The 141,857-nt window shown below is 36.3% G+C and overlaps 1 protein-coding gene across 3 annotated transcripts; it reads left to right on the top strand.

Moving 5' to 3' along the window:
* Positions 1-25,700: 25,700 nt before the first annotated feature.
* Positions 25,701-129,980, top strand: LOC131162460 (kinesin-like protein KIN-7C, mitochondrial). Of its 3 annotated transcripts, none has more exons than XR_009138818.1 (25): positions 25,701-26,159; positions 26,270-26,367; positions 26,775-26,864; positions 27,125-27,177; positions 35,789-35,854; positions 35,943-35,996; positions 49,495-49,554; positions 50,892-50,970; positions 51,246-51,313; positions 80,313-80,375; positions 80,529-80,633; positions 81,018-81,122; positions 81,334-81,441; positions 81,536-81,682; positions 81,893-82,060; positions 82,341-82,511; positions 83,678-83,917; positions 87,883-88,023; positions 88,116-88,241; positions 114,834-114,884; positions 114,989-115,036; positions 115,137-115,442; positions 115,652-116,308; positions 117,225-117,270; positions 129,439-129,980. XR_009138818.1 is itself a non-coding variant. In XM_058118958.1 (24 exons), exons 1-23 carry the CDS (start codon positions 25,909-25,911, stop codon positions 116,276-116,278), a joined length of 3,240 nt encoding a protein of 1,079 aa, XP_057974941.1. In that variant the 5' UTR covers positions 25,701-25,908; the 3' UTR covers positions 116,279-116,308; positions 117,225-117,280. The 3 variants fall into 3 exon arrangements, 1 of the variants encoding a protein (XP_057974941.1); XR_009138817.1 differs by having other exon boundaries at positions 81,878-82,060; XM_058118958.1 differs by lacking the exon at positions 129,439-129,980 and having other exon boundaries at positions 81,878-82,060; positions 117,225-117,280.
* The last annotated feature ends 11,877 nt before the right edge of the window (positions 129,981-141,857 follow it).

Below are 141,857 nucleotides of genomic sequence, written 5' to 3'. Positions count from 1 at the left end.
TTGGAGTTGTGGGGTCAACTTCAATGAGCGCAGGATTAATCACGTAGACCGTAAAACGGACATGTGGATACTCGGTGCATAATCCAAAAAAAAATAAAAAATAAAAAAATAAAAAACAATTGGCAATCTTACAATTTTATTATAATATTAAAATCTCATAACATATAAAAAAAATTATAACACCTTAAGACCAATTAATTAGAATATGTGAAAATGCTAAAATTTCAAAGTAAGTAATTCGTTGTTGGCAAAAAAAAAAAAGAATATGTTACTATTTTGAGAACCTAGTATAAATTGCGATGGTGAATCCTCGAGAATTTAGGTTGGTAGACAAAAGTTATTACTTATCTCAACAAGATCACAAAATAACCCTCAAGTGAGTATGTAAGCAGATAAATAGTTTCGTATGCAATTATGTTTAAGCATGTGAAATTGTATGCACGTAATTTTGATATATCATTTATACTTTCTCGTATTACATTTACATACCTCAATTCCATGCAAGATTATTCAAATCGTGATCCTAAATCGCATGATCAGATAAAGAATTGTAAAATTCTACTTGCAAACTAAAGTTAATTAAAATTTTACGTATTCGCATTTTGTGACAATCTTCGGTAAAAAAGTTTGGTAGAAAGTTTATGAAATTAAAACAAATTTGAAAAATGTAGCAAACCTACAAGCTAGAAGGTTTTTCCTTCAACCATTTTGACTTTAACAAAAATCAAAGGTTTGAATTACGAAGTGCGGGGGGAACTTTTGATAACTTATTTATTTAAGAATCATAATTAAAAAGAAACGCAAATAGAATGAAGAATAAATTGTCAATCTTAATTCAATTAATTATCGTCAATAACTTTTGTGCTTCCATGGCTTTGTCACGAGAAGGAGGAGAAGGAAAGGGAGGATAACAAAGGGGTCGGGGGAAGAAAAATCAACTTTTTTTTTAGGGGATAAGAGTGTTTTTAGTTGAAAATAAAATAAAAAAAGTCTCTGGCTTGTGGATAATAGGAGAAGAGAAGAGTAAGAAAGTAAAAAACTACAAATATAATGTATGTTTGATATAAGCCTCCAACTTTAAGCTTTAGTCTAACTATACAACTCCTTGTTGTTTAAGCTCTCAATATTCTCAAGACTCAAAAATTTTCAATTCACTGCAATTACTAGAAGGAACAATCTCAATAAGTTGATAGACATATTAATGTTTGCTTGCAAAGAACTCTATAAGGTTTTCGAGGGCTTTCATCTTTGAGGGAAAAGAGCTTTAAGGAGATGCTCAGTTATTCTTTTGACCTGGAATGAACAAATCATATGAGATATTCATTGTTTTGCACTCCATTTTGATGTATTTGGACTAATTGGACCAAATGTAGTGTGTCCTTTACAAAAGTCAAGAGTTTGGGCAAATAAAATTATAGATTAGACCTTTTTTTTTTTCTTTTAAAAATCCTAAATAAAAAGAAAACATATTATGTTGCACAAGTAAATTGGATCCTAAGTAGGATCGTGATTCTGCGAACCTAGCAATCTTGATATGATTGCGCTGCTGTCCTACTAATTATGATTTTTCATACAATCTATATCGATTAGGCAAATCTAGATCCTATGATCTAGGATGGGGATAGCCATGAATCCCTATTTATGTATAAAAATAGTTTCCACTATTTGAATAGGTTGTCATGTAGAATTTATACACAATTTAATATATGGTTTGTACTTGATAAAACTAACTTTTACATGGACTAAGTTTTGTGTTTATGCATAAAAAATAGTCACCGCTGTCAAATTATTAACATGGCTATTACACAATATCAAATTGAACATATTTGTATTCATTTATCTCAAATTGTAATTGTTTTGTCTTATATATACTTGAGAATATAAAAATCATGACACTAAGACACTTAAACATTAAAACATAAATAAAATTGTGATATGGTTCTAAGTTGTGTTCCCAAAGTAGTCGACCAGCCAAAATGGGTAGTTGACTGCCTAGGCAAAATGCCAAACGATCGACCGCCCTTAGTGGCAAGTCAATCAGTCTAGGCAAAAAGCTCGAGTGGTCGACTAACCAAAAAAGCATATGACTAGTCTAGCTTTTCAAGCACTCAAATGGTTAATTTTTTTTCTCTAACGACTAGTGGCGAGTCGATCAACTTATTACCCTGGTCAATTGATCTTAATAGAGAACTGGTTATGAGAATATAAAATAGTTAGTTTTAGCCTAAACTTTATATATGTGCCCTTTTAAGCCCAAGAAACTTAAGAGAAGCAATCGATATTGAATTTCCAAGTGAAACTCTCTATTCTCTTTTAAATCATTACCGTGGTTAAGACTTAATCATCTCAAAAGAAACACCAAAAAACTCTTGTATCTATCGCATAATTCTTCGAGAGTTTTGTTTTGTGATTCAAATTATAAATTATACTTTGTGAATATTTGTTGTAATCATTCTTGTTTTTGGTTGCCTTTTCTCCATATAAAATAGGGAGTGTAATTGGTTTCCTTATCTTTATATAAAACAAGAGGTGTACTGGTGTTCTTGCTATCATTAAAGCAAATAGTGGAATCCTCAAGGTAGTTGGCCTTAAGAGAGTGGATGTAAGCATTGATAGCCAAAACAGTATAAAAGGGTTTGTATTTTTTTTTTTCTCCATACTCTTTTAGTTTAGTTGCTTAATATTTGTGTATTTGTTTGATTTATTTACTTTTCTTTAAGTGGATAACCAAACACTTTAATTCTAATTATACCCAATTAAATCCCCCTTGGATTGCCACTTTGGCCAACAAAATTCACTCAAAACACATAAAACTTCAAATACATTTCTCCAAAATAAAATTTTTGGCTATTTCTAAAAAAATTCCTAAATTTCATTTAAGTCTTATAATGTCGTTGTATTAATATTCTATTTCCACAATTATGAAATACTTTATTATGCTATCAAAAATAATTAAATAAACACTAACTATTTAATCTTGTATAAACAATTTAAGGTTTCAATTATAGAAATGGATTTTATATAAAACTCTTTACAAAAATATATTTTGTTAAATCTTCTATATATGGATTATTTAGAATCAATAATACAAATTCTACCATTATTTTAATATTTTTAATTAAAATTAGATTGGTATGAGTATAGAAATAAAGTCATTTCAAACGTATTTTTCATAAGAATTAATCAAAAGATAGCAATTGAAAATTGTAAAGCCATTAATCATTCACTTATTATTGAAATGCAATTTCTTCATTCTTTCAAATTACTTGTTAAAATCTGTAGTTGAAGGAACTAATGGTAAAAAGAAATTGCCTTTCTCTTTTTAAATAATTAAAACTCCCCGCTACCAATAATACTAAAATATTAACATTTTTTTAGTTAAACATACTATCCTTAACTTAAAATCTTATTTAATAATAAACTTCCTTTAATTTTTTATTTTTTTTTCTAGAGTCAATGTAACCATTCTCTCAATTAAATATCAATAATATAAATTTTTTTGTTTATAATCTTCTAATTTTATCATCACTAGTTCAATATGTAAAAAATAATCAATTAAATTTCATTAATTTTATTAGTCTCCAATTTTTATCTATGATAATTAAATTATTAATGAATCAATATTTCAACATAAATCAGTTAAGTAATGGTAATGGAATGATCAAATGATAAATAAAAAAAATGATGTCATGCATGCATGTGGGTGTTACACAACCAATTAGAGCCAATCCTCTACTCGGATTAGTTAATATGTTTCATAAGCCAGTCGACCGGGCACTATTTGCTAAAGAGAAACTAACCATTGGAATCTCTAAAAAGTAGGTCTGGTTGACCGCTTTCTTGGGCTAGTAGACCGCTCAAGTTTTTTGCCTAGGCCGGTTGACCTACGACTATGGGTAGTCAATTACATAGATCGGTCAATCACCCATTCTGATCAGTCGATTGCCCTGGCAAGGCAGCTTGGAATAGTCTCTTAGTTTTATTTGTTTTTCTTAGTTTAGTTGTTTTTGTGTCATGACCTTCAAATTCTCAGAGATATACAAGTTATACCTCTATACAATTTAAGAGAAGATGATACAAATATAACAAATAAAATCCTCAAATCGTCTCTTAATTCTTCAACTCTAATGGTATAAAGCCTGTTGAAACACAACTTTAAACACATAGCCTGTAACGTCTTGCTAAATTAATTGAAATTTCTTTTTTTTTAAAATAATAATTACTATAAAATTCCACTGCACTGATACCTTCATATATAAAACTAACCATCCACCGAAGCAACAGAAAGCTAAAATCACATAACCATCACCATATATGAATATGTATAATACCAGAGTGCTAAAATACTCCCCTGAATATACATATAAGGTTGTATTTCCACAATCTCTCATGACAAACTATATCTACACAAAGAAAACCTTTCCCAAAAATACTCACCCTATCAACAATCAGCACTAAAACCCCTCTAACGGCAAGCTTGATCTGCTCGCCTCGCTGGATTACCTGAAAAATATAAGTTAAATTGGATGAGGCAACGCTCAGTAAGAAGAAACATGTTATTACTAGTGTGTGGCAGATGAGCTATATGCTTGCAAAATCTGATTTAGAAAAATTCCATAAATAACATAACTGAATGAAACCTGTATACCTGCAGCAAAATACATTATACTTATGTTGCTTAACATAAACTAAGTTTTTTGAATATCTTATTCATACTACTGCTAATAACTATAAGTATGTCTATTTTTTGTAAATCTGCTCATATATATATAATAACTGAGAAAATTCCCTGGATGGATATAGGGCCGGCTCTTGACAATATGGGGCCCTAGGCGAATAATTTATTCAAGGACCCTTAATATTTTGTTTTATTTTTATTTTTATTTAAAATTAATTTTTTTTAACTTTTTGAGATGCAAAATCACTAATTAAAGTTTTATATTCAAGATTTTCAAGTATTAGCTAGTTGTTGGTTATTTAATTTTTGGCAAAATAACTTACAACAAAAACAAAATACTCTATCTAAATCTTTAGAATATATAAGCCATTTTCTATCATGTTTCTCTCCATTTTATTATTATTATTATTATTATTATTATTATTATATTCTAATTCCGTCTCTGGAATTGATTGCTCGTTTTTTGGGGGATTTTTATCTTACTCATTTATATTTTGTTTAAAGCTAAAAATAAATTTATCAAGAGCTCCCTTTTGAGATGACACTAATTCTTTTTATTTTTTTTCTTTCTTCGTTTTTCATATCCGGAGTCATATTTTTTCGTTGACATAATTAAATTTCAAAATTAACATTAACTATAAATTGACAAATTATGTAAACAAATAAAAATAAATTTAATAAATTTATAGAAATAGTAGATTGAAACAATATAACTTGATTATTATTATTATTACAAATCGATCGGTGAGTAAGACTTTAGAGATATCGGATTCTTGTCAGATACAACGCTATAATCTCAAAACTTCCAAAATCTAAAAAAAAATAGAAAAAAAAAATTCAAAGTGAAAATAATAGAAAAATAATATACAAACATTGAAATAAAAATTAGAGTTGATGAAAATTACATAAAATTGGAGGCCCGAAGATGATGAACACAATAGTTGGAGCAAAAATCATAGAGAAACCAAGAGATGAGAGTGTGAGAGATGAAAAAAAATTTTTAGAAAGACTAAGAGAGAAAGATGGGAATAATAGATAATTTGAAATACAATAAAGTTGTTAGTTGAGAAATATAAGACTTGAAAAAAAAAGAATTACATTGTATTTATTTTATATTTTAAAATATAATTTTATTATTTATTAATTAGTTGGGAAGTCAATTATGGGTATAGAGCATAATAAATAATATTAATATTATTTAATTAAAAAAAATTTTGAAATTCAAAATTAATATTATTATATTAAAAAAAATTGAGGGGCCCCAAAAATTTGGGGCCCTAGGCGCCTGCCTCAATGGCCTAAAGGCAGGGCCGCCCATGGATGGATAACTGAAGTCATAAATTAACCCCTCATGACAGGGTTGTGTGGCTCGAAGGTAGGACATAACCTGACTGGCCAACCAGGGTAAGTCAATTGAACTCCGACAGTCAGATCATTCCCCCTCAACCCATATCTGATAGAGAGCCTGTCCACAACATAGGCATGACCGACTTCTGAATACCACCCATTATTTGAATAGGGGTTACACTCTGAACTAAATATAGTTACGATATCGTGCTCTGTTGCTGAATATGGTCTATCAGGGTCTAATACTATATACGTAACTGATATTTCTAAAATTTTGTTTTTACCATGATTTTGTAACAGCTGAAATAACCACAACATTACATATACTGAGTTGAATAAATTGTAATAACTGGATATCTAAAATGTATGCATAACTGAATAATTGAAATATCTGATTAGCTGTATAAACTGAGCGTTATGGTTTTGAAATGTGTATAACATAATATTCTGAAAAATACTATCATATACAAGTTTTTGTGTGTATACTGAAAATCATGGTATTCTGAAAATTATGAAAATCTTGTATTAAGCTAGTAATAAACTCATGCCACACAATTAAACATTAATATTATCATGTTCTGAAATCGCACAAATAATATGAATAATAATTTACTGAAAAACATATAAGTTATACTGAATCAAAACAAGTTTACCTAACATAGTATATTTCCCCTACCTGATTCTAGCTAAAACCCCCATACTGTATTGGGTTCTACACCCACAAGGCTTCCCACTCAACACCCTGAAAATCATATATCTCAGAACAAAATATTGCTATTTCTATGTCTACTTCATTTCCTACAACTGCTGGAAAGCCAAATTTCAACAAAAAATGCTTACCCTGAATTTGGGATGAAATCCAATTTCGTCCCACCGACGATCTGCTCCGGCATACTTTGGGAGAACTTCCCTAAGAGCGTCGTGGTGGTCTCAGAATGTCGATCTGGTGGTAGACGGGGCCAAAATTGAGGAGAGAGGGAGGAGAAGCCGTAGGGAGGAGAAAGAGAGTGAGTTTGGTGGATTTCCTGCGAGACAATTGAGTTTAACACTATTTATATTGCGGCCTTCGTCGATGAGCCACGTCATCTCGTCGACGAGGTCAATAAGAAGGTTTGTCAACGAACACGATCTCCTCATCGATGAATTTCAGAATTTAGAGAACAACCTCTCAATATTTTCTCGTCGATGAAACATGTCCTCGTTGACGAGACCCTATGTTATCCTCGTCGACGAATCCCCTGTATTTGTCGACGAGTCCTATTTAAATTCCTAGGTTATTACACCTAAAGTTTGCTGCCTCTTTCTGTTTCCGTTTCCATTTTCCTCCGTCTTTATTATTTAAATATCATTATTCTTTAGGTCGTTACATAGTCATTAGTACAAAATAGTTTGGTAGCATTAAAACTAAGTTTAAAAAACCTTAAGGCTAACAATATCCTCTTTTTTATGATGACAAACTATTTTCAAAATAGGAGCATATATAAATCATTCAAATCACGCACAAGTTCCCATTTTTCATATCTCTCCCCCTTTAACATCATCCAAACCAAAATATGAGGGGGGTAAGACTAAAGTTTATAATCATTTAAAAGACTAAAGTTTATAATCATTTAAGCAAAAAGTGTTTTCAATGAACATATTCAATCATAATTACATTTTCGTTTCACGTATACAATTTTCTTTATAATCAAAATCAATGCATCAATATGCCCCCACGTGTTCAAAATAACTTCATAATTTTTTACTAAAAAAAATTATGCCAAGCAGTCTAATTCATTTCAAAAAATTGATACCAATTGTTACATATCATAAGTCATTTAAAAAATAAATCCAATTAACCTAAAAACTTTTCATATTTGAAAATGTTCCCCCGTTTTTCATTATCAAAAGGAAAAATTAGGAAGGGGATATGAATTTTACAAAAAGAGATTCTTAATTTTAAAATTCAATCAAACACAAATTTCAAGTTTTAAACCTAATGTAGAATAAAAAAAATGTTCAATATTTCCAAGTCATCCAAAATTTTTAATAATTCAACAAGGACTATAATACTCAAAAGTTACAAATTCCACAGTAATCATTCAAAAGTTTTAATGTTCAATCACCATCATTTTCAAAATCACTCACAATCATGCTTATATTTCTAATAATATTTTCACTTATGTTTGCTCCCCCTTTATCAGTATCAAAAAGTTTTTGAGAGGGTTGAGATCTCACAAGTAAAATCCATCAAAGATATTTTTAATTTTCTTAAGAAACATTAAGATCTTCCATATGATCAATTTTTACAATAGAATATTCAAATAAGCACAAACAACAAAATATTCATTGTGTTTAGCTCATCATGCTCAATTTCTTAATAAGATATTCACATTCCAAAATTATCACCATTCAATTATATTTTCAATATCATGGAAAAAAATATTCAACATGAGTAAGGTACGTCCATTAACAAAAATTAATTTTAAAATGTTTAAGGAAAACAACAAGAAGTACAAAACCACTTTTTATTCCCTTATATAAGATGAAACCTTGGGTAAAAACAATTAGTTTTAAAAATTACAAGTTTGAATTCAAAAGCTCGAATGGTTTCCTTTTTTTAAAGAATATCATTTTCAACTAAGCTCTAGATTTTAGGATATTATGAAAATCATTAAGAAAATTTTCATCCAAGGACGAGGAGCTTACCTTATTTTTGTCCTCAATGGTCATGAGACAAAAATTTATCATTACTTTTTCAAAATTTAAATCAAAGTTACTATCTTCCTAAATGGTATTGAAAGTCTTCTTTTTTAGCTTTGGGCAATTGGTTCAATGATGCCTTGGCTTCTTACACCCATAACATATGATTTTATCTTTTGTTGATGCGGATGCTAATGCCTTCATATTTTCTCTAGTGTACGTTGTCCTTTTGGTTTCCATTTTATGTGCTAAAAAAGACCAACGCAATTCATCCAATGGAAGCGCTTTTAGGTCTTTTGATTCAACGATAGTGGTTTTTTTAGCCTTCGTACTCTTTTGTCAAGCACCTAAGTATCATTTGCACAAATTCAAAATTAGTATAATTTTTCCAAGAAATTTCAAAGCATTAATAATATTAGTAAACCTTGTAGACATATCATTGATGTTCTCATTATGATGCATTTCCAACATTTCATATTTTGTAAGAAGCATGTTTATCTTAGTTCCTCGTGAGTCACTTGAAGTGTGTGCCAAATTTATTTAGTGAAAATATATCTAACAATATGATTAAATTCTCCATGACCTATGTCAACACCCCAATTTTAACCAGGCTACCCCAAGGAAACCTAGCGAAACAGGAGTTGACTTCAAGCCACGAATGACCCCGAGTTTTGAAATTAAGGCCCTGACCTTTCACTAGAGTCCTCCTGATCTCAATCGAGTCTCTAAAAAATGGATTGAAGTTGAGTCCTACAAATGTCCAGTCAATGTCTTAGGCTCATAAGCCAGTTGTTAATCTTTAAAGTTTTTTGAATTTTAGAATTATTGTTCTTCACAACGAGCCTAGGTCTTTTTCTAAGTTTTCATTTTTGAATTCAAAGGCCCAAAGTCTAGCTTGGAATCCTATAAATGAAAACGGTCGTTTCATTTCAAAACTCGTGTTCTTCTTAATAGGTCTAGGATTTCAGTTTCTAAACTCAAGAGTTTAAACTCTTCATAATAAATTGAGTCGTCTGTTAATTCCAAAATCCGGTCTCGTCCTTTAAGGGCTGATTTTAATCTTCTAAGAGCTAATTTAGTTAATTGGGTCCTTTCAAGTTTCCATGAGTTTGGGAACTTTCAAATTTGGATTTAAGTTTTTAGAATCTTAATTCATTTTTGGATCAGGTCTTGTTTTTTTTTTAAAGGCGGTTTCATTTGATGAATAAAGTCATATTCTCTTTGAGTAGGTCAAGATTGGTCAAATTCAGTCAAAATCGGTTAACCAATTTGGTCAAAATAGGTCATATCTGGTCAAAATTGGTCAATTGAGAGTGGTTAAATTCTTTTAGTCGAAATTTGTCAAATGGAATTTATGACTTGGAAATGTGATGCATGCAAAAATAAATGTCCCAAAATTGCATAAAGCATGTAACAAGGGCCGTAGTACAATCTGCACAGGGTTGCATACACACGGAATAACAAATACATAATAATGATTACAAACATCAAAATACAAAAAAAAAAAACAACAAGTGCTGAATCCTTCCATGCTCCAATCCGGGTTTGCCAAGCTGGGACATCCAAAAAGCCCTCCTATCCTACGCTGACAACTCGATCATCTCAACTACCTGCACAGAGAGGAGTAAAGCAAAATAAAATTGGTTAGCAACAACAAAAGGAAATTGCAAAATAAATAAATAAACCAAAGATACCTTGCCCTCCATCCCGGTGCTGCTACCTAGAAACATCCCAAAAGCCCTCCATTCCTCATCTGCCATGTGGACCTTTAGGGTCACCTGCGCACAGAAGAAGAAGAATTAGTTAGCCAAGGAATTTGCAAAATCAAATCAGGTAAAATCAGTCACACGTGCAAGAAAAATTATTCTCTGACATAATTGGTTGCAAGGGAATGGCCATGGAATTGGCACCAAAGGCCCTCTCGGACTCCCTATAAATAGGGAGCCCATTACTGTAGCAGGCAATCCTAGAGAGCTTCGAAAAACTCTGCAAAAATTAGGAAGAAATACCTACCGGAGGGGAGAGCATAAACATACTCTGCAAGAATTGAGAGAGGGAAGTTCTACATAATTCGAGAAAAAAATCAGAGTGAGAAATTGAGAGAAGCTCTGCGCTATATGGTGTAGAGAGTAGAGAGAGAGATTGGAATCATTGAGTTTCAGATACCTAGGAGCAGAGAAGTTAAATCACAGGATTCTAGAAGGAAACCAGAGAGCCAGACATACCCAGAATCCGGAAAAGAAGACTGTAGGAGAGCAAAAGAGGGTAAATTCTTAAATTCACACTCCTTAAATTATTTCAATTCATGTAAACTGTGTGAGCTTAAGTGCAGGTACCCCCTAGGAGTTTCAAGCTCTCACCCGAACCTAAATTTAGGTTCCCTAAGGTTCATACCTGAACCAAAGTTCAGACCCGAACTAGAGTCCTAAACCCCCCTAAATCCAATTTCTGTTTTGAACCACAAACTTGTACTCGAAGTCTGCCTGGTTCCAAGTTGGCCTAACTAGACCCCAATTCCAGTCTAAAATTGGGCCGGCTCATTTTGTTTGAACAAAGAGGCCCTATATTAAATATAAATCGAGTCAACCCGTTCTTTTAAAAAAATCGAAAGAAGCCATGTTTTTTTTAATCTCGATGAGCTAACCCATTTTTTTAAAAGTCCAAGTTAGGCCCTGGTTTTAGAATTCAAATTGGGTCGATCCCTATTTTGAAAAATAAAATCAGGCCCTATTTTAAAAGGAAAAGTGGGTCGGCCCATTTGTTTTAAATTGAGTTGGGTCGGTCCTATTTTGAAAAGGAAATCCTGGCTCATTCAAAAAAAAAAAATTCAAGCCTATTTGAATACCCAACCCCATTTGAAATCAACCCCGAGGCCCACGATTGTGAATCCCCAAAGCCTACTAATGATCCCCATGTGCGGTCACGTGACCCACCTGGACTCATCCAAGCCCCTCAACTCACTAAGGGTTGACTCAGGTGAGTCAACCCTCCTCTAACCCACCGAGTTGAGGCAAGTCCACTCGTCTCCGACCTCAGTCCCTTGGCTATGCCCTAATCTCGATCAAAGTACTTGGAATCATCAAAACCAACAATCACACTCAGGTCGTCGCCCAAATAACACGCAACATTTAGAATGACTAGTATTCACCACACACGCCCATCCAATCAAACAAACAAAAAAAAAAATGAAAGAAAAAAACAAAAAGAAAAGAAGGGATTTAGAGGTACTTAGCTTTCTGCCACGTCTTCAACCATCCAAGCAGACCCTAGTTTGAACTTAAATCTAAAATCACAAACTGCAGCTTCTTGGAGAAAGAAGGAAACTGTGAAAGAGGAACCTGAAAGGATGTGTTTTACAATCTTAGGAAGAGAGTCTCTAGGGGTAGTGAGTAAGGTAAAGCTGTAGGAAATCAGAGGAGTTGAAGGATGTTAGAAGGATTAGAGGGTTCGAGATTTAGGGCTTCGAAGAGAGGTTTAGAGATCTAGGGTTCATCGAAGGCTCAGGTCAGTAAGAGAGGTCCTAAGGGTGTTAGGCTTCAGATCCATGGATATTGAGGGAAAAGAGGAATAGAGAGGATAACATAAGAAGAAACAAGAGAGTTCAGAGAGAGAGAGAGAATTCAAACAAGGGAGAGTGGAAAAGGGAGAAAGGAAAAAAAATTTTGTTTCAAAAGACTCGAGACCATGGGATGGGAGCACATGGTAGGATTCGATCCGTACAATCAAGGCGGTACATGGGGCGCTCTTTAGCCGTCGGATCTCCGGCCATCGTCAACAACTGAGATAACAAGTTTCAGTACATTCAATGCACGCAGACTTCCTTCATTGCTCACCTAGTGATGCGTGGCGAGATCTGGCTTCTCAAAATTGATGCCGACAGTGATTCATGAGGCACCGTCGGATTTTCATATTTCACAAACCCTCTAGATGACCCTGATCTCATCAATGATTGCTTCTCTGATGCACCCGGTGCCCACCGTTCTATCTTAGAGGAACATCAATGGCTCCTATTGCATGTGTCAGGAGCCATCATGAACCCCGCACTCCTCCTTCCTGGAGGCCCACACGTAGCCGACTTCGCCCCTTGGCATTTAATGCAACTCACGACCGTCAGATCCCTTCACTCACCAACGATCTAGATCGCTCCACATGAAGTGTTGTCAGCATTAAGCATCCTAGCACCCCCCATGGCCGTTGGGTCACCCCCTCATCGGATGGTCTAGATCATACCATAACGGTGATACACGCAGCTCACACCATCGCCCTCAATTCCCCACGCACATCAATGGTGGAGATTTCACAGTGCCAGGAGCATTTACTGCAATCAACACGCGTACCTTCCTTTATGATCCCCCTTTCGCATGGTGACACGTGGCCAACTAATCCCTCAAGTGATCGGCACGCCTCAAGTGCTCGTCTACCCGCCATCAGATTGTTCCTTGCGGAACGTCCCAGATTGAGCCACATGGCTTGATCCTCCTCCGCGTATGCCCTTCACCCATGCCATTAACAAGGGAAAGCATCTTTCCCCCTAGCCATTGGATTGTCTTCTCGAGGAATGGCCCTGATTACTCTAAGTCGGCCGCTCTTTCGGATCCAGCACCATTCTTGCACGTGATGTGACACATAACCATCGCCATTAAGGCTTACGCCCTTCACTTCTCAACCTTTCGATCCACTCCCTCCACGAACGGCCAGGATCAAACCACTCCACAAATCCATGCTACCATGCCATGCCCCACTCAACACATGACACGCATCTTGGCCCCAACCAGGCCTTGAACCAGTCTCCCTCAGATCAGTCAAAGTTTGACCAGTCTGTCCCCCTAAATCAGATTACACGGGTTCTTTTTTTTTTATTTTTTATTTTTAATATATATATTTCAATTAATTTCTTTTTAAAATGCACAAAATTCATAAAAAATACATGAAAATCCAGAAAAATTCCCAGAAAAATTTAAAATACCTCAAGGCTTTAAAATTGATCCATACTTAAGAATTTTGAAGGAAGATATAATAAAGGCTAAGAAAAGTTTCCAAAATGCTTTTTAAAGTTAAAAAGATGTTTTTGCATCCAAAAATCTCACAAAATTTCCAAAAAATATGTTTCTTTCACAAAATTCTAGAAAAACTCCAAAAATATTTTCAAACTTCAATTACTCATTGATTTCATCTTAATTTTATTACGTACTATTTTGAAGTTCGGGAAAATATCGAAAATCACAAAAACACTCTCACACTTGGAAAAATCACAAAAAATGTTTTTTAGGCTCAGAAAATCATTTTCATCCCTAACAAATTTCAAAAATCTCCCAGAATAGTATTTTCCTACGCAAAAAAACCTACAGATTTGAAAACCCCCGGGAGCGTATTTTGTACCATATTTTCTCAATTTTCCATCTCGATGATTGCAACAAAGGGCATAGACTCTTCGGAGTATTGGATTGCCCCAGTTCTGAGGGAATACTTATATAGTATTTTATTTTGTGCATTTTCTTCAATTTTTGAAAGGGAGTAATTTTCAAAGGCTTATTAGATTTATTTTGGGATAATTTTCAATTAATTTATTACCGTTCATAGGAACGGGCGCGCAAGGGGTGCTAATACCTTCCTCTCGCGTAACCGTACTCTCGAGTCCGACTCTGGTGACGCAGATCGATTCTACCCCTAATGGGGTAGCAATCAAGTGTTCTAACCGCACTTCAAAAGGTTAGTGGTGACTCCATCACACATTGTTTTCCACAAAAAATGCTTTTTCAAAATATACATCCATTTTTCCTAGTTCGCAGTCGCACCCATTTTTGCCAGAGTGGTTTTTTGGCTGGGTCCGAGACGTCGCGACAACCTACTGCATAATGCAAAATATTCATAACTTCAAAATTTAATTGGTGCATGTGTTTTTCATTATTACTCCACCTATTTGTAGGTCTTGGTTTGGTTTCACCATTTTCCACATTGGTTGGGAGAGTGTATCCATCTTGGATAACATCCCAATATTCAAATTTAAGGTTGTAGTTCGACACTTCGATCTATGTTTACTTTTTCAGCTTAACCATATTGAGATTCTACTACACCCTCTACTTTAACAGCGACAAGGTCACTATTGCATAAAATCGAATACACAACGGAATAACACAAGCATATATCGCAGCACTTAATGGTGAAAATACAGAACAACACAACTATGCAAATTATATGAAAGCAATAACAAAAGACACAAAGGATTACGTGGTTTAGCAATACCTACACCCACAGAAGCAATCGACGATATTTCTTACTATGTTGTGTCAAAGACATGAACAACCATTACAAATACAAAAGAAACAATTTTTATATAAAGTTCCCAGAGGTTCTCCCTCTAAATCCCCAACCAATTTAACGTCCCTGTTCAAAATTTGAAATATGCGCTGGGTTCCTGAGCCAAACCGTGGACGATTTGTAGACACACCGTTGACGTTTTTAGACAAAGAGCAAAAGCTTTTCGAAATTGGGCCAAACTGTCAACGATTATAGGGCTACTGTCGATGATTTCCCCTGCTAACACCAACATCTTGATTTTTACCATGGTTTTTGTTTGTGCATGTCTTCCACTCAGTATATGAGCCACATATGACATCAATATCCACCTTGGCGAATATACGTCTCTTAGGAAAAACTAAAAACATAAACCTGCTACTCCACCTTGACCTTGGGACATTAGGTTAGGACCGTCTCACTTCTAGAAACTGGTTACATTCAGCAAGTCCAAGCAATGCTTGAACTTATCCGTGGTAACCGACTTCATCAAGATATCCATTGCGTTCTCAGAAGTGTGAACTTTCTCAAGTACAAGTTCACCTGAAGAAATCAACTCTTGGATCCTATGGAACTTTACATCTATATGTTTGGTTCTAGCATGATACACGTGATTCTTCGCCAAATAGATGACACTTTAACTATCGCAATGTAGCTTAACTCCACCTTGTTGTATGCCCAGCTCATTGACTAAACTAGTAAGCCACAACACTTCTTTTTGCAGTTTCGGCAACTGCCATATACTCTGACTCAATGTTGATAATGCCACCAGAGATTGTACCATAAACCTCCAACAAATAGGTCCTCCTACAAGGATAAACACATACCTTGTTGTAGACCTCTTGTCATCAAGCTCCCTTGCATAATTTGCATCAACAAATCCCATAACTGACGAATCACTCTGTTGTTTGCCGAACATGATGCCATAATGAGAAGTACCCCCTAAGTATCTAAAAAACCATTTTACGACATCTCAATGTTGTCTACCTAGATTTGAAAGAAACTTACTCACCACATTGACTGCATATGCCACTTCCGGTCTTGTGCATACCATGACATACATAAACACCCACAACACTAGTATAGGGGACCCTTGACAAGTCCCATATATCATCATCCATCCTTGGGCATTGAGTGGTAGACAAGTTAAAGCGATTCGCTAAAGGTGTACTTACAAATTTTACACCAGCAATGCTAAACCTTTCTAACACCTTCTCTACGTAACCGCTCCGAGTCCCAGCGAATCTCGATCCCAAGTATCTTTTTGGTTGTACCAAGATCTTTCATGTCAAACTCTTTATTCAACATAGTCTTCAACTGATTTACCGTAGTTACGTCCTTCGCAACAATTAGCATGTCATCAACATAAAACAATAAGAAAATGAGAGAACCATCGTCAAGTTTTTTCACATACACGCAAAAATCATACTTACATCTTTTGTAGCCTATTCGAATTATATAAGAATCAAAATTTTTGTACCATTGCCTCAGAGACTATTTCGGGCCGTAAAGAGACTTATTCAGTTTACAAACTAAATGCTCCTACCCGAGTTGAGTGAATCCTTCTAGTTGTACCATATAGATCTACTCCTCCAAATAACCATGGATAAATGTTATCTTCATGTCCATTGTTCCAAATGCATATCATTAGTGTGTCACTAATCCGACACTACCCTGATGGAAGCAGTGTGTTTGACCACAGGTGAGAAGATTTCATCATAATCTACTCTTTTCTTCTGTGAGTACCCCTTTGCTACTAACCATGCCTTGAAATTCTCTCATTCCTTTTCTGATATTGCTTCTTTCTTCCTATATACCCACTTGCAACCTATCGCCCTCTTCCCATATGGAAGCCTAGATTCAGCCTGAATCGACGATCGAAGGTCACTACGGTGTTTTAGGGAAGATTCTCTACACATCTAACAGATCAATTTTCTAAGCTAGGCTTTTTGGGAAAAGCTCCTAAATTGAGGTATGAGTTAGGATTCTCAATTTTGAGTTTTTAAAAGTTTATTTAAGGTTTATAAGTTGAGAAAATGTAGAAATAGTAGTTTATTTGGGATTTATTTAATTAAACAAGGGATTTTGAACTAGGTTCCTCATGAGCATCACAGGCATCAATTTAGGATACCTATTGGCATAGTTCAAGGATTCAAGTAAGGGGAAATTATATATTAAACCAGGTTTTCATGAATTAAATAAAAATGGACAATGTTATATATATGAATATATGTTTTCATGTACGTATAAAATGTCAACCATGTAAATTATGTCTTCTGAGCTTAGGGCTGCTTATTTAACTATGTATATGTGAAAATGAACCGATGAAAGTGGAAAATATTTTCATGATAATTATGTAAGAAATGAAGGTATATTTTCAGTATATAAACGTTAAATGTTGGTTGGCTTATTTTACAGGTAATGTATGAATTTTACTGTAAAATTGTGTGGTATAAGTTGATGGTAATGCAGTGTAAGCATATGTTATATGTATGAGATGCAAGCTATGTAAGAAATGCATTGATAATGAAATGTCATAAGGATTATGTTGCTTGTGTTTGATAGTGCAACCATGTATACAATGACAACTAAAAGGAGTTATAGACTAAATGATAATAGCTAAAAGGAGCTGTGTTAGCAGATTTAGTGCATATCTATGTGGACTAATTGATGTAGAGCTAAAAGGAGTTGTAGTACGAATGAATGAAATGAAAATAAAATGATATGGAAATGTGAATGAAATGGATATGAAATGTGAAATGTGAACGATGTAAAAGGGTGAAAGGCTACATAAAGTAAAATGCTATGAAATACTAAAGTTATGAACATAAACATATATGGATAGTTGAATAATGACAGACTGAATAATGTATTAGGGTATTATCAGTATATATGTTAGTAGAACATGTTACGTTAGGGCGGGGCAAACTATTCGCCTGAGGGCTTGCTAAGAAAGGTGAGTGCACTAGTAGTATCAGATGTAGCAATAGGCTGCATAACGCAAAGGGAAACTATTTGTATGGGCGGGTAGATTTTCCTATTCTCAGAGGCCTTCGCTAGTAAACTTTTGTATGAACTATGTGAGTACGATTACTCGAGGGCTTACCGAGTAAGGTGAGTGTCTGGTATGCTTCAGTTGTGACATTTGGGTTGCCTAATGTATCAGAGCATAAGAGTGCTACTTGTATGGGTGGGTAATCATCCCTATTATTGGGTAGTCTCGTGGGTAAACACTTTACGTGTGTATGATTAGGTTTAGAAAATGATTTCAAAATTATGATAGTAGTTTGCAAATGATATTAATTTGTTATTTATGAATCTCATGTTGGTCACAAGCTGTTTTAATATATATTGTTTCTTCCCTTACTGAGATGTGTCTTACCCAAATACAAATTTATATTTTCAAGACCACCATGAGATCGAGCTTAGAGAGCTTGAGTTGGATGTAGCAGTTTTAGGGTTATAGAAAGAGAAAGGGTATAAACATTTTGATGATTTTTGGGGATGTATATAAGTTATGTTTTGTGTTTTATGTTTTAAGTTTTATGGAAAATGGTTGGTTGTGAATACTAGACGTGTAGGCTATGTTTTGGAGATATGTATATATGAGAGTACAGGTGATGAATCATTATTATGGATTATGGATAGAATTAGTAAACTCTGGTATTTATTTTTATAATTGAGGATCATAGTTATATTTTTATTTTTGGGGTCATAGAAAGAGAAAGGGTATAAACATTTTGATCGATACACATTCTCATTGTCCCATCTTTCTTTTTCACAAAGAGTACTGGTGCTCCCTAGTGTGACACACTGGGCCTGATAAATCCTCTGTCCAACAATTATTGCAACTGTTCTTTCAATTCTTTCAATTCTGTTGGTGCCATTATATTCGGAGCCTTAGAGATCGGTGCCGTTCATAGAAATAGATCAATTGCAAACTCAACTTCACGATCATGAGGCAATCCCGACAATTCATCTGGAAACACATTAGGAAAATTCCATACTATCGGGGTATCTTCCAACTTTAATTCCTATACCGACATTTCTTTCACACAAGCCAAGTACCCTTGGTATCCATTTAGAAGCAATCTCCTTGCCTGAATAACTGATAACATCTGTGGCGAAGAGCGCACACACGTCCTAACGAATCAGTATTCCTGCTACCGTGGAAGTCTGAAAACTACCTCTTTCTTATAGCAAACCCTCCTACACACTGTTATGGTCCCCATCAGTGCAGCGATTGATAAATCAACGTCTAGTGGATGTGCCTCTATCCCGCACAATTTAACAAACTCCCGAGCCACAAATGAATGTGTCGCCATTGAATCAAACAAAATAACCGCTTTATATGAAAAAACATAAATGATACTTGTCACCACATCGCTTGCCACCTCTGCATCTCCCGGGTTTAGTGCATAAACCCATGTTGGGGTGGTATCCCTTTGCCGGTCGCCTCGAGGTGTTGGGTAGTTTCCTCAGTACGGTCTAGGGGCAGGTGCATTGCTCGTTGGCACATGACAATCTAGCGCCATGTGGCCTGGCCGACCGCATCGATAGCAAGTGACTACCCTAACTCGGCACTCTCTTTAATGCCTTCTGTAGCATCGAGGAAAAGTAGGGGGTGTTGGATTACCCTGAGGAACTCAGTGTCCCCTTACCTACCACTGGCTCACATCATATCTCCTCCACTGCCCCTAACTAGTGCTTACTTGAAATCCAAGAAGCGTTAGCCTCTTTCTCTAACTCTGCACTCCTGTGCCCCTCAGTCGACTGGTCTCTGCTACGGTGGCTTTATCCACCAACTCTGAAAAATCCTGCACCTGTAGAACCGTCACTTGCTCATACACCTCTATCACATTCCTTTCTCAAGCCTTTGTGTCTTCCTAAACTCATCGGGGATCATAAATGGGGCAAAACGGGACAGCTCCACGAACTTAGCAGCATATTGTGGCACTATCAGATGTCCCTATGTTAGAATTAGAAATTCCTCCATATTAACATCTCTAACGGAGGCAGGGAAGTAGCGATTGAAGAAAATCTCTTTAAAACATCCCCAAGTCAAGGCTACTGGTACTAACTTTTGCTCCTCCAATAGTTTCACCGTTGTCCACCATCACTCAACCTCCCCTGTCAGCTTGAATGTGGTGTAGAGAACTCTTTGCGCATCAGTGCAGCGTAGTACTGTCAGGATCTTTTCAATCTTCTGCATCCAGTTCTCTACCATAATCGGATTGGCACTTCCTGAAAAAGCCAGGGGATTCAACCGGGTGAACTGCTCTATGGTACAACCCTGGTCTACTGATGGGCAACCCTACTCCCTAAAACTCTATGCTATCTCAGTCATAGCTTATTGAGCAACACTACACAGGACCTTATCTGAGTCACCGGCACTCGAGCTGGAAGCCCCCATATGGCTACCACCTCCCGCGTTCACGCTATTATTCCCAAGATCCATCATGAAAATAAGACAAAAACAATTTTAAAATTCCAATTGCTTAACGTAATGGTACTATTATCTAATTAAGAAAATAATTTAACATTTCCCACACTTTTTATAAACCTTAATATACAAATTAGACACAAAATCGTCGATGGTTTAGCCCCAAAGTTCCCCTTCACTAATCCTTTTTCTTTATATATTCACTTAACCATTTCAAGGACCAAACCTCTAATCCAAGAAATTTTGACCTGTCCAACCCACTAATGTCTCAAGTTTCAGTCCCTCTGCACAGAAACAAAAATTGTCAATGGTTTGCCGTAATTTTCCTGAAATCGTCGTTGTAAGAAAATCATAGAAGACCGTCAACAGATTCTTGCTTCTAGGTTTCGAAACCAAAACTCAAGACTTTATTTAACTTCCAATAATAACTTGCTAGATTTCTAATCTACCCATTTCCTACCCTCATCAAGATCCATTCCTATACTATGGTATTTTTATCCGCTGGAGTCTGCATAACCTAACAACCTAAGCTTTGATACAAAACTGTCACGATCCAAAAATCCTGTTATATATTTACTTTTTTTTCCATATATTAAGCTTTGATACCACAATAACAATAATAATACTGGGAATACACTTATACATGTTTACATTCCATCTATGCAGCGGAAAACATAACACACCTAATTTTTATATACAATACCAGAGTACTAGAGTCTCCAAAAATATACTTATAAACTCTAAAAAATCCATAAGTTATCCCAAGGGTTATACAAACATATCCCTAGTCCCAAAAATAAAATGTATCCTAAACTATGGTAATCTAAGCCTCCTTTATCTCGGAGCTCACTCCACCTGACGTCCTGGATTTTCTGAAATGTTTAAAATTCTTGGGGTGAGATACCTCTTAGTAAGTGGGGATAAATTATTATCTGTGTGTGGCAAATGAGTTTTAGTGTGTCATAACACATTCATTTAATAATTATTTTAATCTATAAATCATGAAAACTATACTCATAACCATACATATAAATATATACATTCGCAACCATATATTTATTTCTCCAAAACATACTCATGCTTAATAAATTTCCTAGTGTACAAAACACATCATGTCTATCAATGTATAATCATTTGAGTCTACCATGTTTGTAATGAGGAACCACCCTGAGGACATTCATATCACTGTCATGTAATCACCCCACATGACTAGGTTGTGTTGTTCGAAGGCGGAATTTAACCATGGCTGGCCTACCAAGTTAAGTCAAAATACCTCGTTTGTAGTACAATTGGCCCACCGCAGCCTGGTCTAGACCCAGGGGCAGTTAACATCTCTCTACAGGCCCAATCGACTTCCAATACCAATACTCTCCCCAAGCAGTGTGGTTGCACTAACTCAATCACTAGCTACGGTACCGTGCTCTCATATACATCACTGGTCCATCAGGTTTTCATTTCCATAACTCAATATATATATATATATATATATAAATATAATATCATTTCTATCATTTCATTTCCCAGTATAAGATTGTCAATATACATATTTTAATATCAAATCATATCTCATCATTTCACAATATTTGTCACATTTTCAATATTCCCTCATAAATCTGTATAAATCTCATTTCATCATAAAATATTCTCACGTAAGTATTTTATGGTAATCAAAACCATTTCTCATGCCACACAAATTTTTAGTAATATTTTATAATATAATATTTACCCAGAAAAATAAATGATAATCCAAAATCACTGTTTTTGTATGCCTGATAAGTCAGAGAATTACATATAATAATATTTTCATAATCGCATGCTTTAAAGTAATCAGTTAATTTCCAAAGGAAATTCCTGACATAACTTATTTCCCTTACCTATTTATTGAGACTGTGCCTGTAAGGATCCTAAAATGATGTTTACGGCGTTCAGAGCACAAACCATGTAACCACATATTTTAGTTCATTAAGCTAAATCCCATAATATTTTCCATCCTAACATTCTAAGCTCACACACTCTCATTAACCAGTTAAACTTTAAAAACAACAAGCATAAACCATTTTCCTTACCTTAACTTTGGAGTGGTACCTAGGATCCTTAAAACACAAATTTGCCATGGTTAAAGTGACGAGGATCAAACCTAGGATCTTGTAGTTGTGTCTGATCATCAATTTGGGGAAGATTTGAGGGAGAGGGAGAGAGAGAGAGAGAGAGAGAGAGAGAGAGAGAGAGAGAGAGAGAGAGAGAGAGAGAGAGGGAGAGAGGAATGAGTTTAACCTAAAAAAAAATGAATTGAAATCTATTTATAAGTTTTTGACCCACAACAAAATTGTCGACAGTTTCCTGAAACCGTCAACGATTTGGTTTTTAACCAAATCTTAATTCTACTATTTTACCCTTACTCGGCTACGGTGACACAAAATTGTCAACAGTTTTCTGAGCTCCACCAAGACAGTTGACGGTTTGGCCTATGCCAAACCAAATTATAATTTTTCTTACTTCTTCTTCTTCTTCTTCTTTTTCTTCTTCTTCTTATTATTATTATTATTATTACTATTTTTCAGATCTCTATAGCTTATCTTTTACTTTATTAATTGATGAGATTACTAAAAATATCTAAAATGAGATCCCTTGGTGTATGTTATTTGTAGATGATAGTGAGGCGATCGATGCGATGATAATAGGAGCGAAGTGAAGTCTAAGTTAGAACTTAAGAGAGCCACATTAGAGTGTAAAGGGTTTAGGATAATTAGAATAAGACAGGGTATGTGAAATGTAATTTTAGTAATGTAAGAAGTAGCAATTGAGAGAAAGTTAAACTAGATAATCAAGGGATAAATAACACTTATATATTTAGAATTCTTTGATCTATTATGCAAGGTGAATGGGAAATTGATGAGAACGCAATTCATAAATTTAAGATAGGTTAGGTAAAATGGAGAAGTGTGTTAGGTGTGTCGTGTGATTGTAAAATACCCTTAAAATTGAAAAGAAAATTTTATAAGATGACTATAAAGGTCAACTATACTTTATGGTTCAGAATGCTGGCAATTAAGAAACAACATGTATAAAAAAGGAAAATTTTTGAAATGCATATATTAAGGTGGATGCGTGGTTTAACATTAAAAGATAAACTATGAAATGATTATATACGCAATAATTTAGGCATAACACTAGTTGAAAATAAGATATGTAATAAGTGACTTAAATTGTTTGGACATTTGAAACACGAGCCTAGTAGAACACGTGTGAGGAGGAGTGAGTTAGTTATGATTTTTGACATGAAAAGGGGTAGACTTAAAACAACTTAGAAAAAGGTAGTTAGGAATATTTAATAGCTATTAATCTAGTAGAGGAGAATGCTTTGAATTGGTGAAAAAGGATTCATGTGCTTAGTGGGACTTAAGGCTTGTTATTGTTGTTGTTCTATTTAGATTTTTTTTTTTTTTTTAAGTTAGGCCTATAAAAGGCATGCTCTTTATATTAGTGGGATTTTATAATGTTGGTATTTGTGAGTATACACAAAATCAAACTTATTGAGTAATCGTGAAGGTAGTGCACACAATAATTATATGTACCAAAATATATTCTTTATAGATGTAGAATCAATTTTAAGAATAATAATCTTTCCATGTCTTAACTTATGATAAACACCTTTCTTCTTATTATTTTGATTATATTTATTTTTTTCTTTAATTAATTTTCCAACAAAGCATCCCTCAACCCTAATAGAGTTTTTGGCATGTGAATTTGGCTCTAATGCTTATAAGCATCCTTATGTTCTCATATGAAGTTTTGATGATTCAACTAAGCACATGAGCACCCGTATAAATTTTGAAATATTTATACGCTTAGAAGAGGTAAGGTTTGTGTCAAATTTCAAAGGAGGATAGTTCTTGTTACTTTCATTTCAATGCATTTTGATTTTGAGAAAAGAAATGCATCTTAATTTTAACTAAACAATGAAAAGTTGACAATAAAAATAAAATAAAATAAAATTTTAAAGGTCAAACAAGTTGTCAAAATACTAATTCAGAGTGCAACAACACACAAAAATTCATTTAATAAAACAATATTGATTTTGTCAATTGTTCTTTAGTTATTCAAATAGTGTAGAAGAAAAAAATATTCTTATTTTCTTTCATTTTCCTGTAGTTATACGAATATTATATTGAAGTGATGTAGTTTTTTCTTTTTCTTTTTTATTCCCCTTTATTAACATTCTGTTTGAAACTTGAAAAATATTACAAAATAAAAACAAACAAATTACTTTTTTACATTTCATAAAAGATATATATATATATATATATAACTAATAAATAAAAAAATTAATCTTATTCAAGATTTTGAAATAAAATTCTTGATAAAAACTGAGGTTACACAAATTAGAGTTTTGTTTTTGTTTTACTTAACCTCTTCGACCATTTGAACACAACATTAGAGAAGAAATGGTAAATTAACACAACATTAGAGAAGAAATGGTAAATTTAGGGGCCGTTTGGTATCATTGTCAAAAATTAGAAAAAAGAAAACTAAAACTAGAAATAGAAACTAAAAACCAGCAACCTGTTTAGTTAACATTTATAAAATTAAATAAGTTTAAAATTAAATTTTTAAAAAAATGTCCATTTTCATATTTAAGTCGACTAATATTATAAAAATATGATTAAAATAATAAAATTACAAATAATACACATTAAACAAAACTACTACAATAAAAATAAAATTTATTACAATTATTTTACTTAATTGTTCTACTTTCAAATTTTACTTTACAATAAAAATTTTATTAGACATGCAATTGAAAAATAGTCAAAGCATTTTGTAATTGTCTTTATTATTATTTTTTAAAATTTATTTATATGTTTGTTTTAATTATTTTTAAATTTAAATGATCATTTAATTTTAATTTTAATATAAAAGTGAATAAAATGAATAATTGAATCCAAAAGAATTATTATAAAATTTAATTTTTTAGAAAATAGCTGAAAATCAGTAATAAAAATAAATAATAAAAATTGATAATATCAATAAATATATTTTTATAATCTGTTTTTTTACAGTAAAAAATAAAAATTGAAAACAGGAAATAGTGATATACCCTTATAATTATAAATACGGAAAAAGAAAAAAAAATGCAAAACCGAAGTATTTGCAAGTTACCCTGTCCGAATTTCAAGCGCGCGGAGGCATTATGCTCCGAAATTCGAGTTGTCCGTGATTTGAATTTTCAAAAATCAGCACTCACCAGCACAATGGTGTCGTGACTTGCGACATCCCTTCGGAACAACACAACGACGCATGAAGACAGCTCGACGATGGCAGAGCTAAAAAAACAAAACAAAATACAAAGCTTGCTTTGGAGGGAGGGAACAATGCCCGAAGCCGGCACGTTCGCCGGCATGTGAGTCTGTGACCTCCACCTCCACCCTCTCCGCCTTTCCTTCTGCTGTTTCTGTCGGAGAGTATGTCCGCTTCTGGTTCAAGGTCCCAGAGGTCGTCGACCGGCGTCTCGCCGTTCCGGTCACGGAAGCCGCCGGCGTCGAAGAACGGAGGACGGCCGGCCACTCCGTCTTCGTCGTCGACTTCTAGAGCCCCCTCGAAGCTCTCTGTTTCTCCGACGACCTCGGCCAGCCCGTCGACACCGGCCGTGGACCGTCCTGATTATAGCACGGCTAAGGAGAATGTGACGGTCACGGTCAGGTTTCGCCCCCTCAGGTTCGCTTTGATGCTTTTGCTGTCTGTGGTTGAACTTGGAAGACGGTGATTGGTCTGTTATTTAGCTGTTGGTGACTGTTGGGACTTGAGTTTTCTAATGTTTTTACCAGCACCCGGGAGATTAACAAAGGGAACGAGATAGCTTGGTATGCTGATGGAGATTACTCGGTTCGGAATGAGAACAATTCCTCCACTGCTTATAGTTTTGGTTTGTTGCTCTTACCCCTTTGCTGCCGCGTATTTCATTTTGATACTTAGCATCTTTTAAGCGCCTTTTGCTTTCAACTGTTAAAATGATGGGAATTTTTTTCTTTCGAAAGTAAAATGTAGTTCCAAATTGCTACCAAACGGTATCTTTTAACTCTTTAAGATGCACATTTTTGTTATATCAATGCTAGTTGGCTAATTGCCCTGTCTTGATTGTTCTAAGAACCTCCATTCAATCACAATTTGGTCAGCTGAAAAATGCACTTAACATGCCTTATGGTAATTAGGGCCACATTTGAGCATCCTTATTTTTGCTTTGCTAAAAGTGAGGTCTCTAATTCTTGCCCAATTCTTTGAGGTAATTTTCCTAGTTTTCCATGTAATCTGCTAAAATTTATCTGGCTGCAGATAGAGTGTTTGGTCCAGCTTCAACAACTCGTCATGTGTATGATATTGCTGCTCAGCATGTTGTAAGTGGTGCCATGGAAGGAATTAATGGTAATCATTTTTTCTTTTTTGATATAGTTAGAGGTGTATGCATTCGTTGTGGATTGGGTGATTTAAATGTAAATTGAAAGAGGAATGTAAGTAAATTACTGATATTATATTTCTTTGCTTTATCCAAAATAAAGACATTTAAGTTCTTATTTGAAACAATAATTCTATGGCTCACCTTTCGAATACTTCTCCTTTTACAAATCTAGGATTTTGTCTTAGTCTCTTAGGATTAGGATGTTACATTCTTGATCTTTTTGCAGGTACAGTAATGGCATATGGCGTTACTAGTAGTGGGAAGACTCATACAATGCATGTAAGTTGCTCCTATACTTTTATATTTATTGTTCCACTGGATGCATGCATAATAATATATTCAAATATTCATTTGGCCAAATAGGGATGCACTGATAATTGTTCTCAACCAAAAGCCTGTGAGGAGGGTTGATTTTTGACAAACTAAGCTTAGATTAGCAGACTATTTATCCAATCTGGGTTGTGTACTTGGCTGATTTAAGAAATTTATTAACTTGAATTTGAATCGTAGAAAATTCATTATTCTCAGATTTGTTCTAACAATTTGATTCTGATTGCTCAACGTGGATGTTGGATGGGATTCTTCATACTTGGAAGAGGAAATGTCAGAACTGTCTTAAATGTCAGTTTTGGCTTCCTTTGTCTATTTTGCTAGCTCAAGATCCAAAGTAAAATCCGGAGACTTAGTCTGCTTGCAAAATGTTCTGCAAATTGTATTTAATTTGACCTAATGCGAGAAAACTTTTCATCTCTAACATTTGCTGCCTCATTTATAAACCTTCAAGGGAACGGCTTCTGGTTGAGAGTTCAAGTCGAATAATTCTTAAAAATGATATCGCAGCAGCCAAATGCCTGCTACTTTTATTATTTCTTTGGTCAGAAAATTTAACTTGCCCTTTCTAGTTCTTTGCCCAACAACTGATGTCTTTGAACTGGTGTTTAGGCAGCGATTTCAATGCTATTAGGTATTTATCTGAAAAGCTTATGGGCTCCAAAGTTATTTCCAGCATGTGAGGGTTTGATAAGATTTTTTTTTGGAAAAATATAATCTGTGAGATATTCCCTTCTTTAATGCAGAGTTTATGTGGCTTGGTGCTGGGTTTTTACCTTAAAGTGGGGGACACTTCTCCTAATCTATGTCTCGAGACTCTGTCGAGGGTGGCATCTAACCACTGTCATGACATTATTGGTTTCAATCCTGTTTGGTAGGGTCCCACTCCTTTTGAATTTGAAAATATGTGGTTGTCTCATCCTTCTTGTGTCCAATTGATTAAGTATTCATAGGAAGAGTGTATTGCTGAGGGATGGGAAGGTTTTTGTTTCATGAAGAAGTTGAATTTTGTTTAGGAAAAGTTGAACGCCTTGTATGTCAATTCGTGTGAAAATGAAAAGAGATCTTGGAGGAAATTGAGAGTCTAGATGGGCTAGAGGAAGAGGGCCCTCTTCATGAAGAATTGGCTACTAGAATGGTTTAACTTTTGAGTGAGTTCGATGTAGTTGTTCTGAGAGAAGAGTTTAATAGGAGACAGAAAATTAGATTAAAATGCATTAGGGAAGGGAATTATAATACTAGGTTTCATAGGTTAGCAAATGATAGGAGAAAGAAGGACTTTACTAAGGAGTTGGAGGATGAAGGGGGTTCATAATTCATGTTGCTAAAGATCATGTGGTTGTTGGTGAGGAAATTAGTTTCATTGGTCACTTTATATGGAGGAGGTAAATGATTGGCATATTATAGAAGGGTTAGAATGGTGTTCGAATTTTGAGAATAATGCTTTATGGCTGGAGAGACCGTTTGAGGAGGAGGAAGTAAAGAGAGTTGTTTTTGGGATGGAAGAGGAGAAGGCTCTATGTGGCTTGACGGTTTTTCCATGACCTCTTTTTTATGGTTTGAAAAGTGATCTCATGGAAGCTTTTAGTGATTTTTTTTTTGATAGGAAGGAGTATTAATTCAATGATTCTACTTTTGTTATACCCATGTGACTCACTCTAAAAACCTTAGAGAATAACTCCCAAGTATAAGAGTGTCACCAAGTAGTATTAGGGAAGTCCCTAAGTCATTTCCACATGGAACGGTATGTTTAAGTTCCAAATTTAACTATTATAAAAAATAAAGGAGAATTAAACACTACGGCTAATTAAAATATTATTTACAGTGAAACGGGGTTTTTGGGCATAACCCAAAGATGGTTTGTTCTTCTTTTGTATGGGATTGATAAAATGTGTACTCAATGAACTAAAGGAATTTAAAATGCAGTGTGTTTATAAACCCAAGTGAGAAGCGGAACACAGCTACATAACAAGTTTAGGATTTATGCTCCGATGCCCTTGACACTAATATTACTCGTCCCTAAATTAGAGGAATTTGAGGACGTGTGTTGAATGAATTATGGTTATTTTTATTGAAGGAGCTAAACCATAATCATCAACATCATCTAATCTACCTATTTCCAACAATAAATGGCAAAGTATAATGCTTATGCTCTAAGGGGCATTTTTTCAAACACCTTGTGTGCACCTTGTAATTGGACTAGGTTCTAATGTCCTTAAGTTGTAAAACAGCCATAAACACAAATCAAATCAGCAAATTACACAAAACAAATGCTACAAATTAACCCAACAATAACTCATTCAAAAACAATAAACTAAATGGATACTAAAAATAAAGGAACGAGCTAATCCAACCATGAATCATTCAAAACAATAAAGTGCATGACAATAAAAATAAAGGAGCAATTCAATCAAACAATAGATTATTCAAAACAATAAATTAAAATGGGCATTAAAAATAAAGAAACAAAAGGAGAGAGGTAAGAGAGGTAAGAGAGGGAAGAGAGAAGAGGAAGAAGAAGAGAGGAACAATTCCAGCCTTTGGCCGAACCCCCCACACTGCTGCTGTATATTTTTTCTTTTGTTCTGCGCACAGCTGCAGCTTTTTCTCCCAGCCACTTTCCTGCATATTTTGCACGGCAAAGTCCCGCTGCTCTCCCTCGTCAGACCCTATTTACATCCCTTTTTATAATAACCTAACAGCTCTCTCTTCAATCCGTGCATGGGCCCCCATCATTGCATGGGCCATGCAATTTATTTCACACAGCCCATGGCCGCACGCATGCTGTCCTAGCAGCCCTGCCCTCTTCTTTATTGTTCTTCCAATTCCAATCATCCAGCTCCTCCAGCCTTCTCCCTGTTGCTGCCTCCTATTTCCCTAATGCATGGCTGCCTTCACCTTTTCTCCTCACACATGCACGCACCCATTTTAAATCTGCGCATGGCCCATGCACCCATCTCCACGGCTGTTCCCACAGCTTCCTTTAAAACTCACGTCTGCCCTAGCCACTTTAGTTTGCATGGGCTTCCTTTAAAATCCAATATGGCTTGCATGGGCCTCCTTTAAAGTCCAGCCCTGCTGCATTCTATTTTATTTGCATGGCTTTAATTTGCATCGGCCATGCAAATTCTTCCACACAGCCTTCCAATGCTCCCCTTTGTGCACGGCTGCTCCTGTTTAATTTGTTTGCTGTGTTTTTAGCCAAATGTTGCTTGTGTGCTGGCCCACTTGTGTGCGGCTGCATGCTTTTCTTTTGCATGTTGCTTTTTGACTGCTTTATTATTCTCCTTTTCATTTCTCCTTTAATTCCCGAAAATACCTTGCAATGATTAAACACAAGTGTTCGTAAATTTACGGGCAAAAATAGGATAATGGTCCTAATGGTATCTATTAAGCTCAATGCAAAATAATGTGCATAACGAGGCAATTAATTAATTTTGCAATACCCAATTAATGCAATTTAAACACCTAATTATGTAACTTTGACACTTAATCACCATGCAAACGATGATCTATTGATTCTCCTCTCTTTCTTCTCCTACTTCCTCTCATTTTTCTCAGTTTCTCTGTTTCGCCTGTCTGATCTGTCCTGTATCAATTGTTGTCAGAGAAAACCTTGATTCTCCACCATCCACACTACAATCACCTTTTTTATCCTTGTCATTCAGATGCTGCCTGCTGAACACAGCCAACAGCCCCACAATCAGATCCCCTTCAATCCAAAATGCTGACCCTTTGCCCCTTTAGCAAACCCAGAAATCAAAACCCTGACCCTTTCCCCTTGAGCAAATCTCTAAATCTGCAGACAACCTTGGTGCTGTTGTTAAACAAGAAATGAAGCACAAGACAGCAGGAACAAAAGGGAAAAAAAATGCGGACAGTTCTGAAATTTTGGTGAAGATCCCAGAGAGAGAAAAAAGGAAAAAAGCCTCCTGGTGGTGGCACTGCTGCTGTTTCAACATTGCACCGGACAGGAAGTTTCACCACCAGATAAGAGCCTTTCTTCAGAAAAACCTTGACTAGAACTGGTGACTGTCAGAACCAAACCTCAAATCTGTAACAGCTCATCACCGAACACCCCTTTTCATTGCCGTATTTTGTTCTGGCAGAGAGGAAACAGAAACCAGCGGCTTCCTTTTCATTTATTTATCTTAACGTCGCTGGAACATTCAAGCACTTCGGTTCCTTTTGTCTTCTATCAGAGAGAGAGAGAGAGAGGGAGAGAGAGAAAGTATCTTCCCTCTGCAAATCCTAACAGTAAGTTAGTGCCATATGTTTGTGATTTGTTGGCCGAACCTTAAAAAATCCAGAAACTTCTTGAACCATCTCAGAGTCAGTTGACTCGATATATCTTTTGCAACAAGTGTGGTGAGCTGGTTTCTTGATTCTCCAATAACAAGTCATTGGGATGCAGCACTTGGGTACCTCAAAGGTGCTCCTAGGTGATGTCCCTTATATCATGATTGAAGGGATGGATGGAGATGCAGATGTTGATTGGCCTGAGTGATCCACAGCCAGGTATTGTGTTTTTGTTGGTGGTAACTTGGTATCCAAGAAAAGTAAGAAACAAAGTGTAATGGCCCGAATGAGTGCTGAATCAGAGTATCAGGCCATGGCTCACACTACATGTGAGCTAAAGAACATGTTAGAAGAACTTCTTTTTCCACATTTTTGAACTATGGAGCTGATGTGTGATAACCAAGTTGCTATTTATATTGCCTCCAGCCCAGTCTTCCATTAGCGGATGAAACACATTGAAGTGTAACATTGTTTTGGTGAAACTTGTGCAAAAGCTCATTACAATGGTTCATGTGAAGTTTGAGACTCTGAATTCCAACTTGCTGATTGACTCACTAAGGCCTTGGGATGTGCTCGGGTTAAATACATTTGTAACAAGCTAGGAGTATATGATATCTATGCTCTACCTTGAAGGGTTGAGTTACTAGTTACCGTAGTTGTTAAGTGTTGCTGCTGTGTTAGTAAGCGTGTGTTAGTGGGTGAGTTAGCAAGGGTAATTTGGTCATTTGTTATGTGCTTGGCATATATTATAAATAGAGGGAGAGATCAACTGTAGTGATTAGATCTTCCAATTTACCGTCCCAATTCTTCAATAGTAGCCATGCTAATCCATATAAATTTGTTTCTCAGATTTCACAAATATTCTTCTCACTAGTTAGACATAAAGTTGCTACTGGCAAGAGGATTTTGTTTTAGAAGTATTTTGAATTGCAAAAGCTCATTTGCTTCAAGGTTTTCGCTGTTTTTATTGATCATCTAGTCTCTATAATGCTACCATTGTTATTTTTTTTTAACCTAAGGGAATTTATTGAAAATTTATTTTTTGAACTTGAATGACAGGGAGACCAATGTTATTACAGATGACTGTCCTAGATTTTTTTTTTTTTAGGAGAGAGGGATGGTAGATCTTGGGTTTTGGATTCTTCTAGGACCTTTTCTTGTAAATCATTTTTTATTCATCTCACACGTGTTCCAAATATTGCTCCCTTTCCGTTACATCCCTCCGTTTGGAAGTCCTTATTTACTCCAAAATCAAGGCCTTGATGTGGACTTAATATAAATGATCTCGTTTAGAGGAGAAGGCCAAATAAAGCTTCATCTCCTGATGCGTGTTTGCTTTGTAATTATCAATGTTTTAAAAGGCGAAGGCGTAAGCCTTAAGGCGTTGAGGCTTAAGCATTTTGGGACTGTATTTTTTTTAAATAATTAATAAATAAAATCAATTTATATATAGCAAAAAAATGAGAAAAATTTTAGAATAATGGAGAAAAAAATAAAAACATAATTTTTTAGTATCATATAGGCCAATTTTAGCTAACAAAAACAAACAATACATGTTGAAAAATAACGATGAGCCATAACATTACCAAAAGAAGAGAAAAAGCCAAATTAAAGCGTCACAATGTCTCATCATCTAAGATTCTAAATCTAGATGAACAAAGTTCAGAGGCAGATCAAAGCTTGGAAGGGATCCATGACTCATCGGAGAGAGACGAGAAGCTTGGAGGAATCGTCAGAGAGGGAGAAGGAGCTGGAGGAAAGCTACGGAAGCTTTGCCGAGTCATTGGGGAGGGAGAAGGAGCTATAGGAAAGCTACGGAAGCTTTGACGACTCGTCGAAGAGGGAGAAGGAGTTGTAGGAATCATGGGAGAGCTACAGAAGCTTCGTCGAGAGAGGGAGGAAAGAAGCTTCATCGAGGGGGTTTTGACACTCCAGGCTGCAATTGTTCTTTTTTTTATTTTTTATTTATATTTTAAATCAGGTCCTCCAGAAATGCATATGCCTTCCCAACTGAGGCGTGAAATGTGTGTTTTCTTCCTGAGGCGTACGCCTTTTCCTTTGAGGCCTACGCATTTTAGGCTTTTTGCCTTTCCTGTTATGCCTTAGGGCGTTTTATGCTCAAAACACCTCAAGGTGCGCTTAAGAATGCCTTTTAAAACGCTGGTAATTAGGGTGGTGAAATGCATCTATTTGTTTTTTAAGTTTGTTTCTCAGGAGGTTTAGAATAAGCTGTTTGGTATTCTTGCAGAAGTGTGGGTTTGTGGTAGATTTCTAGTGTATGTTTTATATTTCTTTTAGGGGTTTTAGAAGAGGGGAGGCAAGGAAGGTGGTATGGCGAAATGCTTTGTTGGCAGTGATTCGGTACACTTGGAGGAACTTAATGCTAGAATTTATAGGGGTTTTGCGCTTGCTATTGATCATCTATGGTGCAAGGTGATGTTTTTGAATTGGCTATAATGGTTTTTTTAGAGGCATCATTGACTGATGGTATTGGTATGCAACATTTAATTAGCTTTCCAGATTAAGCTTTTATTCTTTTGCATTTAGTAAGCTGGGTGGAGGTTTGTAAGTCTAGAAAGGAACGGGGGTTGGGTCTTGGTAACTTGGTGTATAAAAACACTGCTCTTTTAGCTAAATGGTTGTGGTGCTTCCCCTTCGAAGATAATTCCCTATAGCATAGATTTATTAGTAGTAAGTTTGGGATGGATGAGAATGGGTGGGATACCAATGCTAGCTTGAGATGTTCTTTGGGGAGTCAGTGGAGGTCTATTTCCTAGATTTACTCTATTTTCACCCGTACACTAAATTTGTAGTGGGGAGGGGATTCTGGATTTGTTTTTTGGAAAGACCCATGGCTCGGGAATGATTCTTTTTCCACTTCTTTTCCTCGTCTTTTTAGATTGTGCTCTAAGCCAAATAGAGTTATTTTATTTTATTTTTTTGTGGATAATGGGAGTGACTTTCCAGTCTCTTGAAATCTTCATTTCAGGAGACATCTGAATGATAAGGAGATGGTGGAGCTGTCTTCCTTGTTGTCCGTATTAAATAATTGCAAACTATCCTTGGGAAGGCATGTTCGTCCTTGGTGCTTTGATCATATGTGGGTGTTTTCTTGTAAATTATTCTTTGACTTTTTGACCTATTCAAAATATCCCTTTCCTCTTTATTCTGTTATTTGGAAGGTTAAAGTTTCCCAAAAATTAAAACATTTACTTGGTTGATTGTGTTTAACAAATAAACAAAATTGATAACAACAACTTGCTGTAGATTAGGAGACTTTTGAAGGCTCTCTTTCTAGATGTTTGTGTGCTTTGTTATAGGAATTCTGAAACAGCCTCAAATCTCTTTTTGCATAGTGATTTTGCAAGGAGGATTTGGAATAAATTGTTCAGTTTTATGGAAGAGAGTTGGGTTTGCCCCTGTTCAGTGGAAGACTTGTTAATCACTTCTTTTGCAGGCTTTCAAAGTAGGATAGGCAGCTATGTGGAAGTGCAGCGAGTATGCAGTTTTATGAGGTCTTTGGTTGGAAGTGGGATGTACTGCATGGATTTTTTTTGGGAAGAAGTTGAATTTGTATTTGGTGTGGGAAAAGATTCAATTCTTGACTTCTTTGTGGTGTATCAGGTTGGAATTTTTAGAGAAGCTAACTTTCGGGATTTAAATAGGGATTGGAAGAATTGGTTGGTCTGATTTTTTTTTTTTCTTGTGGATTGTTCCAGATTTTCTTGGGAGCTGCCTTATTCTTCGCCCTTTTAAATTCTATTCCTGTTATTGAATTTCTTTTGCTGTCCGAAAAAAAAGAAAGAAATTGTATGCACTAGATGGCAACAAGCTTCGTCATGTACTCTCCATGGAGAGAAGTCATACTTTTAGTGAAAAACGTGCAGCATTCAGAACTTTAGTTGCCATTAAATCTGATAAAAAATCTTTCTTTTTGTCTTTAGTGCTTTGAGTCCATTCTAGGATTTGACATGACTAACAGGTTTACTGTGAAATTTTAAGTATTGTTACTTATGACTGGCTTTGTCCTTGGCCAGCAGGATATCCTTGCGGACTCCCAAGAAAACAATGACATTTTTAATTGTTTCCATAAGCAGCTTTTAATAATTTGTTTAGAAGAAGGTTTTTTTTTTCTTCTAGATAATACATTTTTATAGGAACCATTCATATCTCTGTATAATTTCTATTTTTCTTGATAACAGAGTACTCTTAAATTTTTTCAGACTATTTAGATAATTTTTCTGTTAAATATTGATTTTAGGGGGAGCAAAAGTCACCAGGAATTATTCCATTGGCAGTGAAGGATGTTTTTGGTATTATACAAGAGGTAGTGGATTGATAGATTTTTTCTGTTTATTCTAAATATTTTCCACAATTCTCTTTGTTTAGTGGCTAATCTTTATTCCACATTGCAGACACCAGGGCATGAGTTCCTTCTTCGTGTTTCTTATCTAGAAATTTACAATGAGGTTGGCTTTATTTCAGTAGTTTTCACATGATTTGTAGTGATTTCTTTTTGATTCTTGTGATGTCTACATACATCAATGTTTTCCTTTAGAAGGTTATTTTAAATGTGCTGGTATCCTTGGAGTTTGTTCTTAGTTTAAAGGCAGGAGGAGGAAGACAGTATTTTCAAAAGACAGTTATTTTTAGGTTTATCCTCTTTTTTTTTTAAAAACGGATAACCATTTTTTGTCCCTGCAAATGATATGCAACTACTGCTAAATTTATGTACAAGTATGTTGATAGTGAATAGTGATCATGTTCATGTTATGAATTTGGGGAAAACATGTGTTTTTTTTATCCTTTAGCTAGCAAAACTGGACATCAGATATTGACCTGCAAATAGTCATGTTTTTACCGTGATAAAGACCAAGAAATAATTCTTTCGAGATATTTTTTGCTACGGTGTTACCATGTGTTAAGGTGTACTATCACCCTTCTATGTGTGATATATGTTATAAATACGATGGGAGACCTATTCTAGCTATCAGAAATCTCTTTTTTCCTAAACTCTGTTCTTGTCATCATGGTATCGGAGCAATCATTGAAGACCTAAAACCCTATGGGGGCATTTGGCTCATGTTATCCTAAACGCCCTGAAATCACTTTGGATATCTTATGCTTCGGAATAGGATTACTATGTTGCAGGGATATTTTTGTTTGGTATAGTTGTCATGATTCCTGGGAATATTAGATCACAGTGTTTGGCATAACATGGGTGTTCTATTGTTATTTTCAGTTAGGCTGCTAGAATACCCACAAACCAGTAATAGTTATAATTTTACATATATTCTTGTAATGTGCATATATGATAATAATTATAATAATCTTTAAGAATATCTTTTTAGTAATAACAATCATAGTAAAGAAACTAAAATTAATTTGAGTGATATTTTTATGATAATTAATAACTAATAATAAAAGATATTCAACAGTATTTTTGCAGTAATAATCATAAAAATGTAAAGAAATAATAATGATAATGATAATTTTTAAAATTAATTTCTACCATGATGGTGATGATTAAAAAAAAAGGAAAAAATCAAGTAGGGGTAATTTCATTGGGAGCAATGGATGGTAGGCATAATTTTGTACCATGAAGCTTGGTGCCCAAGATTATCTAGGGGAGAGGTGGGTTTTGAATACCCCTGTTTGGAGCATCTTGTATTTTCATAGAATTCACAATGCCTAACATGTAGGATTCCTACGGTTTCTCAAATGTGGGTATAGGTTATAGTCTTGGGAATATTGCTGGATAACTAGATCCAAATGCTCATTAAAGCGTTACCACCACTAAGCGGCTACCAAACCAAAACCCTAGGCTTGTTACCCACATGATTCTCCTGTGTCCCATGAGAGAGTCTTGATCTTGGACCAGCTGGAATATTCGCTGATTTCCAGTATCGTTGCTAATGTGAGTACTGCTATGGTTCAACCACATGCCTGCTCAGAATTTATGGATTATGCCAACCATGAAAAAAGTCATCGTAGCCCCCCACCTCACGTGCTGATTGTGACCTACAACGTCAACTCCAACACCACATGGGGGCATGTGGGGCTCTGTTAGGTCTTGCATTGCCTTGATTTGTTTTTGTATGCTTTGATTAGCTCCAAAATCAAAGCATGTTATTTCTCATGCTAACATGTTTGTGCATTGGGCTTTGGGGCCAGCTTGTTTTGGTATGCTTTGATTCACACCATAATCCATGCTAACAGGTTGGTTTTCCTGTTATCATGTTCGTGGATAGGGATTCATGGTTCTTTTTCTTGCTCACATTCAGGTTTGTTAGACCCTGGTATTTGTATGTAAATTGTTAACACTTGTTTTTAGTGCTATATGGTTGGTTTTCTGATGTGGGCATTTAGTTTTTCTTTGGGATGGTCTATGAATCTCAAGAATTTAGTTCCCTCTGTTTCCACAAATTACTATAGAAAAGTTAACTGGTAAATTGGTAATAACTATTTGCAGTCGTCCAAAGCCATCGAGATTTATTTGACGGGTCCAGGAAGTTTGAAAATCTTGTTCCAGGGCCTAATGATGACAATAGGAAGGAAATATGGATTCAAGAGGATGGATGAATTATCTTGTAGTTATGGAATTCCATAAAAATCTAACTAATAAGATGTGCATACACTTCGATTCTTGGAAGAACTCTTGCACTATATTAATTGATTCATATGTATGATCACTTCTTTGAGTATCTTCAATTGTAAATGGTGTTAAGCTGAAATGGAAATGGAGAAAATATGGAAATGAAGAAAATGGAAACGCTTTGAAGAGGATGAGCTGCAGCGGAGGAGAGCGTGCCAAATTCATTCCATAAAAAAAACACAATTATCACATGCTCAAATAATCCATTAAAAACCATGTGCTCATTATCCATTAGAATGCAATAACTCCTTTCCTTCTATATCTATCCTATGTATCTATAAATAAGAACATTTGTACCGTGTGAAGAGTGCAAGTGAAGTGAGTGAGCGAGGAGTGTGAGAGTGCTGAAGGTGAGAGAGAGAAAAGTGTGAGAAGAATTGAGTTGAGTGTGTGTCTCCTCTTGTTTTTCTACCAGATTATAGTATATTCGGTGTGCTCCGTGGACGTAGGTCAGATTAGACCGACCCACGTAAATCTGGTGTTCTTATTTTGTGTGATTATTTTGCTTGTGTGTGTGATTATTGTTCCTAGATCCCTAACAAGTGGTATCAGAGACAGGTTGGAGCAAAGTCGCCAAATCAGAGCAAAATTTCCAAATTGGAGCAGATTGGAGGTTCCAGGAGCTATATTGTGCTAATTACGTGTCTAAGGAAAATTATGTCTAGGAAAGTGGGACTTAAGTGGTCCATTGTGACCCCCCACTTCTCTGGGAATTTACCTAGTGTAATTTAGCACAATCATCACTGGGGTCCACTGCCACATCAGCAGACACGTCAGCACCAGGCTCCACTACCACGTCAGCACTAGGCTCCACTGTCACGTCAACAGGCACGGCAGCACTAAGCCCCACTGCCACGTCATCATTTAGCCCCATTTGCCATGTCAGCGCCACGTCATCACTGGGATCCCACATGTCACGTCAGCAGTTTGTTAACAGCATTAATTAACGTCGTTAGTAACGGCGTCAGAATATTCTGTTAAGCGGGAGTATATTTCGTTAAGTTTAATGGAAAGTTGACCGATTTTGACCAGAAGGTTTGACCGGATTTTCTTTGAACGACTTGAACCATTTCTAAGGTTTTCAGCCGTTTCGAATCCAATCGTGCTGTCCATTTGAGTTGATTCCATCTCTAGATTGACGAATCGAGATGTCGAACGAAAATAGCTCAAAGATCGAGTTATTGAACGACACCAACTTCGGTTTCTGGAAGATGCAGATCGAAGACTACTTGTTTGTTAAGGAGTTGCACTTACCATTAAAGGGAAAGCCAGATTCCGTGAGGGAGGACGAGTGGGAGTTGCTTGATCGAAAAGCTTCCGGAGCTATTAAGATGACGCTGGCAAAGTCTGTTGCCTTTAATATCAAGCACATGACAACCACCAAGTCTCTTATGGATGTGCTTTCCAACATGTATGAGCTGCCATCGGCCCAATAAGGTACACTTAATGAAGAAGTTATTTACCATGAACATGTTCGAAGGTGAAAGTTTTAGTAGACATCTAAATAATTTTAACGAGCTGTCCAACTCGCCTCAGTTGAAATCAAGTTTGATAGTGAGATCTGTGCCTTACTGATTCTTAGTCAATTGCTTGAGAGTTGGAAAAGTATTGTTACTGCGATCAGTAGTTCCGCAGGAAAATCAAAGTTGAATTTTGATGAAGTCGTTAGCATGATTTTGACGGAAGAGATCAGGATGTCAAACACTGCTTCCACTTCAAGTTCAGCATTGAATGTGGAAAGCCGAGGGAGAGATTCATGGAAAGGAAGCGAGCATGGCTGATCAAACAATCGTGGCAGATCTAGGTCCAGGTGATCCAAATCCAGAAATCCCAAAGGTTCCCAGGGCACAAAGAACATTGAGTGCTGGGAATGTGGAAAGTTCGGTCATTTCAGAAACCAATGCAAAGGTCCAAGAAAGGAATATGAGGCGAAGACAGAAGCAAATGTTGCTTCAGAAGAAGGTGATATGTTGATATGCTCTTTGGAGAGCAAGAAGGAGTCTTGGGTCTTAGACTCTGGAGCCTCTTTTCATGCCACTTGGAGTAAAGATTGCCTAGAGGAGTATATACCAGGTGACTTCGGTAAAGTATACCTTGGCAATGATCAACCTTGCAACATAATTGACAAGAGAATTGTGAAAATCAAGTTGAACGGGTCAGTATGGAAGCTGAAGGATGTCAGATATATTCCAAACCTGAGAAAGAACTTGATCTCAGTTGGTCAACTGACAGATGAGGGATACATCACAACATTCATTGGCGATGAATGGAAGATTTTGAAGAGTGCATTGACGATTGCACGATGTAAGAAAAGTGGAACGCTTTATGTGACTTCTAATGCATGTATGTCTGTTTCAGTTGCTACAGGAAATGTCGATAGCAACATTTAACATCAATGACTTGGTCACATTAGTGAGAAGGGACTCAAGGTGATGAACTCAAACGGAAAGTTGAGTGATCTATGGTCAGTAAAGATTGATATGTGCGAGGATTGTATACTCGGGAAACAAAAGATGGTTAGTTTCTAGACATTCACTAGTACCCCAAAGAAGGAGAGACTTGAACTAGTCCACTTAGATGTATGGGGACCGACGATCGTCTCATCCCCAGGTGGAAGGAATTACTTCGTGACGTTTATTGACGATCATTCTCGGAAGGTATGAGCTTACTTCCTAAAATACAAATCTGATGTCTTTGATGCTTTTAAAATTTGGAAAGCAATGGTTGAAAATGAAACTGGTTTGAAAATCAAGAAACTGAGAACCGATAGCGGTGGTTAGTATGATGACACTGGTTTCAAGAAATTCTGCTATGAGTATGGTATCAGGATGGAAAGAACTGTGCTAGGTACGCCTTAGCACAACGACGTAGCCGAGCGGATGAACCGAACATTGACTGAAAGAGGCAGAAGCATGCGTATGCAGTCAGGCTTACCAAAGCAATTCTGGGTAGAAGCAGTCAATATAGTAGCATGCTTGATTAATAGGAGTCCATCAGTACCATTGGACAACAATCTACCAGAAGAGGTATGAAGCGGAAAAGAGGTGAGACTTTCACATTTGAAAGTTTTTGGTTGTGTAGCATATGTGCATGTTAATGATCATGTTAGAAACAAGCTTGATCCAAAGTCTCGGAAATGCACCTTCGTCGGTTACGGTGAAGATGAGTATGGGTATCGCATTTGGGATGATGAAAACAAGAAGGTGATCAGAAGCAGAGATGTGATCTTTAATGAAAAGGTGATGTACAAAGACAGACACACAACAGAACCCGCAGAACTAGTTCAAAATGAAACAACCTATGTAGACTTGGATGATGTCCTAGAAGGTGTCAGGACACAACAGCGAAACACTGAAAATCCTCAGGCAGAGGAGACATAACAGCAAAATACCTAGATTCCTCGAGCAGAGGAATCTGTGGAGCAGGTTGCCGCACCACCGTCTCCTACTATAGCTCCAGAGCTTAGGAGATCTTCTCGGTAGCATGTACCAAATAAGAGGTATATGAATTATTTACTTCTTACAGATGGAGGAGAACCCGAATGCTATGATGAAGCATGTCAGGCGGGAGATTCGAGCAAGTGGGAACTTGCAATGAAGGATGAGATGAAGTCCCTCAACTCCAATAAAACGTGGGAACTAGCTAAGTTGCCCAAAGGTAAGAAGACTCTTCACAACAAGTGGGTATACAGGATCGAAGAGGAGCATGACGGATCCAAGAGATACAAAGCCTGATTGGTAGTCAAAGGCTTTGAGCAGAAGGAAGGAATTGATTACACTGACATTTTTGCATCGGTTGTGAAGTTAACAACCATTAGATCAGTCTTGAGCATTGTTGCCTTAGAGGGTCTACGTCTCGAGCAGTTGGATGTGAAGACAACATTTCTTCATGGTGATCTTGATGAGGAGATTTACATGCACCAATCAGAAGGATTCTCAGTAAAAGGTAAAGAAGATCTTGTGTGCAGATTGAAGAAGAGCTTGTATGGTCTCAAACAAGCTTCTAGGCAATGGTACATAAAATTTGATAGCTTTATGCGTAGAAAAGATTTTCAGAAGTGCAATGTCGACCATTGTTGCTTCTTCAAGAGGTATCATTCTAGCTATATCATACTATTGCTATATGTCGATGAGATGTTAGTTGCAGGACCAGATATAGGAGAAATCAGGAAATTGAAGCAACAAATGTTAGAGGAGTTTGACAGGAAGGACTTGGGTTCAGCCAAGTAGATACTTGGAATGCGGATCTCCAGAGATTAGCAACAGGGAACGTTGTTGTTATCTTAGTCGGAGTATATTAGCCGTGTTTTACAGAGATTCAACATGAGCAGTGCCAAGACAGTAAATGCGCCATTAGCTGGTCACTTTCGTATCTCCAAGGATCAGGCTCCCAGATGGATGAAGGGAAGGACTTCATGGCTAAGGTACCTTATGCCTCATCCATTGGAAGTCTCATGTATGTCATGGTTGGTACCAGACTAGACATTAGTCAAGCAGTGGGAGCTGTCAGCAGGTTTATGTCAAATCCAGGGAAGACTTACTAGGAAGCAGTGAAGTGGATTTTGGGATATCTTCATGGCATTGATAAGTGTCTATGTTTCGGTAAAGGATATTTGAAAATTCGAGGATATGTTGATGCTGATTTTGCAGGAGAAATTGATTATTGCATAAGCACCACCGGATATGTGTTCACTGTTGGCACAACAGCTGTTAGTTGGATTTCACACATGCAGAAGATTGTTGTTTTATCCACTACAGAAACTGAGTATGTAGCAGTAACAGAAGCCAGTAAAGAGATGATTTAGCTTCAAGGTTTGTTAACAGAGCTTGGAATAAAGCATGAAAGAAATGTTTTGCATAGCGACAGTCAGAGTGCGATACATCTGGCAAAGAACTCTGCATTTCATTCCAGAACCAAACACATTGGATTACGTTATCATTTCATCAGATCTCTATTAGAGGATGGAGTGTTGACACTGGAAAAAATCCAAGGTAGCAGGAATCCGATAGATATGTTGACAAAGGTGGTGACTATAGAGAAGCTGAAGTTGTGCTCAACTTCAGTTGGTTTCATACTTGAAAATAGATTTGAGCACATCATTATCTATATACTGGTTGAGATAGTATCTCTGTCTCCAAGTGGGAGATTGTTAAGCTGAAATGGATACGGAGAAAATATGGAAACAAAGAAAATGGAAATGCCTTGAAGAGGATGAGCTGCAGCGGAGGAGAATGAGCGTGCCAAATTCATTCCATAAAAAAAACACAATTATCACGTGCTCAAATAATTCATTAAAAACCATGTGCTCATTATCCATTAGAATGCAATAACTCCTTTCCTTCTATATCTATCCTATGTATCTATAAATAAGAACATTTGTATCGAGTAAAGAGTGCAAGTGAAGTGAGTGAGTGAGGAGTGTGAGAGTGCTGGAGGTGAGAGAGAGAAAAGTGTGAGAAGAGTTGAGTTGAATGTGTGTCTCCTCCTCTTGTTTTTCTCTCAGATTGTAGTATATTCGGTGCGCTCTGTGGACGTATGTCAGATTAGATCGAACCACGTAAATCTGGTGTTCTTATTTTGTGTGATTATTTTGCTTGTGTGCATGATTATTGTTCATAAATCCTAGCAAATGGGGGATAAGAGTGTCATTGAGTATTTTGCAGAGATAACGTGCATTCATGTGGAGTTGAATGCTATGCAACCCATGATTGCCAATTCCCGTGAGATGCAGAAATAAAGGGAATAAATGATGGTTCTTCAAGTTTTGGCTAGTCTGAATTTGAATAAGTTTGATGACAAATTCTCTGTAGTACAGAATTTCTATCTTTTGGTAATGTATATTCTCATGTACTTTGTGCCTTTTTTGGTACAAATTCTTGAGGTTATACTAATTCTGACACAGGGCTCTTTGTGTTTATCACACAGGGTGGTACATGTACACAACCTAGTGGTAATAGGGTTCAATGGTGGCTCAGGACACCATGGTAGAGGTATGCCATGCACATTTTGCGAACAACTAGGCCACATTGTTGATCAGTGTTGGAACAACTAGCCACATTGATGATCAGTGCTGGAATTTGTATGATGAATCCCCAGAGTAGGTAATGTTGTAACTACTGATTTTTCTCTTAACTCTTGGAGAAAAGAGAATTGTGTCCATAGTAGAAGATGAATAATTGAATATTCTACCTTTTTAGAAGTGGGTTTCAGTGGGCTTCTCCTGTTTGATCTCTTGCTTAGTTAGGTAAACTTATAAATTGTCTTAGAGTTGGTACTTCTACTTCTAGACCTTCTGTTATAGTTTCTGCTCCCACTGATCATATGACAGGCATGATCTCTTCTCCAAAATCTAGTGGTCTGATACATTTCCTAGTGTTATCCTTGCTAATGGATCTACTGCAACTATTTGTGGCATAAAAAACAGTAGAACTTGAGTCATTTATCTCTATCCTCAGTTTTTTTTTTTTTTATATTCATAAATTTTCTTTTTACTTTTTTCTGTTTAAAAACCTACAGAATCCTTAGATTGTGCAATTATTTTTTTTCCTGATTCTGTTGTTTTTAGGACTTGAAGAGAAGGAGGACAGTTGACAGAGAACATGAAGTTGGAGGTCTTTACTACTTTGATTCGTTGGCATCTTCCACTATATGTTCTGTCTCTTCAGAATCATTGTTGATTGGTCATCCCTCATTTGAAAAGTTTTTTTAGTATTTTTGATCATCAGAGAAATTTTTATTAATGACAAACAGGGCGTCAAGAAGATGCCCTTCAAATACAGCAGAAACGAACAAAAAACTAAAACAAACACCACTCACTGAAGTACATCCAGGAAATCAAGAAGAACAGGGAGGTCCCTCTTGGGTAACCCACAATGGCAACTAGAGATCATGGAAAACTAGTTGTGTTTAATGGCTTGCAGAGAATTAGCCGTCCCATTGAAGGCCCTTTTTTTTTTCTTTCTTTCCAAACTGCCAAGAAATATCAAGGGGAATGAGAGTAAGGGCTCTCCTTTTGAACTTGTTGGCATGGATCCCTCATTTGAAAGTTGAAGCAGCTTGTTCTTAGTTTGAGTCATGTGTCTAATCTAGAGTGCAAGTCCTGTTAGGTGGTAAAGCATCATTGTGTACCCTTTGCTTCTTGAGTCAGTAAAACAGGTTGTTAATCATTTCTCATTAATTCATGTGGGTGTTTGGGGTCCTATCCGTGTTATATCTAAGTTGTATTTTCTTGTTACTTTTGTTGATGATTATTCGAGAATGAATTGGCTTTACATAATGAAAGATTGTTATGAGTTGTTTAATATATTTTGTGCCTTTTTAAAAAAATAAAAACTCAATTTGATGTACTTCTTTGATAATGCAAACGGCTATTTCAACATCCAATTCACTACCTATATGGCTAACTCAGGCTTACTCCACCACTCATCTTGCACTTACACCCCACAAAAAATGGAGTTGTTGAAAGAATAAACAAAAATATTTTGGATGCCACTTGTACCTTCTTATTTTAGACGAATGTCCAATGAATGTTTTGGCGTGATGTAGCTCTTGCAGCTTGCTATCTTATCAATAGATCCCATAGTTCTCAGAAGTAAAATACAATATTCAGTTCTCATTCCTCTTAAACCTTTATTTTATTAGATTCCCACTTTACCTAAAAGCTTAAGCTGCTAGATTGTTGGCCTAGAATGTATACCAAGCCTTAACACTCTCTTGCCCATGCAGCTCAATTGCATATGGAGAGTTAACCAAACAAAATAAAACAGACATTATTGGGCAATAAGTCTGGACCCAGGACCTCATGGCAACTGTGGCTGTAATACCACGTCAAATTACCACTTCATCTAAAAGCTCAAGATGTTAGATTGTGGGCCAACAATATATATCAAGCCTTAACAATTTCTTTACTTCTTTGCATATTTGATTGTGTGTCTTTTTTGCATCATTAGCTCTTGGCTTCAACAGATCACGATCCCCAAGCTATTGAGTGTGTTTTTCTGGGGTATTCTTGTTCTCAGAATGGGTATGCTCTGCCTGGTTGTGTCGATCATCTGCCCTTGCAGGTATATACATGGCAGCACCATAAAGTAGTTGAGAATCTACTGGTTTTCAGTCTTCGCATTTGTTACCTACATTAACCTTTCTATTAATATTCGCAAAGGTAAGCATACCTTTACTCAACAACTTATCTCCAACTTCGTGTTTTATTATTCTTTATCTTCATTATCCTTCTGTTTCTTTGGTACATTATCGCCAGCTCCATTCCATGGTCTATGTCTGAAGTTCACTCTTTCTGGAGAGTTGCAATAGAAGAAGAAATGTGTGCTTTATAGGTGAATGACACTTGGGTTTGTCAGGCTTCCTGGCAATTAGTGTGTTGTTCATTGTCATTAGGGGTACTCTGAAAATGAACCTGAATGGTTCTCTTAGCCAATTTGATGCCATATTTAGTGGCTAAAGGCTTCAGTCTAGCATATGGTTTAGATTATTTTTACACATTTTTATCAGTGCATACAATTGCGCAAGTGGTTTGTTTATTTTGTGCTGCTATTTTTCATTGGTCATTATAACCATTAGATGTTAAGATTTCCTTCTTACAGAGACCTTTAGCAGGAAATTTACATGGAGCAACCTCTCGATTTTATCACTCAGGGGAAGTCATCATTGGTATGCTGCCTTAAAAAGTCCTTTTGTGGTTTAAAAAAACCTCCATGTGAGTGGTTTGGGAGATTTAGGTGAGGTTTTGATTGATTTTGAGCTTGAGCGATGTGAGGCAGATCATTTTGTATTCTATCATTTATTTTGTATTCTATCGTTGTACTAATGTTCAAGAAGATTTTAGTGAATGTTTGTGAATGGTATTATAATCTTGTGATTGTCGGGGTATAAAGCATCAAAAGTAATTCTCTTGGACAAAGTTCCAGTGTAGGATTTGGGAACATTGAAGTACTTGGTAATTAAGGTAGCAGGACTTATTCAGGATTTACTTTGTCACAAAGACAGAAAATTTTTTGATTTGTTGGATGAGACAGGTTTTAGGGGATCTAAATATATTGATACTTCTGTGGATCCTGACAACAGATTAATGCCAGATGGGGTTGAATAGTTAGCTGAACTTGTATGGTGCCAAAGACTAATGAGAAAGTTGAATTATACTGCAGTCGCTAGTGCTTCTTGTTGTTTTTGGACTCTCCTCGAACTAGTTACTAGTTTAACTTACTAGGATGTTGTTATTTGTTCTCCCAGGCCCCCTCTCTTTTGATCAATATGATTTTCATTGAAGGACACCAAGGGAGTGCCATCGGATAACAGCAAGAAGAACGAAACAGGAATTGCAGACAATGGAAAATATCTGAAAAGTAGCAAAAGAATCTAGCATATAATAGTCCCTAAACCAAAAAATGAGAGTGGTCAATCATCTATCCTCCAGCATAATGAGCAGTGTGGCTGACCCTTCACAAGCCATTCTGTTCCTTTCCTTCCAAACGGTTTAAAAGATGCTAAGAAGAATCATGGACATACTGTTCTCTTCTCTTTGCCAGAAAAAAATCCCTTCCAAGCCCAAAATTTTCCTTCTCAACAGTCTTAGCTGAGGCCCACTGCTGCCCTGTCATAGGTAGAGCAAGATTCCAAAAGTTACTCATCCATAAATGATGGAGGAGGATGTGATCTTCATTATCTCACAAGTAACACCTGTTAACCAGAGTTAGGCCCCTTTTACGAAGGTTATTGATTGTAAGAAGAACTTTCCCCGGAGTGCAAAGAAAGCAACTTTGGTGGGAGTTGTAGTCTTCCAAATGCCTTCCCAGGAAAATGTGGGACTTTCTTAGCCTTTTTGTTCACATTCTTATAGAATGAGCTGCCAGAAAAAAAAATGTTGTTTTTGTTGAGGGTCCAACTATGATGGTGTGAAATGCTGGAAAGAAAAAAAAAGCCATTGTAGTGTCTGAGTCCCTAATCATTAGCATTCCTCACAAGAAGAATGTCCTGCATGGCTCCATTTTCAGAAATATGGAATAGCAAACAATCTCTTGCATCTTTGTCCCTTGCTGAGCTGAATAGATGAGAAAGTTGGGTGCAAGAGCAGAAGTTCCACAGCAAAAATCATGCCATAAAAAGTAGCTGTTGTTTGTATTTTGAGATATTTCAGAGGTGCACTTGGTGTTGAGGTCTTTTATATGAGGATCATTGTCATACTTTCAATTCAGGGATATTCAATGCAGACTGGTTTCTCATTGACAGAAGATCCATGACTGGGTATTGCGTGCTTGTTGGTGGAAACTTGGTGTCTTGAAAGATTAAGGAAACTGTTATTGTAACCTGTAAGATCACGTGCATAATTTGAGTACTCAACCATGGCACATATCACATGTGAACTGATTTGGTTGATGAATTTGTTGGGAGAACATTGGTCTCTTATTGATAGAAGATCCATGACTAGGGTTTTAATTGGTCTTTAATGTTTGGATGTTTCTGGGTCCTTTGAGACTTTCTTACTGATCTCTTTGGGTGCTTTTGGGAAGATTAAGGATTCTAGCAGGTTGTCTATTTGTTTTGTGGAGTCTTTGCTGTGCTTTGGGGCATTTTGTTGAATAGAAACTGATGGATGATAGTAGGACATAAGTTCCAATTGATAGCCCAAAATCTAGAACTGTGGGAATATTTGAAGTTTGGGTTCTTTGTTGGAATTTGTTGAAATTTATGAGTTTGGGTTTTTTAGAGATATGCTAGTTGCTAGGGTATCTTTTAATTTAGAAATTTGGTGTGAAGGATTTTGCTTTCTTAGTCTTAAAAATATCTAGTATAAGAGAATTTTATTTGGAGTTGAATAATGTGAATTGAATTGGGTTTTTTGTCCTAGTGAAGACTTTGGTCCTGCATCAAGAATGCTTGTCAGTTCAAGGGTTGCTCTCCGCCCTTGCAGTTGCTTTTGGAGAGAAATGGTTTTTTTTCCTTCCATGCAAGCCTTTTCATCTGGCTTGTTTAAAATAGTTTATTTATTTATAAATATTTCTTTATTTATAATTTTATAATTTTTGTTTCTCTTTTTCTGTGTTCTTGTAGGAGTATGCTTTAAATTCTCTTCTTATCTTCCTCTCTCTATAAATTTCTATTTTTTTTATCAAAAAAATTATTAGTCTTTAATGTATGGTTGATCGAACCTTGCTCACTGTAGAACCTTTACTTGAAACAATAATTCTATGATGTACACAATCTTTTGTCTGATATCTTGATATAGGCAATGTGCATTGTTTCTGTTGCTTCACAATACTAAATTTCTGTTTTAATATTTACTTCTCCCTTATTTCCAGGTCATCAATGACTTGCTAAATCCTACAGGGCAGAACCTACGAATACGAGAGGATTCTCAGGTGCTTATGTTAATATAGGGGGGAGTCAACAGTCATGTCGTCAATTCCATCCTTTATCTACCATGCCCTTGGGAGTTTAGCATAAAGTATCTGTATCTTAATAATTTTGATTGCTTTTTAACATTACAAAAAAATAATTTTAATCACTTTTGTAGGTTTCTTTTTTTGATTTGGTTTATACAAAATCTCAATCATGTTAATATAGAAGTGCATAATGAGTTTTCTTGAAACATAATTTCTGGAGTGTTGGTATCCTTCTAAATGGGTTTAATGTAGAATGAGGTTCATGAATGTTGAATTTTCTCCTAAGTATAATTAATGAGGAAGAGACAATAATGATCATCCTTGCCCCTTGATGCAATGTTATCTTTATGCACTTCCATCTTTTGGCTCATTCTTTGGGCCATATAGACATTTGGCTCTTCATTTCTACCTCCAACTAAGATATTCTAAGAAGCAAGTTTCTTTTGATCCTTATGTCGTTTCATGCTTTCTATTCTCCAGAACTCATGATTAGTTTTGTGCTGGTTTTTGATTTTCTATCGTAGATAGCCCAATCATTTGTCATCAATTAACAGCATGATAGATCAAAATGTGCAACCAAAAATACTATTGCCATGAGAACCCATTTTGGTGCTATGTGTTTGCTTGGGTTTGTCGCAGTTAGGTCCACAGTGCCTTATTGAGACATGCCACCTTCTCCCTAGTAAAGATAGAACTTGCCACCTTCGGCCAGCTATTTTGGGTTAGCTTAAGGATATTGGCTTGATAGCTGGAGATAAGGTATTCTCCAAATTGGTTGAACACCTTGATGATTGGTTAAGGCAGGTCCAGCCTTGTATTTTGTAGGGATGAAAACATTCACTAGTTAGAGAACATGTGGCGTTGCTTGACATAGTTAGCATTCAAATGGTAAGTGTGCTGATCTCAGGGCAGATATGCTGATCTTGTCCTTACAATTGGATTTGGGTATCTTGCTCAATGATCACGGATTAAAAAATGATCGGACAAGCCCAATCACTCTTGAAGCTTCAGGTTACTTCATCCTACCCTAGTGTTTTGTGTATGACACCTCATTCCCTCCTAAAACATATACATGGTACACTTCTTTCTTTCGTTTTTTTCTTTATAGCACAACTGGCTTGTGTTCTCACTTCAGCTTTCTGACTTTTCCGCATTCTTCCTTACATGTTTGATGCTTCAAATTTTTTTAGTTTGGTTAAAATATTTCTAATTTGGCACTATTTTAAATTTCAACAAACCACATACAGGGATTAAACCAGACCTAAGAAATATTTATAAAACCTTTTAATTTATGTGAAATGTTATCTTGGCAGGGAACTTATGTGGAGGGAATTAAGGAAGAAGTTGTTTTGTCCCCAGCCCATGCTCTTTCCTTGATAGCATCTGGTGAAGGTATATAAAATTTTGGTTTATTGTGTTCTTGTCTATCTTAAGCCACTTACATTAATTTCATTTGTGTATTTGCATTTAAGTTGATCAATGCTCTTCATTCCCTCATTCCTCCAAAATAGTATAAATGGAAAAGAAGGAAAATTTTTTTTTACCTCAAATGCAATGAAATCACGAGTATTGAAGAAGCTATCTTTAATCTTATTCTGAATTCTGTATTTCTGTGAGAGTTTTTGCTATGCACATTCTGTAATGTGTTCATTTTGTTGTTGTCACAGAGCATAGGCATGTGGGTTCTAATAATTTTAATTTGCTTAGCAGCCGGAGCCACACAATTTTCACCCTGGTAATTGTTTCTGATTACCATACGATTATGTTTGCTCATTTTATTTTTCCTTTTTTTATGTTTAGGATTAATAATGATTATTGTGTTAGTCTATCTTACTTTTTGATTTGTCCATTTTAAAATTTACCATGTGGACTAGGGGTGTGCAATCGGTCGGTTCGGCCAATTAACCGAATTTTTTCGGTTAACTCTCCATCATAATCGAACCGACCGAATTTTACTCCTTAACCGATCCGAACCGAATTGACTGAACCAAATTTTCGGTTAATTCGGTTAACTGAATTAATTTATAATTAATTATGGGAAAAAATATTATTGTATAATTTGTATGTTTTCAAAAATCATTTCTCTTACATCCATGTTTTTTTTACTTTTATTATATTAGTCAATTATTAATACATGATAAACACTCAAGCTACTAAAATGTAACTAAGTCTTTAACATTTAACAAAATCAACCAAAATTCACTCAAATTCAAATTCTCCTGTATATAAATCGTCAAACACGTAATTTCACTTTGTTGAGTTCCTCGTTTATCATCTGCTTAACGTTGAGCATATAAATATAAATTATATAATAAATCCATATTCCTAGTTCAAGCATTGTCATTATAAATCCATAAAATTCCCTCGATTCTCGAGGGTCTAGAGTCCATATTCCATACTGTGCTCGACTCTCTGAGGTCAAGAGTCCATACTGTGTTCAACTCTTGAGAGTTCAAAGTCCCTACTATTATATTACAGATCAAACATGAAATTTAAACTGTTTGTGCAAAATTAAAACAAAAAACAACATGAAATACAAATTGTTTCTGAAAAATTAAAACAAAAACTGGAAGAAAAATTGAAAAGGCTTTATACATTAGCCACCACTTCATGACTTCTTGTCTCACAAACTCCCACTCCTCAGCTCCTGTGCTGTAAATATATGAAAATGGCAAACCATTAAATTCTAAGTTTTCAACAATAAGCCAAAATAATAAATTATATATTGTCAATAATGATAATTGATAGCACGTAATTTCTATGACAAAACTCTAAAGCATAATCTCAATATGAAACTAACCCTTTGTCTTTTTTTGATTGTCTTATTCACCAATTGTGGACTCCAATGCAACCAATGACAACTCTAAAAAATTGTATAGAAGCACTTGTAAGTTATAATAATTAATCATTCAATGAACAAATGAAAATTTTTGACAATATATTAATATAATATTACCTTCTTCTAGACTTTCAAGGTCATCTAAGTCTTCTTCAACCTTAATTGGACTAGATGAACCCCAGATCCAATATTGCGTACATATAAGAGCTTGCACAATTTTAGGAGTCAAAGAACTCCTAAAGGCATCAAGAACATGCCCCCCGGTGCTAAAAGTAGACTCGGAAGCAACTTTAGAGATGGGGACTGCTAAAATGTCACGAGCTATATGTGAAAGGACGGGAAACTTTAGACTATTTAACTTCCACCACTCCAGAATATTAAAGTCCTCCACGTCCTTCACAATCCTCCCCCAAATACTTATCCAAGTTTGATTTGTTATCTCCACCTCCAATTTGAGTCTTGAACTTTTGGTACAAAACTTTGAACTTTTGTTGTGCTTCCCCTTGATCAGTGGAGCTTGAAGTTTCACTTCTGCTTGATTCTTCATTTTTAGATTGTGACAACCTCTTATACTTAGCAAACAATTCAAATGTGATATCCATAGCCTTTTTCCCCATCAATAAACCTTTGTCACCTTCATACATAGTAGAAAAAGCATATTGCACAAATTCCAATTTACGTCTAGGGTCAAGAACGGATGCAACAAAAATCAACAAATTCATTTTGTCAATGTTTCCCCTATACTTCTTGTATTTTTCCTTCATTTTCATACTCATTAAACTCAACTCCAAGTCATCACTACTTTCCCACTCTCTTAGATGACAATCAATCCCACTAATTTCATAAAAAAAGGTATTACTTGTAACATACAAAGAACCTAAAACTCGTATAGTGAGGTCATAGAAGTGTTCCAAAAACATCACAAACTTTCTAACCTTTTGCCCATCAAATCTACTCAGTGTGCCATCCCTAACCTCAAGCTCAATTCTAAAAAAAGATCATCATCCCTAAACCTATCAAAAGCTATTTCATATCTTTGAGCTACATCTAGCATCATATAATTAGAATTCCATTGAGTGCTAACATCTAGGCATAACATTTTTTGCATTCTACTTTTTCTATTTCTGCACAACACTTGAAATTTTTCAACCTAGCTGGTGAATGCCTAACATATCTGATTGCATCTCTAACACGAGCAACGGAATCACCCATTTCTTTCAAATCATCCTGCACAACTGGGTTAATTATATGTGCAATGCATCTCATTTGAATGATTTACCTCCTAGAATGTCCTTTCTCCAATTTGCCAATTTGAAAATTTTCTTTTTACGCAGGCAATTGAACTTGCATTATCTACTATTAGAGTAAACACATTGTCAACTCCCTAGTAAAGCAAACACCTCTCAATGGCCAGACCTATCTCCTCACCTCTATGACTAGAAATTGGACAAAAGTTAAGGATCTTTTTGTTTAATTTCCTGTCATCATCTATAAAGTGTGCGGTCAAACACACATAATTCACCTTTTGCAAGGAAGTCCACATGTCAGTTGTGAAACTAACCCTTTTAGAGGAGGTTTTCAAAAACTTTTTCAACTTTAACCTCTCTTCCATGTATAGGTAATAACAATCCCTTGAAATTGTCCATCTTGATGGAATTCGAAAACGAGGGCATGCAACTTTCATAAGATGTTTGAACCCTATATTCTCTGCAAATTTAAATGGCAATTCATCAACAATAACCATATAAGATAATGCCTTTTGAATTTCTTCTTGGTCAAACTTCCAATTTGTAAGAGTTGCCTCTAAGCCCTCTACATTTTTTGAGGCTGGTTGATAATTTAGTTGTGTTTCTCTTGTTTCTTCAAAATATGGATTTTGTGGACATTTAACCATATGATATCTAAGTGTGCTCATACGATTCTTTTTAGGATCAGCACAACAATCAATATGACAATAATGACACTTACCCTTAGTTTCATCAGACTCGGTCACAAATTTAGTGAAGTAATCTCATTCTCTTCCTCGTTTTTTGATTAGATTCAGTGGGATGATTAGTACCACTCTCACTTGTCATGCCTGGATTTGAAGGTTGATGTTGGGAAGCCCCTTGCGTAGTTTTTGCATCCTCCAACACCTCCACCTCCACCTACACCTCCATAGGCAAGTCATTGCTCATTTTTCCTTTAATATCTGGGAAAAAAAAGTAAAATGCAATCATAAAGTGAGTGCCATCGTTGTCTTCGAGGATTGGTGTAAGTAGGATCTTCAATGGGCAAACAACGAAAAAAGTACATTTTGAACTTTATCATGCAAAATTCTCGGAAAATGCTTCCCATCTTAAGTCCTGAGAATGGAGACCCACATGGCAGAAGGGAAAGGGCCGAGATGGACATGAGCCCATGTATCCTCCACTCTCCTTCTGCCATGTGACCTCATAAACTCAGAGACTGTGATGAATAGCATTATTAAATTTCTGTGCTGTCACCAAAAGTATCATGAGGAAACGAGTCAAACTTTACCTGGGCAATTTGACAAGTCATGATGTCGCCCTCTTTGCTCCATGCCAAAGCTCTTGGCAACAAAACAAATGCAAAACTAACCAATAAAGCAAAGACAAATGGAGACAATCTCAACAATCCTCCAATCATCCTCCCCATTTTCAAATCACCTGTTCTTTGATTTTAAACTCCAGCAACTGTTTTTTACCCCAAACAATGTGATAAGAATATAAGCACCAAGCCCCACCATGATATTTATACACAACAAATGAAAGGTTTTCATTGAGTTCAAGCTTCATAGTTGGAAGTTTTGAGTGCTCCGGAAGTTGAATCTTTCACACAAAGATTACGGCCATATTCTGAATTAAGATAGGAAAGTGATGCAATGTTGGGGTGACAATAAGGTTTTTTTTTTTTGAATTAAGTAGGGGTAATGGGAAAAAAAAAGATATTGCTGTTCTTCATAAAATCTCAAATTAGTCCTGTGGCTAATTAGATGCCTGCCTATTCTGGAGTAGGAAAACATAAAATCAATGAAAGCAGTGTTTCTTGTATATGTATCTAAAGGAGCTGAAGAAACTAGCAGAAAAACAATCTCAAACCCAAACCCTATCCCCTATTCACCAAAGCAATGCCTAATGCCTTATAAGCACATCTCATCATGATGTTATTTTTAAAATTTTTTTTTCTTTCATTTCCTTTCCTGTTGCTTCACAGCACCTCTGCTTGCGATTGATAACTGAAAAATAATCAACCTGACACAGCCTGCCAGAGTCTTGCAAGCTAAACCTGTATAGATCAGGTTTGCCTTCTACTATGGGCATTGCAATTCTATGAGATCATTCATGTGTAATGTGTTTGAGCGGAGAATGGGAGCATCAAATAAACAATTCCTCACTCAGAGATGAATTTAATGTCATCATCAAACCAGGATAACAAATATTAAATTAAAGCAGCTTCAAACAAAAGATCAGCACAAGATTCACAAATCACAACTACTAGTTCTTAGGTTTTCCATATGCAACAAAGATCAATTGTACAAAATGCAGAGAGGGCAAAAGTCGCAAATCTAAAGACTTTTAACAGGCTGACTACCTGCGACTTTGAGTCTGAGAGGCACTCAGGCAACGGCCACAGCAAGGGTGGAGCTAGCGATGGCTGGTCTCTGGAGGGTGGAGCCGTGGAGGGCCTGGACAGTGATGGATGGCTGGACATTGGTCGCTCGTCGAGTTGTCGGTGTCATCGCTTGTCGCTTGACGACTAGGATTCTGGGAAGTCGTTGTTGACTCGCTGGCCGAATGGGAAGTTGGGTACCCTAATTCACAAATGCAATCGGTGGATTTGGGTGCTTTAGCTGAAGGAGTAGTGCGAAGTTGGGAAACAGGGAAAGGGAATTAGAGCTCTGTGGAAGCATTGGAAGGTGGAAGCCAAAGGGGAAGTGCGAATTGGGAAGTGGGGACTGAAAGTGGGAACTGCGAAGTGTGAACTGCCGAGCCAACTGCATGCAAAGTGGGAACTGGGAAGGGAAGTGGGAACTGGAACCCTAAAATCCTAAATTATATAATTTATATTTAATTATTAATTAATTAGATAAATCGGTTAATTCTATTAATCGAAATTTATTTTCTCCATAACCGAACCAAAAACCGAATAACCGAATTTACCCAATTATAAACCGAACCGAACCGAACCGAACTGAATTACAAATTAACCAAACCGAGCCGACCGAATTTAGTCGGTTAATTCGGTTAAAACCGAATTATGCTCACCCCTAATGTGGACCACTGCTGTATCATTGGAAACTTACCCAAAATCTAATTATTTACAAGGTAGCTCTGCCCTCTCTCTCTCTCTCTCTCTCTCTCTCTCTCAACCCCATCCTCACAGTGCCATGATGGCTTTGGCACATGGAAGCTTTTATTCAAGCATGCCCTTTTTATGCAAGTATTGCTGGGGAGGTGAAAATTTTTCGAGATTGTACTTGGACAATGCATTCAGAATAAGCTGATAAAATGGCAATGTATGGTTCAGAATTGCTCAACTAAAATTAGTGGACATGTAACTAATTTGCATTATCTTTCAAATTTGTTGTAGCATTGTAGAAATATTCACTATCAATATTTTGCGTCTGGCACAATGGTCGAGTTGTTGCCATGTGACTTGGAGGTCATGGGTTCGAGGTGTGGAAACTGCCTCATGCAAAAAAGAAAGAAAGAGAAAAAAAAAAATGCAAGGCTGTGCATTCCATTTGTATAGGGAAAATGATGGATTTCCATTAGGATTTGTTCCACACTTCCACTAAATTCATTCTATCAAATTAGTTGAAGTATTGCCATCAGTATCTGCATCCAAATATAAGGAAGTGAACTGCTGGAGTTTTAAACCCCTCTTTATGTAGGTTTCAGTTTCACTGGGGCTCTTTAAAATTAGAGAAAAGAACATATATTTTCTCTGTTGAGGATGTTGAAAAAAATGTTGTGGGGAGGTAGAACTATTATTTATTTATTTATCAGAATTTAGCTATAGGGAACATGCAGGGAGGGAGAGCAAATAGAGTGCTCCCATCCCCCAACCCCCCGTCTTGAGAGAAGGAGAGAGAGAGAGACTTGTTTCGATAAGTACCTATGGTGTGTTTTTAAGGTCTTAACTAATATACTTTTGGGAGCTAAAGCAAAGAAAATAGGCACTTGTTTTCCAAAAGATTTACTAATATGGGTCACATGAAAATTACAAACTACAAACATGAATTTATTTTTTGATCAGTAAGGGAATTTTTTTTAATAGGGCATCAAGGGGATGCCAGCCTGGAGTACAGATAGTCAATCACCCTCTAGGGTGTCAAAAAAATCAAGAATTACATTGTATTTGTTCAATAGATGCCACTATGCCAGCTGGTAACTGCAGTAATACACTGCTCTTAGATAAGTTTTTGTACATGTATATTTGTAAAATCTATTAAGGTTTAATTATCACTATTTAAGTTTTTCTTAGATACATTTTATGCTTTGTCCATGTTTGTTCAAGAATATGATCTTACTGTAGCTAAGTATGTAGACTATTGGCATATTACGTCAAAGAATCCCAACTTGTGTGAGGCTTTCACCCAAATCTATAGCACTTTGGCAGCAAGGTAGGTAATGTCTCCTCTACCACAATGTGACCACCTGATGGATGATCGCTTGTGGATGATTCTGGGTGAGTATGTTTCACGTGAAGATTTAAAAGTTACTATTGTATATTAGTTTTATAAACATTTGTTTATTTCAGTAATTTTTAATTACTTTGGGTTATTTTATGATTTTTGATTGTTTTGACGTTTTTTTTTGTAATTTTTAATAGTTTTATCTTTAGAGTTTCTTAGCTGTCTACAAGTATAGTCTTATAATGTAAGGTTAATGAATTTTTGAACAATTAATTGAGTCTCCCCTTCTCTCTTATAGTCATCTCTCTCTCCCGCCCTTTCCCCCCCCGTCTTCTTTCTTCTCCCTTTTCTTCTTTGCTTTCTCTTTCTATTCTATTCTTCTCTGTTTACTCTCTCTTCTCTCTCTATTTCTTTATTTTTGTCTCCCTTCTCTTTCTCTACTGCTGTCCTACATCACTTGGTACAGAGATTTTCATGACTAGCATCAACTCTACTTTTGTCTCCTTGATTCCCAAGAAATTGGGGGCTGGCAACATCGAAGATTGTCCCCCCTATTAGTTTGGTTAGCAGCTTGTATAAGCTTCTCTCTAAATTTCTTGCAGCAAGGCTTAAAACTGCAATTTCAGAGGTTATTGGGGAGCACCAGCATGCCTTTGTAGTAGGAAGGCAGATCATGGATGCAGTCATGATTGCTAATGAAGTTGTAGATGCCTATATAAAGGAAAAGAAAAGAGGTTTGATCTGCAAATTACACATGGAGAAGGCTTTCGACCATGTGAATTGGAATTTATGGCAGTACATTCTTGGACGAATGGATTTCAGTGTATTTCTACCCTCACATTCTTACTGCTCATTTTTTTTTTTTTTGATAACAAAAGAAATTCATTGATAGAATAAGAATGTACAAACGGGATTATAAGACATCTCCTTTTGAAACTCCGGGTTACTCCAAAGAAAGTAAAAAGGGAAAACCTAAAACCACTAAAAAACAACCTAAAAAATTCAGCATGGCCTATCAATTCAACAATGAAAGGCGATCACTCTGAATATCCAAAAAGTTCACCCCCTTGAAGTTCCCATTACCCACACACCAAAGAGAAGCCATATAGTGAATCTTCTCCCAAAATAAGAAAAAATGACAACTTCTTCCTTGAGAAAATACGCGTGTTTCGTTCCTTCCGTAGACCCCAAAATATAGCAAATCCATAACTCTTTATCTTCCTTTTTCCTTGCCAAAACCGACAAAATGAATTGCCAAAAAATCCTCCACTATCTTTGGACAAAACCAACATTCCCCAAAATAATTAAATAGCTCGTTCCAAATCCTCCATATGAAATCACAATGCATGAAAAGATGCGGAGCAGTTTATGAGCAATTAAAACAAAGAACACATACATCTGGAGAGAGCCTTTAATGGTATCCTAATCTATAACGAGTTGTTGGTGCTGATTCTATTAAGCACAACCAGCCAGAGAAAATATTTGATTTTAGGTGGGGCTTTAGCCTTTGAAATAGTTCTATAGAGGGGAAAAGAAAAATCAGAACTAGTCAAGAACTCACAAAAAGATTTGTAGTAATAAAACCCTGAGGGATCCAAAGACCAAGAGCTATCAGCTTCCAAAGAGACTTGAAAATTATTCAACAAGACTAAAAAGGAGGATAACTTCTCCATCTCCCTATCATTCAAGGGTCTCCTAAAATGGAAATCTCAAGAAGGTAAAGGACTGCCAGCTCCACAATAAAAGAAGAAATAGTTCCATCCCCTCTTGAGCTCAAATGAAATAGGTGAGGAAAAGAGGTGGACAAAACAACATTCTCCAACCAAAGGTCTTTCCAAATATTGCAACCCCTACCCAACAAAACATATCATGGATAATAAATAGGGAATAAATCTAAGATATAGCTTTCCACGGACTTTCCGACGAACATTGAAGACCCAATTCAATATCCCATCCGTTTTTATCAAGTCCAAACTTGCTTTTTATAACTTTGTGCCACAAGGAAGAACACTTTTGTACGCATTAGATGTTATATAAACATCATTATGTAACCCTATTGGGTGAGAGACATTGATCATAGTGAAAACCCAAGTGCTGCTCCCGTGGACGTAGGCTATTGCTGAACCACATAAATCTTGTGTGCGTTCTAGTTGTGTTTTTGATTCTTCTTAGTATTGTTCGAGTGCTTCTTGAGTATATTTCTTCATTGAGTGATTGCATTAGTGGTTGTTGATTGTTTCGTGTTTGATTGTGTGCTTCCGCTGTGTGTGTTCAAGTTGAACGAACATCAACAAGTGGTATACGCGTTATTGGTTCTACAATGGCTAGGGTCTCTTCAATTAAGTTCGATGCAACTGGTAATTTCGAGCTTTGGCAATGAAGGGTGAAAGACTTGCTAGTGCAGCAAGGGATGGTGAAGGTGTTATATGTAAAGAAGCCAAACGACATAAACGGTGCAAGTTGGAAGGAGCTTGAAGAAAAGGCGGTTTACACAATCAGGTTATGTCTAGCCGATGATGTGTTATATCACGTCATGGATCAGGACTCGCCGGTGGCGGTTTGGCTGAAATTGGAGCGCCGATACATGTCCAATTTGATTTCGAACAAGCTGTATGTTAAGAAAAAGCTTTATTGGCTTAAGATGGCGAAGGGTTCGAACTTGACTCAGCACATCAACACATTTAATTAGATCATTAGTGATCTGGGGCAAGTTGATGTGAAGTTCGAGGAGGACAAAGTGTTGATGTTGTTGAATTCCCTACCTACGTCGCCTATGTGCGAGAATCTGGTTTTGACACTAACTTGGGGGAAAGAAACCTTAGAGTTGGAGGACATCATGAGTGCATTGCTGAGATTCCATCAAAGGAAGAAGGCCAGCGATGAGGTTTCACATGGTGAAGGGCTTGTGGCAAAAGGTAATCAGGATTGTGGGAGAGGCAAATCCTGGAGTGGACCGAGTGGTAATAAAACTCAGTTCAGGAGGAAGAAGGATGTTCGTTGTTTTAAGTGCGAGAAACTAGGGCACATAAAATCGGAATGTCCGAAGTGGGAGAAGGGAAAGGCAAAAGCTCAAGAGGGTTTGTCAAAATCCTTGAATGTAGTTAAAGAAGGGGACTGAGGGAGCAGTGATGGTGAGATGCTTACTGTTTCATTAGGTTCAGAATGCCTCATGGGTTCTTGGATCTTAGACTCGAGATGTTCTTTTCACATGACGCCTAACAAAGCTTGGTTCACCACTTACAGATTGGTGAGTCCTGGTTCTGTTCTGATGGGAAATGGTGCGGGTTGCAAAGTTATCGGAATGGGGGATATCAGAATCAAGATGTATGAGGGTGTGGTAAGGACGTTATGTGGGGTAAGGCATGTACCCGATCTACGGAAGAACGTGATATCATTGGGTGCTTTGGATTGTGACGAGTATAGTTACAAGTCCAAAGGCGAGACAATGATGGTGTGTGATACTGATGGCGTATTGATAGTGATGAAGGAATAGAGGATAGCAGGGAATTTTTATGCACTGCAGGGTAACACAGTTGTAGGTGGAGCTATAGCGTAGAGTTTTGAGTCAGGAAATACTATTTTGTGTAATGTAACCACACACAAAATGGTGAGTATTCTTAACAACATTGGTGTGGATGTTTGGGGACCGGTGAGGGCGACATCACGGAATGGACATGGGTATTTCGTGAGGTTATCACGAAAGGTTTGGAGGTATCTCATGCGGCAAATTGGAGTTGTTTGCCAGGTGTAACTTGTGGCTAAGGCGGAGTACCAGATTGGGAGAAAGCTCCTCAGGTCAGATATTGTTGCTTAGTACGTTGGTGTTCAAGGAGTTTTCTGAGCAGGGCATGGTGTATGTATGGCTTGCAAAGGATTTCTTGGTGAAGTCAGCGAGTATGATGTGTTTCTTGGTTAATCAATCGCCAAAGGAATCACTAGATGGGAGAATTGCAGGACATACTTGGATTGGTTATGCGGTAGACTTTGGAGGTCCAACCATGCACGTTTCTAGTGAGGTGGGATCTAAGCTTGGTGTGATGTCTCGACGGTGCATCTTTCTCGTATATAAAAAAATGGGTTCAAGCTGAGTGATCAACCGACAAATAGGGTGGTGATTGGTGGAGACATGACTTTAGATGTTAAAGCCATGGGACAACGTACTCAGGTAAATGAAGAGACCAGCAGAATCACAATGGGCTCCGAGGCACTATCAGGCCACTGCCTAGATGTGATCTGATGTCTTATGCAACCAGTACTACCAGGAAGGATCCTACTACCTTTTAGGAGGCAGTGCACGGTTAGGAGAAGGGTAGGTGGACAGGTGCCATGGTGGAGGAGATGCAGGTATTGTATAAGAATCAGACATGGGGGTTGGTGGAGCTCCCAGAGGGGGAGAGGGAGATAGGCTGCAAGTGGGCAAGTATTCTGTGGTTTTATGTGACTGACATGTCGATTGCTGGAAAGGCTCTGAATGATTTACCTCAGTCGGGGATTTTGTCGAGAATGGAAGTTGACATGAAGGTGTTGAGTGCTGCAAAAAGTGTTCTTGGGTTGGAGATTCGCAAGGTTAAAGTTAAAGGGAGATTGGGATTATCTCAAGGTGACTTTGTAGCTGCGGGGAGATTGGTGTTATCTCAGGGCGGTTGTATGGACAAAACTACATGAAGATTGTGGTTATCTCAGGGTGGTTTTGGGGATCAGGTGTTGGTGAGGTTTAGCATGGTTGATGTTAAATTAGACACTGGTAAACCGTTGGCGAATCTAAGTAAACAGTCTACTGCTCAGTACTCGAAGACGAACGGTGATATTCCAATTGTGTCAAAGGTTTCCTACGCTAGTGCAGTTGCTACTTCAGTGGGCAACAGAGGGATCCGTTAGTTGTGAGATTCGCAGACGGAAACTACACAGGGGGCTTGAAAGACAGGAGGCTCACAAAGGGGTGTGTTGTGGGAAGGCCTAATTGTTGGAAGTCTGGGGTACTTTCTCAGTGTGCGCTAGTTACAAATGGATCGGAGTTTTTGGTAGAGGCTGAGGCTGCCAAGATAGCATTGTGGTTCAGAGGATCATTCAAGGAGCTGGGTGTTCAATTAGGTGGAATTCCTCTTACCACGGTCAAGTTCCAGCATGACTTGGACTTGGTTTACGTCTCCAGGTGTTAGAGGGGAGGCGGGTCCCGATCTACAAGCCCGGGTGGAGCAGCAGTTATGCTTTCAGATTTCCAAGGTGACAAATATTCGCCAAGGTGGAGATTGTTAGAGATGTGGCTCGTATTCAGAGCGGATCACATGTACCTGTTGTTTCGGGCACCCCACTTATGCCAAACACCAATACTACAATTATTGCTATTGAATATAAAAGAAATTAAAGCAATGCAGAAACTAATAATAAAGCAGTAAAAAGAACAAGACAAGAAATTTACAAGGTTCGGTATAGAATTACCTACGTCCTCGGGCACCGATGATCAATCCACTACTTCTTGACAAAGTACAACTTTGAGGTGTGTTTTACAAATGAAGAGTTGAGCTCATTATATAGTTTCAACCTCAAGTCTAAAAAACACTTCTCTCCAATGTGGGACAAATAATATAAAAAATTCAAAACAACCTTTTATACTAAGGTGGAAGTATTCTACCAATGTGGGACAAGAACAACAAATCTCCACCTTGACGATAAATTCAACAAATTTTTCAGTTACCAACATTTTCTGGAGTTCCACATCATCAGCGCTTTCCAAAATTATTCAGACCTGCAGGATATTGATCAAGTCCAAACAATGTTTGAACTTGATTGTTGTCACAATCTTGGTTAACATCTGCAGGATTTTCAGTTGGAGCAATCTTCTGAAGAAGTATCTTCCCTCCATCAATAATATCCCGCATGAAATGAAACCGAACGTCTATGTGCTTCGTTCGTGCATGGTAGACTTGTTTCTTTGCCCAGTGAATAGCACTCTGGCTATCACAGAATACAACCATGTGCTTCTGAACAACTCCCAAATTTTCAAGTAAACCCTGCAACCAAATAGCTTCCTTAACAGCCTCTGAAGCTGCCATGTACTCTGCTTCTGTTGTAGACAAAGCAATGGTAGACTGTAAGGTAGACCTCCAACTCACTGGACCATTAGCAAATGTAAAAATATATCCAGTAGTTGATCGACGTTTATCCAAATCACTTGCAAAATCCGAATCCACATATCCAACAACACGTTGATCAATAGTATTATTTTTCTCAAATACTATACCAACATCAATCGTATTCATAATATATCTCAAAATCCATTTCACAGCTTGCCAATGTCCTTTACCCGGATTATGCATATACCTGCTCACCATACTAACAGCTTGTGAAATATTAGGTCTAGTACAAACCATTGCATACATCAGACTACTAACAGCACTTGCATAAGGAACCTCTGACATATACTTACGTTCCTCATCTGATTTAGGAGATAAAGCCGCACTAAGTTTGAAATGAGGAGCAAGAGGAGTGCTTACTGGTTTTGACTGCTCAGACATGCCAAAACTCTGTACTACCTTCTTCAAATATTGTTTCTGAGACAAACTAACTCTTCCTCTCATTCTGTCTCTGCAAATCTCCATGCCAAGTATCTTCTTTGCTTCACTAAGATCTTTCATCTCAAACTCTTGATTTAACTGACTTTTCAACTTGTTGATTTCTTCCCTATTCTTTGAAGCTATCAACATATCATCAACATACAAGAGTAAATATATAAAAGATCCATTTTGTAGTCTGCGAAAATAAACACAATGATCATGTTTATTTCTGATGTACTTCTGACCCATCATAAACTGATGAAATCGTTTGTACCATTGTCTTGGAGACTGTTTTAAACCATACAACGATTTACCCAGTTTACATACCCAATTTTCTTTTCCAATAACCTGAAATCCATCTGGATGAGTCATATAAATTTCCTCTTTCAAATCACCATGTAAAAATGCAGTTTTTACATCGAGTTGAACTAGTTCAAGATCAAATTGTGCTACCAAAGCCAACAAAATTCAAATGGAAGAATGTTTAACAACTGGAGAAAATACCTCATTATAATCAATGCCTTCCTTCTGTGCGTAGCCCTTAGCTACCAATCTAGCTTTGAATCGAACATTATTTGCATCTGGAAATCCTTCTTTCTTTACATAAACCCATTTACAACCAATTGCTTTCTTACCCTTGGGCAGCTGGGCTAGCTCCCAAGTCTGATTCTGATGAAGAGACTGCATTTCTTCATCCATTGCTGTTTGTTACTTGTCTTATTCAGAGTTCCTCATTGCTTCTTTGAAAGTGTAAGGAACATTATCATCCACAACTGGAAGTGCATAGGCCACCATATCAGTGTACCGAGCAGGTTTTCGAATTTCTTGTCTTGGCCTTTGAGAAACAATTGATTCTTGTTGCTGTGAAGATTCTCGAATTGAAATCTCCTCTTCTTGTACACTATTCCCCACCGTAACTGGAGAGTTACCTTGTGTAGTCTCATTTCTCATTGGGTTTCCCGAAATTGTCTCAACCTCCACCTGTTGTTGAGTACCACTGGTCTTCTCTTCAACTCGTGACTCCTTGCATATTGTTTTCTTCATCATCGCAAGTTCATCAAAAGTTACATCTCTACTTAAAATCATTTTTTTCTTCTCTAGACACCAAAGACGGTATCCTTTGACTCCTGCACTTATCCCCAAGAATATTGCTTTCTTGGCTCTTGGATCCAACTTAGATTCTTTAACATGATAATAAGCCATAGTACCAAATACATGTAAAGAATCATAATCACTAGCAGGCTTTCCAGACCATACCTCATAGGGTGTTTTTCCCCCTATTACAGATGATGGTAGACGATTGATGAGATGACACGCATATCAAAGAGCCTCAGCCCAAAACCTTTGTCTAACCCAGCATTAGACAACATATATCGAACTTTCTTCAGCAAAGTCCGATTCATGCGCTCTGCCACCCCATTCTGCTGTGGTGTATTTCGAACTGTGAAGTGTCAAGCAATACCTTCATCCTGACATACCTTCATAAATGGGTCACTCGTGTATTCACCACCATTATCTGATCTGAGCCGTTTAATCTTTTTGCCAATTTGATTTTCAACTAATTTTTTCCAGTTAAGGAAAAAATCACACACTTCATTTTTATGCTTCATAGAATACACCCAAACTCTTCTGGAAAAATCATCAACAAATGTAACAAAATAATGCATACCACCCAACGAAGCCATTTTTGTGGGCCTCCATACATCTGTATGGATGTAGTCTAAAATACCTTCAGTCTGGTGGATTGCTGTGCCAAATTTCACTCTAGTTTGTTTTCCCAGAATGTAATGCTCACAAAATTCAAGTTTGCACACCTTTGCACCCTTTAACAAACCTCGCTTAGCCAATTGTTGCAAAGATTTTTCTCTTGCATGTGCTAATCGCATATGCCATAACTTAGTTGTATCTGAACCTGCATCTTTCTCAGAAATAACAGCTGCTGAGCCAATAACTGTACTACCTTGTAAATAATACAAGTTATTTTTCCTTATTCCTTTCATCACCACCAGCACACCTGATTTAATCTTTAAGGTTCCATCTTTCAAAGTGATAGTGAACCCTTTAGATTCTAAGGCACCCAATGAAATCAGATTCTTCTTTAGGCTTGGAACATACCTAACATCAGTCAAGGTCTTAATAGTTCCATCTTGACATTTCAACTGTATTGATCCTATTCCAGTTGTTTTACAAGTATTATCATTTTCCATAAAAACAACCCCACCATCTAATTCTTCAAAATTAGAAAACCATTCTCTATTGGGACACATGTGATAGGAACAACCAGAATCCAAAATCCACTCACCAAAATAATGTGACGAAGATGTTCCAACAAGAGAAAAATATGACTCACTTCCATCATCATTGGCTATATTGCCATTAGAATGTGCTTTGCCCTTATTCTTCTGCTGTAATTTTGGGCAATCTTTCTTCCAATGCCCTCTCTCACGACAAAAGGCGCATTCATCGTTAGGAGGTCTCCCACGAGATTTACTCCTCCCATGAGATTTACTTTTCCTTCCAGGCATACGACTCTGAGAACGTCCCCTTATTGTTAGTGCTTCTACTATTTCCTTATGGACCCTCTGATCCTTCTTTCTGCATTCAGTACTAATCAATGCAGTACAAATAGCATCATAAGTAACTTTATCTTTCCTATACAATAAAGTGGTAGTCAAATGTTCATACTCATGAGGGAGAGAATTCAGTAACAATATGGCTTTATCCTCATCTTTCACCTTTTCATCCAAATTTAACAAATCGGCCAAAATTTTATTGAAAGCATTTATGTGGTCATTAATCGAAATACCTGGTTGATATTGGAAGCGAAACAATTTCTTTTTCAAATAGAGCCGATTTTCCAGATTCTTGGTCATAAATGTATCTTCCAATATCCTCCACAATTTCTTTGCAGATGTCTCCCTCATAACACAATATTTCTGATTTTTGGCGAGACACAGACGAATCGTACCACATGCCTGATGATTGATTTTTTCCCAATCTCTGTCACCCATATCTACCGGTTTATCATCCAAAGCAATATCTAGTTCTTGTTGATACAAGATGTCCATCACCTCACATTGCCACATACCAAAATTATTGGTACCATCAAATTTCTCCACCTCAAACCGAGCATTAGCTATCGTCTTCGATGATGATGTCGAAGTCAAAGGGGTTGGAGTTCGTGTGGACAGAGTTTCTTCTACTGCTGCACTAGTTTCTGCCATCTTCTATATATTCAATAGCAACCAACAAAGCAAAAGGCCGAGGATCAATAGTACGTACCGACTGTGTCTATTCTGTTTATCCTTTGAAATTCCACTTTGATCAGGCCAACCTCCAGGGAGCGACTGAGCCGCAATGGTCTCTGAGCACTCACTTAGACAAGGTCTTTCTTAGACATCAAATGTGGAATCAAGGATCCTAATAGAGGAACACCTCCGTATCAACACTATTCAACATAGCTCTGATACCAATTGTTGTGCCGGGCACCCCACTTATGCCAAACACCAATACTACGACTATTGCTATTGAATATAAAAGAAATTAAAGCAATGCAAAAACTAATAATAAAGCAGTAAAAAGAACAAGACAAGAAATTTACGAGGTTTGGTATAGAATTACCTACGTTCTCGGGCGCCGATGATCAATCCACTACTTCTTGACAGCGTACAACTTTGAGGTGTGTTTTACAAATGAAGAGTTGAGCTCTTTATATAGCTTCAACCTCAAGTCTAAAAAACACTTCTCTCCTATGTGGGACAAATAATATAAAAAATTCAAAACAACCTTTTATTTTAAGGTGGAAGTATTCTACCAATGTGGGACAAAAACAACAGTACTATCGAAAGCTACGTGGCACGGGGGACAAAGAGACAGAAGCAAGCTGTTTTCCTCTGCTCCAAACTTTCGACGGTTGTTGTCGGTGTAGATTACGTAAATTCAAATCGGGGGCTTGTAGATTGGGCTTATTTGGAGGTTTTCTCTCTGGGGGATCGCTACAGATGTAGTTTAGGTTTACTAGAACACTTCTGTACGCATTAGATGTTATATAAACATCATTATGTAACCCTATTGGACGTAGGCTATTGCCGAACTACGTAAATTTTATGTGCGTTCTAGTTGTGTCTTTGATTCTTCTTATTATTGTTTGAGTGCTTCTTGAGTATATATTTTTCATCATCAAGTGATTGCATTACTTGTTGTTGATTGTTTCGTGTTTCATTGTGTGCTTCCGTCAGTTGCGTGTGTTCAAGTTAAACGAACATCAACAAGAGAGCTTTGTTTTTAGACCCTAAATTACCAATGCCCAAGCTGCCCTCCTGTTTAGTCCTACAAATCACCTCCCACCTCATCAAATGGTCCCTAAAATCCCCACCCCTAACCAGTGGAAATCTCTCATGATTCTCTAAATCCTACTAGCCACCACTAGGAATTTTGAAAATAGAAAGGAAATACAGTGGAATACTAGAAAGACAAGCTTGACTGAGAGTAATCCTACCTCCAAAAGAAAAGAGAGAACCCTTCTAACCATCTTAATAGTTAGACACTCTTTCAACAACCGGATCCCAAAAACTAGTAGATCTAGTATTACCACCCAAAGGAATCCTAAATAAGACAATGGCTAATCAATGCAACACACCCTACCTTTGAGGATAACTACCTAACACGCTCTTGTGGCATATTTAAAGCCGTGATATTGCTCTTTCCCAAATTATCTTAAGCCCTGAAACCCTTTCGAATATATGGAGAAGCCCCAAAATATTCATAAAAGATGACCTATGATCCTTTAAGAAAAAATAGTACTGTCAGTGAGGTGTAGGTGCAAAACCATTACCTCCTCACTCCCCACCTGTACACCTTTCACTAAACCTCTAACCACAGCTCTATCAAACATCCTACTCAAGGCATCTGCCACTAAAACGATCAAAAAGGGGGAGAGAGGGTCCCATTGTCTAGTTCCCCTTGCAGCCCTAAACCAACTTTAGGCTCAGTGTTCACTAACACTGAATAAAGCACATTAGACATACAACCTTTCATCTAATTTCACCATCCCTCTCCAAAACCTTTCTTTATAAAAATCTTATCCAAGATGTTCCCACTCACCCTATCATAGGCCTTCTCGAAGTCAAACTTGAAAATAACCCCTTTCTTTTTCCTTCTCTTGATATCCTCAGCAACTTCATTCGCAATTAGAATCACATCCATGATTTGTCTCCCCCCTATGAATGTACTTTGGGCCTTCGTAATAGCCTTATCAAGTACCACATTCAACCTTTTTGCTATTACTTTAGTGATTATTTAATAAACGCAAGACACTAGACTAATAGGTCTATAATCATGTATCTTGATAGACCTGCTTTTCCTAGGCACCAAAGTTTTGAAGGTAGAATTAATACTATTACATAAAAATTCCATTCCAATAAAATTCATTAAAAGCTTTCATCAAGCCATCCTTAACCACCGCCTAACATTCTTGAAAGAAAGCTTGATCAAAACCATCCAGCCTTGGAGCTTTATCCTTTCTATCCCAAAGACGGTAGACCACACTTCCTCTTCCTCAAAAGGTCCCTCTAGCCAAGCTATCTTATCATCAGGCAAAGGGACCCACTCTAACCTTCCACCATCGGTCTATATTCATCTTCCTCAAAAAACAAATTATAATTAAAATCAATACTCTCTGAAGTTATCCTACTATTTCCTGAGATAATTTCTCCTTATAAAATTCTAGCTTCCTAATCAAGTTTTTCCTTATTTCCCACTTGCTAACCTTTGAAAAAATATAGAACTAAATCACCTTCTCTTACCTATTTAAACTTTGTTTTCTGCCTCCAGCTTCTCATTTCCTTAAAATCACCTCCTCCAAGTTTGTAATTTAAGGAAACTAATTTTTAGTTCCTCCTTCCTAGAGAGATTAGTAACTTTTTCCTCTATTTTATTCAGCCAGCTCACCTAAAATGCAAGTCTTTTTAAGCCTAATGTCTCCAAACAACTCCCTATTTCACTCTTTCAAATTTTCTTTCAGCTGCTTCAATTTCTGCATAAATCTAAAACCTTTCCCAGATCTTATCCACATCTTTTGCTCCAAGAATCCTCACCAATGACTAAAAAGTTTCGTGATCCAGCCACATATTTTCAAATATGAAGGGAGTAGATCCCCCACACCCTAAATTAGCATAGGAAACAAATTTGAAATTCGAATTGGGAAGCAAAGTAGTCCTTCCATTCAAGAAATTAGGGGACTTGTCCCTCTTTGCCGAACCCTCCCTTTGCCAGTGCTGTTTTGATGACATTGGCAAAGGATCTCTTGTCCGGTTGCCTCAATTACCTATTCCCCTTCTTTAAGTGCATCTAGTGGCTAATGATGTTCAAGGAGCCATCCTTTGTGCATTGGAAAGCAATTTCGTCATTAGGTTCAATTGAAAGCTTTAGGAGAGCTTTGAAGAAGCTTCTCCACCCTTAACTGTTCTTGCCTTTAGGTATACACAGGGCTTGCCTCTTTATTCCTGTACCCTTCTCCATGCATATGAATCTCCTTTTCCCATTGAGTTGATGGTGATCCATGCACCTCTACCTAAAAGATTAAGACCTCTTCAAATATGTTCTTTGATTGCCTCATGTTCCTTTGCAAATCAACCCTAGAGCCTTGATAATCCATGAGAACTCGTTGCTCTTCAGATGGATGTATGAAAAGTATCTCTTAGAGAAACCTGATATCCAAATGGTTGAAGGGTCAAGGCGATTTGCGTAAAAGGTTTTATACTCCAACAGTTGAATGGCCCTCCCCACGCAAATGCGGCCTCTACCATTGCTTTTGATTTGTTGACACCACATTTTTTCTAGGTAAAGTTTGTTAAAACATAGTCTTTCATTAATTTTCTTAGGACAAAAATGTTTTGGTTGGAATTGTTATTGCCCCCATAGGGGGCCTATCGGGCTTAGGATCATGTTCACTCTCGAATTGCAAGCTCAGCTCTCTATCCTCCCATCTCCCTCGGTTTGCGCATGCATACATAACATTAAAAGAAAACACAAATGGGGAGTGCAAAAATAAGTTTATTATAGTTAGCAGCCCTTTATAGTCCATTTTACACATTTAAAATACCAAAAAATTTCAAATTGAAAAAATGAAAATAATTAAAAATACAAAAATTGAGATTTTCATCTTTAGTCTTGGAATCCAAACTGAACCTGCACGCACAAACAATTGGTTAGTTGAGGATTGTAGGCCTGGGGACAATGTTTTACAGCCACGAAGACTGCTACGTGTCATCCTTGGGCCATTTTTCTATTTCTCTTTCTCTCTCTCTCGGTTTAGGTGGCTTTATGTGTGCCCACCTAGCTTGAACTTCCCTTCTCACAGGTCCTTCTTGGCCTCCTTACCCGGGGCTTCCACCCCACGTACCTGACCTGCTAACATGGTGTAAGATAAAAACATAGCCCAAATAATTCAAAATCATGACTGGATGAGTCAAACATGGCCTTGGGATTCCACGCCAAATAAGGCAAAATAATTTCGGCTCCTGTCTCTGCCTGCCCTTCCATCGCATATACCTGAGGGACCCCAAAATATGAAACCAACCACCCTGCTGCCTTTTGCAGGCATGTGAAACTCCAAGGGGCAAAACACAGCATCTGAGCCCTGCGCAAGACCCAAGGAGTCCCAGACCATGATACCAACCCCCCCTGCTCTCTGCACCAGTAAAAAGCAAACACATCAGCCCATCCATTGTCTATAAAAACCAGCACAACAACAACCAAAAAAGGGAGGAGTCGCCAAAACACAGATCGTCAAACACAGAGAACAACAGAGAGAGAGAGAAGCTACATGTCCTTGGGCGTATAGTGGGGAAAGAGAGAGTAGAAGCTACCAATATACATGTCCTTGGGCGTATAGTGGGGAGAGAATTCCCACACACACTCTGGTGAAGCACCAGACCCACCACAATCCGGAGCACAGGAGGAGTGAAGAAACCCACATACAGATAGTCAAACGCTTAATGGAGGAGAAGAACACTGCATTTAAGTAATGTCAACTGTAGGTAAAGTTACCTAATCTGTCTTTTGAAGTCGGTGTGCGTGCCAGCAAGGTCTGGATACAAATGGGGTAGTCATATGTGTAACTCTAGAATTCAACATCTCAACATGTGATATAGCATGTTGAAGGAACATAGCCCAGGTAAAAGCAGGCTAGCAAGGAATTGAGAAAAAAAAAAAAAACAGAAATCTGCGTGTTGGTTAGTTAAAAAAAAAATTCAAAGTAACCATCTTAGGAGCTTGTATCTGGGTGAACTCGACCCAAATTCTATAGGTTAATGCAGATCCAAGAACTTGGTTCAACTCGCTTCTGTATGGATAAGACTGTAGATATCATTTTAAAAACCCCAATCGGTTTTTATTTCATCTTCATGACCTGATAAGAGGGAAAATTAAAGTGATAAAAGAGTGTTTTTACCTAAGATGGCAGAAGCCTTGGGCAGTGAGTGGTGCTCCGGCAGGCATGGAGGCATTGCGGTGGTGCCAAAGGGAATGGTTACTATGGCCTCGGACTAGCAAAGAGAAGCTGGGGTTCCAAAGATTTGGAGAGCAGGAAAGGAGAGATCGCCTGAAGCCATGGTGTTGCGGAGGCGCTTTGGCGAGGTAGCAATGCCTCAGTGTGGTGGCAGCGCCGTGAGAAGCTGACGGCTGCCATGGTGGATTGCAAGGTGCTAGGATTTGTGAGAAAGAGGAGAGAAGGGATTTAGAAAGGTGAGGGGGCAATTAGCTCCCTGCTTGTGCGTGGGGAAAGGCTATGTAGTATATTGGTATTTAGGAAATTCTATAGCTTCATCAAGAGGCTTTTGAATTTAAAATAAATATAAAGGGGCAGCACATGGCCACCAGTTAGGCCATATGTTTGGGCATGCATGGGTCTTTATCCCTAGGAGTATTAAACCCCATTGCAGGTTATATATGAATGCATGCTTTCCTTTGTGCAGTAAGTATACCCCACATGGTTGAGTGTTGTGTGGGAATTGATTTAGTGGGCAGTAAGCAACAAAGCATATCCCACATGGCGGTGCATTGTGTAAGATTTAGTGAATAAGTGTTAGGAATGTTATATTCTATACATATGCATGAATTGTAATTGATTGTTTAATCTTTTTGATACACCAGGCAAGTGCAAACTTTGGTTTTTGATTTAATCATTTTTGGGTTATATTCCTTTCTATGGTGATAAGATATAATTGAATTGTTTTTGTTTCTTTTTTTGATCATCAGCATTATATTATTATTCCTCATAGTAGTTGGTTTTACTTATTATGGACATTACCTTTATTGTTACTATTATACCCTTGAATACAACAATCTAAAAAAAAATATTTCTCTTAAACAAGTTTAAGTAGAAACATGTTTTCCTTTGTTGTTGTTATTATCGCTATTATTCTCCAACACAAAAACCCAAAAAAAAGAAAAAAAAAAAAGAAAATACCATAAAAATCATAAAATTTTAAAAAAATCATAAAAACCAATAGGGATCTAAAAAAATGATAGAACATAAGGAATTTAATGAAAAACTAAAAAATATTCCAAAAATCTTAGGAAAATCAAGTATGCCTGTTAGACTCTTTATTGAGTGCTTTGTGTATTTGCATGTTAATTTTTGGTATGTTGTTCCAACAATTAGTCTGTGCACGTGTATGCTCGTGTACAACTCCGGTGATTGGAAAACGCAAATAGGAGGCGGGGAAATGTCGTCTCTCCTAAATACCCGAGGAGAGAGTGCTTTGGCACTCTTTACACAGTGCTTTTGTTTGTATTTTTTTATTGAAATGACTATTAAATAATCCGATTTGACGGAACTTGAAAGCGGGGAAATGGCGTTCTTTTGGGATTCCAAAGGTGAGGATCATGGTTTTAAATAAAGGCTGCGATTGTTACGTAACGTCGTTACGTAATGGTTTTTTGGGTTACCGATACCGTTACACACCGTGAAATCAGTGGGAAGAAAAATCACGGCCGTAGTGGCCGTTACGGACCGTGACCGTTACGTAAAGGCCGCTACGGCTGTTACGTAACCGCTACAGGATTGTTACACCAATTTTTATTTTTTATTTTTTATTTTTTACTTTTTCTTTTCACTTTTTCCCTCTCTTTCATATATCATTCTCAACATACCTAGTGGCAAGAGGGAGAAAAGATTATAATGAGGATGACAATGATACGAAAGTTACTATATTTTTTAATACTCACATTAGATGCATTAATTAACAATTTGAATGTACTAACTTGTTAGGAAAATATTTTATTTCGATAATATTAGTAGTGTGATATTTATGTTATATATTTTTCAACTTCAACCTTCTTTCTTTTCTAGCTATATTATATTTGTATTATTTGTATGTCTTATGTGTCTAATAGATTAATGGAGTGTATAATGTATTTTTTTTATTAATTAATTTAGCGCACATGAGAATTTATCACATATAAGAACAATGAGAAGTATAAATACGTGCACACACGTGATTTTTCTATCAATGGTGGTTTTAAACAAATGTAAACTTGTTTCCCTTACCAAATAAATTAGTTACACGAGCTAAAGGATCCAAAATACACTAAAACTCTTTCTAAGAAGGGCTAAAAGCTTAAAACATGCAAGTACGCTAATATGCACAAGGTTGTGCGTGCTTCAAAAAAATTCACGGCCGTTACACCTGTTTCCCGTTATGTAACATCCGCTACTCCCACTTCTTGTTACCGTTACGTTACGCTACCCGCTACCACGATTTAAAACCATGGCGAGGATAGCCTTTCCAATGGCAAGGGCTCATCCAATATTAGAAGGGCTGGTAATCAAACAAACAGGAAACAATTATGAGTCTTGATTGATTGGTTAAAATGGGTAATCATTGGCTAATTAGGTACCATCCATAAGGACGATTGCACAGGGTGTGTTGAGACCTTCTCCTAACATAACTGTACTCTTGAGCCCTACTTTGGGTACGCTAGCCAAGACTACAAGTTTCCTTGACCTAGATCTAGTTAAGAGACCAAGAAATCTGTAATAATTAGGTAATCTAACCACACCTAAAAAATAACATGATAGTGGTGACTCTCAAACAGATACTCTCTTGGTCACCATACGAGTCGAGGCCCTAGTTCGGAGTGTGTCGACATGATTCATCTTCTGTTTGTTCCCCCATTTCAATAGTCTCCTCTTGTCGATCTTATAATCTTCATTTGACGGAAATGAGTAGACAAGCTTCATCGTTGGAGCTATTTCATACCTTCTTCGATGGAGAAGGACCATAGAGTTTCTTCGCCAGTGCTAAGTTGGAGGGTCTAGGTTTCTTGCTTTCTTATTGCTCATTAATGGCTGTCCTATGGATTCTTTTCATTCATCTCATGGCTTGAGACAAGGGAACCCCCTCTTCCTTTTTTTGTTGATCATGATTTTCAAAATGTTAAGCCTTATGATTATTAAAGAAAATGAAGAAAGCCTGCTGAGTAGTGTCAATATGGTTGTCTCCGTTGTCCTTTTCGCATATGACATTATCATTTTTTGTAACTCAATATTAGATCCATTCTTCTTGGGTTTGAAGCAGTTTTAGGTTTAATGTGAACATGGGTAAAAGTGCAATTATTCTAGAGGGGGCTTGTGATTGTGTGCCTCAACTTGGTGTTTTGTTGGGTTGTAAGTTGGTGGTTTTCATTATTTCATACCTCGTACTCCTTTTGGGAGCCAAATTTAAAATAAGGGAGTTTGGGACCCCATTTTTGAAAGATTCGAAAGGAAACTCATGAGGTGGAAAAGGAATTGCCTGTCAAAAGGAGGGAGACTCATGCTTATTTTAAGCAATCTTTCCACCCTTATGGTCTACTTTATGTCTATTTTCCTTATTCCTTATTGGGGGGACACAAAGGGGAAGTTTAAAAATCAGTTGGTCAAATGTGGGGTGGTTCAACAATCTATGCATAAAAGAGGGCTTGGTCTTAAATCTCTTCCCATTTTCAGCAAGGCCCTCTCGGGGAAATGGCTTTGGAGATTCATGAAAGAAAAGGATCACTTTTGGAGGGAAGTCATTGTTGCCAAATTTGGCCTTCGTCATAATGGTTGGGCCTGGAAGCATTTGAATGGAGCTCATGGAGTAGGTTTTTTGAAATTGGAGAAATTCATCTCATGCATTTTCAAGTGGGGAATGGAGAGAGTTATTTTGGCATGATATCTGGTGTGGCAAATCCCAGTTCAGCGCTAAATACCCTTCTATCTACAGGCTGGCTTGTGGCATAGATGCCTTTACTAGCCAGCACCTAGAACACACTGATCACAGGATGTTCCCCCAGTTAGGAATCCTTTGACTGGGAAATCAAAGATTTCATGGACTTCTACTGCATCCTTTATGAAATCCAGCGGCATAACACATCTAATGAGCCCAAGTGGACCCTGAATAATCATGGGAACTATACAGTCAGATTCTTCTACAAACATCTTATCTCTCTTCTTTCCTTTGGACACTCACTTGGAAAAAAGCCCCCACAAAGGTTGTTTTTTTCATTTGGGAGGCTTCTCTTTGAAAAATTCTGACCATCGATAACTTGCAGGAAAAAAAATTGGCTCTTGTTAAAAGGTGTTTTTTTATGTATGGAGCAAGCTGAATCATTGGAGCACATCCTCCTGCACTGCCCTTGGGCTAGAAACTCATGGAATTTGGCTGTTTCCATAACCAAGCAGAAAGTGGGTCACGACGGAAACTGTGGAGGGCGAGCTTTGGGCTTGGAAAGGGGTTTATTACAGTGAAGATAGAATGAAGGCTCTCTCCCTCATCCCCTAGCCATTTTTGGGCAGTGTAAAGGGAAGGAAAGAAGAGCACTTTTGAAGGATCGGTTTTTCCTCGTCAAGTTGTCAAAGATCATTGGATATGTATTATTTCAGACAGGTATGGTGGGCTGGTTATGGCTTGTAAGGGACATTGATCCAATCCTTGATTTCCTTGACACCCTTTAATAAAGGTGCTCCTTGTATTTTTATTTTTGGTTGATATCTCATTGATGCCCTTCAATAAAATTTCTTTGCTGTAAAAAAAAAAGCAGGAGGGTACAAGGTGGAGACGGCAGCAAAATTCAATTTTAAAATTAGGCATTCAATTCAAAGCAAGAGCTTTTTAGCAGATGAGGTTGAATCTTGTGATAAGTTTGTGGCACATAGGCCCCATGCCTTGAATAATCTTCCAAAGTTTGATAATTCTCCACCTATTGATTTTATCGGGATTGGGAATCTTTGAGGAAGATTTCCATAATTTGTAGTTGATATTTGCATGTAAGTTGAAAATGGACAATGTAAAATTACAAGTTGAATGGCTCATGGATATATATTTGGCACTTATGTTACATGATTGTAAAACTCAAAGTTAAGTTTTCTCTAATGAGGGGATTTTGATGGAGAATCACTTGTGGATCACTCTAGGTGATCATATTTTGTTTGAAAATTTAAACATTAGGGATTTGGTTTAGATGAACAAAGAATGATTTGCAGGAGGTTGAGATGCGTCTATATAGGTTCTGAAGAAGGCTTGCTGAATCTCTGACACTTAACAATTGAATAAATCATTTGTTTCTCAAACTGTTTTCATCTGTTGTTAGGGCTTTTGGCAATCTAATTGGGAAGAATGCAACTTTGGCAGTGTTGTTCTTTCTGTTCCTTCTTTGGGAAGAATATAGCTTTGGCAATGTCCAATCTAATCAGGAAGAATACAACTTCTGCAGCGTCATTCATTCTCTTTCTTCTTTGTTCTTAACTTCTTGTTTATGAATTGCTTCAAAAAATTAGATGATCTTTTGATTCTTTTTGCCTTGGCTTGGATTTGATGGGAGAGGCCTCTTTTGGCAATCTGATGCTGTCGAGTTGATTTAATTTATAATCTATTAGTCCTAAACTTACATTATTATGTCTATTATCCATTTCCAAAGTTTCATAAAAGAATTCCATGCTTTACTACTAATTCCTTCGTATTTTCAAAGTGAAATTGAAATCAAAATTTTCATACTTATAGAGCTTCAAAATTTTAGTCAAAATCGAAATTTAAGACCTTGCCAACAACTTGATACTATGATGTATGGAGGTATTTAGACCATCCTGGAAGAAACTGGAATAGAAAAATTGCTCAAAAGTCTCTTATGATCCAGTGTGTGGAGTTGAGCTGCCGGATTCCGGCTGGCATGTGGCAGCATATGGGGCACTCTTCAGCTGTGAAATTTCAGAGAGCAGTGGATTGGCAAGTTCTGTGGGTCGCTTTATGGTTGTTTTTCAAAATACAGAGAGTTTCTAAAAGGGCAGAAGTGTCCAGGATTTTCCGGAGATACAGTGTTTTCCGGAAGCTCCTGGACTTTGCTTCTGGTCCTTGGTGTTGTGGACGATCCAGCAGGTTTGAGGTTTAGGGTTTGGTTTTGGTCTGTGGTTTGGGGTTTGGTTATGCCATGCACTTAGGTTTAGGTCGGATCTTGCTTTGATACCATGCCAAAGTATTTGGTGAATTGAAAGACCTAATCGCAATGATCAGTCTCATGCTCTATTTAAAATATATATCAAGTACAGAACAATGACCTCAATGCCCTCACTAACTCATGATTACTAACATAGCAATAAAACATGCTAAATGACAAAAAATAACGAGCAACAGGGCTGTTCCAAGGGAGTTTGTTTTATGAACTTCCTGCAGTTGGTTTTGTTGGCTTGATATTTACTGCTTCCTGCTTTGTAACTCTCTGTCTCTCTCAAATATTTTTCCAGGTGGATACTTTATCCTTCTCTATGTATTTCTTTCTCTTAATGAATCCGCTTTTTCTGTCAAAAAAGGAAGGACTGAGGCTCACTAAATAGAGGATCCATTGAGTCTCTCATTTCTTCCTAAATCCATTCCCGTTGGATGATAATAAATCTTATGAGCTGTAAACTGTATTTGAAATGTTGTGCAATTGAAACACTGTCCAGGCTATTTGATTCTACTCAAGTGAGCGAAAACTTCACATAAAATGATTTCAATGTAGATAATTTAATTTTTCCTAGGTAGGTATTGGTTTTGCTATTGAAATGAGATGATCTTTTGAATCCTAAAATGATAAATAATATCAAGGTTTATTTCTCTTGCTTTAACTGAGAAACCCAAGGAAAATTGCTCATCCTTTATTCAAAGGGGAGAGGGGAGTTACACATTTTTGTATTTGATATGACCATTCTGTATTTCTGGAAGCTCAATCTCTGCCCCAGATGAACATATAGCCAAGAGAATCATGAACCTAAACAGAAGAGTGCGCCCCAATAACAAGTAAATATTTCATAGTGGCCTCAGTGGACCATACATCTTTTTAGATAATTTAATTGGTGTATCAATTAGACAGCTCGGCCTTTATGTGCTAGTAAGGAATAATTTTATTGGCTCCTCACCATACCTGGCTTGCACTTGAGTCAAACTGTTGATACAATTGTTTGAGAAATAAAGAGTCGGCAAGGAACTTTTCTTGCCAGTGGTTGGTTCATTCTGCCATTTTTGTATGACAAAATTGGATTTATGCTCAGTATCCAGTGATTCTTGTGCAGTTGTGGCAACCTGATTAGGTGTTATAAACAGAATAAGCTGGAGGGTTGCTTCTCAGGCTATCACATTATTATTATGGTTTTACTTATTTATTTATTTATGCTTGTCTAATTCATACAAATATACATCAGACTATTGAAAGCAGTCCTCGTGGGGGAAATCAAGGCGAAGAAGATGTGACACTGTCCCAATTGGTATATTTGATCCTTTTTTATTTTTATTTTTTGTTTTTAAAATTGTATTTCTGCAGGATTTTAGTATATGACAGTATGATTTGGTGATTTATTTGAATAGACTTTCATCATTGAGTTTTAAGACCTACTTGTAACTTACCTCTTCTTTTGCAGAACTTGATTGATCTTGCAGGGTCTGAAAGTTCTAAAACTGAAACGTCTGGTTTGCGTAGAAAGGAGGGTTCATATATAAATAAAAGCTTGCTTACTCTTGGCACTGTAAGATAGTTCTATGGTTTTTTGTTGTTGTTGTTGCCGTTGTCGTCGTCATCTTCTTTACTATTGTGGTGCTTTATGGTTACTGGTTCTGTTTCGTTTGGCATCATGTTTTGTTTTTTGTAATTGTTGACAGGTTAATTTTTACTCACATAAATCTCACCCATTTTTTGAGGTTATTATTAGTTCTCCAATATAAGATGCCAATGCTGTGTGCTTTGTGCATCAGTATGTGGTTCTCTACTTTGAGGATCATAGACTTCTATAGAAATCGATAGATTGAAATGATGACTTTGGATAAATTCCTAATCGTCATTGTCACTTCCAAACACTCTTTGAATTAGGCATCCAAGTCTCTTGATTTACCATGTTTCACTTTCATTGCAGGTGATTTCGAAACTAACAGATGGAAAGGCTACTCATATTCCTTATCGAGATTCAAAACTCACCCGCTTGTTGCAGTCGTCTCTTAGTGGCCATGGGCGGGTCTCTGTAAGTAAAAGTAGAAACAATAATTATTCAGTCATCGATTTTGGTTTGCTTAATTGATGAATTAATTGTCAGACATTGGACAAACTTATATACCTTGTAGACTTTTTTTCTTTTTAAAATTTTTTTTTCTTAATGTATTTTTATTTTAAATTTTTTTCTTTGCTATTGTGAATTTATTTATTTATTTGTTGTTTATGTGAATCCTTTGTAGCTTATATGCAATGTGACACCGGCCTCTGGAAATAGTGAGGAGACACACAATACACTGAAGTTTGCACATCGGAGTAAGCATGTGGAAATCAAGGCTTCTCAGAATAAGGTGAAGTTGGGAATATTTGTATTTTAAGTATTTCAGGTTTGACAATTTGTCCAAAGATCACTACTTCTAATATTATCAATATCTCCAACTTCAGATTATGGATGAGAAATCTCTCATTAAAAAGTATCAGAAAGAAATTTCAAGTTTAAAACAGGAGCTCCAGCAATTGAAGCGTGGCATGATGGAGAATCCACATACTATATCATCTACCCAAGAAGATATTGTAAATCTGAGGCTTCAGGTTTGAGCCCTGCACTTACTTCACTTATGCAAACAAGAAGTTGCCGTCTTTCCTTGTGATCCGTCATCATTTCTTTCTGTCCTTGCTAGAAAATGTGTTCTCATGGGCCCTCTAGGGATCAACAGTTAATTTGTCATGATGGATTTTGCTGTATTTTTTCTTCCTCATTCCAATACAGTGTTTATCTTGTAAAAGCTGGAAGCTGGTCAGGTTAAATTACGGTCACGACTGGAAGAGGAAGAACAAGCCAAAGAGGCTTTGATGGGAAGGATTCAACGCTTAACTAAACTAATTTTGGTTTCCACAAAAAATGCAATGCAATCAAGTATTTCTGAGAGGGTTGGTCATAGACGAAGACATTCTTTTGGAGAAGATGAGGTACTTAGTCCAGTGTTTTTGCTTCAATTATGTTGCGAAATATTATGTATGCTGTGCCCCTGAGGCCAGGCTCAGTCTGCGAAGGGTTAGAGCAGGATGAGAAAAATCCAGAATCCATATCCTTACCAATCAGAAAAGAAAGTATGCTTAATTGCTGATGAGTTGATTCGGAATTATGTTGATCATACTTTGCAATTTGAATTTATTCTGTTATTCTTTTGCAAGTTTGAAATCATGGCTTTATCTTTGGTGGCAATATCTGACCCTGCTGTTGATGCAGCTAGCATATTTGCCATATAGAAAACGGGAGTACATGGTTGATGATGATACTGGAAGCTTTGATTCTGAACTTTCTGCTGAAGGAAGGGGTGATGTCGGTAGTTTAGATGAGTCGGCCAAAGATTACAAGAGGAACAGGAGAAGAGGAATGCTTGGATGGTTTAAGCTGCGAGTGAGTTCTTTTACTTTGCATCCTTGTTCCTTTTTTGGGCATAGTCTTGATGGATTAATGACATAATTGCAGTTTAGAAGATACATGGATATGTTAATAGTTGCAGTTGATGTCTCCAGCTCCCTTTGAGGCAATGCTTTGCCCCAAGCTGTATGGCCTCTAGATTATACGTTCTTATTTTTTGTGAAAAAGCTATAGGTTGTGTTGATCATCTGTATGCTGCATGGTTACACAAAGTGGATAGCAATGGTGTATATATATATAGATGTCACAGACACGCACACACACAATATTTGAAAATGCTGTATTGTATCCATAATAATGGGAATGGGGTTTTTTCATAATGAGAGCAAGATTCTGTGCAGGAAGCTGAATCAAGGCTCCAAAGCTGGACATTCACTTAGTATAGGAGGTTCCTGCATGTATGCAACTAATGTTTGTTGTTCGCTTGAGTTGTAGACGTTTCCTAGTGACTAAATCAAAATGGTATATTTGATATATTTTAATTAATTGTGGGATTTTGAATGTTGTAGTCCCAATCGCTGCATGAGTTTCTTTTTTTTTTTTCTTTAAAAATAATTTTTAAATTGGGGAGTCATTGATTTTCACTACGGATTTATGTAACACTGTAAGAGAGCATGGTGCTTGCAGAGTAGGTTCTAAAGATAAGAAGCTGCACATATATTTGACCCAAATTATGTACAGAAAATCGTTTTTAAGCAAAATGTACGTTAGCGAAATCTCTCTCTCCCTCTCAAATAGAAACATAATTTTGTTGAGTGCATAATTTGTTTTCAGAAAATGCATGTTCTAAAATGGGGTCATGACTGTTGGCAGCCGATTCCTCATTTCTCTTCTTCTCCTGGAAAAGAAAAGGCAGCAGCAATGCTTAGCAGACACATTACGGAAACAAAAGAAAAACTGCAGAACAGGGAAAAAAAAAAAAAAACGGAAAAATGGGAATGCAAAGAAGTTCCAAATGTACCCACATTTTCACACTGTTTTTGGCTACATATGGCATAATAAACTATTTTTTTTATTGACATCAGATAATAAATCATTGCTTTCCCTATTAGTTATGCATGGTCTGTAACCATTCTTTTAGCAGAAGACTGAATTCCAACATCATTCTTTTCCTTCCATCGACCAAAAAATGATCTATGCAGAAGGCTGAGAATCAGGTTGTAATGTCCCCAAGTGCTGAAAGTGAGACCTCTCTGAGTGGGTCTCCTGCTTCGAGCTCAAAATCCTTGCAAAAGAGAGTCATCTTTAATGACATGAAAGATGGGCAGAGGAAATCAGTCAGTAGGTCAAGGGATGATCCTTCTATTGTTGATTCATTTCCTGGAAGAACCCAAGCAGGTGACCTGTTTAGTGCAACTGTTAGAGGTCACTGTCTGCCTCCGGTAAGAGTGTCATTCTAGAACTTACTGATTGTGATTAATGCTTACATATGAACATTATCTGTTGATGGAAGGAGATACACATTTTTTTGTCCTTCTGTTTCTTTATTGTGTTGTTCTTGTTTCAATATTTCTTCTCATGTTAGTTGTTCAGGTAGGCATTCATAATTGATCCTGTGCACTGTGGGTTTTATTAGTCTGTTGTACTTGCAAAGTGGCTGAGTTCACTTTTTTTTAAAATGTTTTTCACTAAGTGCATGTCTTTTGCCAAGTATAATGCTTGTGTTTCAGATAAACTAATGTTTTTTTTTTTTGATGATTTTTTTTTATGCGTTGTTTTCCCCAGCTGTCTTGGAAGAATTATTTGATATATCAGCTTCTTTTCTTTCTTTGAGCTTTAATATTTCCTTGCATGTGATTGTGGAGCAACATATGGAGAGAATTGTCATATATATATATATATATATATATATATATATATATATATTATGTGTGCGCACTCGCTTTGTGTATGTTTTTATTGTGAATCATAAAATGCGATTTCTATCCAACAAATACAGTTTTCTCTTCATCCTCCATCTCTTTGTCCAGATTCTCATTTTGTTTCCCAATTATTTTGTTGTGCCTAAAAAAACGATAGAATTGCTGACACAGCCCTGATATTTGCTTTACAAGCATCGGCACCTGTTTGGACAATAGGAGAAAGATATCTTAAATTTTGGATCATCACATTTGTGATGGTTTCTATTATCATTTTCCAATATTTTTTTAGAATGTTTTCCAAGATGTACTCTATTATTTTCTTTTTTTTGTAGGAAAGTTAGATGACATTTTAGTTGAAATTTTTGTGCTGTACCAAACTCCAACTGTGATTGCATTCAATGTCCTAAATCTTTTCACATAAAGTCAGTCCCAAGCCCACTTGGGTAAAGGAGGAGGGTTGCGTTAGAAAGCTGACAGCCAATGTAAAACTTGTTAGATCTATGATTCCTTACTGATTATGTGTAAATTGGCAGAAAAGGATTCATGTAGCCTGACCCCACCTTGTGAGACTTAAGATTGGTTTGTTGTTATTGTATTTTTGCGCCATAACTGATGCCTATTCTATTATGATTTTATGTTCATGTTGGTCGATTTGTTTTAGAATAAAACTAAACAAGTTCCCTTTGAATTTTGTTTGAGCGACTGTTTGGTTTCATTTCTATTTTTTTTCCTATTTTTGTTGCAGTACAGTGAAGAAACATGGCACATTTGTTTGTGTTGCTAGTTTTGAGTTTCTGCTACTGGTTTTTATTTGTGCCAATGCTTGAAAACTGTTTCATTTTTATTTTTATTTTTAAAATTTTAAGTTCTTGTTCCCTCAGTATGTTAATTTCCAGACTTTATAGTTCACATGTGGATTATATCATTGTGCATAATATGCAAAATGAAAATAGTAAAAATTATTTATATAATAAAATTTGAAAATTATTTAATATCCAGAGCTCAAATGGTAAAATCTTTATTCATCCCATTGTGGTCCACCCCTTCCCTGGACCCCAGATACGTGGGGGCTTTGTGCACTGGGCTGCCCTATATTAAATAAAAACTGGAAAATGATGTGAGATTCTAATATGATAGGAGTCATTCAGAAATATTGAACTTTTATGATGAAATGTTATCAATATGATGGAAGCATAGGAAGACAGTAGAAACATCTATATTTTTTAAAAAATATTTTCTTCTGACTAAGAAAAGGAACTCACTAATAAAAGAATTAGGAAAAAAAAACCAAATAACTACATTGGGAAATCAAAATCAAGATCACGAGCTTTCAACTAAAGCTTGATGTGCATATCTTTGAGATAGGCATTCAACTTCCAGATATGCCCTTGTACAGAATCTCCCTCTGATCTGAAATCCAAGTGTAAAATTTTATCTTCACTTCCCAAGCTGCAATAAATTCAATAGTATATGGGTTTATATCGACTCAGTTAGAGTCACCTACAACCCTCACACAACCAAATAAATAACTGGGAAACCAAAATCAAGACCATGAGCTTTCAACCAGTTTGATGGGCAGATCTTTGGTACTGTTCCATTTTCTGGCGAGAGGAATCTTCTTTAGGACATACCTAGAAATCCAAAAGATCCCACGATTCTTAGACCTGAATTTATGAAAGAAAAATCTGCAGAAATGGAAATGGAGGGTGCCATAATAGTACTTTTAGAAATAAGGATAAATACTTCTAGAGTTGAGAGAGAGAGCTTTGAAGAATGATATGGAAGATCTTGAGATGGAGTTATGGAGAAGTGAGGGGACAGAGATTTTTGCTTTGAAATGAAGGAAAAAAAATTGTTATTGGTTAGGAACTTGAAGTGCATCCTCCAGTGTTTATTTGATCATAGAGGTGTTGGAATTTTCCATTTGTGGAAGGTCAATTCATCCCGAGAAATTGGAAAAAAATTGGCTCACAACTAGGAGCTTGGATGACTATTAAAAACAGAAAACTAAATCATGATGGGAACAAACTTCCCTTTCTATATCATACGGCAAGGATAGGGTGAAATTTGAATGTACCATGAGGTTTGTGAGGTCATCTGGATTGGGGAATGTCAATTTGAGTAAAAAGATGACTCACATGATTTGGGAATGATGGGGTGTCAGAGGGTAATGCTATATGGTTCCTTGTATATTCGTGTCTTTGAACTATAGGTTCTCTGTTTTGTGCCATCTGGAAAGGACAACACTACACTACCCAAGGGCAAACAGCATCTTTATTGTATTTCATGTTATTTTTTTTTACTGTAGGGAAAACAACATTAGGAGAAGAAAAATGACTAAATAATTGAAACCTTGCAAACATGATGGGATTAACATTCATGGCTGTATAAAAATATAAAATAAGAAAAATTATTGAATAAAAGATTTAAGCATAATAATATTTTGCCAGATCCAAAAGGATTAGATTCACTTGTGGGCAGACTGGCATCAATTCCTTTATTGAGATATACTTGACCATGCATTGATTGATAATTAAAAAGCCAGTCCCCTCGCTGAAGGAACATAATATAGGGTTAGTTTCACTTTGATCTGCAAAGTTTAGGTCATTTTCAATGCCCCACTCCTTAAAACCCTATTTAAGTTTAAATTGAGGAAACATCCACCCAATTTCAAATAAGCAGTCAAATTAAACTGCCAGTTTTGCATCAAAGTTAATTTTAGTGTTCAAAAGGTGACAGTCAAAAGCACAGAGGATTTACTTCACTTGTCCCCCAAAGCATATTTTTCTCAGGGGGAAATAAAAATACATTTTTAATCACACAAACCCTGGGTGCTTAAAGAACTTAATAACGAAAATGCTAAAATTTTATTATTAATAGAAGTCATGTTGGTGCAGTGAGATACAAGCTTCAATTTATAATGAGATCAAGCCCTAACTGTCCTAGCAACAATAGATCACAATCCTTGATGTTTACAGCCATACAAAACAAAGTCAACCAAAACAAATCATAATTCCTTTAAATGAACCAATGGACCTAAGTAACGTGAACAGTAACTTTCTATTGTTTTCCAAGTTTTCATCCTGCGGGATTTCTCACCAAGTTGAAAGAAATAAGATCTATGAAAGTATTGATATCTCAAACAATGCCTTGCAACCCATTATTCACATGAAGTCGTAATGTTCCACATGACGAGTCAACAATGCACACCTTTGCCAAATGCATTTGTGCAAAGACTTGCATATAGCTTCCGGTTCGCTATCTTGAGTTGTCTTCTTAGGCAATCTATTTTGCGAAAAATTAGCAGAGGGTAATGCTATATGGTTCCTTTTATGTTTGATATCTTTGAACTATAAGTTCTCTGTTTTGTTGCCCTTCTTTCTTTGATGATGTAAACTTGCTAGAAATTTTACTGGACATGGGTGGTTTGCTTGATTTTGAATTAGTATATAGTTTTGACTTGAATTGCTGCATGACATTTGCAGACCAATTCCACTATTACAGATCAAATGGATCTTCTCCGCGAGCAGGTGAAAATGTTAGCTGGGGAAGTGGCATTGTGCACCAGTTCCCTGAGAAGACTGTCAGAGCAAGCAAGCAAAGCTCCGGAGGATTCACAACTAAAGGTGAACTGCCTACTTTCTTCACTCTGCAGAAAATGAATTTTGATTTGATATAAATGAATGCACCCTTCCAATATTTATATTGGTTGATATAGGAAAACATGCTGAAGTTAAAAGATGAAATTAGCGAAAAGAAGCATCAAATACGTTTGCTGGAACAACGTATGATTGTCTCAGTTGATATGTCTGCACATACATCCAATAGCATTGAAATGTCTCAGGTATATATTTGCATAGTTTCATATGTTTATCTCAATAAGATAGTTAATAGTCATCAGTGATGCAACTTAATTAATTACATGGTAAAAAGTTTTAGTATAGAAAATGGCATCTAACTTTTTTTTTTGTGCTGTAGCGCAGAACTTAAAGATATAAATGAATTTCTGTTGTCCTGGTTTTTCTTGTCACTTGAGAACCACTATATTTCACTATATTAAAGTGAATTCCCCTGCAGAAGTTGATATATCCTGTGTTGTTTCCATATACTATGGAACCTGCTCCTAGAGCCCATGAAATTTTCTTTTACTTTTTTGTTCTTACTTTATAAAGACCTTGAAAGAAGGAAAGTGTGAATTTTTGAACATATTTATGGGTCTTTGCTTCTCTTAAAAACAAGTTCTTTTTTAAAAATTGGGCTAAAAATGCAAGTATTTCTTTGCAAGCAGTTAGGATAATGATAGCCACCAAAGAAACTTAAAATGCTTATCACCTCTATCTTATTTAAGTTAAAATGGAACTTAATTGGCTCTTCCCATGAGGGCCATCATGTCTAGGCAATGATAACGAAGTAGTGGGAACTATAGACATGGTAATTGCTTCTAATAAACACGTGCGAAAGTGTTGGAATCCTAATTAATTGAATGGAGTTTCCATCTTTTTTTATAGAGGAACCATGCAAAATATTAAATACTTGGAAAGGCATCCTATTTGGAAGTCTTTGGTTTAAAAATTAATTTGGAAATTGAGAAAGTCAATGAACCTTTGGAATGCACATTAAGCACTCCAATTTGCCTTTTGCTCTTCTTTATGACAAGATGGTATTTTGAACTCCATGCTAAAACATCCAAGACAAGCTTAGCAGTTTACTGAATTGAAAGGAAGCATTTAATCCAAAGATAATCTATTCAAACCAAAGCATGCTAACAAACTTAAATCTTGAAACAAAACCTTTTTTAAACCTTTGCCTCGTGCTCTGCTATTGAAGCATGGTTTGACGTTGAGCCTATTTGGAGTATGAGTGGCTTAGGGGATTATAGGAATAGGAAATTGACTAGGGAGGTTTTGACTAGGCACTCCCCAAATATTCCTCATCCAAGAAACTAGACTTGAGCTTTTAGATAGGGGGTTGTTAGAAGTATTTGGTATGGGCATTGTAACATTTGGTCCTTTTACCCCCTCGAGGTTCAATAGGGGGCATCCTTGTTATGTGGGACACTCGTTCTAGTTCTAGAGTGGATGGCTCGGTGGGTTTTTTTTTTTTTTTTTTTTCATTTTTGTCTTTGTAAAAGTGAGAGGTAGGGGTCAATGGTGGGTTTCTTCTGTGTATGATCCTTCTAGGGTAACTCTTAGGAGTTCTTTCTGGGATGAGCTTTATTTTTTTTTGGTTTTTGTTACCTAGGTGGATTGTGGGTGGTGCTTTTAACGTTGTTAGGTTTTTGAGGGAGAAAAGGAGGGAGGGAGGGAGGGTTACAACAAGAATGCAACATTTTCAAGATCTCCCCTTGGCTAATGCTACTTTTTCTTGGTCTATGGATGGAGCTAGAGTGGTTGCTAGTAGACTTGATAGGTTTTTGTTTTGTAGTGAGTGTGGGGTTGAATTTCCCAGTCTTTACCAAATTGTTCTTCCTAGACCTACGTCTAATCACTTAACTATTTTGCTGGAATCTAGCAAGATTTCTTGAGGTTCCCTTTAGGTTTGAAAATTTGTGGTTGTGATACTTTTCCGCCGTTGGCGAGGGATTCTTGGAGAGTGGAAGTGGAGGGGGTGGGAAGGGTTTAGATTTATTAGGAAGTTAAAGAAGTTGAAAGAGAAGTTAAAAGAATGGTATAGGGAGGTGTTTGGAGAGTTTTGGATTATAAAGGCTAGTATTTTTTTTTTAGCTGACTTGGATTTGTTAGATAGGAAGGATGAAGATGTTAGTATCTTGGAGAGTGAGGAGGTGAAAAAGGTCTTCTTGAAGAACGAGCTGGAGGATTAGATTTTTGAGGAAGGAAGAATTTGGGGACCAAGACCAACTTTAAATGGTTAAAGATGGTGATTGCAATTCGAGATTTTTCCATAGGTTTGTGAATGGGAAAAATAAGGAAGAATTTGATTGGGGAACTAGATATAGGTAGGGGAAGATTATTTATAATCCTAGAATAATTTCCTCCAAAATCAATGATTTCTATTCTGACTTCTATTCTAAGGAGGATGCTTGTACATTGATGATTGAGGGTTTAAAGTAGGATCCCATCTCTGGAGATCACATGTCTTAGTTAAAGAGACATTTTGAGACGGAGGAGTACTGTGTTTGGGAGGGAGAGGGTTAAGGCTCTGGGGTTGGATGGTTTTAATTTGGTCTTTTCTCAAGATCGTTGGGAAGTGATCAAGGGAGACTTTAAGGTATTTTAATGAATTTTATTGGAATGGGATTTTGGGCAACAATATTAATTCCATGTTCATTACTTTGGTGCCAAAGAAGAGTAGATTAGATTATAGAATATAGACCTATTAGTCTAGTTTCTAGTGTGTATAAGACTATCACTAAAGTATAAGATAATAGGTCGAGTGTGGTGCTTTTTAATACCATTTCTAAGGCTTAAAGTGCGTTAATGGGGGCTAGACAAATAGGGGACGTCATTTTGATAGCTAATGAGGTGGTAGAGGATATTCAGAGGAGAAAGAAGGGGTTCATATTTAAATTGGAGTTGGAAAAAGTCATGACAGAAGTAGTTGGAATTTCTTGGATAATTTTTTTGTGTGAGGAAGGGGTTTGGAGAGAGATGGTGTCGTTGGATGAGGGGTTGCATTTCTAATGTGTTCTTGTTCAATTATAATGAGTGATGAACTGATATCTTGGTTTAGTGCCTCAAAGGGGATTAGACAAGGTGACCCACTATCCCCTTCTTTGTTTGTTTATTGATTGATGTTTTGAGTGGGATGTCAACAAGCCAATGAGGTCTAATGGAAGGTCTGGAAGTGGGGAGGAAGGAGTTGGTGGTTTCACACCTTTAATTTGTTGAAGACACCATTTTCTTTTTAGATGACCGTAGTCCTTCTTTTACGAGTATTTTGGATCTTCTCCCTATTTTTGAGAGGGTTTTTGGGCTTAAGATTAACATGGTGAAGAGTGGTCTAGTTGATATTAATGTGCTCGAGTGAGCTAGGGAGTTGTCTTTTTTTTTTTTGCGGGGTGTGTTTTGTTGGATTGGCCCTTGTCCCATTGAGAAGGACGAGGGGAATCCCAGGTTTGGGAATTTTTGGAGTTTGGAACTGGAAAGGGTGACCAAAAGTTTTTGGAGTTTGGTAATGGAAAAGGTGACCAAAAGTCTATATTGTTGGTAGGGGGCTCCTTTTTCTCTTGGGGTAGAAGTACTCTTATCCAAAATTGTTTGTCTAGTATCCCATTGTGTTATCTATCAATTTTTAAGATTCTTGTGGGGATTGATAGTAAGATTGAGAAAATTGAGAGACTTTTTGTTGTATGGGATCGGGAGTTAGAGAAACCATTTGGTGAGCTGGAATGATGTGTGTAGGTCAAAACTAGAGGGTGGTTTGGGTCTTGGAAATTTGGCGTCTAAAAAGATTGCTCTCTTGGATGAATGGCCTTGGTAGTTTCCCTAAGAGGAGTCTTTTCTTTGGCATGGAGTCGCTAAAGGCAAGTTTGGGATGAATGAGGATGGGTGGGATACCAATTTGGGACCTAGATGTTATTTTGAGAGCCTATGGAGATCTACCTCTTAGATTTATCCCTTCTTCATTCCTTATACTAAGTATGTGATGGGAATTGGGAAGGGGTTCTCATATTCGTTTTTGGAAAGACCTTTGGTTGGGAAATGTTGTAATGTTGTTTTGTCCACCTCTTTTTATCATCTCTTCTATTCAAGCTTAGGGGCATAATAGCATTATTTCTTCTTTTGTTGATTTGGGCGGTCCCTTTGCCTTCTTGGTATTTTCATTTTTAGAAAGCTCTTAATCATAGGGAGATGGACAACCTTTCCTCTTGTTGATAGTCATTTTTACCCAATATGATAACAAAAATGAGTTGAATATATGCAAAATTAAGCTAAAAAACAAAAAGGAAAGAATGCAACATAGGGCAGTCAACCGACCACTTAAAAGCGGTCAACCAGTCCTTTTTCTCCTTCTCTAGTTTGGCACCACTCGAAAACGGTTGACCGATCCTCTGTAGGCGGTTGACCGGTTTGTTGCTAAAATTTTTGTGTTGTTTTCATTTGATTGACTGATGGCTTTGGACATTCCAAGTCTCCTGGAAGTTGCCACGTGTTAGACTACGACCCCAACACAATTTCTAATTATTGGTTGGTTCTAAGTGTTGTTTCCCTCCCACCTTGAGTGGTCTATAAATAGACCATTTTGGAGATCTATTGGGCATGTCCAAGTTGGGGTAAGGGAGAGATTTGCAGAGAGATACAAGAAGAATTTGAAGTGTATTTGGGGTTTGAGAGAGAACTTGTGTTCTTGGGGTTTGAAGAGAACTGCATCTTATCTCTTCTTGTTTGTGAAATCTTTGGGGTGTGTGGGCATTCTAGAGTGTATCTCTAGTTGATCTACACTTGCTGTAACAACACAAAGTCAGTCCACTCATTTCTTCTCTTGTGTTTTCAAGTGTGTCTTTTGGTATTTGTTTGAAATCGTATATGTTGTAATCTTGATTGTTTAAATTGTTGTTCTTGCATGAAATCATGAATTTCGTGAAGAAAAATGTCAACTAGGATTTGTCTAGGGTGAAGTTGTTGTTCAATTCGTGGGAAATTGCATTAAATTTGCATTTTTCATATAGGGGATATGCAGACGATCGATGAGCTTGTAGGTGAGGTTGACTGCTCCTAGGGATTTTGCAAAAGTAGCCGTTGGCTACAATTGACAGTTGACTGGCTTGTCCAGTGGACATTATTTGGCCATTTTTTCTAGAATTTCTTGGATTTTTTATGATGTTTATGGGTCTAAACACTTTTTAGGGTGTATGGTCGAGTTTGAATGCTGATTTCATGATGTGGTTTCATTTTCCATAAACTTTATTTCTAAAGTGTTTTTCAAAGGATTTCAAGTGTCGTTAAGTTTTTTCAAGCTATATTTTGGAGTGAATGTCTTTGATGTGACTTTTGGATATTCTCCAGAGATTTCAAGTCTTCCAAAAACAAGTTTTCAAGGCAGATTTGCGGTTCTCTCTCCCAATATCCAAACTTTTTCAAAGTTTTAAGGAAGTAAATGACATTTTTCAGAGTAATCACCCATGAAGTAGCTTGAAGCTGAAAGAATGTTTCATTTTCAAACTTAAACTTCAAATCTTTGCTTTTGTAGAGGATTCATTGGAAAATCAAAGTTTTAAAACAAAATAGATATTTTTCAATTAAAACTTCAAGTATTTTCAAGGGGGTTCAAGTGATTTCAAGGATTTCAAAAAATTCATCAAAATGTTTTCTAAAACTCATTTTTGAAAATGATTTAATGAACCACTGATGGCTTGATTTCTCTTTGTGGATATGTAGGTAATCTACAAATGTAGACTCAGTCATACCAACAAAAAGCTAAAGGTTTTTGTCCCTTTATTTTATTTTATTTATTTATTTATTTTCTCCTTTTCTTTTAAGTTCTGCATGAATGTGTGTTTGTTTTGGAAGGTCATAAAGTAGCAGAGTCTTCATGAGGTTAAGTCCTCTACGTGGACTCTACGAAAGCCTTTTCAAAAGAAGTTTAAGATATGAAATATTTTCTGTAAAAGAAACAAAGAAAGGAAAAGTTGTTGCTGGCAGTTGTTCAGTCTTTGCACATAGTTGACTGGCCATTTTTGCAACCCGTTTTTATCTTTTAAAATGACTTTTTGTTTGGAATATTGCTTTCAAAATGGGAGAGACACACACACACACACACAAAAGATAAGTACGCTAATTATTCATGGAATGGGTTCTATAGTTCTTTTAAATTCGATTTAAAAGGAATTTAAAGGGCTACCTTCCCTATTCACAATGGTACTTGTGAACCTAAATCTTTTTTCAAAAGATATTCCTTTGTGTTACCTTTTCAAAACTAAAATGAAGTAGCAGTTTTGTTTTCTAAAACTGGTGGGTAAGTTAGAGAACCAATGGTTTGGTTGACTACACTTACTTGATTTTCAAATAGTCACCAACATGTCTTGTTGAACATATATTGTATTTCTTTAGGATACTTGTTCTTGTTTCTTGGATCCTTTGGATGTGTATTCATGTAAATCTTTTTCTTAATTCTTAACCTGCTCTTATTGTTCTTTTCTTCTTCATAATGCTATTTGGAAGGGTAGCACCACCACCCCCCAAAAAAAAAAAATCAAAGCTTTTATCTGGTTGGTTGTGCTTAATAGAATCAATACCAATAACTTGTTGCAAACTAGGAGACTAATAAAGGTGCTTTCTCCAGATGTTTGTGTTTTTTTTTATAATAGTTCAAAAACAACAATGCATTTTTTTTGCATTGTGATTTTTGATAGAGAGTGGAATAAGTTATTTGGTTTATTGGTAGAGAATTGGGTTTGACCAAAGATGGTGGAGGACTTCTTGGCAGTTTCATTCATGGGTTTTGGTAGGAGAAAGGATGCGGCTGCACTATGGAAATGCACTTATTTTGTAGTGATGTGGGGCTTATGGTTGGAACATAATGCACATACCTTTTCGAGAAAGACATTGATTTTTTTCTCTAGTTTAGGAGGCGATTCATTACTTGGCATCGCTTTGGTGTTTTGGTTACGGATAATTCAAAGGAGCAAGCTTCTTAAATATTCAATGAGACTGGAAATTTTTGTAGGCTTCATTACGCGTTTTTTGGGTATTTTGTTTGTTTTCTTTTATTTATTTATTTATTTTTTGGTATATTCTATCTTGTTTGTTCGATATTTTCTTTTATGGAGATGTCTTGTTCTCCTTTTTATATTTTTTTAATCTATTAATTCAATTTATTCTTTTGCTATAAAAAAATAAAAGGATTTTGGAGGTAAGATTATTTCTCATTCTTGTTTGATTGCGAATGAGATCACGAATTTTTTCTCGAATCTTTACTTGGAGGAGGATGTTTGTGGGCTTATGATTGAGGGTTTATATGGAATCCCAATTCTTGAGATCATGTGAGTTGGTTGGATAGACATTTTGAGGAGGATGAAGTGAAGGTAACTGTGTTTGGGATGTAGAGGGATAAGGCTTATGGTCTGAATGGGTTTAGTATGGCTTTTTCAAGATTGTATGCAAGTGGTTAGGATGAATCTGTTGAAGGTTGTTACTAGTTAATGTTTTTGTTGTGTGTTGTTGTTGTGCTTGTAAGAATGAGTTAGTAAGGGTAATATGGCCATTGTTATGTATTTGGTATATATTGTAAATAGAGGGAGAGGCCTATCACTGTGATTAGGTCTTCTAATTTACTTGATACTTCAACATGGTATTAGAGCAATAAATAGAGGAAGAAACCTATCACTGTGATTAGGTCTTCCTATTTTCCCAATACTTCAACATGGTAATAGAGCAAGATTTGACTTGAACCGTATGTGCATAGCTGCCACCAAGCCAAATGCTAAACCTCATAATCTCGTGCAAACCTCCATTATATGAGGATCATCCAAAACTTTAGGTACTAAAAACAAGTCCACCAATCGCCTAAAGAATCCTTGAATGTCTCTGCACTTTTAGAATCTCAAGAATCACTCTAGGTTTAGCAAAATCAACCCAATATATTGCCAAAGAACTTGCCAATCTATGAGGCTGCGAAGTTTCATCATCATTGGAGGCCGCATGCACCCCCACACATTTGCCTATAGTCGGACCCCACATGTAGGCATGTAAGAACTTGTTGAGACTTGATATTGCTCTAAGTTCTTCTTGAATGCGTTAAATGCTTACATACTCCTTCATATCAAGTTGTTAGTCATGTCTTTTGTTGAAAGATCCAACATTCCAACCTTTTTCAGACATTCACTTGGGGCAGTTTGTTAATGGTTGTTTGGTACCATTAGGGTTGTGTATGTTAGTTTCTAGAGGCCATCTGTTGGTTTCTTAGGGCTGGTGGCAGTTTTATGCTGGTTCTCTTGTGACTCATTCGTAACGATTTGGTACCATCAGGGTTGTGTTTGTTAGTTTTTGTGGGCCATGTGTTGGTTTTTTAGGGTTGTGGCAGTTTTATGCTAGTTTTCTTGTGTTTCATTCATGATCATCTAAGTTATTCATCTTGTTTGTGATTGTTTCGTTTGTTAACCTTGTTTATTGTTGGTCTCATTTGGAGTGTTAATTTGGAGCCCATGAATCCCTAAAGTATGTTTCACTCATTAGTTGCTTGCTGAACAATGTGCTATAATTGTCTTAGCAGAGTATTCAAGATTTAACGGTAGTAGGCATCCCAACAATCATATCATCTCATTAGATCTTTTTCTCATAAAGGTAATCTTATAACATTTATGCCCTTTGGTAACTCTCCCATTATCTCTTTTCTTGTTTGTTTCAATCGTTGATGTTTCAAGTAGAATTGTAGAGAGGGCAATTTGTATGGGTCTAGTACTCTAGTAAAAGGCTGGAAGTGGGTAAAGAGGTGGTTTTTGTGTCCCACCTGCAGTTTGTTGATGGTACTGTGTTTTTCTTACGTGAGCACAGATAATTGTTTTTGAACATTCTAACTTATTCAAATCTTTGATAGGGTTTTTTAGGCTTAAAATTAATTTGGGGGAGAGTGGTATTGTGGCTAGTAGATCTAAGGAGTTGGCTTCATTAGCGAGTTGTGGGCTTTTGGACTTGCTCTCGTCTTATTTAAGAGTCCCGTTGGGTGGTATTCCTATGTTAGTGGGTTTTTGGATTTGGTGGTAGAGAGGGTTTCTAAGCGTTTGGATGGGTGGAAAGGGGTGATATTTTCCCTAGGGGTTCGTATTACCCTTATTCAAGCTTGTCTTGCTAGTATTCCTATTTAATTTTTGTCTATTTTTAGGATCCAATGGGGATTAGCTATTTAGCTTGAGAAGTTTATGAGAGATTTCTGTCAATACGAGGTTTGGGATAAGAAGTTTATGAGATTTCCTTTGATATAGGGTTGGTGATAAGACTTAAGTGGGATCATCTAGTTAACTTGGAGAATGTGTGTAGGTCTAAGTTGGACGGGAGTCCTCTCTTAGGCATAACGTCATTGAAAGTAAAATTGTCTTTCATATGTATTGGTGGGATGCTAATTTGGGAATTAGATGTTCTTCATAAAGCCATTAGAGGTGTATTTCTCGGATTTACTCCCTCCTCATTCCGCACACTAATTACAGATTGGGTTCTCTAATTAGTTTTTGGGAATAAATCTAGGTTGGTAATACTTTTTTTGTCCGATTCTTTTCCTCGTCTTTCCCACTTGACATTGGTGCACAATGAGGCTATTTCCTCCTTTTTGATATCTAATGGTTATTCGCCTTCTTGGGATTTTTACTTTTCCCCAACTCTTAGGGCTTGTTGGAATCACTTCTAGGTTTTTTTTTTTTTTTTTTGGGAAAGAAGTACTTATCTGAAAAAGTACTTACCTAAAAGTAGTATGAGATTAATTGTTATCAGTACTTTTTTCAAAAAAATAATTTTTTTAAAAAATTTTTATTTTCCAATAGAAAAAAAATGTAGTTTGGAATAGTACTTTTTGAAACAAGTGTTTATTAAAGTGAAAACTGAATACTACATATAGGCACAGGTACATATAATAAGTATTCTTATAAAAAAGTACTTATTTTTGAAGATGTTCCAAATGAGGGTTTTATGATAGGGAGGTTGAGGGGCTTTCTTCATTGTTGATGTTGTTGGAGAATTGCTGTCTTTCCTTTAGGGCTGATAGACATTCTTAGGGGGTTTATTCTTCCAAGTCCTTTGATTTTTTGACTAATGCTAATATATCCTTTCCACTCCATAACATTATTTGGAAGGCCAAGGTTCCTTCAAAAATGAAGGCTTTAATTTGATTGGTTGTTCTTGGTAGAGTTAACACCAACAACCTGTTATAAAGTAGGGACCTTCAAAGGCACTCTCTCTTGATGTGTTTTTTTTTTGTTTGTCTTGATAGTTCTCAAACAGCTTCTCAATTTTTTTTTTTTTTTTTTTGCACTGCTCTGTTTGGAATATTTGGAATAAGATTTTCGGTCTTCTTGGAGAAAGTTGGGTTTGTCCGGAGTTGGTAGACTATCTGTTGGTCATTTAATTTTCTGGTTTTGGTAGAAGGAAGGACGCACGATCCTTGGAATTGTGCGGTTTTCACAGTTCTGTGGGGTTTATGGATGGAATGATATGCTTGTATATTTAAGGGGAAAAGCTTAATTCCTCTTTGCTATGGGAGAAGATTCGTTATTTAACCTCGCTTTGGTGTGCTGCTGCTGGTTGCTTTAAAGGAGCGAGGTGTTTTGATATCCAAGAGGATTGTCTAGCTTTGTTTGTTTGATTGCTTTGTGTCTTATTGTATTATTTTTTTTTCTTCTTTTTGTTTAGGAGGATTTCTTATTCTCCCTTTTGTATGTTCTTTCTTATATAATGAATTCTTCTTCTTTTGTTATGAAAAAAAAAAAAATGATTCTACCATGTACTATGATTGGGAATTGGGGCTCATTGCACATCCCATTCTTATTTTTGAGAAAGTGAATGGGTGGGTATTTGGAAGTATAGATGGAGGGTCACTTCTGGATCTTCTTGGCAATTACATTTCTCCTGAAGATTTAAAAAGTAGGGATTTTATATTAGTTTGAGGATATTTGTTTGTTTTAGTATTTTTATTTAATTATTTTGGGGTTATTTTATGGTTTCTAAATTTTTTTGGGGTCGTCGTAATTTTTGATTGTTTTATTGTTAGGGTTTCTTAGTTGCCTATAAACACATGCTTAGGTTAATTAACTTTTGAATGGCGAATTGAATCTCATGTTCTCTCACTCACTCACAGCTGTCTCTCGCACCCACTCCCCTTAACTCCTGGTTGTCTCTTCCTCCTCATGTCTCTTCTTCTTTCTTTTTTCATCCCCTTCTTCTTTGCTTTCTCTTTCTATTCTCTTCTTTTGTTTGTTTAATCCCTCCTCTCCCTACTTTCTCTCCATAATCCGTCTTCTGTACCTCTTCTCTTTCTAAGCGGTTACAACCATTACATAACATCGTTTTGTAATGGTTTTTGGGATCGCTGATACTGGTACATGCTGCTAAATCATTGGGAACAAAAATCACTGCTGTAGCAGCCATTGAATTGCTATTGTAGTGGCTGTTATATAACCACTATAGGATTGTTATGGGAAAAAAAAAATGCTTATAAACATTTTAAAATTTTTTTCTTGTTTTTACCCCTTAAATTATTCTTGGTAGGCAATGTGATGCGTTCCTTTTTTTTTTTTTTTTGGGGGGGGGGGGGGGGGGGGATTATAATATTCAGGTTTTTATATTGTAACTACTTTATTTATTTATTAAAAAGATAGCTAAAGAGATTTTAGGTGAATCAAGAAGAAGATTCTCCAAAAAACTATAAAGACAAAGAATTTGGTATAAAACCAGACAAAAAGTAGAAACATGGATAACTTTGAAAAGTATATAGAGGCGAGAAAAGATCCGAAAAATACCGTTAGTGAAGCTAAACATACATCATTTAATAATTTATATTCTAGATTAGAAACAAAAGAAGGGAAAGAGACATATTTAAACTTGATAAAGTTAGAGAAAGAAAGAGCACGGACTTAAATAGTGTAAAATGTATAAAAAGTGAGGATGATGTTGTCTTGGTTAAGCAAGAAGACATAAAAAAGGCGGTGAAATTAATTTAGTAAGCTTTTAATGAAAACCAAGTAGGAGGCTTAGGGTCTGTTTGGTATTGTTGCTGTTTTTTGTTTCTATTTCTCCATAGTGAAGAAATAGAATATAAAAATGTGTTTGTTTGTGTTGTCTGTTTTTTGTTTTTGTTGCCGGTATTTTTCTATCTGCCAAAAAATTAAAAGCCAAATTTTATGGTTTTCTAGTTGTTTTGACAACCTGTTTCCTGAAATTTTAATATCTAGAAATTGTTTTTTTGGATTAAATTACTCACTTTATGCACTTTTAAATTCAAATTGAAATTAAATAATCATATGAATTTAAATATAATTAAAAGAAAAATATACATAAATTTCAAATGAAAATAATAAAGCCAATTAGAAAATGCTTTTACTATTTTTCAATTGTCATGTCCAATAAAATTTTTTTTGTAACGTAAAATTTGAATGTAGAACAATTAAGTTAAATAATTATAATAAATTTTATTTTTATTATAGTAATTTTTTTAATGTGTATTATTTGTAATTTTATTATTTTAATCGTATTTTATAATATTATTTGATTTAAAGATGAAACTGGGAATTTTTAAATTTGCATTAGTTTTATAAGTGTTAACCGAATAGGTTGCTGGTTTCTAGTTTTTAGTTTATGTTTATGGTTTTTAGTTTTCATTTCTGATTTTTCGTTTCTCTAATTTTTGATAGTGATACCAAACAACCCCTAAAATTTTGAATTGACAAATGAGAAAAAATCTAAAAATATAATATTTATTCGCAAAATTAAAGTTAATGAAGTTAAGTTTGCATTATAAAAGATGAAAAATAGAAAAGCTATAGGAGTGGATAATATCCCAATTAAAGTTTGGAAATGCTTAGGTGACAACGGACCTATATGGTTAACTAATTTATTTAACACAATTATAAAAACAAAGAAAATGCTAGATGAATGGAGGGAAAACATTTTAATAACTATATGCAAAAGTAAAAGAGATATTCAAAATTGTGATAACTATTGTGGAATTAAACTTATGTCATAAAGTGAAATTATGGGAAAGGGTAGTTGAACAAAGATTAAGGTTAGAAATGAGGGTCTTAGAAAACCAATTTGATTTTATGCCTAGGAGATCTACTACATTAGCTATATATCTTTTAAAAATATTAATGGAAAAGTTTAGGAGAAAGAAGAGGGACTCGCATATTTTAGAAAAAAATGGCATATGTAGTAGGTATACTAATATCTTTAAGGATATGTATGATAGAGTAATGACTGGCGTTAGGTCTATGGGTGGAGAGACTAGGGAATTTCCAATCACAATATTTGTACATCAACAATTTGCTTTAAGCCCTTATCTTTTTGCTTTAGTGATGGATGAAATTACTTTGAGTATCCAAAATGAGGTTCCATGGTATATGTTGTTTGCAAATGATATTGTCTTGATTAATGAAACTAGGGGTGGATATAATCTAAGTTAGAATTATGGAGAGAAACTTTAGAATCTAAAGGTTTTTGGATAAGTAGAAATAAGATAGAATATATGAAATGTAATTTCAGTCATAGTAGGAGGAATATTGGAGAAAAGGTTCAACTTGATGGTCAAGAAGTCAATAACATTAGTAGATTTCGATACCTTGGATCTATTATGCACACTAAAGGAGAAATTGAAGAATATGTAATGCATAGAGTTAAGACAGGTTGGGTAAAATGGAGAAATGCTTGAGTGTTCTATGTGATCGTCAAATACCCTAAAAAATTAAAAGGGAAGTTCTATTGGACGACTATAAGACCAGTTATGCTATATGGTTCAAAATGTTGGATGACTAAGAAACAATATGTCTGAAAAGTAAAAGTTGTTGAGATGAGAATGTTAGGTGGATAAGTGGTATAACATTGAAAAACAAACTGGGGAATGAACATATTTGCAGTAAGTTAGGCATAGCTCTTGTAGAAGATAAGATAAGGGAGGGACAACTCAAATGGTTTAGGCATTTGCAAGGTAGGCAAAACAATGCACTAGTGACGGGTAGTGAGCTAGTTATTGTAATTGTAATGGCAATAGAAGGAGTAAGTGTAGAGACCTTAAATAAATTGGAATGAGATAGTGAGTAAGGATTTCATAACCCTGAATTTGTTAGAGGAAATTGCTGACCTCACCTAGTAAGACTTAAGGCTTGGTTTATTGTTGTTATTGTACACTTTTGGAATAATGGAAGCATGAATAAAACCATGTCAAACCCAAATCTCTCTGCCTAAAATCTACATAACCAAAAAGGCAATGGTGGTGCCAATGACCAAACAAGTGGTGGAAAACCCATTTTTTTTGCAGTCCAATAATAATGTTGCAATGTTATCCCTGTGGGTACTCTATGGAAATAAAGGAGAAATGAAAAACACATGGCTATAATAAATTCATTTAGGTGTTTTTTTCTTCAACATTCTGTCCCTATGTTACCAGTGAAACACTCCCTACTAGTCATATTCCAGAGAATTGATTAAATTTTTTGTGGAAAGCATATAAATGTGACATTTGATTGGGTCAGCGAAAGAACTCATATTAATTTACTGTACAGTTAGGTGGTATTGCCCATATTTTAGTGCATTGTAAGGTGGCAACGCAGCTTTGGAATGCCCTTTTCTTTTACAAGTTTTTAAAAATCAGTAGTTATTTTCTGACATAAAAATCAGCATTGTAAAGTTAGAGATGGAGAAGAGAAGAAGAGAAGATAAGTAGAGAAAAGTCTGGCGACTGTTTCTTGGAGAATCACTTACAGTTCCAGTTCTACCCTCTTATATATTAATAATAAAAAGACATTGAAGATAAAAGTAACCCCACTCGCATTGCATAATTACAACATATCATATTCTCCTGACATTGCCCCTCACATGTATCACATAAAGCCTTTGTGAAAACATCACCTAATTGATCCACATCTTTCACAAATGAAATCCTTACAACCTTCTTCAATGTAACATTCCTCACAAATGATGGCCAACTACAATGTGCTTTGTCTGCATATGAAACACTATGTTGCTATGGAAACTTGATTGTCACAAAACACATCTATGTATTTTGTTACTAAGAATCCATCTCTAACATAATAGACTTGAACCAGCTATTGGCCCTTGGTATTCTGCTTCAGCATCAGACCTTTACTAGTTTGTTTCTTGGTATGCTAGGTAACAAGTTTCATCCTACAAATGTTTAGTATTAGGTGCAGGCCTAGAAAAAAGACATATACAAATAATGACTTACATTTTAGAATAGTGTTTTATTAACCTTTCTTGATTCACTTTCTTGATTCAAATAACTATTGAATTCTTAAAATAATAAGGAGATTACTATTGTTTCTAGGCACAACAAAAAAATAAGGCATTTTTTAGGCACAACAGCAAGTTATTCCTCAGATTAGTGCCTGTGTTGGTGCTGTTTTAGAACAGTAACAGCGGCTTTTTGCTAGCCTCTTGCACCTTTAGCGGCAATGGAAGGACTGGTAGTCTGGTAACCACCATAGGGTTGAATCCTCAAAACCCTAGCCTCCAAATTTTCAAATTCTAGCTGTTCTGGAGCTGAGCTCTGGAACGAAATCTTCTAAAAAAACAAAAGCCAAAAAATCCTCTTGGAAAAGTGCCTACAGGGTCCTATTTATACCAGCCCTAAGGTTTCCAAGACAAGCCAATTTCCATTTTGCACATAGCCCCCTCTAAAAACCACTTATCTTTTGTTAAAAACTTGATATACATGGTTGGTCCACAACTTAATAGCTTAAGCATTTGGTTAAAGTGGTAATCTAACATGGCATCAGAGCTGGTTACTAGGAGATCCTAGGTTCTAGTCTTGTTGCCCGCATTTATTGTGTGGTGTTTAAGACATTATTGTATTCCTTTTGATGGATGTTATTTGATCATATGTTTGTCTCTGTGTTGTTGGGCTGCACATGCGGGGGAGTGTAGAAAACTTGATATACATTGTTGCCCCACAACCTAATAGCTTAAGCTTCTAGGTAAAGTGGTAATCTAAAATTTTCTAAAGCCCAGCCAAAAATAAATCCCACCACAAAATTTCCCCCCTGAATATTACAAAAAGATCGCCAAAGATAATTTGATCAAAATGAACCCCAAAATTATGAAATTATAGAAATACCCTTTGTGCTAGCTAGTACCTTTGAATAGAAATACTTGGTATAAGCAGAAAGATTGCAGAATTGCGTCAATCTATTAATAGATATTTGATCATCAATAGGGCTCGACAGTATACATCAATGTATCTCATGATCTCACAATATTTGTTACATTTATACATTGAACCTCTGCAAGGAGAGCCTTTGAGATATCATAAAATTATCCAAACATCTTGGTTGTGTGGGGTTTTCCATAAATTGACTCACTGCGCCTAAAACAAAGGATATGCTGGGTCTAGTGATAGTCAAGTACTCCAGTAGGTTGATAAGACCCTAGGGTTTTATTGTGGAGGAATTGGGGAAATTTAAAAATGGGAAATAGTAAATGAAAATAAAGTTTGATCACTTTGAGGAGATCTGCCTCCAAATTAGCCAAAGTCTATGAATTATGTTATTGCTTGGATGGAAAAGCCCCGTAAGGTTACATATATATTGGGTAGGGAAATTTACTCCTGTTGAGAATGTAAAATATCCCAATCCAAGTCCTTAATGGACTCAATTCCGATTGATTTGGGAATCCTAATACATTAAATAAAAATTTCAACATTAAATAATCCTAACATTAAATAGAAATCATTGGGAATCATAATAGATTAATTAGAAATCTCAATTGATTTGGGAATCCTATCAAAATCTCAATTGATTTGGGAATCCAAACATTCTCACCTCCTTCAAATGAACCTTGTCCTCAAGGCCGAGTAGTGATAAACTCTAGGAGTCTCTCCTCCAAGGATTAATAAATTTTGCAAGTTGCATCTTCAAATGGTAAGTGAGACTAGTGAACTAAAACTTCTATGATGTTTTGACTTTTATGTTTGACTGCCTGACGATCTAAAATTGCTTGTGGCTGCACTTTAACCTCACCAGTAGATGCAACATCAGGTAAGTGGTGTTGCACAATAACTTGCTCCCCTAACTTCTTTTTGAGGCAAGAGACATGAAAATATGGATGTACCTTAGAACCTGTTTGTAAGTCAAGACGATAAGCAACGGGGCCTATGCGTTTTAGAATCCTATAAGGCCCGTAGAATCAAGGAGACAACTTCATTGAAGAATGAACAATCATAGATATTTGTCTATAAGGCTGTAGCCTGAGAAATACCCAATCTCCCACTGCGAATTCCCTTTCACTATGGTGCCTATCAGCTTGCTATCTCGTATGAGCTAGAGCTGCAACAAGATTTTCCTTGAGGAGCTGAAGCATTTTGTCTCGATCATGTAACTCCTTATCAACTTGATCAACTTTGGATGATCTAGCAAAATACCTAGCAAGAAAAGAAGGTGCTCAACCATAAACGACCTCGAATGGAAACTTGATGGAGGAATGATAATTGGTATTATACCCCCATTCCGCCCATGGGAGCCATCGCACCCAATCCTTTAGTTTGTTGGTAGTGAAGCAACGAAGATAAGTCTCCAAGCACCTGTCAACAACTTCAATTTGTCTATCTGATTGTGGATGATATGTAGTGCTCATATTCAATAGTGTTCCTTACAAATAGAAAAGCTCCTTCCAAAAGTTGGTAGTAAAGACTATCACGATCAATGAAAATAGACTGAGAAATTCCATGCAACTTGACAATATTCTTAATAGAAGTATGAGCAACACTTATAGCAGTATAAGGGTGAGTTATGACACAAAAATGAGCATATTTTGTGAGACAAACCACAACAACAAAAAATAGTAGATTTACCATGAGAAGATGGTAGTCCCTTAAATGAAATATGGAGATATCAGTCCAAGCTTATTTAGGAATAGGAAGAATCTTTAAAAAACCTGGACTTGCCACGGTTTCCACTTTCTGTCGTTGACAAACATCACATTCTGCCACAAACTTTTTGATTTCACCCTTCATTCCTTTTCTGTAAAATTCCTAAGAAAGCGCTTGTGGGTTTAAGAAAACTAGAGTGACTTGGAGTCGGTGATGCATGTAATTCTTGCAGTATGGTTTGCATATGAGCTGAGTTAGGCACTTATAAAAGCCTCCCTTTATACAGTAAGTTTAGAGAGTCCCAAAGGTAAGGAGAGACTTAAGTTGGCTCTTTTTTGTAGCTTTTGGATAATAACCCTAGTTTCTAGATTTTGCCACCATTCCTTCCTAATTTGTTCAAGAGTAGTACATGCGGGTACATAATAGCTATAAGTTCAACTTGTTCAGGTAGTCGTGAGAGTGCATCTGCCACCACATTTTCAATCCCTTTCTTGTAAATAATCTCATAGTCGTGGCCCAACAACTTGGTAACCCACTTTTGTTGTTTCATGGAAGAGATTCGTTGCTCCAAAACATACTTTAGACTTTTGTGATCGATTTGGATTTGGAGACGTTGACCAATTAAGTACGGTCTCCATTTTGTAATTGCATGCACTATGGCTAGCATCTCTTTATCATAAACACATGCCAACGTGGGATGGAGAAAGAACCTTATAGGTAAAAGCAATGGGGCGTCTGTATTGCACTAAAACTGCACCAATGCCACCTCCTGATGCATTAGACTCAAGGATGAACACCTTGTTGAAATCTAGCTGGGCATGAACTAGTATGGTGGATATTGCGTGTCGAAGCTTGACAAAGGCTTGTTGAGGAAGTAGCTTCCTCACTCCATTTGAATGCATCTTTTTTTGGTAGAGCAATTAGTGGAGCACTAGTCTTCGTTGATCTGTGACAAACTTGTGGTATTAACTAGTTAACCTAAAAAATCGTCATAGCATTTTGATTATTTTTGGAATAGGCTAGTTTGTCATCATTTGCATTTTAGAAGGTCAATTGAAACACTTTATTGGGAAACAATATGCCCAAGGTAATACATGTGATTGAGAAAAACAACATTTAGATTTCTTGACAAACAGATGATGTTCTCATGAAGAGCGGTGAGTACAATTCGCCAATGGCCTAAATGTTCTTCAAGAGATGACCTTTATATTAGGATATCATAACAAAAATAAATATGAGAACAAACTTGCATAGTAAGTTCAGAAAATGTCATTCATGAGACTTTGGGAGGTCGAAGGCGCATTGGTTAACCCAAAAGGCATAACCAAGAACTCACAATGGCCATCTTGAGTTATAAAGGCAGTCTTTTGAGCGTCATCGTTGTGTACGCGAATTTAGTGATAGCCTTGTCTCAACTCAAGTTTGTTGAACTGCTGGGCAGCTCCCAACTCATCTAACAATTCATCCACAACAAGGATAGGATATTTATCCTTCACGGTGTTCTTGTTCAGTGTTTGATAATCAACACACATCCGCCAAGAGCCATCTTTCATCTTCATCAGTAAGACAAAAGTAGAATATGGACTGACACTTGGTTGAATTATGCACGCATCTAACATTTCTTTTGCTATCTTTTCTATCTTTTCTATCTTTTCTTTTTGAAAATAGGAAAGCAGTAAGGATAGAAATTAGTAGAGACACTACTTGGCAGTAGAGGTGTACGTTGATCATGTGTTCACTGAGGTGACAATTCCTGTGGCTCTGCAAAGAGGTTAGAAAATTTTGAAATAAGAGAGTCTAGCCCTTTATCCTGGCTAGATTGATGTTGTAACTTTGGTGCTCGAAGTTGTACCAAGCAACCATGTCGCTCCTTTTTAAGGAGCTTCTCTATACGACGTCTTGAAACTGTACTGACATTATGACAATGTTTGCCTTCAAGAGTCACTCTTTGGCCATTCATGGTGAACTTCATAACCAGTTTAGAGAAATTCCAAGCTATATCACCTAGAGTCCTTAACCATTCAATACCCAAAACCACTTCATAGTCTTCTAGTGCCAGCAAAAAGAAATCAACATACAAGCCTTGGTTTTGCATAGTAAGTTTAACCTTTGGAAACTTGCTCTGACATGTCAAGGTCCTTCCATCTACAACCTTCACATCGAACTTTTCACATTGCTCCACAGGATAGGCTAGCCATTTAGCAATTTTAGTGCCATGAAATTATTAGTACTACCCATATCAATCAAGATAGTAATAGGTTGGTGTTTTAGGAAGCCACTAATTGTCATGGTTTGAGGATTAGCATAACTTGCTAAAACATGAACTAAAGAAGTGATGGATTCATAATTATCATCAAATTCAATACCTTCTCAATATGAATAAGGGGGCCCATAACATCTACTAACTCCTCCATTGGTTCAATCATCAACAGTCGTTCCTTTTTGCAATGGTGCCCTTACGCCACTTTTCATCACAGTTCCAACACAAACTTTTTGTCATTCTCTCTTTAAGTTCTTGTTGAGTCAATCTTTTGGCAAGAGGATTGCGAGGAGCAGGTGGTGTGATGATGCTGTTGACATTCTACTTGCTAATGGTTTTGTTGGAGCGACGTCATTATTCTCCCAATTCCTCCTCTTCTAATTGTGCAAAGGAAATTGCCGCAGTCATAGTTCGTGGCTAGTGTACTTTGACCTCATGCAGAATGTTAGGAAGGAGACCTTCAATAAAAGTATTGATGAGTTCGATTTCATTCCAATCTTTAGTCTTGTTTGATAGCCGCTTAAATCTTGTCTAGTACTCCAAGACATTGCTAGTTTGGCGTATTTTAGCAAGATATCCATCGACATTCTCATATCCAGTGGGCCCAAATTGGACAAGTAATCCAGAATCAAATTCTGCCCATGAAGGCATTCCATAACAAGCTTCAAACTAGTTTGAAAAGCATCGTCATCCAACAAATAAAAGCAATCTCGACTTTAGATGTTTCTGGAGTGCAGTGAAGACGAAACCCAATTGGTAGGGTCACCACTGTCCCACCGAGGAAATTCCACCTTCATGTGAGAAGGACCACAATCATGCTGTCCTTGATAGCCTCATTTGCACATGCACGACTGCTCCCTACGATTAGTTGATGTAGAGGCATCATCTTCTCTTTCTTTGTGGGAAGATGTAACGAGTAGTTTAGAGAGCGATGCTTGGATCTCTTTAAATGAGGCTTAAACATATTGCTAAATTTAGCCTTTAGCCTAGCTTTCATCTGGGACTGAATTTTCGGAGGCCATTGCGTATGAGTGAAGATCACGAATTCCAAGATCTTGCTTTTGTTGGCGGGCTAACGACAGCCACAAGAACGCCGACTCTAATACCAAATGATAAGACCCTAGGTTTTTTTCGTGGAGAAATTTGGGAAATTTGAAGAAGGGAAAATAGTAAGAGAAAATAAGGTTTGATCACTTCAAGGGTATCTGCCTCCAAATTGGGCAAAGGCCATGGATTATGTTATTGCTTGGATGGAAAAACCCTATAGGGTTACATATATTATATTTATATATATATATATATATAGGGAAACTTACTCCTATTAGGAATGTAAAATATCCCAATTTAAGTCCTTAATGGACTCAATCCCAATTGATTTGGGAATCCTAACACATTAGATAATAACCCCAACATTAGATAATCCTAACATTAAATAGAATTCATTGGGAATCATAGTAGATTAATTAGAAATCTGAATTGATTTTGGAATCCTATCATTAAATAGAAAATCCCAATTAATTTGGAAATCCTAACATAGGTCAACTTGCCAACCAATTATTGATGTTTGACTTCAAAGTTTAGTCCAACATTCCTAGACAATTTCATGTTGTGTTTTGTAGAAGTATGAACTGATTTAGCTCCCAACATACCAGCCTCACTCAGCAAGACCAAGGTATATTTTCGGCGAGGTGGATTCAATCCTTTCTTATACCTTAGATCTCAATACTAAGAAAGTGACACAGAGTACACAAGTCCTTGATTTGAAATTTTTCTTGAATCCATTGCTTGACATTTGTAATCTGTTTGGTCATGAGGGTAAAACCACATGCAGAGACCGATATGTGAAATCTGTCAAACCAAGCTCGAGGAGTCTGATTAAGACCATAAATGGCCTTGTGCAACATGCATATCTTACCATCCTCTCCATAGTGACATACCTAAGAAGCTCCATGCATACCTCTTCTTGCAAGTCTTCATATTAGAGATATTCTTCACATTTAACAGCTAAAAGGGCCAAAATACATGAACATAATTGTGTCGATCAACATGAGAGGGTCTCAAAATAATCAATATTTGTAGATTTCGGTGTACCCTTTGCCAACCAATCAAGCTTTACGTCATTTGATTGTGAAGATATGTGATTATGTAGACCTAGAAATACCTAACCAACTCCTTGTTTGGAGGATGATCCACCAAGTTCTATGTGCCTTGAGTGATCAAGGCATCCTTCTACATCCATTGCATACTTCCACCTAGGGTTAGAAAGCCTTTCAACATGTAAGGGATAGAAATAGAGGAAATGGACAATGCAAAAGAACACATACAATTTGGAAGGTGAAGAGCTAAGACATAATAAGCTATAGAATAAGCAACTAAGGATTTTTGAATACATGTTTGGGTAACATTTCGGTGAGCGATGGACAAATGCAAGTCATGCTGGGATGGTTCTTCAGGGCGAAAATGGTAGCTGCATGGTGGTAGTGATGTCTATGCTTGCTTCACGTCATTCATAAACCATTAAGTGTTTCTCTGAGTGAGTAATTACTGGACTTGTGAGAGGACTGGAAGTTTTCTCTGGAGGGAGAACAGTAGGAACATTAAGATAATATATGAGGGAGGACTAGAATTTATTGATGGAATCAAAAGAGATTCATCCAAGGAGGACTGACAGTAGAGAAATAAGGCATGTGCTGATAAAAAGGTAACATTTGTACTGACGTATTTTCTTGTGAAGATGGGGATCATAACATCTATATCCTTTATGAGTTCTCAAGTAGCCAACAGAAACACTTCTAATGGCACAAAGAGAGAATATGGAACCTGAACAAAACCTGTGCACCCGAAGACCGAAAGACACAAAGCACAATAGAGAGCATGGAGCCCTTTGGGTGCATGATAAGGAAGGGAATCTGCCCCTTGGAGGGCATCGTATTAAGAAGAAAACAGAAAACAGGTTGTGCGAAGAGCATTAGTCCAAAGGGTAAGAGTATACCGTCTTATGTCAAGTTAATGTATATTATGACATTCAGCTACTCCATTGTTTTGCTGAGGGGTATGTACACATAATGATTGATGAATGGCCAAGAAAAAAAGACTGAAGTTGATTTTGAACAAATTCAAGTGCATTATCAAATTGAAACATCTGAATACTAATGTAGAACTGAGTTTTTATTTCTTGGCAGAATTGAGTATGTATGTTAAGAAATTCAGGCCTGCCTTTCAACACAAGATCCATGTCATATACAAGAAAATCATCCACAAAGACAATTATTGATGACCAGTCAAATTCTTGACTTTATGGGCCCCAAATACCTAAATGAATAAGAGAAAACAAGGATTTACTACAAGACTTGACTCTAGATAGAAAAGATGCCCCAATATGTTTTCCTATTTACACATGGAAGACTTCAAACGAGAAATAAACTTGCTATCTAAAAAACAAAGAAAAAAAAAACGAAAAATATACTTAAAATATTGGAAAAACTTGTTGCGTGCTTGAAGGGATGGATGACCCAAATGTGCATGTATTGATCTAGAGAAAGCATGGTTTGTTTTAAACAGTGGTTGCCTTTAAGGTCATGGTGATAGCTGTGGGTGTCATGGGATGCTGGAGAATTTTGATGTTGTATGGTAGGAAGATTTTGAAGCGGATGCAAATTTTTTTAATGCAGGCACAACCTTGCACAGGTTCAAGAATAAGCATGGAATTTTCTATATTAGAATTCTTCATAAATTTTTTGATACTTTTCTTCAACCAACAAACACACTTGTACAGGCAACATGATTTATATATTGATTTAGTGCATTTGCAGAAAAAAAAATTCATTTTTTTGTGCTTTTCGCTACTTAAATGACTAAAAAATTGGAAATATAATCGAAATTGACAACAATAAATTACATAGTATACATGCATGCATGCATGAAATTCAGTATGATATTACGTTGTCATACTTGGATAATGAATGCAGTACATTCAGGACTTGAACCTGAGTCCTGCACATTTATTAGTGGTCACTTGCTTCCGAAGTACCACTAATGTCTTCACCTAACCAGTTTGGATTATCCTGATCATTGAGTAGTGTTTCTCTCTCCTATAGTCACGGGTTGAAAGGATCATCTTCATCTTCTCCTAACTATTTTCTATGTTTTGCTCACATCTTATCATTTGCCTTAACTTAAACCTCATGTTATAATGCACAAAAAATATTTTATGATCTTGTGTATTTCATCCTATTCCTTGCCTTTGTGTGGATGAGGCTAAATGTGCTCCAATTATGTTAATAGTTCAAAGAATATGCAGTTTGTCTATGATTGCTATTCATTGAAGCTCATATGCACACATGCCATATGAATCAACCATTCAGCTGCACAAAACAATTGAAGAAAAACATAGGTAAGTATAGTTATGAGTTTTGTATAGTAAAATTTAAACATAGAATGAAATAGTTAGACATCCTTCAATTAACAAGATTTGTTTGTTTAATTGCTCTAATCCGACAGGGTACCAAACTTCCCTTGCTTGTCCAGCAACAACTACAAATGGATGCTTGTGTGAAGGATAATTAATTAGACATGTATTATAGATTATTATATGATTTAAATCTTAAAATACATTCTCTCCACAAATTATTATTTAATACTCTATACATGATTAATTGCCTGAATTTGAGTATCTAAATTGGGAACCAATTTAATTATCACTTTTTTGACCCCATCCATGACTTTTCCAGCTATTTCAGGAGAAGGCGAGGCACCATACATAAACTAAGAATTTAGAAAATATTGTGAAATTAGATTTATAAACATATTAATGAATAATTATGCTTTAATACAAGCATGTAGTGATAAACAAGTAATAAGCAAGTGCATTTATTAACATTGATCAACTGCATCCAAGTCTTGATGCAATTGAAAACTCCACTTGTTATCAATCACTTTCCAATAATTCTTGTGAAATTGGCAAGAATCACTGTATTAATTGCCTCATGTGAAACCCAGGGTTGCTTTTCATCACCATCGACAAATTGTAAAAAATTTAGCAAGGGTTTTTGATTACCGACCCATGTTAGAAAATTTATCGAGGATTCTTGCACCTTAATTATCAAGTCTTTTGCCAAAATATTTCCCTAATATAATCTTCTTAGCATCATATGATGGGCCAGATTTTGCAATCCCAAATCTTGAATTTTTCCATGCATTTGATTTGAGCATTTCCTTAAGTCTTGTTTATGCCTTACAATGTTCCTAAGGCGGTAAAATTGGTGGCATGCTGAATAATGGCAGGATGAAGCAATTCTATATTATTTCTGAATTTCCTCACGCAATTCGCTGTCCATGTGTGATATATATATGAGCATAGATATTCTTATTGCATCGTCTAAGACCTTTTTGAATTACTTTTCTTACCAATGTCGTCTATTGTAAGGTCTATACAGTGAGTTGCACATGCTGCCTAGTACAAATTAGGTCCCTTTTGCATCAATAATCTCTCTGCCTTCGTTGCAGTCTCATTGTTACTCATTACTTGGACAGTATGTTCCTCCCTAGTGTCCTTAACAACTTTGACCATTAATTTGAAATCAAACTATTGCTTTGATAACTAGTATTACCATCACCAATGGTTTTTTTTAAATAGTGCTAGTGGGTGGCATAGACTCTAGGGAAATGTTGAGAAACCAGTCTAGACAGCATATCTTTGAAATATTTGTAGGATTCTATCTGAATGGCTAGCTACCATCCTCTCCATTCCAACTGAACAAGAAAAAAAATGTTCTACAAAACGGAAGATTTCTTGACCAACACTCTCTGATGGACTTAGCAAAAAAAATAGCATTCTCGAAGAAACCTAAGAACCGCGTGCAGGAAATCTGATCTCGTTAAAATCACCCATTAACTCAGGTAGGAGAACAAAAGGCAAAAACAGCTCGTATCATAAAACGTTGTAGTAGGACCATGAACTGAAGTAAACCACCCCTCTAACTTCGAGCAAAACAGAAAGAGAAATGAATAATATCCTCTGCAAATAACTATGTCTCCCATACAATTAAAATACCTCCTGCTGCCCCCTGAGAAGGGAGGGAACTCCCAATCCTTAAGCTGAGCATTCCAGATACTGCTAATTACAGTTCCCTCATTCACACTCTCAAGTTTAGTTTCTGGCAAGATGACAATAGTTGGAGAATGCCAGAGCCAAACATCCCTGATTAGCACCTCCCCCTCCTAAAATCACTACCCCTAACGTTCCAACTAATCACCCTAAAAAAAAAAAAACAGAAGTTGCTAGATTTTTCAACTCCTTTTGAACTCTGCCTTTTGTCCTCTCATTAGATGCAGCAGTCAATTTAATGGTAGCAAGCAGCAACATAGGTTGACTGGAGCTCAAGCAGCAACTTGTACCCAGGTTGAGCCAAAACCAGGCCTCACTTAATGTGCCTGGGCTAAGGATTGACTCACAAGCCTTCAATACGCTCACTTTCCTTGTTGAGATCAGCATGGTTCATTACTGGCTGATCTCTGGGTTACTTTGCCAACAATGTATTTTGAGTTATGCAAGCTTGCAGATAATAATAGCCAAGTTCTACTTCATTTAGTAGAAGAAATTTTATTTACATTCTTTTTCTTTTGTTTTCATACACCGTAATTTTCTGCCTTATGTTTTATCCTCTCTTCTTGTGGATTGATTATTCAACTCTTCTGTAGGCTCTAGCCAAGCTTGCTACTCAGCTGAATGAAAAAACGTTTGAACTTGAGGTTTGTCAATCCTGTTTTTCTCATTTCTGTAAAATGATATCAATATCAAATGGAAAAAAATATGTTACTAACTACCTGATTTTTTTGTGGGATGAGTTTTGAAGATTAAGTCAGCAGACAATAGAATTCTTCAGGAACAACTGGAAATGAAGGTACAACTCTTACCTACACAGTCCTTCCATCAATATTTGCACTCAATTATCTGATGACATCTTATTTCTAAAAACTGTTTTCTTTTTGTACTTAAATCAGATATCAGAAAACACCGAGATGCAAGAAGCCATGTTTCTGTTAAGACGGCAACTTGATTCTTTATTAGACAAACGTTGTGATGATCCTCAACAAATTGCTGACTATGAAGCTGCTACGTTCAGGGGTCTTTCTGGAAGGTTGTCAGGAAACAATGATGAGGCAAAGGATGTGATTAGCTTATACGGAAAGAGTCATACTGATGACAATACGCCAACAAGTGTAATGAGCTTGAATAGAGTATTTTCCCAAGAAGACTCTAGGGATTGTAATGGTGATGCACTTTCGAATTCTCAAGTTCTTATGCAGGTTAATTTGTTATTTTTTTTCTATTTTAATGCTTGAACTTTTCTACGTTTTGTGCTATGTGTGTATATTTTTCCCTCATAATTCTGCATACAAGAATCGGGCATTATTGTTTTATTTTGTTTTCTGGATAGAAAAAGAGAATCAGGTGTTATATGATTATAGTCAGAATTTGTAATGGATGTACTTTTATTGCCTTTATTCTTATTTAGGCAGCTGAGATAGAGAATTTAAAGCAAGAGAAGGTGAGGATAACTGAAGAGAGAGATGGGCTTGAAATTCAGTGTCAAAAACTGGCAGAAGAAGCTTCATATGCAAAAGAGTTGGCTGCAGCAGCCGCAGCTGAGCTGCAAAATTTAGCTGAAGAAGTAACAAAATTATCTTACCAAAATGCAAAATTAGCTAGTGACCTGGCTGCTGCAAATGAGGCCCTTCACAGACATAAACACCCTCAGAGGTTTGCTTCATTTGATATGAGGCAAAATAACAGCGTTGGTGCGCAATCTAATGTGAGGTCCCAAAGAGCAGGGGATGGGATTTTTATTGAGGAGAATGTGCTTAATACAATATACAATAGAGAAGCTACTTTTGAAATTGCATTACCAGTAGAAGATGAGCTTGGAGAAAGACTTGATGAAGCAAAACAGCGTGAAATAGACCTGGAGAATGAGCTTGCAAATATGCAGATATTAGTTTCAAAGATGAGGAAATCTACCATTCGTTCTGAGGACATCTCATCTGGCAGTACATATGATACCATACTAGCCAAAAAAAAAAAAGGATATCCTTCATCCAATGGTTTCTCTGACAGATACGATAAAGAAAGGAGAAACTGTTGAGAAATGGAAAGCCTTGTTTCCAGATTGAAGGTAAGCATGGTCTAACCCTTGTTTCCAAAAGTAGAAACGCTGCCTCTCTCTTCAATAATTCATCATTGCTTCTAATTGTTCTTTTGGCTAGTTGGGAAAATTGCTGTTACTGATATTTATTTTTTTGTTTGTTTGCACTCCTTTCTTACTTTTTGTCCCATTTATTTAATTGTTGCAAACTAAATTCTTTTTCTAAGATATTGCCTACAACAAATAATCCTTGAACTTCAAATAATTTACTTTGTTCTGGAGTGATATGGTGTTTAGATATTCACTTCAAGAATTTTCCTTTATTTTCTCATTTTCCATTTTCTAGATTGATGTCTTCACCATTTCTCATGAATGGATAAATTCTTGGATTGTTTAACTAGTTAATGTTGAGATATATAGTGAGTGGATGTATTTACAAACAGAATAAGAAGAGATCCATATGATCTATCTCCCTCTAATTAGTGCTTTGCTTTGTGTGAGTATTAATGGGAGAATGAAATAAATATGAAGAATAGATGCCTTTACATCAGTAGGGGCACTGAATCAATCTCTTTCCTTCCAATTCATAGAAAAATACCGAAGGATAGACATGAGGGCAAGTGTATAGTATGATTTACTAAAATTTTTTGCTTTTGGATAAGTAAGTTGCTTTTTTTTGTCCTGCATATGGTCCCATCAGCGTCATTGATGGTTAACCAGTTTCTTGGTGGACTCATTTTAATAATCATTTTCTGCATTGAATCTCAGTCATCATTGTCATTCATTGGCTGAGGCCTGTGAATTGGTCTGACTGGAAACCCTATATTTGAAGCTGGACACATCCGTTGTATCTCTTTGTTTTATATTTTTTAAATGCCCTTTTATTTTTTTCCTGTTGATGGGTGAGGGAAATTTTGACTAAAAATTAGTCCATCTTTTTTTTCAGGATGAACCTACACGTTGAGGCTGTAACCAAGATTTGCCATGAAAAGGTGATTCCTGGTGTGTGTGTGTGTGTGTTTTTTTTTTTTTTTTAACTAACTCTGCTATTGTTTTGCTTGGGTTTTATTTTCTTTTAATTTTTTTGCAAGCTTTCTCTTATGTTTTGTGTTGCTTCACTCTGGCACATATTTTACTTTTTTGAATTACTGCTAAAGCATAATAAACTTTATCTCATATCTTTTAATTACTAATCTTGACAGTTGTCTTCCCGAAGTTTTATGTTTGTCTGTACCCATTGATATTGTCATGGACCATATTTAAGGGTTAGGCTAGTTTTTAAAAAGCTAGGTGTATTTTCCTGCGTGCAAAGTGCATGCATGTGCCTCACCAAGTAAAGAATAAAAAATTAAATAATTTGTATCTATACTTTTCGCACCAAATAGGTGAAAAGAAAGACTGTTAAGTCACACTAGTAATTTTTGAGTGCTCAAAACAAAAGGGAAGATTTTCCTAAGAAAGGAAAAATAGACACATTTGAAATAAAGGAGGTAGTAGTTATTGTTTTGCTTTTTATTATATACCAGTAAATATATCATGTGCATTTCATGTGCTTGCAGGTGGACAATCTTGAGTTACATTTAAATAATTTATTATACAGTTTAAATTTTTTTATTTTAAATAAATTCATATTATATAATCAAAATTACGTTTATAGGTAAAAGTACAAATATTCAAAGTTATTTATCAGAATTTCTATTTTCTTTTCTTTACAACTAACAAGGAGAAATGATAATGCTATGTCACACAACACATATACAAGAGTACAATAAATCTTAATAGGAAATGACACAAGGATTATGATAAATATTAAATTATATTATATGTATGACACAACACAAAAGATCTAATAAATACAAATGATTCATCTTCATTTTTTTGAAAATTTGCAAAAATTCTCAAAATATAACTTCTTCCATTGAAAATGGCAATAAATTCATGTTTAGGAATAACATAACATAAATTCATTATAATGCACCATTATTTGCTTAAAATATATTTAAAATGTATGCTGAAGGAGTCTCAAACGACTGCCCCAAGAAGTGACAAAACATTTTCAAACGTTAAAAGCTAAAGGGGCATCTTTGGGCTACAAGGCTCCCCACTTTGCGACGGTAGGTTAGAGGGTTATCATAGCTTATGCAGCCTTACCCTTTTATATGGTGGTTGTTTCTTCATAGTTGAATCTGTGACCAACTGGTAAAAAATGTAACAATCTTGCTGTTGATTAAAGGCCCTCCCTTAATGCTAAAAACTATTTTTTTAAAAATTGTGAACATTTCAATGAAGTGTGTCTTATGAATACAATAAGATTTCAATGAAGTGTGTCTTATGAATACAATAAGTATATAGACATGAAACTCGTATAAAAAAAATATTGATTCTTATTTTATTTTTTTATAAACTTACAATATAGTTATACAGGTTTTTATTCTATATACACTTTTAAAAAAATTGATAATTATTTGTATTAATATATCTTAATATGTACAATTTTACTTGGATTATGATCTTGAATAAAATCAATACTATGACCTAATTGAGAAGAGAAGAACAAATTTGTAACTGTCACTAGATGTATATGTCCTTTGTTTTAGGTGTTGAGGGGACTTGTTCACTTTTGTTCTTATATTGCCTTTTGAAATGGAATATCTTGTCTAACATGTATGGAGTTCTTGGTTAGAAATGGCTTTGTCCTTCTGTGGATGCTTTTCGTGTTGTTAATTTTAGATGCTTTAGGTTAGGCAAGGAGAGGAAAGTTTTGTGGAAATGCACAGTTCCTAATAAATTTCTTTTTTTATTAAAAAAGAAAAAAGAAAAAATGTTGATGCATTGGTCTTTGAAAACTTGCTGTTAAAGCTTGATATACATTGTTGACCCAAAATCTAACGGCTTAAACTTTTAGATAAAGTGATAATCTAACATCGTATTAGAACTGGTTATTAGGAAGTTGAGTTTTAGTCTTGTTGTTCACTTTTATTGTGTGGTGTTTAAGAAATTATTATATTCCTTGTTATTGTCTCTCCAAGTGCTGTTGGGCTGCATGTGTGGGAAAGTGTTAAAGCTTGATATACATTACTAACTCACAACCTAACAAATAAAGCTTTTAGGTAAAGTAGCAATGGTTGGTGGATTCAGTTTGGAACATATTGAACATGCTTGGGCCACTTTGGATGCTTCATCACTCAAGTTTGTTACTAGATGGTAATTAAAATCTACAAAAGCTTCTTTTTGCCATAGCTATTTGATCGTGAAGAATTGGTCACTTAAAAAGCCAACTTAACTAACTATTAATGACAATTTTAAAACCATCATTAATATTTGTCTAATAGTAACAGAGACAAATTATCACTAAAATGTTGACATAGTCACTAATAGCAAACAATTTACAACTAATAGTTATGGATTCATACTCGTCTCTATTAACAATCACTATTAGTTCATTCATGAACCATTATTTATAGTTCATTCATTCCTTCATCTAAACAATAAAAGAAAAAAACATAAAGATAAGTTGTTTAATGTCATTTTTACAAGCAATACACATGTTTAAAAGTTTTAAATGTATATAAAAATCATTATCATCGTGACCTAACCATAACAAAGAAACAAAGCAGGCTGCATAATCATCTATCATCAAATGATCACATAATCAAAAATCACAATAATTGGAGAATAAATTATTATATAATTTAACAAATAATTGTCTAAAAACTTTCAAAACAATATAAGAAAAAACTACTCAAAATATAAGAAACTATTTGTAAGAACTCAATTTGGTTTCAAATATCTTTAAAATCGAGAAAACCTTTTTAAGTGCCACACTGCCACAAGCTATGGAACATTCCTTTCAACCCCATGGATGTATCAAAATTAATCCCACTTGATTTGGATGTCATATGTCCAATCTGGACAATTGAATTCCGAAATGAAATTATAAAAGTTAATTTAGTTATAAGCGCCTAACTTTGAAACTAGTAGGAATTTTGGGGTCTTGTAAGCTCCAAAATTTCCCTTTCAACCCCATGGATGTATCGAAACTAAACCACTTGATTTGCATCTCATATTGTTGATTTAGACCTTTGAGTTCTGAAATGAACTAAATACTTGAACTATGAAAGTCAATTTAGTTCTAAGTATCTAACTTTGAAATTGACAAGATTTTTTGGGTACTAGAGGCTTTAACACTTACCTTTTGACCCAATGGACGTGTGGGAACTAATCTCATTTGATTTGGACTTTGTTGGGGTATGTGGCTCATATTGAGTGGTATGCATGCTCGGGGTAAGTAAGGTGAAGCAAGAACAAGGAAGCTAAGCTGCAGGAAGAAACTGTCAACAGTTGGGTCGATGGTTTGGTCTCAGGAGATAACCGTCGACGGTTTTAGTTTGCATAATTCATTCTCAACATTAAACCGTCAACGGTTTGCTGAAACCATCGACGGTATTGTTCCGCGCTGATTACAAGCTTTGAATCGAGAAGATCAGTAGATTGAGAATTTCGAAGCATTTTCCTCTAAGGAATACTACTGGAATATTTTAGATAATTTCTAAGCCTTTGGTACACATAGGGTTAGAATATAAACATTTTTTTTTTTTGTAATTGTTGGAGATTGATAGTGGACGTAGGCATGTTGTCGAACCATGTAAGTTCTTGTGTCGTGTGTTTTTATTGCTTTCCTTTATTCTCTTTGTGATTGATTGTTTACGTCTTGTTCACTGTCGGTTGCTACATTGCACGTTCCGATTCAATTTGTGTTTCATCTGCACATTGGTGTATACTTTGCACAACAAATTGGTATCAGAGCTATTGGTTGCAATGCCTAAGATTTATTCTGCAAAGTTCGATGTTGTTAAGTTCGATGAAATGGGAAATTTCGGACTTTGGCAGAGGAGGGTTAAGGACTTGTTGGGGTAGTAAGGTATGGTGAAGGCACTCTATGGAAAACAGTCGGAAGGTATGGATGACATAGGTTGGAAGGAGTTGGAAGCAAAAGTTGGCTTTGTCTGGCCGATGATTTGATGTATCACGTCATGGATGAGGAATCACTGGCGGCAGTTTGGTTAAAATTGGAGAGCTAGTATATGTCCAAGTCATTGATGAACAACTTGTATCTTAAGCAAAGATTGTATGAGCTTAAGATGACAGAGGGTTCGGATTTGAATCAACACATCAACGTATTCAATCAGATCATCAGCTATCTGAAGCGGGTTGATGTGAAGTTCGAGGACAAAGACAATGCGTTGATGCTGCTCAATTCTCTAGCTACGTCTCCTATGTATGAGAATCTGGTTAAGACTCTAACATGGGGGAAATAAACTATGGAGTTGGAGGAAATCACGAGTTCCTTGTTGAGTTTCCGTCAAAGGAAGAAGGCCAGTGATGAGAATTTTCAAGGTGAAGGGTTTGTGGTGAAAGGTAATCAGGATCGTGAGGGAAGCAAGTTCCGGAGTGGACCGAGTAACAATAAGGCTCGGTTTAATTCTAGGAAAAGGAAGGACGTACGGTGTTTTAAGTGCGGGAAAAAGGGCAGATAAAATCGGATTTTCTAGAGAGGAAGAAGAGGAATGCTGAAAATAAAGAAGGATTCATCAAACACGGCGAATGTAGTGGAAGAAGGAGACTCTGGTAGTGGTGATGGTGATATGCTCTCGGTTTCATCCGGTTCAGATGGTCTCACAGATTGTTGGATCTTAGATTCGGCGTACTCTTATCACATGACGCCCAACAAGGACTAGTTCACCACATACAAATTGGTGAATTCTGGTTTTGTTCTAATGGGAAATGATGCTTCATGCAAAGTTTTCGGAATGAGGAATATCATAATCAAAATGTATGATGGTGTGGTGAGGATGTTATGGGATGTTAGGCATATACCGGAGTTAAAGAAGAATTTGATTTCATTGGACACTTTAGGCTGTAACGAGTTTAGTTACAAGTCTAAAAGTGGGGTAATGAAGGTGAGTAAGGGTGTTCTGACTGTGATGAAGGGGCAGAAAGTACCGGAAAAAATTCATACACTGTTAGGTACTACAGTTGTAGGTGGGGTTGCAGCTGCAAATTTTGAGTTGGATAGCACTGTCTTGTGGGGCATATGAGTGAGCGTGGAATGAAGGAGCTTCACAAGAGAAATATTCTGAAGGGGGTCAAATCATGCAAGTCAGATTTCTACAGGTACTGTGTGCTTGGGAAATAGAATAGGGTCTAGTTCATGGCAGCCACACACAAGACAGAGGTAATCATCAATTACATTCATTTAGATGTTTGGGGCCGGTGAGAGTAGCATCACGAGGAGGGCATACGTACTTCGTGAGTTTCATTGATGATTACTCACGAAAGGTTTGGGTGTACTTCATGCAGCACAAGTCGGAGATGTTTGTCAAGTTTAAATTATGGAAAGCTGAGGTGGAAAACTAGATCGGGAGAAAGATTGAGTGCCCCAGGTTAGACAATGGCACTAAGTACACAAATTCAAGTTTCAGAGAGTTGTGCGAGCAACATGGCATAAGGAGACGTCTTACAGTACGCAAGACACCACAACAAAATGGTATGGTGAAAAGGATGAACCGAACCCTAGCTGAAAGGGGTCGGTGTCTCAGGTTGAATGCATGGCTTGCAAAGAATTTCTGGGCTGAGGCGGTGAGTATGATGTGTTTCTTGGTTAATCGATCACCAAAGGCATCACAAGATAGGAAAGTTGCTGAGGAGGTCTGAACAGGTAACGAGGTAGACTATTGCGGTTTGAGGGTATGTGGGTGCATAACGACTTGAAAATTTTGCTATAAATTTAAAAATAATAAATCTGCTTTGATATCAAATTGTGATGCCCCGTGCAATACCCCATACACAATATCTATATAAAATACACTATAGTACCTTGTGATGCCCAAAGTGGCACTAGGTACAACAATCCTCAAACATATCATACCACACAGCGAAAGCATCTATATATGTATATAAATCCAACTATAATCAACATAGTTTTACATAAATCCCAAAAATAACCATCCATAATCCATCCTAAAGATACACAAACTATTATCTTATACACCATGGTGTCCCACCACTACTTACCTTGAACAATACTTTCAACTTCTGCCCTGGAGAGCCTTAAGCCTGGTTACCTAGGTTTCCTGAAATGATAGAAATTATAGGAGTGAGACACCCCTCAATAAGAAGAAATAGATTATTGTTAGTGTGTGGCATTATGAGTTTTAGTGTTCCAAAATACAACCATTAGTTACCTTTCCTTTCGCTATGAAATCATGTAAAACTGTATACACACATATAAATATATTTTAAAATACTTTCCTTTCACATCATACTCTATATAAGATAATACCTCTGTATAAGTAAATGCACATATATGCATAGAAGAATTGCCCTGGGTGGATAAACAACAACATCATGAATTAACCTCGCATGATCCGGGTTGTGCGGCCCGAAGGTAGGACCTAGTCATGGTTGGCCTAATCAAACTAAGTCAACTGTATTTGTATCTGTAACTATGAATACGATTTGCCTACCCAATTGATCCGGACTCCAAGGGATAACTCTACACTTCAATGGCACAATCGACTGTATACCACCAACACTCTATCTGAGAAGTGTGACTGCATTGGTATTTGTGAAACTACGGTACTGTGCTTAGCTATGGTCCATCAAGGTTCTTAAACCATATAATGCAATTTCTAAAACAATATAATAACATGATTTCATTCACAAATCAGCATAAACTGTCATACTATAAATCTGTATAAAATCACTGAAATACTATAACTTTGTATGAAATACCATCATACTGTAGTTGTTTATAGAACACTATCATTCTGTGATTCTGTATCAAATGTTGTACTGTAGTTTTATATAGAACGCTATCATTCTGTAATTTTGTATCAAATGTTGTATTGTAGTTCTATATAGAACGCTATAACTTTGTATAAAATATGTATTGTAGTTCTTTAAAGAACGCTGTAATACTGTATAATATCTGTATAAAATCTGTATCACATACTACCATACTATAGTTCAGTATAAAATATCATCATACTATAAGTCTGTATAAATCCATATCTTTGTCTCTATTTACATAATACCATAAAAAACTAACAAAATAATTATGCATAATATTCAACTCCTGCCACACATTTTAAGTGATAATCTATACTATAATATTCTGCTGAAAATATTGGTATAACCATCTCTAGGGTTTTACTCAACTCATTAACCCAACTTTCTCAAAACATACATATTCCAAGTTTCCCATTTTCATAAATCTATATACTCAGGAAAACACCTATATTATTACTCAGAAATCACATATTACAAGTTAATCAGTCAAATTTCTAAAAATGCCTCACATAATCTATTTCCCTTACCTGTTTCCTGGAGATACGCCTACAGGGACCCTAAAACGACGCTTGCAGCGTTTGGAATGCAGACCTTGTATTTATACACCTTAGTTTAATGAGTTGAACTTTGGAATAACAACCATGACATTTTTAAGCTCTCATACCCCAGTTTAACCGTTTAATTTTTTTTAGAGACAACTAACAAATTCATCTCCTTACCTTAATCTTGGAATGGTGCCCAAAATCCCCAAACAGCTCATTTGCTCCAATTAAACTGCGGAGAATCGTCGCTGGAATCTTGAAATGATGTTTATCAGCTTATTCGGGCTTGATTCGAGAGAAAAATTGAAGAGAGTTGAGGCTAAAACCCTAAGAGAGGAGAGAGAGAGAGAGGGTTTTGTTTATCTAAAAAACAATGACTTGAATGCTTTATATAGGCCACAGACCTGGAGCAAAACCGTCGACGGTTTGGTTTTTAACCAAACCTTTTTCCACCATTTTACCCTTACCTGACCGTAGTAACTCAAAATCGTCGACGGTTTTCTAAGCTCCACCAAAACCGTCGACGGTTTGGCCTGTGCCAAACCAAATTTTCTCTTTTCTTTATTATTTCATTAATTACTATTTCCCGGATCTCTACAGGGTGTCCATCCTATGTGCATGTTCCTAGTGAGGAGTGATCAAAGCTTAAGGAAAATTCTAGATGGTGCATCTTTTTGGGTATCAGAAAGAAGTGAAAGGGTTCAAGTTGTGGGATCCAAAGGCAAACAAAGTGGTGATCAGTAGAGACATGGTTTTCAATGAGAAAGCCATGTTGCATCGTTCTCAAGGAGAAGAAGAGAAACATGTGCCTAAAAACTACAGCAGCAATGAGCATGTGGTGTAGGTGGAGTTAGTGACTCAAGGTGGAGATGACAATGGTTAGGATGCAGAGAGTTCTAGCTCGGGAGACCAACAACAGCATCGTAGTATAGCCGTAGATAAGCCTAGACGCACTATCCGACCACTGCCCAAGTACAGTTTTGATAATCTGGTGTCTTATGCACTTATCACTAGTAGCAGGGATCCTACTACCTTTTAGGAGGCAATACATAGCTAGGAGAAAAATTGTTGGATGGGCGCTATAGTGGAGGAGATGAAATCACTGCATAAGAATCAGACGTGGGACTTGGTGGAACTTCCAGTAGGGAAGAGGGCGATAGGATGCAAGTAGGTGTACAAGAAGAAAGAAGTGGTTTCAAAAAGAGAGAGAAAGAGAAGTTCAAAGTTCGGTTAGTAGCAAAGAGTTACTCGTAGAGGAAAGCAATTGATTATGATGAAATCTTCTCCCCCGTGGTCAGACACACTTCCATCAAGATAATGTTGGGATTGGTGGCGCATTACAAAACGCATTTGGAGTAGATGAACGTAAAAATATCGTTTCTCCATGGTGATTTGGAGGAATTGATTTACATGTCACAACCAGAAGGATTTTGCCAACTTGGACAAGAGCACTTGGTTTGTAAACTGAAGAAGTCATTTTATGGGCTGAAGCAGTCTCCGAGGTAGTGGTAACGGTTGGACTCTTACATGATTCGTATTGGCTACAGGAGGTGTGAGTATGATTGTTACATCTATGTGAGGAGTCTTGAGGATGGTTCACTCATATTTCTATTGCTTTATGTTGACGATATGTTGATTGCTGCGAAGGATATGATTAAGGTAAATCAATTAAAAACTATGTTGAGTAAAGAGTTTGACATGAAAGACTTGGGTGTGGCCAAGAGGATTCTTGGGATGGAGATTCGCAGGGACAGAGTTACAGGGAGATTGTGGTTATCTCAAGGCAGTTATGTGGAGGAGGTGTTTGAGATGTTTAACATGGTTAATGCTAAATTGGTGTGTATACTGTTAGTGAGTCATTTTAGGCTGTCTACCGCCCAGTGCCCAAAGACGGATGATGACATTCGTGACATATCAAAGGTCTCCTATGCCACTGTAGTGGGGTGTTTGATGTATGCCATGGTATGTACAAGGCCGGACTTGACACAAGCTGTCATCGTGGTGAGCAAGTTCTTTTCAAATTCGGATCGATATCATTGGGATGCAGTCAAGTGGATTCTCAGATACTTGAGGGGTACAACAAGATATGACATTATGTTCAGTAGACAATAGATTGATCCTTTAGTGGTAGGATATGTGGATGTTGAATATGTAGGGGACTTGGATGACAGGAGGTCTACCATAAGGTACGTATTCACCCTTGTGGGAGTGCCTATTTGTTGGAGGTCCATGGTGCAGTCACTTGTTGCTTTATCTACTACTGAATCAGAATACATGGTAGTGGCTAAGGCTGCCAAGGAAGCGTTGTGGTTTACAAGATTGGTCAAGGAGCTGAGTATCCAACAAGGTGGAGTTCAGCCGCAGTATGATAGTCAGAGTATCATCTATTTGGAGAAGGACTCAGGGAACTGGTTGCTTCAGGTGAACTACCACTTGAGAAAGTTCACATGTCTAAGAATGTAGTTGATATGTTGACAGAGCTTGTTATAACAGACAAGTTCAAGCATTGCTTGGACTTGATTAACGTCTTCAGGAGCTAGACAGGAGGCATGCCAATATACTGTCCCAGGTGGAGCTACGAGTTATGCTTTCATATTTCTTCTAAGAGGTGAATATTCACCAATGTGGAGATTGTTGGAGTATGTGGCTCATATTGAGTGGAATGCCTGCTCAGGGAAAGTAAGGTGAAGTAAGAACAAGGAAGTTGAGCTGTAAGAAGAAATCGTTGACAATTGGGTTGACGGTTTGGTCTCATGAGATACCATCGACGGTTTCAGTTTGCATAATTCATTCTCAGCATTAAATTGTTGACGGTTTTCTGAAACCTTCGTCGGTATTGTTTGGCGCTGATTACGGGATTTGAGTCAAGAATATCAAATAGATTGGGGATTTTGGAGGATTTTCCTCCAAGGATTACTATAGGAGTATTTTAGATAATTTCTAAGCCTTCTCTACATATAGAGTTAGCATATAAACATTTTTTTTTTGTAACCTGTGTTCGAGACTGATAGTGAAAATTAGCCGCTTGCTCCTGTGGACGTAGGCACATTGCCGAACCACGTAAATTTTTGTGTCATGTGTTTTTATTGTTTTTCTTTATTCTTTTTGTGATTGATTGTTTACGTATTGTTCATCATTGTTTGCTGCATTATTTAATTTGGATACTTGAGTTTCGAAATGAATAAAATACGTGTACTATAAAAAGCTAACTTGCTTTTAAATGTTTAGCTTTGAAATTGGAAAGATTTTTGGATATCAACCTTAAACACTTCCATTTTGACCTCACGGATGTGCCGAAATTGATCCCGTTTTACTTGGAATTCATATACCCAATTTTGACACTTGAGTTCCAAAATGAACTAAATTATGCGAGCTAATTTAGTTCTTAATGTCTACCTTTGAAAGCAGAGGAGTTTTGGGGTATTGCAAGCTCTCTCACTTCCCTTTCAATCCTATGAACATGTTGGAATTGATTCTACTTGATTTGAACATTTAAATTTCGAAATGAACTTAAACACTTAAATTATAAAAGTAAATTCAGTCCTAAGTGTCAAGCATGTGTTTGAGTCAGTCCAGAGACTTGGGCAATGACTGGCGTAAACCATTTAGAACCTAGGTGCTTTAGCCAAGAAACTGCTTGAGTGCCTAGGCACATTCGGTGATGTCTATGTTCCAATTTTTGGGGATCCAACCCAATCGTCTCTTGTCTTGGTTATTTTTCAAACTGTTTGTTACTTTTAAATTGGGAAACTGATGAGCATTTTGGGAAAATAGCTTATATAAGAGTGCCTACTATAATTAAATTTAAATTAATCAGTTACAAATCATTTTATTCTGTTGTCTAGTTGAGAGGGTCATCATGTAGGTTATGCGGGCACTCTGACTCCTTTGGTTTCTCACACTGGTCTAGACACCCATCACATAAGATTTCACCAATTCGAGCAAAATCTCAAGTTAATAGTCACAGGAGATATGAAATCTATTAATTAATATGATTTCTAGATTATTAAAATGTGTTTACATCCTAATTATCCTTCTACCTTTCACAGTGCTGTGCATACTTTACCTACTTTTTAAGATATTGGTATTTTCTCGTGTCGTCATTTTAATTTGGAAGGTTGAAATTATCGTAATTACCACATCTAAATTTCTTTTACAATTCCTATAATATTGCAAGTCAAATAGCCCCTTTCTGTTTGACTTGTAATTTTCCATCATTTGCCTTTATGTGCATATAATAGTAGTTCAGAATGATTTATTAAGAAAAGATTATGAGCGTATAAAACAAGTTGTTTCTTTATAACATTATGTATTTGTTGACTTGTGCGTGCGCATCTATTTTTAAAAAAAAATAAAAAAAAATAAAATTGCAGTGTGACAGTGGAGCATCTACAAATTTTTGTGTCTTATTTTGATTGGAGATCACTGTACTGCTTGTGAAAAAAAAAAAATAGCAAGTATCACTGTTCAACGATCCGAAAGAATCTGTTGTTTGGTAAGTGTCTCGTAGACTTACGGGCTACACCAATGCCCATTTGAAGTCATTTTGTCGCTGACCCCTTTTTTCTGAAGCACGCTTTGCCATTGCTCTTTGAATTAGCTGCAATATAGCGGTGAAAATGCAATTCTGAAATTATTCAAACCTCAACAGCGATTAATAAAATTTTTAAAATTTCATAGAAGATTTTTGTCAAATTTTAGAAAAGATAAATGTTTTGCCCATAGATAAATATATATGCCTGACATTGAATCATTTTTCTATTGCAGGTCTTGTTTTTGTAGCATCATGCAAATATATTAGGAGTTCTATTTATTCGCCAGCCTCTAGACGTTTGTCATAATCGCAATGAACGCGGAGAAGCATTTACCTGAAGAGTTAGATTTAGAAAGCCAACTTCTAAAATTAATAGAGGCAATGACAATTAAAAGCACGGCGTCACATGAATTTCCTTTGTAACTGAACTAATACATTTTCACTTTGAGTTTGAAGCGACTTTTAAAAAATGAGAGGATGAGTTGAAGGGATACTATTGCTGGTCGGCCTTTTAGACTTGGTGAGTATTTTAGGTAAGCAACATGGAAAATGCTCCATTGTCATGGGTCATGTCTACATGGTAACGGATAGTGGAGCGACCAGTTGACCCCGTGCATCCACCACTCCCTTGCTGCCACATTAGATCGGGACACTGACATTTTAGCATTGCTCAAGTTATTATATGCTAATTTCAGTGATTTTTAAAACTTGAAAGATGTAAATCTAGTGGGTTATTAAATACTTTTGGATTAATATTAATTGCAAAATTTACTTTTATATTTTTCCCCCTTTATTTTTTTATTTTGTCTTAAGTAAAATCTGGAGCATGCATGCAAGCAACACTTTCGATTATGAAAATATTTGAAATTATATTGTGATAAATGCCTTGTAACTTGAATACATTTATCCTTATCTGCTTTAAAGAAAATTTTCGAGTTGGAGATGATTGTTTAAATGTCCCAGTCTCGCTATGATTTCACCTAGTAGGGATTGGATTTTTTCACAAATTAGTTTCTTTCAAGCCCTGAGTGTTTGTCTTCCGAGCCACACCATAGTGTGGTCACAATACTAAAAGAGCCAACGTTTCATAACTCTGGGTGAGCGACATCGTAAAAGTCGAGACATGAAACTAATTCTTCTGACGTGCTAATAATTGGAGGATCAAGTGTGATCAAGACCAATAAGGATCATTTAGGCTGGGGATGGATCCAAATAAGGTCAAGATGTGGGAGGTAGGATTGGTTCAGAGGTATATGGAATGCAATTTGAGATACGAAAGGCGCCAGTGGTAAGACCCACTTGAGCAACTGTTGGAGAATTGGACTTATTCCCATAAGGGAGACGGTTTTCATTCAACGAGAAGCAGTCGAAACTCACAAGTGGGGAGAGATTGTTGAGAATTTCACTTGTGAGTTTGTCTCACATTAGAAAATTTGAGTGAATGATGAGTGCTTATATACATGATTAGGTTCAAGACACAATAGACTTAAGCTTTTGGGTTAAGTTGATATTCATTAATGTGTATCAAGTCCACCCATGGACTCATTTGGGACTAACAAGTGATATCAGAGCATTCTCTCTCTCTCTCTCTCTCAAGAAAGCTTGAGATTAGTCACATGCTGGTGCGTGCGGATCGTAAAAACGGACGCGCGTTGACGGCTGTGGATACCCGGCGTTACCAAAAAAAAAAAAAAGCTTGAGAGTTCTTCCATTTTGATTTTCTTTGCGAAGAGTTCTTGGTTCCTCTGCTGAGAGTCCTACCGTCTTCCTCTGCAGATCCTCCTATTTTCGTTTTTAGCGACACTCTTCAGCTTATCCTCGTTTTCATTTCATTCGGTCATCGCCGTTCGAAGGTTCGCCGTAGCTCTCATGGTCGCCGCCACCTGTTCGCCCCTCACGTTCAAATCTACCGCAATCGCCAAGAATTGCAGACTTTCTGGCAACCGGCTCGTCACTCCATTTTGGCATTACTGTTGAGTCAGATCAAGATCGTACCCCCTACGAGCTCGTCTCGGCTCTCAATGCAGATCGAGATCTTCCTTTGCCTCGCCGAATCCTCTCGCGGCCTTGCCTCTCAGCCCTCGACTCTCCATGTCTTTTGGCAACCTCGCGCTTTTCGACTACTTCTCTGACTATGGTGTCGGTGCCCGTGTTAGAATGCGATTATATTATCGGAGCTCGGTACCTCTGCTTCCTTCGATTTTTTAGTAGCAGAGATTACCGGTCTGGAGCCTCGCACTTCAGAGTGACTTCGCCGCTCTCCACTCTCATTTCTGGTTTGATCTGCTAGTCACTGTCGTAGTCTCCGTCTCATCTCCGACTCACTCATATTTGGTCTGATCTATTGGTCACGCCATTCCCTCACTTTGACTATGCCGTGTATCGTCACTCCTCCTCAGAGATAGTTGATCTCTTCATCTGAAGCGACTTCGGATCTTGCTTGAGAGTATTCCATAAATTTCAGTTGATGCTGTAGATTTCTGATTTTGCTTTGTCTTCTTCTTCTTTAGAAATTTCTTTCTGATAGACGGTGCTGTAACGCCCCCAAAATCTTTTCATAATAACTATAAAAATGACATCATCATACATTATCGCTGATACCATACATGCATCACATCCACAGACCCAGCAGGCTCCAGGGCAATATCATCCCATACTTAATTTAAAGAAACAAACAACGGAAGCAAAATATTCCTCTAATATCATGCATACCCGAGTAATAACCCTCAACCTTTGTATCAATATTTCCCAAAATATATTACAACTGAGAGTGTCCAAAAAAAAAACCTTTAGATATAAACAAAATAGTGTTCTACAAACACTCACTCTCTGCTAGCTCGTTTAGATTCCGCCCTGGAGCTCTTAGACTCGATTTCCTATAGACCCTAAAAAATTGATATATTTATTGGGAGTGAGACACTTCTCAGTAAGACATTAGATTATTTCCGGTGTGTAGCTAACATGAATTTTGGTATAGTAAATATATCCATCCAGTTATATTAGAATGCAAAGTATTGTAAACTGTACTCACACTTGTATATTAGAAAATATGTATATTTTCTTTCTAGTTCATAACTCGGCTCAAAAGTAGCCCAATTGTATAAATCTACAATTATGTAAATAAGAACCTCCCTGATTGGACTATCATAATCATATCATGTAATAACTTCACATGATTAAGTTGCGCGTTCAAAAGACTGGACTTAGTCCTGGTTGGCCTACCACCATGTTAAGTTAAACTTATAGCATCTGTAATCTGATTTGCCTACCGTAGCCTGGTTCGGACTCTAGGTGCGGTCCACAATTCTTTGCAGGCCAAATCGACATCCACTACCAACACTCTCAAACAATTGAAGAATTCATCTTCTTCGTCTTCTACTTCCTCAAATTCATCTGTTGTGGATGCTTTTGTTAATCCCTATTTTTTGCATCATGAGTTTCATTTTCTTGATTTCAGATTTAGAATTTGAAATTTCAGTTCACTGCTTTGACTGTGCATCTCTTTCACCGTCGCCGACGCTAACTCTTCCTCTCAAGATCTGCGAAGCAATTTCTCTGACAGCAAGATGGTTATGTTAAACTTCATTCAACATCGGGGGTGTATTAACAGATGCTACAGTAGTAGCATATCACCTCTCACGCAGCTACAATTTTAGCTGTTAGCAATCAGTTAGTTCTTGTGTAACAGCAATCAGTTGTATTAGCTGTTAGCTAGCATTGTAGTTATTTTGCATTCCAGTTAGTTAGTTAAGTCTGTTGTTAGTTCATTACATGTACTAATATAAATACTGTCACTCGTATAACTTTTCATCATTCCGGAATATACATTTTATTTATTTAACAAAACATTTGAGATTGTTTAATTTAAAAATCTCCCAAAGATAAAGTTCTTCATTTACTTGAGGCATGTTGGATATATTATTTTTTTATTGTTTTAGCATAATGAAGAAAAAAGTTATTAAAATATGTTTATTTGTGTTATCAGTTTTTCGTTTTATTTTGTTGTCGATTTTTAGATGTTTGTGAAAAAAATTAAAAATTGATTGTTTTAACAAATTGTTGTTAGAAAATTTTAATATATAGAAATAGTTTTTTTGAATTAAATTATTCAATTTTATACATATTTTTTAACTAAAATTAAAATAAAAATGATAAAAAATTAAATAAAATTAAAATATTCATAAATTTTAAAAAAATTAAATTGCGGAATATTTATCATTTTTTTTTAATTGTCATGCATAGTAAGATTGTTATTGTAAAGTGAATTTTAAAAATGTAACAATAAAATAAAATAATTATAATAATTTTTACTTTATTGTATTATTTAATTTGAATTATTTTGCACTTTTGTTGGTCAAATCATATTTAAGAAAATAATTTTTGATTTAAAGATGAAAATGAGTATTTTGTTTAATTAAGTTTTAATTTTTACAAATATTAACCAAATACATTGTTGATTTTTAGTTTTTTTTTTTTAATTTCTAGTTTTAATTTCAAATTTTCGTTTTCACAATCTTTGATATTGATAGAAGACAACTCTTAATGTTCTGAAATTATGTTTATCAAGTTTTTTGTTTGATATTTAATCTTTTTTTTTTAAATTATGATATATGCTCGTCCATTTTTGGCTTGTGTATTTTGTTTTTGTTTTTATTTTTATTTTTTTTTCAAAGTTTGGTTTCTTAATCGATTGATTAAACTTTTAAGTTTGATTGTTGGATGGGCGATGTTGGATTGGTGAATAGGTTGTTTTAGCAAGAGAATCTGATTTCATTCTGAATCTTGTCTTACATCTAGATCTGGTGAAATGGTAATGCCAATCGAATCCGACCTAACTAAACCGACTTATAATCAATTTGTACATCAAATAATTTAAATATAATTTCGAGTTTTATCTTATTGATCGGCCTATCTCTTAATAATTAATGTCCAAATTCATAGATAATTCTATATGTCCATATTTATTAGGCGTAGTCCATTCAGCTCAAGCCCAATTGGTCAAGAACTAGCCTCACGTTTACATCTTGACATTCGCCTCTGGATCTACCCCATGCCCAAATATTTAATTCTTGTGATTAAAAACAAAAGTACTAAATTTATGATCTAAAAAATTTAAAAAAATTTAAAAATTTGTGATTGACCATTTATCAAATTATAATTCTAAAAATAACTTTAGTCATTATGTTACAAAATAAATTGTCCATTGCATGATAAAAAAAAAAAATATATTAGGGATAGAATAATGGATTATCCGCTGCCCATCATGGATTATCCAATCTGAAATACCATAAATCCCCTACTTAATTGAATTGAATATGAATTATAAGTTCCTCCCGACTATCATAGCCGATTTGCTCGTAAGATTTGAATTTGATACCTATAAAATGCGTGTTAATTTTTAAATTGTAAGCAATGAAATGTATTTTATTTTTATTTTTATTTTTAATTACATAGGAACTCCAGCCCCCAACAAACTTTTCGAACCTTATCTAATAAATAGAATAACCCTATCTAGAATCATAAACATAATAATATTAAGGACATTTAATCTATATAGTTTATTTTAATGATAACTGTTACAATTGTAATTATTTGAACTTCTGATAATAATAATAATAATAATACAATAGACAATTTCATCTGAGAGTAATATATTATAAGGATCACATAGATTCTCATGGGAATTCATGATTATCGAAGGAAGATTGACATTTTGCTCATGTATGATAATGAAAACTTTTTTAAGAATCTTAAAGATCTTGTGAATCCAGCAAGAATCTAATATTAAAAAATAATTGTAGCCATTTAATATATATTATATGTTGTGTGAATAACCTGATTGCTTATTCTAATTTATAAATTTTAATCAATTATAAATCTTCTTGACAGTGTTCATAAACCACAATACAAATCTAATTTTATTTTTGCTGCAGTCACAACCATACATAAACTGAAACCTGCTTATTTCAACGTGTGCATGTGTGCCAAGCCTCATCAAGAAAATATTTATTCACCAATCAACATTCATCAAAGTCACAATAATTTCAGCAAAATATAAACATGCAAAATCACAAAAACCACAAGAATGCATTTACATGGTTCGGCCCAAAAATTGGCCTACATCCATAGCAAGAACTCACCTTCGGAGACGCTTTATTAAAGACGGTGGAAATAAATATATGTACACAGATTTATCTCTATGGCTTACCGATCTCCTCCAAAAATCAGCTCAAGAACGATCCAAGAAAACCTCTCTTCGCACCTGCGAAGAACCCTAGGCTTCTTCCTATCTTCTTCCTTGATTTCCCTGAAAGAAACCCTCCCAAAACCTAGATCTATGTTTACCTTCCCCCTACCCGTGTGTGAACCTCCACTGGTAGCTAGAGACCTCCAACGCCGAACCCTCCTACTACCGTATCCCTCTCTCTCGCGCTGCTACTGAAAGCTTTCTCTCGGCTGGTGAAGACTCTCGGGTTGCTGTTCTCTCTCGCAGGTGAAGGTCCTCTCGGTTCTGAAGCAGAAGACTCAGCGGAATACCACTCTTGTTTTTCTGTTTTTGTTTTTATCCCCAACCTTGTTGTTTTCAATTTACATTTAATTAAGAGCAAATTACATCAATGCCCCCCCCCCCCAATGAAAAATACACAGCAGCCGTTGGATCTCTCCATCAAATGGACGGCCCGAATTATGTCTGCTTCATGCTTGACACTCCAACAATTCTCCACCTTGGCAAGCTTGTGACCCTTGCACCTCCTTAGCATCTCCTATGGCGGTTTTTGCAAAACAAACACTAGCAACTTCCAAGGTTAACCAAGTTTGAACAATGTTCAAACTTGGATTTAGGTACAACTTTAGTCATCATATTAGAAGGATTATCCTCTATTGGAATTTCCTTATTTCTATTTCACCACTAGAAATAATATCCCTCACAAAATGCAGCCTAACATCTATATGCTTGGACCTATCATGATAAACATGATTCCTAGCCAAATGAATAGTGCTTTGATTGTCACAATAAATTATAACGGTTCCACTATACATTCCTAACTCTAGACACAGTCCTTTTATCCATATAGCCTCCTTAAAGGCTTCAGTCATGACAATATATTCAGCCTCCGTGGTAGACAAGGCTACCACCAACTGCATGTGTGATTTCCAACTAATAGCACAACCTAAAAAAAAAAAAGATCATTCCAGACAAAGACTTCCTGGTATCTAGATTTCGAGTATAGTCAGAATCTACATATCCTTTTAACCCTATTTCACAATGCATATCCCTTTTTCCAAATATTAATCCTTGCTGTTTTGTTCCAGACAAGTATTGAAAAATTTGTTTCAAAGCATACCAATGTGGTTTTCCAGGTTTGCTCATAAATCTACTCACTTGACTTACAACATAAGATAGATTAGGTCTAGAACAGATCATAACATACATTACACTACCAACCATACTAGCATAAGGTATTCTATCCATAAACAGTGACTCATTTTCAGTTTCAAGATACTATTTTCTAGACAATTTAACATGCTGTGCAACAGGAACAGAAGTAGATTTAACATTACTCATTCCAAATCTTTTTAACACCTTTGAAATATAAGACTTTTGAGACAAGTAGAGAAGCTTTTTATTCCTTTCTCTAGTTATTTCCATACCAAGTATTCTTTTAATAAGTCCTAAGTCTTTCATTTCAAATTTGAATTTAGGCATGCACTTAACTTGATTTAATAAATCCAAGTCTCCACAAGCAACCAACATGTCATCAACATATAATAGAAAATATATATGACATTTATCACATGATTTATAATAAACACAACCATCATAATTGCTTCTATAGAAATCATTTTGAATCATGTAAGAATCAAATCATTTATACCATTGTCTAGGTGATTGTTTCAGTCCATATAAAGATTTATTTAATAAACATACATGATTTTTATTCATTTCTATATCAAAGCCTTCGGGAGGTTGCATATAAATTGTTTCTTCTAAAGTACCATGTAAGAAAGCAGTTTTAACATCAAGTTGTTTCAAATGCAAGTCGTGTTTAGCAACAAAAGATAATAAAATTCTAATTGAACTATGCCTTACAACAGGGGAAAATATTTCATTATATTCTACCCCTTCCTTTTGTGTAAATCCCTTAGACACTAACCTAACTTTATACCTAGGTGGTTCAACTCCAGGGATTCCCTCTTTCCTCTTAAAGATCCACTTGGATCCTATGAGTTTCTTTTTTTCCGGTTTAGGTACCATCACCAATGTCTTATTCTTGTTTAGAGACTCCATTTCTTCTTGCATTATAAGAATCCATTTTTCAACCTTTTTACTATCCATGGCCTTTCTAAAAGTCCTAGGCTCCACCTCAATTTTTGTTTCAGCAACAGAAAGAGCAAAAATTGTCATATCAACTTCCCTATACCTTTGAGGAGGTCTTATGACCCTCCTCTCCCTATCCCGTGCTAGAATGTAAGTTTTACTTAATTCAGAGGTTTCTGTTTCTGAGTTTGCTCCTCAGAATCTGTAGTATCTGTTTCTAAATAGCTATGAGAAGTGGAGGGTTGCTCCACCTCAAGCTACAGGTCACTAGTATCAGAGTGCCTAATAATTTCATCTGAATTTTCTGGCTTTCCCCCCGTTGCAGTTTCATTAAAAACTACATCCCTACTAATAATACATTTTTGTTTTCCAGGTTTTGTAACCTAGAGCTTATAGCCTTTAACCCCCTCTGGGTATCCCACAAAAATGCATTTAATAGCCCTAGGCTCTAATTTATCAGGTCTAATGTGGGCATAGGCTATGCACCCAAAAACTTTTAAACCCTGATAATTAGCAGGCTTACCCGACTAGATTTCTTGAGGGGTTTTAAAATTTGGAGCTGAGGAAGGACACCTATTAAGGTATACAATAGTGGGGTTTCTAAATGGCTAACATGCATCTTACTCTTTCTAGAATAGTCCTATTCATCCTTTCAACTAATCCATTCTGTTGGGGAGTATCCTTAACAGTCCTATGTCTAGCAATGCCCTCAACTTTACAAAATTCAGAAAATTCATTTGACAAGTATTCTAATCCATTGTATGTTCTCAATGTTTTAACTTTTCTGCCAACTTGAGTTTCAACTAAGGTTTTCCATTCGTTAAACTTTTCAAAAGTATCATTTTTATGTTTTAGAATATAAACCCATACTTTCCTAGAAAAGTCATCTATAATTGACAAAAAATACCTAGAACCACCATGTAAACTAACCGTAGCAGGCCCCCACAAGTCTGAATGTATGTAATCAAGAGTCTGTTTTGTGGTGTGAGTGGACTTCTTAAAGCTAACCCTAGTAGACTTACCCAAGACACACTCTTCACAGAATGACAATTCCTCAAGTTTCCTATCCCTAAGCAGCCCCTGTTTCTCTAGCTCATTTAGGCCCTGTTGGCTAACATGTCCTAGCCTTTTCTGCCATAAGGAAACCTGATTTTCTACCCTGTGAGTGATAGGTGAAGCCTCACCAATCACTGTCTTTCCTACCAAGGTGTACAACCCATTCTTTAATACCTCTTTCATCACTACCAGTGAACCTCTATATACTCTCACGCTACCTCCTTCAAACTTAAACGTGTACCCTGTCTTATCTAAGCTACCAAGAGAAATCAAGTTTCTTTTCAACTCAAGTATGTACCTCACATCTCTTAGCACTCTTTCAATCCCATCATGTATTAAAAGCCTCACTGTCCCAATACCCTGTATTTTACATGACTTATTGTTTCCTAGGACAACATGATCTCCTTCTAAGCATGTAAAGGACTCAAACCAATTTTTCAATGCACACATGTGGAAGGAACATCCTGAATCTAATGTCCATTCTTTTCCCGAATCTTTCTCAGAGACATTCAACACTTTTGCACTATCATATCCATCTAAAACTACGACTGCCTTACCCTTTGGTTCAGAGGTGGTGGCATTGACAACCTTTTTACTTTCAGGGCAATCCTTCTTAAAATGCCCTTCCTTGTGATAGGCAAAACACTTTAGTGCTTTGCTTTTAGACTTTAATCTAGACCTCTTGCCTTTTCCTTTCTTATCCCTCTTTTCAGACCTATCTCTGACATTTAACCCTTCCCTTGACCCTGATTTAGACTCAAACTTAGTGTGCAATTCCCTAGAGTGCAAAACTGCTTGCACATCTTCTAAAGTCAGCCTCTCTCTCCCATACATCATAGTTTCTTTAAGATTTTCATATATGGAATCAAGAGAACTCAATAAAAGAATTTCCTAGTCTTCTTCATCTATACTAATATCAAAATTAGCAAGATCCAAAAGAATTTTATCAAATTCATCTAAATGTTCATCAATAGATGTTCCAGGGGTCATTCTAAAGGTATAGAGTCTTATCTTCTTATGGAGTCTGTTTGCTAGGGATTTTGTCATGTACAAACTTTCTAGATTTGACCAAACTCCAGCTGTCGTATCCTCATTGGTAACTTACCTAAGCACTTTGTCTCCTAGGTACAAGATAATGGCACTATGTGCCTTCTGGAGGATTTCAAGCTTCACTTTGTCGGTGGAGGGTAAACTTGGTTTCCCCTCTTGTGAAGTGGAAGCTCGCTTCTTATCTCCAAGAAAGGCCTCCTTAAGCCCCTGCTATACCAAGATGGCACGCATCTTAATCCTCGATAAACCAAAGTCATTTTTTCTAGTGAATTTTTCTATCTCAAACTTAGCGGTCCCCATCACATAGCCAGGCTCTAATACCACTTGTTGTGTGAATAATCTGAATGCTTATTCTAATTTACATATTTTAATCAATTATAAATCTTCTTGGCAGTGTTCATGACCCACAATACAAATCTGATATTATTTCCTGCATCAATCACAACCACACCTAAACTGAAACTTGTTTATTTCAATGTGTGCGTGTGAGCCAAGCCTGATCAAGAAAATATTAATTCACCAATCAACATTCAACAAAGTCACAATAATTTCAGCAAAATATAAACATGCAAAATCACAAAAACCACAAGAATGCATTTACGTGGTTCGGTCCAAAAATTGGCCTACATCCACAGCAGGAACTCACCTTCGGAGTTGCTTTATTAAAGACGGTGGAAATAAATATATGTACACAGATTTACCTCTATGGCTTACCGATCTCCTCCAAAAATCAGCTCAAGAATGACCCAAGAAAACCTCTCTTCGCACCTGCGAAGAACCCTAGGCTTCTTCCTATCTTCCTCCCTGATTTCCTTGAAAGAAACCCTCCCAAAACCTAGATCTGTGTTTACCTTCCCCCTACTCGTGCGTGAACCTCCGCTGGTAGCTAGAGACCTCCAATGCTAAACCCTCCTACTATCGTATCCCTCTCTCTCGTGCTGCGGCTAAAAGCCCTCTCTCGGTTGGTGAAGACTCTCGGGTTGTTGTTCTCTCTTCGCAAGTGAAGGTCCTCTCAGTTCTGAAGTAGAAGACTCGGCGGGATACCCATCTTGTTTTTCTATTTTTCTTTTTATACCTAGCCCGACTGTTTTCAATTTACATTGAATTAAGAGAAAATTACATCAATGCCCCCCTCCCCACCCCCCCAAATGAAAAATACACAGCAGCCGTTGGGTCTCTCCATCAAATAGACGACCTGAATTATTTCTTCTTCATGCTTGACACTCAAATCCGAATTATCTAAAAACTCAACTTTTGTGGGTCCACTCATTCATAACAAAGCAAGGGCTTTTGGTCTGCAAGGTCTTAACAAGTTAAGAAGACTACGCCAAGACATAAAATAGCACTTGATTTTCTTACCGAAAAAATACCATACTTGAAGGTTTCTCTTATCTCCAACAATCCGAGAGTGGGAGCAGAAAACTGATTCATATGTTGAAAGAATACTCCTCTGGTAGCGTACAGTCTAGATTGTTTTTTGGAAGCCTTGTGGAAAAGATCTATCCCACACAATTGAACATCCCCTAATTTGCTAAAAAAAAAAAATATTATTTTTTTAATATAAAAAGTTGGAGAAATTTAGTGACTAAGGGGTTTTGAAATCAAGGATAGATGGAGATCAACATTAAAATCTCTTAATTTAAATCAAGGATTGAATAAATCACATGAAGTCATTGATTGGGCTAGGGATTAATGGAGGTTGAGATTGGAATTTCATGATTGAAATGAATGAATTTATGAGGATTAATATAAAAATAACTAATTAGAATCGAGAATTGATAATGATACAGATTTTAAAATCCATGATTGAAATCGAAGATTTAATGGTGATGGAGTTAAAAATTCCCTAATTGAAATCAGGAATTTATGATGATGAAGATTGAAAAATCCAAGATGAAAGTTAGAGATTTAATGGCAAATGAGTGGAAAATCCCTTGATTAAATCAAGAATTTATGGTGATGAAGTTTTAAAAATCTATGATTGAAATCAAAGATTTAATGGTGATTAAGTGGAAAATTCCCTAATTGAAATCAAGATTTTACTCTGATAGAGATTTAAAATTGCATGATTGAAATCAAAGATTTTATGGTGATTAAGTGGAAAATCCCTTGATTGAAATCAAGGATTTATGGTAATTGAGAAAGAATCCATCAATTGAAGTTCATCATTTAATGGTGATTAGGAAGAGTTTCAATTTGCAATTAATCAGTAGGATGGATTGAAAA

This window comes from Malania oleifera, chromosome 8 (assembly GCF_029873635.1).
Source record: "Malania oleifera isolate guangnan ecotype guangnan chromosome 8, ASM2987363v1, whole genome shotgun sequence".
In the NCBI taxonomy this organism is placed as follows: domain Eukaryota; kingdom Viridiplantae; phylum Streptophyta; class Magnoliopsida; order Santalales; family Ximeniaceae; genus Malania; species Malania oleifera.
This window is presented reverse-complemented; position numbering and strand designations above follow the sequence as displayed.

What these genes read in the sequence shown, in the direction of transcription:
- LOC131162460 (XM_058118958.1), top strand. Translation starts at nt 25,909, where the DNA reads ATGTCCGCTTCTGGTTCAAGGTCCCAGAGGTCGTCGACCGGCGTCTCG. An exon ending in CTCCACTGCTTATAGTTTTG is followed by an intron (nt 26,368 to 26,774) that starts GTTTGTTGCTCT and finishes ATCTGGCTGCAG; the next exon opens with ATAGAGTGTTTGGTCCAGCT. An exon ending in CTTGATAGCATCTGGTGAAG is followed by an intron (nt 50,971 to 51,245) that starts GTATATAAAATT and finishes TTGTTGTCACAG; the next exon opens with AGCATAGGCATGTGGGTTCT.